The sequence below is a fragment of the Chiloscyllium plagiosum genome, unplaced genomic scaffold (assembly GCF_037043375.1).
Source record: "Chiloscyllium plagiosum isolate Xiang-an unplaced genomic scaffold, Cpla_swu_hap1 HiC_scaffold_10, whole genome shotgun sequence".
Taxonomy (NCBI): domain Eukaryota; kingdom Metazoa; phylum Chordata; class Chondrichthyes; order Orectolobiformes; family Hemiscylliidae; genus Chiloscyllium; species Chiloscyllium plagiosum.
Genome location: NW_028270148.1, coordinates 52,572,914 through 52,687,874, shown reverse-complemented (window position 1 = coordinate 52,687,874; position 114,961 = coordinate 52,572,914). Strand labels below are relative to the sequence as shown.

The 114,961-nt window shown below is 40.6% G+C and overlaps 2 protein-coding genes and 1 long non-coding RNA gene across 7 annotated transcripts; 1 reads left to right on the top strand and 2 right to left on the bottom strand.

The window, feature by feature from the left end:
* Positions 1-22,792: 22,792 nt before the first annotated feature.
* Positions 22,793-49,573, bottom strand: nsl1 (NSL1 component of MIS12 kinetochore complex). The gene is made up of 6 exons (XM_043695863.2): positions 49,241-49,573; positions 47,776-47,860; positions 35,976-36,106; positions 32,469-32,526; positions 28,027-28,094; positions 22,793-23,865 (listed from the first exon to the last, which is right to left on the bottom strand). The coding sequence occupies exons 1-6, from the start codon at positions 49,358-49,360 to the stop codon at positions 23,590-23,592; spliced, it is 738 nt and encodes a 245-aa protein (XP_043551798.1). The 5' UTR covers positions 49,361-49,573; the 3' UTR covers positions 22,793-23,589.
* A 29-nt stretch (positions 49,574-49,602) lies between these two features.
* LOC122552838 (deoxyribonuclease TATDN3-like) lies at positions 49,603-97,493 on the top strand. Of its 5 annotated transcripts, none has more exons than XM_087991342.1 (10): positions 49,631-49,777; positions 59,906-59,938; positions 60,529-60,602; positions 67,186-67,270; positions 68,453-68,515; positions 79,108-79,217; positions 85,462-85,517; positions 88,927-89,039; positions 92,112-92,186; positions 97,313-97,493. In XM_087991342.1, exons 1-10 carry the CDS (start codon positions 49,724-49,726, stop codon positions 97,454-97,456), a joined length of 807 nt encoding a protein of 268 aa, XP_087847468.1. In that variant the 5' UTR covers positions 49,631-49,723; the 3' UTR covers positions 97,457-97,493. The 5 variants fall into 5 exon arrangements, with proteins under 5 accessions (XP_087847469.1, XP_087847468.1, XP_087847467.1 ...); XM_087991341.1 differs by having other exon boundaries at positions 49,657-49,777; positions 92,109-92,186; XM_043695861.2 differs by having other exon boundaries at positions 49,695-49,777; positions 92,106-92,186.
* On the bottom strand, positions 66,074-75,096 carry LOC122552840 (uncharacterized). Its single transcript, XR_006312520.2, has 3 exons — positions 75,032-75,096; positions 67,605-67,676; positions 66,074-66,328 (listed from the first exon to the last, which is right to left on the bottom strand). It is a non-coding gene; the product is annotated as an uncharacterized LOC122552840 (long non-coding RNA).
* Positions 97,494-114,961: the final 17,468 nt, after the last annotated feature.

The following is a 114,961-nucleotide window of genomic DNA, read 5'->3' as shown; positions in this document are numbered from 1 at the left end:
GGGGTCCCTTACAACATACCTCCGGAAAGTCCTTTGGGCAGGATGTTGTGGAATTGGCAAAATAATACTTGTACAAGGGAGAAAGATGATTAAATATTGTTGCTTTGTATGGACTAAGGAATCCATTCTTCGTCCTGCTGTCTTCTGGCCAAAGTACAGATCGGACGAAGACTGGGTTTGTAAATATCTGAATTTATATGTCAATGTGCGAGAGTGAGAGAGAGAATGAAAAGAGCTGTACAGCTGGTAGGAAGTTTAACCCTTTGTGATTTGGTTTGAGTGAAAATTTGTTTGTTGGTGATTGAATGTTTGTGTTTTATTCCCTGGAGCTTGAGTTCCAGGACTGTTTTGAATCTGATTTTTATTATGGAAACTTAACATGATTTCTTTTAAGGTTAAGGATTCTATCGAGATTATGAAGAAAAAAAAAGATAACTCCTGTTCTTTTTACAGATCATGACTGCCTTACTATCAGTTTCTAACTAATCTCTTTTATCTTTACATAAAAGCGATTTATGGAGGACAATTGAAGTTTCAGTTCAACATTAGATTGTAGTAAAAGCAAAATTCTATGGTTAATATCTGTGACCTTGGATTCAGCCATTGTTCATGCATTAGAAGTTTTTTTTAAAACTTGAGTAGACAAATTCTTTTAAGGCAGCTCTGATTATTTTACGACCTATAGTATTGTAATTGAGCAATGATTGGTCAGGACTATTTAAGAAAACTAATTTTGGATTTAAATTAAAGGACTAAACCTGGGTAATTACAGTGAATTGCAAAATTGGGACCTGTATGCATTTTGCATTTTAACTATTAAATACTGAAGAAATGAACGTAAATATATAAATATATGTATAAGTTAGGAACAGGCTTTAAAGGTTAGTCAAGCATGAATTGATGAATTGGTGTTTGAAGTTATGGGGAGCTAGAAATATTGCAATATTTCTTTAAAGAAAGAAAAAGAGGAAGAACATAACGACTTATCCCCTTCGGGAGGTACCCATAGGGGATAAAGAGATTGGGTTTGTAAGTGCCCCCCTCACTAGTGGGGAGGTCAGAACATTTAAAAAGGAAATGAAGGTCCTGGTTGAGGATCCGGTGGGGTTGTCTGAACACATTGATCAATTTCTGGGGCCCAGTCTGTATACCTGGGCTGAGTTAATGTCTATTTTGAATATACTATTTACTGGGGAGGAAAGGGGACTTATACGGGGAGCTGCTATTAAAATATGGGACAGGGAACACCCGATTGGAGATGGGGATGCTGGACAGGGAGAGGTGAAGTTTCCCCTCAAAGACCCCCAGTGGGAAAACCAAAACCCGGAGCATAGAGAAGAAATGAGGGAATTGAAAGACCTGATTCTAAAAGGAATAAGAGAGGCAGTTCCAAAGTCACAGAATTTGACTAAAGCCTTTGAAGTTAGACAGGAGAAGGATGAGACTCCCTCAGCTTGCTTGCAAAGATTAAGGGACTCAATGCGGAAATATTCTGGAATGAACCCTGAGGACCGAGTAGCACAGGGTCTTTTGAAAGTACATTTTGTGACAAAAGCATGGCCAGACATACAGAGAAAGATACAGAAGATAGAAGGGTGGAGTGAAAAACCATTAGATGAATTGTTGAGAGAGGCACAGAAAGTGTTTATAAAGAGGGAGAATGAGAGACAAAAACAGAAGGCGAAAATGATGGTAGCTACGGTTGATGAGGTAGTTAAGAGGAGAATGGAACCAATAGTGAGCAACCGGAGCAGCGGGTGGCAGCATGTAGGACAGAGAGGGAGAGGGAGAGGACAAGGGGGAACATTTGATAGAGGGTTTGGGCGACAGGGGCAGAGATGGAATCTCCACAGGCAGGATGCTATTATTGCGGAAAGATAGGGCATTTTAAGCGGGAGTGTCCTGATCTACAAAGGGAAGAAAGGGCAATTCCGCTTCTGAATTTTGATGAAGAATAGGGGTGTCAGGGGTTCCTGCCCTCGGGGGCCCACCAGGAACCCTTGATAAACTTGAAGGTGGGACCCTGTAGGGAAGAGACAGTCTTCCTAGTAGATACAGGGGCAGCACGGCCATCGCTGAATTTTAAAACAAAGAAGGTAGAAATGTCGACACGGTTAATTACTATTTTGGGGGTAAAAGGGGAAGGATTTACTGTTCCAGTATTTAAACCTATGATGATAGAAGGTCCTAAGGATAGGGTCACAGGGGAACTGCTGTATATCCCTGATATATGAAGTAACTTACTGGGGAGAGACTTAATTATCCTTTTAGGACTGGAGATTGGAATTCAGGAAAAAGAATTAGTTGTACAACTGGCAATGTTGACAGAGGATGCAGAGAGAAAGATAGACCCTATTGTATGGGCTAGAGAAGGGAATCATGGAAAACTACAGATCCCTCTCCTTTTAATAAATTTAAAACGGAAAGGGGACGTTGTCTGTGAACGACAATACCCTATTTCCATAGAAGGTAAATGAGGACTACAGCCAGTAATTGAGGGACTGATTAGAGATGGACTGTTGGAGCCATGTATATCTCCTTATAATACCCCAATTCTACCAATTGGGGTATTATACTACCTCATGGAAATCTGATGGAACTTATCGATTGGTGCAGGATTTGAGAACATTAAATCGAATAGTACAGATCAGGCACCCAGTGGCACCAAACCCCTACACGTTATTAAGTAAGATCCCTCATGATTACAGATGGTTTAGTGTGATAGATTTAAAGGATGCCTTTTGGGCTTGTCCCTTGGCGGAGGAAAGATTTGGGACTATCACCCTATGAAATTTTATTTGGATTACCTTACCTGGGAATGAATGGAGAAATGCCAATTCACGAAACTAAAGATTTGTTTTTAAAGAAGTATATACTGGGCTTGTCCTCTTTATCTTTCCTCAGAAAACAGGTCAATTGGCACAGACTCCGCCCCTTGAATTCGCTGTTCACCCCATCCGGCCAGGAGATTGGGTCTTAGTAAAATCATGGACAGAGACTAAATTGCAGCCGGACTGGGAAGGGCCATACCAGGCTCTTTTGACTACCGAAATGGCAATAAGGACGGCGGAAAAAGGCTGGACTCATTACACTCGGATCAAAGGGCCTGTGGACCCTCCAGTTGAGGAAGAAGTCTGGACAGCCGAATCAACGCAAGACCCGCTAAAACTCAGACTAAAGAGACTTTGAGTAACTGACTATACAGTGGCGGCGCGAGCGCAGGATTAACATAGAACATAGAACATAGAACAATACAGCACAGAACAGGCCCTTCGGCCCACGATGTTGTGCCGAACTTCTAACCTAGATTAAGTACCCATCCATGTACCTATCCAAATGCCGCTTAAAGGTCGCCAATGATTCCGACTCTACCACTCCCACGGGCAGCGCATTCCATGCCCCCACCACTCTCTGGGTAAAGAACCCACCCCTGACATCTCCCCTATACCTTCCACCCTTCACCTTAAATTTATGTCCCCTTGTAACACTCTGTTGTACCCGGGGAAAAAGTTTCTGACTGTCTACTCTATCTATTCCTCTGATCATCTTATAAACCTCTATCAAGTCACCCCTCATCCTTCGCCGTTCCAACGAGAAAAGGCCGAGAACTCTCAACCTATCCTCGTACGACTTCCTCTCCATTCCAGGCAACATCCTGGTAAATCTTCTCTGCACCCTCTCCAAAGCTTCCACATCTTTCCTAAAGTGAGGCGACCAGAACTGCACACAGTACTCCAAATGTGGCCTAACCAAAGTCCTGTACAGCTGCAACATCACTTCACGACTCTTGAATTCAATCCCTCTGCTAATGAACGATAATACTCCATAGGCCTTCTTACAAACTCTATCCACCTGAGTGGCAACCTTCAAAGATCTATGTACATAGACCCCAAGATCCCTCTGTTCCTCCACCTGACTTAGAACCCTACCATTAACCCTGTATTCCGCATTCTTATTTGTTCTTCCAAAATGGACAACCTCACACTTGGCAGGGTTGAACTCCATCTGCCACTCCTCAGCCCAGCTCTGCATCATATCTAAGTCCCTCTGCAGCCGACAACAGCCCTCCTCACTGTCCACAACTCCACCTATCTTCGTATCATCTGCAAATTTACTGACCCACCCTTCGACTCCCTCATCTAAGTCATTAATAAAAATTACAAACAGCAGAGGACCCAGAACTGATCCCTGCGGAACTCCACTTTTAACTGGGCTCCAGGCTGAATATTTACCATCTACCACCACTCTCTGCCTTCGACCGGTTAGCCAGTTTTCTATCCAATTGGCCAAATTTCCCTCTATCCCATGCCTCCTGACTTTCTGCATAAGCCTACCATGGGGAACCTTATCAAATGCCTTACTAAAATCCATGTATACTACATCCACTGCTCTACCCTGATCCACATGCTTGGTCACCTCCTCAAAGAATTCAATAAGACTTGTAAGGCAAGACCTACCCTTCACAAATCCGTGCTGGCTGTCCCTAATCAAGCAGTGTCTTTCCAGATACTCATAAATCCTATCCCTCAGTACCCTTTCCATTACTTTGCCTACCACAGAAGTAAGACTAACAGGCCTGTAATTCCCGGGGTTATCCCTATTCCCTTTTTTGAACAGGGGCACAACATTCGCTACTCTCCAGTCCCCTGGTACCACCCCCGTTGCCAGTGAAGACGAGAAGATCATTGCCAACGGTACTGCAATTTCCTCTCTTGCTTCCCACATAATCCTAGGATATATCCCATCAGGCCCGGGGGACTTGTCTATCCTCAAGTTGTTCAAAATGTCCAACACATCTTCCTTCCTAACAGGTATCTCTTCTAGCTTACCAGTCCATTTCACACTCTCCTCTTCTACAATACGGTCCCTCTCGTTCGTAAATACTGAAGAGAAGTACTTGTTCAAGACCTCTCCTATCTCTTCCGACTCAATACACAGTCTCCCACTACTGTCCTTGATCGGACCTACCCTCGTTCTCGTCATTCTCAGGTTTCTCACATACGCATAAAATGCCTTGGGGTTATCCTTGATCCTATCCGCCAACGATTTTTCATGCCCTCTCTTAGCTCTCCTAATCCCTTTCTTCAGGTCCCTTCTGGCTATCCTGTATCCCTCCACTGCTCTGTCTGAATCCTGTTTCCTCAACCTTATGTAAGCCTCTTCTTCCTCTTTACCAGACATTCAACCTCTCTCGTCAACCAAGGCTCCCTCACACGACCATTTCTTTCCTGCCTGATAGGTACATACATATCATGGACACGTCGTATCTGTTCTTTGAAAAAGTTCCACATTTCCACCACATCCTTCCCTGACAGCCTATGCTCCCAACGTATGCTCCTCAAATCCTGCCTTACAGCATCGTAATTTCCCTTCCCCCAATTATAAAATCTACCTTGTTGTGCGCACTTATCTCTCTCCATAACCAAGGTGAAAGTCACAGAATTGTGGTCACCATCACCAAAATGTTCACCCACTAACAAGCCCACCACTTGTCCCGGTTCATTACCGAGTACCAAATCCAATATGGCCTCCCCTCTGGTTGGACAATCTACATACTGTGTTAGAAAAGCTTCCTGGACACACTGCACAAACACCGCCCCATCCAATCTACTTGATCTAAAGAGCTTCCAATCAATATTTGGGAAGTTGAAGTCGCCCATGACTACGACCCTGTGGCTTCTGCACCTTTCCAAAATCTGTTTCCCAATCTGTTTCTCCACATCTCTGCTGCTATTGGGGGGCCTATAGTAAACACCCAACAAGGTGACTGCACCTTTCCTATTTCTGACTTCAGCCCATACTACCTCCAGAGGCAGATCCCCCTCAAACTTCCTTTCTGCGGCCTTTATACCATTTCTAATTAGCAATGCCACCCCCCCTCCTTTTTTCCCACCCTCCCTAATCTTACTGAAACACCTGTAACCAGGAACCTCCAACAGCCATTCCTGTCCCACATCTATCCACGTTTCCGTGATGGCCACAACATCGTAGTCCCAGGTACCGATCCACGCCTTAAGTTCACCCACCTTATTTCTGATACTCCTTGCGTTGAAGTATACGCACTTGAGCCCATCTCTGTGTCCGCAAGTAGTCCCTGTCAGTGCTACCTTCTCCACAGCCTCCCTACAGTCTTGGGCATCCTGACACACAGCTAGCTTACTTGCTGGACTACAAGTCCGGATCCCATCCCCCTGCCAAATTAGTTTAAACCCCCCCAAAGAGTGCTAGCAAACCTACCCCCCAGGATATTGGTGCCCTTCTGGTTCAGGTGCAACCCGTCCTGTTTGTACAGGTCCCACCTTCCCCAGAATGCAGTCCAATTGTCCAAATATCTGAAGCCCTCCCTCCTACACCAGCCTTGCAGCCACGTGTTCAACTGCACTCTCTCCCTATTCTTTGCCTCACTGTCACGTGGCACTGGCAACAACCCAGAGATGACGACTCTGTCTGTCCTAGCTTTTAGCTTCCAGCCTAACTCCTTGAGCTCTTGAATGACCTCCCCACCCCTCTTCCTACCTATGTCGTTGGTGCCAATGTGCACCACGACTTCTGGCTGCACACCCTCCCCCTTAAGGATTCTGAAGACACGGTCTGAGACGTCTCGGACCCTAGCACCCGGGAGGCAACAAACCATCCATGAGTCTCGCCCATGTCCACAGAACCACCTGTCCGTCCCTCTAACTAGAGAGTCCCCTATAACTAGCGCTCTCCTCCTCTCCCCCTTTCCCTTCTGAGTCTCAGAGCCACAGACCCCTTCACTGCAGCTTACACCTGCAACGCTGTCCCCCCCAACAGTTTCCAAAGCTGTATACTTATTTTTTAGGGGAACGACCACAGGGGAACCCTGCACTGCCTGCTTCTTCCCCTTCCCACCTCTAACTGTTACCCAGCTACCTCTGTTCTCCGGCGTAACTATGTCCCTGTAGCTTCTATCAATCACCCTCTCAGCCTCTCGAATAATCCTCAGTTCATCCAACTCCAGTTCCAGTTCCCTAACTCGTTCGGTGAGGATCAGGATCTGACTGCATTTCCTGCAGACGAAGTCGGCAGGAGTATCGGTGGTCACCCCTACCTCAAACATCCTGCAGGAGGAACATTCCACCGCCTGCGCTGCCATGACTGTACACTTTCTCCAAAAACAAGAACACTGAGTCAATAACACTGAGTCACTTACCTGTGGACTTTAAAGTTAGGTTAGAGGAGGCCCTACGGAAGTAGGACCTGGGGTCTAGAACACACCCACTCAAATACTAATCACTTATTTCAGTAAGATTGTATATTAAGCCTTTTTGTGCTTCAGCATGATGATTAGAATACTGGGAATGCTTAGAGTTATGATGCTAGCCCTCTTGGTATTGGGATTTTGTCAAATATCATTTTCATATGTATTATTAACGGTTCCTGAGTCTGATAATCCACAATTAATAGACACTGATGCATGCAGCTTAGTAAATTGTGGGAATGTAGCTAATCAGAGACAATACCACAGCTCAGAGGTACATCTTAAGTCTTATGGGGATGGCCTCGGGGATGGTACCTGGTATAATGGTCTCGTCACAGTACACCGGGCCCCCTTCCGACCAGCTCGCGATTGTCTCGATAAGAAGTGTAACCCAATATACTTAACGATAAGGAAAACCACATGGCGCGAAGCAATTCTGGGGGGGGGGGGCACTTATGAGATACAATTAAATGAAAAATTTGGGATTGAAATGAAAACAAATGGGAAGGAGTTCGTGGGGTGTTGTTTTCGAATTAGCGTAGGACAGGGAAAACGGATAGAATTACTGGATAATGAGATACAACATTTCACCCCTCCCGATGATCCTAAAGTAGTAAAAATTATAGAGGTAAAAGACTTGAATCAGACCATCGAGATAGAAACTGGGTATGGGGATGCAAATGCCTGGGTTGAATGGGTAAAGTATACTGTAAAACGGTCTGAACAAAAGCAATTGCTATGCATGTGCCTCCGGTAGGCCAGTGGCCCAGGTGGTTCCCTTTCCGCTTGGGTGGAAGCGAGACAGGAAGGGCATGAAATGTATTATAGCCTTGTACCAGGATGAGACTGCATGGAATGATAGGAATTGTACCTCCCTATCTCTGATGTTCCCTCCCTTGGAGAAGAAAGATGTAAGAGTCCCCCCCCACATTTTCCGCCGCAGTTGGAAATCACACGTCGTGTGTGCGCAGGCAAGGTACAAGTCGATCGAGAGATTTGGGGGAGCTGAAATTATGTACTGAGATTAAGAATGTTACCGAAACGGAGAAGGGAGGGAACTACTCAGCACTAAAGGTTCCCCGAGCGGATTTGTGGTGGTACTGTGGAGGCAAAATATTGAGACCCACCCTACCTCCGGATTGGAGAGGGATATGTGCAATTGTACAATTGGCAATTCCATTTACCCTGGCATTTGAGAAGGAAAAGATGGTAGGGAAAACGGGAAGGGGTAAGAGATTACTGTTAGATACTTCTTTTGATGACAGGATTTATCTCGACTCGGTAGGAGTCCCTAGGGGAGTACCTGATGAATTCAAAGCTCGTAACCAGATTGCAGCAGGCTTTGAGTCAGCTCTCTTTTGGTGGGTAACAATTAATAAAAATGTAGATTGGATAAATTACTTTTTTTTATAATCAGCAGCGATTTATAAATTATACAAGAGAGGCGGTTAAAGGAATATCAGAACAGCTTGATGCGACAAGTAGGATGGCATGGGAAAACAGAATAGCCCTTGATATGATTTAGCAGAAAAAGGGGGTGGTGGTTTCTATCCTTACTTCCCTGATAGTAGTAGTCGGAGTATTGGTGGCCATTGGCTGTTGTGTCATACCCTGTATACGAGGGCTCACCCAAAGACTGATTGAAACAGCCTTGATGAAACAGATGCCCCTAAGAGGGAATCAGACAGAGGAACTTTATCGGCTAAATAATGAGGAGATGAGTGAAACCAAGATGGATGAAATCTCTGAAATGATGCTTGCGAATTTTGGGAACGATGTTAAAAAAAGAGACAAAAATGCAGAAGATAACAAATGGTAATGAAAAGAAAAAGGGGAAATTGTGGGATATAGGTGAATTAATGTTATTTCTGGAAATTATAAGTTCTGATACAGAGTAAATGAATTCACATTAGTCTGTGATTGTTTTCTCAGCTAGGAGCTGAGTTAGCAAAAATGGGAACTACATCGAGGAAGGACTTAGCATGAGACGTGATTACAGAACAATGGTAGAAATACAGGCACTAGATAAAATGCTGTGAAAAGAGGCCTTTATAAACATCTGTTTCCCACTTGTTACAGGGACACAGGAACAAACCCCAATTAAAAGGGCTTAGTGATAAGATGCTGTGAGGGGCAGCGCAGATGGAGGGAGTAGATAATGGTAAGCAAAGGATGGGATGACGTCAAACAACCTTATGGGGGAGGCAGAGATAGAAATTTGTCACGGACAAGGCTGGATAAACAGAAGTTGTGGGATCAGTCTTAAGGAAATGAATGATGTAAGCGGAGGATGGGGGCAAACAATGGAATAAGGAAAAAATATGGGGATACAAACTGTATAAATTTCGAGAGTTTGTTGGATTTGGTGTGCATTTGTCATTGCCTTACCTGGCATTAGACATGGCACCCACTTGCAAGTGTACAAATAAACGACACTGTTTCAGATTTTTGGTCTCGGACTGAAATTATTGAAGTGAGTGAGCTATTGTTTCTCACACATGCAATTCTGGTCTCCTTCCAATCGGAGGGATGTTGTGAAACTTGAAAGGGTTCAGAAAAGATTTACAAGGATGTTGCCAGGGTTGGAGGATTTGAGCTACAAGGAGAGGTTGAACAGGTTGGGCTGTTTTCCCTGAGCGTCAGATGCTGAGGGGTGACCTTATAGAGGTTTATAAAATCATGAGGGGCATGGATCGGATAAATAGACAAATTCTTTTCCCTGGGGTGGGGGAGTCCAGAACTAGAGGGCATAGGTTTAGAATGAGAGGGTAAAGATATAAAAGGGACCAAAGGGCATTTTTTCAAGTAGAGGGTGGGACATGTATGGAATGAGCTGCCAGAGGATGTGGTGGAGGCTAGTACAATTGCAACATTTAAAAGGCATCTGGATGGGTATATGAATACGAAGGGTTTAGAAGGATATGGGCCAGATGCTGGCAGGTGGGACTAGATTGGGTTAAGATATCTGGTCGGCATGGACAAGTTGGACCGAAGGGTCTGTTACCTTGCTGTACATCTCTATGACTCTAAATAGAGCGACAGCCAATACACAGCCCAGGGGCCAGACATTCTTCCCTGTGCTGGTGATTATGCGTTATTTCCCATTTAATCTGCATCATATTGCCTGAGGTTTATGTGGTGAAACGGTTAAAAATTATGTCCCAATACATGTGTGAATCTAACCGGAATGGAGGTGTTGCTTAGTCCCGTGTGAATCTTATTACACACCTCCCCGTGTGAATCTTCTTATCTGTATGTAACCAGAATGGAATGTGTTTTTTAGCCTTGCTCTGCTGTTCACATGAATGTTTATATCTGGAAAAGAGTATATCAGCTGGAAAAGTCTCCAGTTCGGTGAGTCTGCTCCGGGGTTACGTTTAACCGCCGAGCGTGGGTTGTTGGCAACCGCTCTACGAGAACTGACGGCTCCCAGTTTTGGTAACATGTAGAGTGAGTATAAGCCAGACCCGTTGGTTGTGGCGACGCTGCGGGGAATAAAATGCCCATATTCTAGCAGACTCGCCTCTTGGTCGTTTGTTCTGTGTCAGACTACTCTCCTACGAACCTGACCTTGAGAATTTTTTTAAAACAGTTTATCAGCCAAAGTTAAATGGGGGTCAATTCGGAGCCTCCTGGTGCCTCACATGCATGTAAATTTCACCTTGTATGTGTGAGAGATGTCTTTGGTTAGTTGGCTAGAGTCAAACTCCAATATTTTTGTTTCCTTGATATTTTACTATACAGAACCAAACTACATTTGTGACAATGGATATACGTAAAGATTAAAAATCTGCCTCATTCAGAGCTTTCTAACAATCACCAAGACATAGTTTGGCAGTGGTGAGAAGGGCATTTCCTATAAGATTCTTCATGTCTGGAATCTCTCCAGAACTGCTCACTTCCCTCCAAGCAGCTGAGCGGAGAGACTGTCACACACCTCTGTCTGGAATGCACCTTTGCAAAGAAGGTTAGAAGAAAGATGCAGTGGTTTTTGTTAACTTTCATTGCAAGCAGTTCTGTGATGTAGGACTCTGCAGCCTGTTTCCTGGGACACACTCCAAGACACACATTAACTGCGCTTGGACGACCATCAACTCTGTGAAAGATGCTCATTGGTCTACCTGAAACATGTTGGCCTTCTAGAGTACAGAGGAACCTCAATTATCCGAACGAGATGGGCAGGCACTATTTCGTTCGGATAATTGATTATTCAGTTAATTGATTCAATGCCTTTCCGCTGGGGCTCGGAGTTTTCTGTTAAGTCCACACCCTGTTCAAGAGACTAGGCAGCAGCACACTGTGCGTGACCCCCCCCACTGCGCCTGTTCCCCAAACCAGTCCAACACTGCCCCCTGTCCACCCCCCCCCACCCCCATGCACCTGCCCCGTCTCCGTGGCAGTTGGACTGGACACCAACAAGACTGCTGCTGCTGCCTTTTGAGGGATGAGTCTCCAAATAGCACATTTTACTACAACTTTTTGACAGGTTCCACCTTTGCCCTGTACAGGACAATGTTGGAGAGATTATCTGGGGAAGGGGGGGTTTCAGGGTTCGTGCCTGTGTAGAACTCCAGGGAAAGTGTGAGGGGGGAGGGGGGGCGAGAGAGAGAGACTGCGGGCGGTCAGTTACTGTGGAGATGGTGCCTGGCCTCTCCTTAGTTCAGGACTGTACTCGGCAGCATTTCAGTAAGACGAGTTCACTTTTAATCACTGTAAATAAAAGATGCAATCAGTGTTGGAAACATGTCTTTGATATAATGTTTCTATCAGGACCTCGAGATCTCCTTCGCATAATCCGATATTTGGAAAATTGATATTTGGATAATCGAGGTTCCTCTGTAAAGAGTTGACCCCAACCACGTGTTGCAGACCAGCACATTCCAAGGCCCTGGATTATGCATTAAAGCTTGGGGCAACTGCTGCCAAGATGCAGTGGGGAAAGACCACCATCTAAGGTCTTTCTGCCAAAGTATAATGGGGTCTGTTCAGTTATCAAACCTCACTTGTTGCCTCAAAATGTATATTTTTCCCTGCATCAGTTAAAAATGCTTCTGAACCTTCTATTTTCAGCCTAGTCCTCAGCAGTATTTATTACCCAACCCTTTATCATAAATGCACTTTCTCTTCTTTATCTTAATTCCTACATCAATTTTCATCCAGAGAACTCTACCTTTCTGAGGGAATACATTTTGACAGTAGCTGAATCATCTCCTCTTTGAAGGAAGACCATTACTCTGCTGCAACTGCTCCCACCACCCTTTGGCTCCAGTCTATTTGGCCAAACTCCTTTCCTTTCACATTGATGTGAGCTGTTTTCCCAGTTAATTTTTCTTACCCTGGATTATCCATTGTTCTTCTGCATCGTCATCCTAAATCTTATAATACAAGGATCAGTTCCCTAAATGTTCCCCAACTGACACTTGGTCTACTTGACCCATCTCTTTCCCAAGAACTAGGAATAATGCCTGCATTCCTGTCATCTGGACTACATACTACAGTAGAAAATTCTCCTGAACATGATCTTCGAACACTTGCCCCTCTCTGCCCTTTACACTACCACTCTACACAGTCTACATTCAGATAATTAAGTACTCTATTCTAACAACTCTACATTGTTTGTACCTCTCAATTTCCTTGAAGATTAGTTCCTGTACATCTTTCCCAGTATTTAGTAGCTTATAGACTACACTGAACAGTGTCATTGCACTTTTTGTTCCTTAACTCTACCCAAAATTATTCTGTCCTTGAACTCTGCTCCTGAATGCCTTGTATTGTTGAGACCATCATTGTTTTTTCTTTATTTTCTCATTTTTGATTTGGGTCTGAGAGCTTAAGTTGAAAATCAAACTTTCAACATCGAATAACAGCTTCATTAAAAAGCATAAACTGAAACATAGGTATTGGAACTGGCTTGGAAAGATAAATGCAGATTATCATCCTAAGAACTCTGCAAATGTTTTGTTACCAGGATGTGGTATGCTCAAGGACTAGCAGCTGGTTGGATGTTGCATTGGTCAATGAAGACAAGGCAGGTTCTGTCCAGCTAACAACAGAGAATATTGAAAAAAAAGCGAAACCATAGATTGAACTGGGTGTTTGGACAGAGAAAGACTCCAGAGTTTTACTCTCTTGAGTTTTATATCCAATTAAAGAATTGTTGCATTTTCTGAGAAAATAATCTCAATTCCTAGGAAACATATGAATATTCCTTGGAGTCTGCTGGAAGCTGATTGCATTGACTGGAGACTTCAGAAATCAAGTAAGATGCATTCCTATGTGCCTGTAATATAACACATTTTTCAAAGATTCCCTGAAGAACTGGTACTCACCATTGAAATGGTTATCAAACTGGTGAATTACAATTCTTTTATTTTCTTTTAAATGTATCCCTTAACTGTGTCCATCTATGTGAGTCTGGAGGTAATGATCAAAGAAGATTGGGTTTAAATCATAGACCTTAATTAGAATGTATACTTGTTTAGCTTTGCTTGGTGAAAGATACATTTTTATTCATTCATGGGATGAGGGCACTGCTAGCTTGGCCAGCATTTATTGCCCATCCTTAATTGTTAAGAGTCAACCACATTGCTGTGGGCCTGGAGTCACATGTAGGCCAGACCAGGTAAGGATAGCAGTTTCCTTCCCTAAAGGACATAAGTGAACCAGATGTGTTTTTCCTGACAATCGACAATGGATTCATGGTCAATATTAGACTCTTAATTCTAGATATTTATTGAATTCAAATTCCACCATCGGCCATGGTGGGATTCAGCACCCCAGAACATTACCTGGGTCTCTGGATTAATATTCCAATCATAACACCACTTGACCGCTAATATATATTAACAATATGTTAATTTCTGTATAAGTTATACACGTGGAGTCTGATATTATTCTTAGAAGTCTAGTTAGGAGCGATAGGGCAATGCATCAGTGTAATTAAACTATTCAATATGCTGCACATCCAGTGATATAGAGGCTAATTCATTTTGGCCTGCTGTCATAATGGTATCCACAACGTTATAAATCCACATGGCAGTCTGCACCAATAACTCAGCAATCTTATATACTCACAATGGAAACTTGGTTTAGAATGTTTTGATTTCTCCCCTATTTCAACTTTGCCTATTAACTTACTATTCTGTTGTGGCATTGTCTTTCCCAATTTCTTGTGCACCTTAGTATTCCTGTTTAATATTCTCTCCTGGCTCCCACAACCCACCTGATTTATTTTAAAGTCTCCCCTACCCACTAGCAAAAAAGCCCTGCAAGGAACTGAGGCCTGGCTCTGTTTGGTGCAAGCTATCCAGCTTGTACAGATTTAGAAAAAGCAAATATTTTTCTTTTTTGAGAAGTTGGGCTGCTGGAAAAAGTGGTGGAGGTTGGTACGAATACAATATTTAAAAGGCATCTGGGTAGGTATATGAATAGGAAGGATTTAGAAGGATATGGGCCAAATGTTGGTAAATGGAACTAGGTCAGATTGAAATGTATAATTGGTGTGGACGAGTTGGATCAAAGGGTCTGATTCATGCTGTCTGACTCTGTATAGCTGCAATACCAGGAGAATTTTGCAACTTGAGCAAAACAACTGGGATTGTGCACTGCCTATTCTTAGTTGAGCAAGATAATGTTACTTTTTGACACCCTGATGGAAATTGGCAAAGTTGCATCAAAAGTCTTATGAGTTAAGCAAATTCTGACTGTTAACACTCTTCTGATTGGTTGAGTTACAGTTTGGTGTAAAACTTTAAGTGCAAGGCCAAGCTAAGATATCCAGTGCCTGCAAACCAAAAATATTAATCTCTCCCTCTCTCCATGTGGGCAAACAGCAAAATTGAGAAGAAAGAATTCTTGGAAGAAAAGACCTAGCTCCATTGGATCAACTATTGAACAACTTTTACTTTCCAGACACCAGATGTCATCATTGCTGAAATCAAAAGAAACTGTATAAAATAATTTAAGCCACCCTCATAAACTGGAAACTTCATTTTTGGAATTTTGCTTACCTTGTCTTTTTTCTCTCCACCCATAGTATGCCAACTGTCTGCTTTTTTTCGGTCTTAATTGTGACTGAGTGTTTAGCTATATTGGGATTTTAAATTACACAGTAATAGATTGAAATCCTTTCTTTTCTCTGCCATTTGTTAAATTTAAAGTCTTACAATAAATAGAATGACTTTCTATTAACAATGGAACCTGGTGTGAATTGCTTTTGTTCTGAATATCTGTCAGGCAAATTGGTCATCTTGGTTGTTGAAATAGGACTTAAACATTTTGCGAATGCTCGTCAAACATTGGGGCAGGATGATTACCACATTCTTCCCAGCTAACTTGTGATAAGACAGAGCCAGTCAGAATGACTTAGGAATTTAAAGCCACTACACTTGCATCACTTTTACAGCTACACTTTCACCTGTCTTATCCTCTTATTATTGTACTCACTTCATGGTACTGGGAACAAAACCAGAGATTACCACTTTGAGGTCCTGTTTGCTAATTTTTTTGTTACATGGCTCCCTAAATTCTGACTTCAGGACCACTGCCTCCTTCCCACCAATGTTATTGGTACCACTGTGGACCATGACCTTGGCTATTCAGCCTTTGCAGAGGAATAACCTGCAGCAACCCTATGACATCCTTGATACTTGCACCAGGGAGGCAACAAACCATCCTGGAGTGATGTCCACCACAGTAGAATTGCCAGTCTGCTCCCCTAACTAATTCCCCTTCACTACTGCTCTTTCATGCTTTTAAATTGTCAGCCATTATCACTGCCAATGTAGCAGTTTGGACCATTTGGTCCTCAGCTTTATTTATTATGAAAAGTGGTAAGTTTTAAATTCCACAAAGAGAATAATGTCTCTAAGAACATTACACATGCTATTCTCCACTTGTCAAAATTCCTTTGCTTAAATCTTGCTAATTCAATTTAGAGTTGCCTAGGCTGCTTCCTTAAATTCCAGAACTTTTGCCTGTATGTCTCAGGTACTAACTCATATGCAGCCACATTATAGGAAGGACAGAGTGTCACAGAGTCATGGAGATGTACAGCATGGAAACAGATCCCTTGGTCCAACTCATCCATGCCAACCAGCTATCCTAACCTAATCTAGTCCCATTTGCCAGCACTTGATCCATATCCCTCTAAACCATTCCTATTCATATCCAGATGCCTTTTAAATGCTGCAATTGTAGCAGCCTCCACCACTTCCTCTGGCAGCTCATTCCATACACACACCACCCTCTATGTGAAAAAGTTGCTCCATACGTTCCTTTTGTATCTTTCCCCTCTTACCCTAAACCTATGTCCTGTAGTTCTGGACTCCCTCACCCCTGGGAAAAGACTGTGTCTATTTATCCTATACATGCCCCTCATGATTTTATAAACCTCTGTAAGGTCAGCCTCTGACACTCCAGGTAAAACAGCCCCAGCTGATTCAGCCTCTCCCTTTAGCTCAGATCCTCCAATTCTGACAACATCCTTGTAAATCTTTTCTGAACCCTTTCAAGTTTCACAACATCCTTCTGATAGGTAGGAAACCAGAGTTGCATGCAATATTCCAAAAGTGGCCTAACCAACGTCCTGTACAGCTGCAACATGACCTCCCTACTCCTGTACTCAATATTCTGACCAATAAAGGAAAGCATACCAAACGCCGCCTTCACTATCCTATCTATCGGTGACTCTACTTTCAAGGAATTATGAACCTACACTCCAAGGTCTCTTTGTTCAGCAACACTCGCTAGGACCTTACCATTAAATGTATAAGTCCTGCTAAGATTTGCTTTTCCAAAATGCAGCACCGTGCATTTATCTAAATTAAACTCCATCTGCCACTCTTCAGTGTATTGACCCGTTGTACGCCGAGATCAAGATCCCGTTGTACTCCGAGGTAACCTTCTTCGCTGTCCACTATACCTTCAATTTTGGTGTCATCTGCAAACTTATTAATTATACCCCCTATGTTTATATCCAAATCATTTATATAAATGACGAAAAGTAGTGGACCCAGCGCCGATTCCTGTGGCACTAGTCACAGGTTCCCAGTCCGAAAAGCAACTCTCCACCAGTTCCATATCCAAATGGCTAGTTGTCTCAGTATCCCATGAGATCTAACCTTGCTAACCAGTGTAGCAAAGGGAAACTTGTCAAACACCTTATTGAAGTCCACATGGATCATGTCCACCTCTCTGCCCTCATCAATCCTCTTTGTGACATGATTAATCAAGAAGGAGAATAGAGCTAAAGATATTCAGATCAGCCATAATCTCATTGAATGGTGGAATAGACTCAGTGGGATGGTTTACTTTGCTTCTACAGCTTAGAGAGAGTGTTGTGGTAGGGTTAGTTGGGTCAGTGAGTATTGGCAGTGTCAGTTATAGTATTCAGTTCAGTCACAATGGTTAATCTGAATTATATCAAGTGTAAACAGTGTTACTTTTGCATTGTAAGTTCCACAAGTCTAGTCCAAGTCCTTGACACACTGATCAAGGTTGTAAAGGATGTACAATGGAAGTTTAAATTTCCTGGTTAAAAATCACAACACCAGTTATAGTCCAACAGGTTTAATTGGAAGCATACTAGCTTTCGGAGCGACGCTCCTTCATCAGGTGATTGTGGAGGGCTCGATCATAACAGAATTTATAGCAAAAATTTGCAGTGTGATGTAACTGAAATTATACATTGAAGAATCAATCAATTCTTCAATGTATAATTTCAGTTACATCACACAGCAAATTATTGCTATAAATTCTGTTACGATCGAGCCCTCCACAATCACCTGAAGGAGCATCGCTCCGAAAGCTAGTGTGCTTCCAATTAAACCTGTTGGACTATAACCTGGTTTGTGTGATTTTTAACTTTGTACACCCCAGTCCAACACTGGCATCTCCGAATCATAAATTTCCTGGACATCTATAGCACAAGGTTGTGGCAGGTCTTCTGCTGGATCCTGATACTTCTCTGAACTCAAGTCCAGATTTCAATGGTACAAACATTCCAAGATTTGAGCCATTACATGCCATTATTTTAGAGTCCCTACCATGGGAAATGGTCCGCCAGGACATTCGATTTCCTCCCAAAGTCCAACGACGTACAATTTCGGTGGATTAGCCATGCTAAATTTCTCAGTGTTCAGGGAGTTAGGTTAGGTCCATTAGCCACAGGAAATGGAGGGTTACAGGGATAGGGTGGGGGTTAGGTCTGAGTGGAATGTTCTTCAGAGGGTCGGCATGGACTTGGTGGGCCGAACAGCCTGTTTCCACACTGTAGGGATTCTATGATTCCATGGTTTCACTTCCTTTAATCATCTTAAACATGTTAAGTAAACTATCTTTAATCTTCAATGCTCAAATGATTACAAACTTAGTCCAGGCAATTTATCCTGATAATGTAACCCTTTTAACATTTACTGCAACACAGAGCAACATGGCCAATATCTGCTTCATAAGGTACAATACTCAGAACTGAACACATCACTCTGTATGGTTATAACAACTTCACCTTTGTTGCAATTCAGCTGTAATGAAATAAAAAATCCTTACATCTTTTAATTTTCATACAGAAATCAGTAAAAGCTAATAGATAGTTAGCAGTCAAAGTATCCCCACTCTTGCCATTTAGCCTACAGTCTGATCCATTTTGGGTTTAAAATGGAAGACCTCACACTTTCCCACATTAAACATCTTTTAAGGGTCTCATCTGCTAACTTCTATATAAATGTACCTTTGTAACACTATTTACTGTGCCATCTGGTGCTGTGTCAGAAAAATTAGTTCATTGATTACTTCATTGAAAGACTGAATAGTGAATAGCTGAGTCTCAATTGCAGAAGGACACGATAAGACACATCTTTCCAAGGCGTACAAACCAATTATTCCAACTTGTCTTCAATCTCCTAAGCAATTTCTTATTAGTCAGTTGCCTTCAATTTCATGCACACATATTTACTAACTACCTCTTATGCTTTGGCCTGGCTTAGAGTTTATGGTTACATGCCTGATTGGATCAAGGTATACTGACATAAATCAATTTCCACTTTAATGGCAGAAGCAAAATACCAGAGATGCTGGAAACCCAAAATAATATTAGATGTCCTCAGCAAATCTGGACACATCTGTGGAAGGAGAAACAATATTTTGTGTCAATGGCTTTTCAGAATGCTAGTTCCATTTGTGTGCGCACAGATGTTGCCAGAACTCAATAATTCCAATATTTGCTATTAAAAGTCCTAGGTCTTGTTCTTATTTTATATTTCCATTATTTAATCTTACACCTAACTTGGCCACTGAAACAATCTTGGTAAATGTGCAATTATCTCCTCTTGCAAGAGTGGTACCAGCTCTTATGCAATCCTCTGAATGGATTAGATTTAGATTACCTTCAGTGTGGAAACAGGCTCTTCCGCCCAACAAGTCCACACCGACCCTCCGAAGAGAATCCGACCCAGACCCATTTCCCTCTGCATGATGCACCTTACACAATGGGCAATTTAGTATGGCCAATCCACCTGATCTGCACATCTTTGGACTGTGGGAGGAAACCGGAGCACCCGAAGGGAACCCACGCAGACACAGGGAGAATGTGCAAACTCCACTTAGTCACCCGAGGCTGGAATCGAACCCGGGTTCCTGGCTTTGTAAGGCAGCAGTGCTAACCATTTGAGCCACCGTGCTGCCCAAAAGCAATATTCTAAAATAACTGAAAGTGTAGAACTAATGCTAGATATGTAATTAAAAGTTTACTTACCCATCACATCGCATTCAATATCTAGAAAAAGTGTGCATTTTTACTTATGATCGGCCCAAATAACTGGTGTTACTTTGCTAATTCACTAAATGTAGATTAGATGATCACAAGCCCTAACCCTCACACTAGTATTGTTTTCTCATCAAAGATACCTATCAAGAACTTGGGACTAGCAAAAATAAAGTTAAAATGTTTGTCCTTAATTGGAACCATCAAGCTAATTTAAGAGGAGATGAATTACTGAAGGGTCAGTCAGATTCATACAGCATGAAAACAGACCCTTCAGCCCAACGGGTCCATGCCACCTATGTTCCCAAACTAAACCATTCCCACCTGCCTGCTCCTGACCCAAATTCCTCCAAACATTTGCTATTCATGGATCTACCCAAATGTCTTTTAAACATTATAACTACCTGCATCAACCACTTCCTCTGGCAATTCATCCCATATATGAACCACTCTAAAGTGTTACCTCTCATACACTTTTTAAAATCTTTCTCCTCTCATCTTAAAAATATGCTCCCTCATCCTGAAGTCCCCCATTCTAGAGAAGACACCTACCATTAACTGTATCTATACCCCTCATTTTATAAACCTCTATAAAAGGTCACCTCTTAATCTTCTACGTTCCAATGAAAGAAGTCCCAGCCTATCCATATAACTCAAACCTTCCATATCCAGCAACATCCTGTTAAATCTCTTCTGAAACCTCTTTAGGTTAGCGAGTTTTGAGAAGATAAATCCAGAACCTCTCTAGCTTATAGCATGTTGATGACAATTGGACACAGCATTCCAGAAGAGGCCTCATCAATGTCCTGTACAACCTCAGCATGATTTCCCAATTCCTATACTCAAAGGACTGAGCAATAAAAGGTGCTAAACACCTTAACCACTGTTTATATGTGATGCAAACTTCAAGGAATTATATACCTGAACCCTTACACCCCTCTGCTCTACAACACTAACCAAGGGTCTACCATTAATTGTAGAAGTCCTGCCTGTTTGTTGAACCAAATGCAACACTGCACATTTATCCAAATTGAAGTCCACCAGCCATTGTTCAGCTCCTCTTATGGCAATATCCAGCCTTTGATTCAAAGTTCTGGGGATTTAGCATTTGATAATCAAGGAGTGTCCAAACAATTTAAGTATCAACTTATATTAATCTATGCCAATGCCATTGCAATGCTAAGAGCAGGAGATACTTGATCACCTTTGTGATAAAAAATGAATTGGGAGCCTTTCTATCCGCATTACCAAGGAATTCTGGACTAGAACATACATGTAAACATGAATAGCTGGGATGGGTTCAAGACCTATCTCTTTGCTGTACCTACAGTGAAGTTCATGGTGCTTTGGTTCAAACTGCCTTTATACAGAACTGAAGAGTATTGAAAGAGGTCATGCAAATCTTGCTTGAAAACATGCCCATGAGCTTGGTTGCTAGGAAAACAATAAACCCAGGTTGAATTATTGGAAATAAAATGCAAGATATCCACACCTTTGGACAATTGCAAAGGCATCGGTGATAATTCTGGATACACTTGGGAATTTTCAAACATTTCAAAAAGTGGAGAAATATTTCTGTAGTTTAGACTATAGTCACCTAATGAAATAGAGTTTTGTCGATTTGCCTTTTAGTTTATTTCATTAAGTAGTCTTAAATTTTGTGATTTTCAGTGGCTAACTGGAAGTAAAATATTTTTTGAAAAGTTAGTCACTACGGGGTTCATAACACAAGAGTCCAACCTGTTTTCTGGGACTGAGAATAAGTTTACTTGAACTTGCATTCTTCAACTTGATAGTCCTCCCAATATTTTGCAGGCCTCTGTACACGTGGCTACACAATGACCAGCATTTTCCCCCTACTTGTCCAAATTACCTGTATACCTCTAGAAAAGGTGAAATCAACGAAAAAGTGGGAAAACTCTTCTTGCTAATCATATCTAGCATAAAGGAAGATGGTGGTTGTTGGTAGCCGAAGAAAATCTCAGCCCAAGTACATCACTGCAGGGGATCTTCAGTCATTTCCAAATCCAACCATCTTGGCTGCTTCACCAATGGCCTTCCCTTCCAAAACATGGTTAGAACTGAAGATCTTCAGTGATAACTGCAGTACTCAGTATGATTTGCAACTCCACAGATGATGACAACATTAACCCAAGATTGAATGCTGCCTGTTACAAGTCACAAGTAGCATTTGTGCCATTCATGTACCAGGCAATCATGAGGTTCAACTTAAAGGGTCTAACCATCTCTGCTTAATGTCCAACAGCATTAACATCACAACACCCCAACTGCATGATCCACAAGATACAAGTCACAAGAGTGACCAAAGTACTCTCTATTTGTTTGGTTAGGTACGAGTCCAACACAAGATGCTCAACACCATCCAGGAAAAAGCTGCCATCCACTACTTTAAAAACGTGAAGTCCCTTCAATATCAGTGTACAGATGTACTGCAGCTACTTTCCAACAGTAAATCTAAAACAAGGTGAACAGAAACATAGGAACACACCACTTGCAAGTTCCTCATCATCTTGACTTTGTCATGTATTCTTTCACCATTGTTGGGTCAGAACTTTGTGACCCCTTTAAGAGCATTGTAAGTGCAACTGCACCACGTTAGATTGCATGAGTTCATTATGGTAGCTCACTATCAAATTCTCAAGTGAGTTAAAGAATGTGCAAAACATACTGGACCTATCAGTGATTCTCTCATACCATGAACAAGTTAGAAAAAGCTACATTGTTCCTGCTAGAAAAGTGCCATGAAAAGTTTGCCAGCTTTTAATTAAGAAAAATATAGTTATACAATATATATGTATCTTAAGTTTATTTAAAATTATGAGAAACATACAAAGATAGACATTGGATATTTACAATTTTGAAGTTTACAATATTCAAAGAACCAGTAAGTATGTGTTATTCCACACTTTTAAAAAAAACTTATCTTACACAAGATAGTTAGAAGTGGCCAATCAACTATTCACATTTCACTGTCCATTTATATAAATTCATTTCAGTTTCATTTTCCATGCAATGTTTATACAAATTCTCTTTAACGGAGTCATCATTTGTTAGATGTGAAGTAACTGACAGTCACAATTAGAGACTGCTCTTAAATGAACATATCTAGTATTTCATTACAAAGTAAATTAACAGAAAGCAGAGAAAAAAGTAACGATTACAAAAAAAAATCAAGCTATTTATACATAATTTTAAAAATCTTTTCTGGGGATTTTAGTCCTAAAACAGGAATGGAACTCTAACATTAAACAATATTGAGTCAGATTCTGAAATACAAAAATCTGAACAAGGTTAACTCTCTTGCAAATTAGGTGACAAATGTGTTTTAGGTTTCATCTATTCAAACAATTCTCAAATCCAATTAATTTTCTCACGTTAAGACCTCTCCTCAGGGCTGGACATTATTAGTATACATTCTTACATGAATAAACAATTTTGGATAAATATCTTTGTGGACTGTACTCTAAGCACTTCCAAACTGAGATGCCAACGATTGAACTTTACACCAAACCTGGCTAAAAATACTAAAAAAAAACCCATGCTATTAATGTACAAGCTATCTGTTGCCGCTGAATGTTTTGCAGGATTATTGACCAAGATGCAGTCTTCGCTTTGGATATTTTCGATTAATGGAAGAATGTACTTTACTTTTGTGTGACTTACGACTCTTCAATTGTCTTTCAGTTTCTATGGGAGTGACATCAGATTTTCCAAGCAGCAGAGTTTGTTCATTGCTATTTTGGAAACACATCTCTGTGGAGGTTGAGAATATTGCTTTGTTTGTCTGGGATTGCTTCATAATGGGAACAAGAGTTAGAGTTTGCAAAAGTCCTTCAGCTTTCTCCATAAATGTTGGTAAATGCTGGGAGAACAAAATTGCATTAACATTAGTTCTTGCACATCACAATTACATTCTCCTGCAAAAAATTAGATTAACAAACTGAACATTCTTGGAAATCCTTCAAAGGCCTACAGACTTAATATTCTGCGAGATAATCCATTTGTTATATAGCTGTAAACATCTGGCTATAAAAACCACTTGCTGTTAAACTTTCCCAAAATTAAGCATAATCTAACTTGAAGTTTTACTGCCAAACTCAATCGTCGGATCTTCCTGAAGCCATTTCTTCCTCACTGGGGGTCAACCATATTTAATAAGCCTTTATTCACCTACATTTCAAAAGAATTTACAGAAAATCTTTCTTGTTCTTGAGGCATGCCAATATTGAGCATCTGTTTACTGCCCATCAGTAAGGAGAACAGAAGGTTTGGTGCTGCAAGAGAGAGACTCCACAAAAGGTATATTACTTCCATGGTAGCAGCATCAAGGATGTCTTGGAGAAGCTGCAGTGCATGTTGAAGAGGGAGAGTAAACTGCTAAAGGTTGTCACATATCAGTACAAATGATATAAAAGTGGAAAAATGGATTAAATTGCACAAGAGGAGTTTAGGAAGTTAGCACGCACTATAAAGTTGGACCTCAAAACTGCTACCCAGTGCTACATCCTGACAAGTATCGAAATAACAGGGTATACTCAATGAATATGTGGCTGAAGAAATGGCGTAAAGGGAAAAATTCAGATTTGTGGGATACTAGAACTGGTTCTGGGAAAGATTAAATTACTACAAACAGGACGAGTTGCATCTGGACAGAACCAGGAATAGGACTAATATCTTTGCAAGGGGGAGCTATTTGTTCATTCTGTCAGGGAGGATTTAAACTACAATAGCAAGGGAATGGGAACCTGAGCATGGAGTCAGAGATGCTAGACCCAAGGATAGAAATCAAAGACAAAAGTACAAAAATAGGCAGAAAAAACAAGAACAAGAACCAAATGGTGTCATAGTGCAAAATAAAGACAACTAATAAGGTTAAATGAGCAAAATTATAGGCACTGCATGTTAATGTGGTGGAGCATTGGCAGTAAGACAGATGAATTAATAGCACAAATAGATATACAGTTATAATAAAGCTGCAATTACACAGGCATAACTACAGACTGACTAAGGTCGTGAAATGAACATCCAGGAGTATTCAATATTTAGGCAGGCCAGGCAAATAAGGAAAGAAGGTGTGGGAACCATTATTCGTAAAGGATCTTCCATGCCCACAATGAGGAAGGATATTGGCTCATAAAATAATGATTTGGATTCTGCTCAGGTGGAACTAAGAAACATCAACGGCAGAAACAATGTTGGGGATTTTCTCTTGCATTTGCCTGTAGACAGAGAAAGGAGATTAGAGATGCATGCCATAAGGGTATAATTGTAATCATGGGTGACTTTAATCTACATTGATTGGGCAAACCAAATTAGCAAATAACAGAGGATGATTTCCTGGAGTGAATGTGTTTTAGTGGTGTACATATTTTAAGAATAATATCTTGAAGAACTGACTAGAGAGCGGGCTACCCTAGATTGGGTATTACGCAATGAGAAAGGATTAACATTCCTGTTGTCCTAGGTCCATTGCAGAAGAGCAATGATAAAATGACAAAATTATTTATTAAGATGGGCCATGTCACTGAATCTGAAATTGGGGCCCTGAATCTAAATAAAAGGGAAATATGATGGCCTGAAGTGCAAGTTGGCGATAATAAATTGAGAAAACCTTAAAGGATTGGCAGTGGATAGGTAACAGCTAATATTTAAAGAACATATGCATATATGACAATTATTCTTTCCAATCCAGCACAAAAATAGAACAGGAAAGGTGGCTCGACTATGGCTGACAAAATAAATTATGGCTGATGGGAGATCTAAAGAGGAGAAACAAATTGCGAGAAAAAGCAGCAAACCTGAAGACTGGAAGCAAGTTAGAATTCAGCAGACCTGGAGAATTCACAACCTAAGGCCATGGCGGAAGCCAGGACTTAGTAAATTTAAGGGGATGGATAGATTTTTAAATTAGTACTTGAAGTGGGGTTCTGGACAGCAGGCAAGAAAATGGATACGATCATATTTAATGGTGGAACTGAGTGAATTGCATACACCTGCTTCTAGTTCATATGTTCAAAAGAGGACAAAAAGTTTGAAAAGGCGGTGAATAATGTCTGACTTGTATGGACATAAAATCTGACTGTATTATCTTCTATAAATATGTGAACAGGAAAAGATTAGCGATGAGAAATGTAGATTTCTTAGTCAAAAGTGGGAATTATAATGGGAAATAAAGAAATGGCAGAAGAGTTGAATACACATTTTGGTTGTGTCTTCACAAATAATTTCCAAGAAATATTAGAGAAGTTAGGAATAGTAAAAGTTAAGAAAATCAGCGTTATATAAAGATTAGTAATTAATGGGGTTAAAGGCTGACAAATCCTCAGGGCCCGATAATCTGTAACTGGAGTACTAAAGGAAGTGGCCCTTGAAATATTGGGTAAATTGGTGGTCATCTTCCAAAACTTTATAGACTGGATCAGTTCCTATAGATTGCAGGGTAGCAATGTAACCCTACTATTGTTTAAAAGAAAGAGGAAAAAAAAGACAGATCAGTTAGCCTAACATCAGTAGTGTATAAACACTAGAATCTATTATAAAAGATGTGTTAACAAAACACATGGAAAACATGCTCAACTAAGCTACTGGAGTTTTTTTGAGGCTGGAACTAGAAGAGGAGGTAAGGGAGAACCAGGTAATGTGTTTTTGGATTTCCTGAAAGCTTTCGATAAGGTCCTATTATAAAAAGAGATTAATAGGCAAAATTAAAGCACGTGGCATCGGGGCTAACATATTGATATGGAAACTGTGGGAATAAATTAATCTTTTTCTGGATCTCAGGTAGTGACTAGTGGTACACCATAGGGATCAATGCTCGAGACTCAGCTATTCACAAAATATATATTGCATCCAAGTCATTTATACATAAATGATGTGGGAACCAAATGTAATATTTCGCTATTTGCTAATGGCACAAAGCTAGATGGGATCGAGAGTTGAGAGGAAGATGCAAGGAGGCTTCAGGATGATTTGAAGAAGTTGTGCGCAAAAGCAAACATGGCAGATACAGTAGAACATGGATAACTGTGAAATTGTACACCTTGGTGTGAATAACAAAAAAGGTACAGCATTATTTAAAGAGTGATATTTTAGGAAGTGTGAACACATAAAAAGGGATCAACCAACTAAAATGACTAAACCAACTAGATGCAGGGAGGATGTTTCCTATGTTTGGGAAATCTAGAATCAGAGGTCATAGTCTTAGAATACAAGGTAGGCAATTTAGAACTGAGATAAGGAAACATTTCTTCAAAAAGATGACGGTCAACCTGTGAAAGTCACTCCCATGGAAGTCCGTGGAGGCCAGATCAGCGTATATGAGAGCGAGAGAGTGAGCGAGAGAGTGAGCGAGAGAGTGAGCGAGAGAGTGAGCGAGAGAGTGAGCGAGAGAGTGAGCGAGAGAGTGAGCGAGAGAGTGAGCGAGAGAGTGAGCGAGAGAGTGAGCGAGAGAGCGAGCGAGAGAGCGAGCGCGAGAGCGAGCGCGAGAGAAAGATTTTTAAAAAAGCATTAAAGGCATCAAGGGATATGGAGAGAAATCAAGAGTATGGCATTGAGATAGAGGATCATATACTGAAAGGTGAAGTAGGCTCAAGTGGTCAAATGGCCTGTTCCTAGTTCTCTTTTTCTATTATTTCAATAGACACCGTTTGAAAGACTTTTTAAAGAAAATACATACAAGAATCTATGTATACAAACTACAGTGGATACAAGAATGTGAACACAGTCACTTTAAAACTAATTTAAAAAACAATGCAAACACTTTTAATGGTGTAGTATTCTAATGCGCCAAGTAAGTACTGGAGAAATTTATAAAAATTGTACTATTGGATATTCGAGACCTCATACCAGGCAAGGTAGGGCGATTTGTTCAAAGTTCAAAGTCTTGAACAAAACTACCAAATATTTCCCCAAAACATTCAGTACAATTCAATAATTTGAAACTTTGGAAATTTATTAAAGTGAGTGGTTGAACCTCCTTTATTTAGATGAATAATTAATATACAAATTGCTCTGAAATGCTTACCTTCATAACGTCACTCATATCTCGAGAAATATTTGATGCAATTTTCACCAACTCCTTCTCCTTGGATACTATTAAAAGTGCATTTGCAAATATGTTACAAAGTATCATTAAGTACCACCATAAATTGATAATCAGCATGGCTCAGGATTATTCTAAAATTAACTCGAAGACCTTAAGACATAGAAGCAGAACAGTACTTGCTTAATAATTACCTGCTCACTGACATTCAGTTTGGATTTTGCAAGGACCTCTCAGCTCCAGACTTCATAAAAGCACAGAACAGCTGAACTCAAGGTAAAATGAGAGTGGCTACTTTTAATAGGGTGTGGTATTAAAGAGCTCTAGCAAACTGGAGTCAAATGGGAAAAGGGGGAAAATCTATCCACAGCTTGGAGTCACACCTGGCACAAAGTAAAGTGGTTGTGGAAGCAAGTCATCTCAACTTCAGGATATGTCTGCAGGGAGTTCCTCAGGGCCCTAGACCCAACCATTTTAGCTGCTTCCAAGAAATTCAGTCTACTATCAAGGTCAGACATGGGGACCTTCACGAACAAATGCGCAATGTTAAACATCATTTGCAACTTTTCAGATACCTTGTAGCTAATGACCCAGTTATCACCTATCACTATCCAAGTATGGTTTGCAGCACTTGTAGGATGGAGGTAACATGGTGATATACAGTCAGGACGGTATTGTCCTTAGAGTCCTCAACATCAACTTCAGACCCATGAAGCCTCACGCAGTCATGTCAAAACAAGGGTAAAGCAGCTTTCCAGATATTTACTGATCACTCTCCATTAGCTGATCAGTACATCTCCATATTGGACACTGGAGGAAACTTGGAGGGCAGCAAGGTTTCAGAATGAATTCTGGGTGGAGGTACTTCAAATGCCCATCACCAATAGTGGCTCAGTAGGATCACTATTAACTGAGTGGACCAAGTCCCAGAGCCTGTGGCAGATGGCAAGGGAACCAAGAAGGGAAAAACCTACTTGACCTCATTCTCACCAATGTATCTCAGCAGATATGTCGGTGATAGTCATGTAGGAATGACGACCATACAGTCCTTAAGAAGATCAAGTCCCATCTCGCCCAGCAGTGCGAGAATCCTTAGCCAGATGATTCAAATGAATGATCCATCTCAGTGTCCCAGAGGTCTTTAGCATAACAAATGTCAACATTTTTGCAAATGCACAGACAACTTGTGCTCCAGAACGAGCCACACGCTGAGCCAAGCAGTTACAGCAGTTACAATATTGGTGCATAGCCAGCAAACTGAAAAATTGCCCAGGTATATTGTGTTTAGAAAAAGCTGGACAAATCCAAGCTACCAAATTACCACCCATCACTCTACTTTCAATTATCAGTAAATTGATAAATGCGAACAGTGGTATCAACAATAACTAGTGCACTTTTGTTCAGTTTGAGTTCTATGATGCCCACTCAGCTCCTTCCTTTATGATAACTTTGGTTCAAAATAAAATTGCGCTAGTTCTGGAGCAAAGAATTTCAGTAACTTTGCAAGACTGTTGCTAGAGTTCATAATATTTTCAGTATCCAATGCCTGAAGCCACTTCTTGAGGATATATGAAATGAATTGAACCAAACCAGCTGAATGCTGGCACACTGGATATTGGGTACCTAATCCAAGAGGGGAAGTGAAGGCGAATGTTCATGACATCAAGGCATAATAATTTGAGTAAGTGACATTAAGGAGTTCTAATTAATCAGAGTCCAGAGGAATTGAGGAAAACTCTCCAATGGTTGGAATCAAACCTAGTATCATGCAAGATCATTATGGTTGTTGGAGATTAACCATCCCAGCCACATGATATTGCTGAGAAACACCTGCAACATAGATTCACAGGCTCAACCATCTTCAGCTGCTTTATTAACAACCATTCGTCCAACACAAGGCCAGTGGTGAGCATGTTCACTGATGAGTGCACAACATTAAGTGTCATTCACAACTCCTCAGCTCCTGATGCAGCCTATATCCAAATACAGCAAGGCTGGAAAAAACAAATCCAGAATTGGGCTGACAGGTGGAATGTAATATTTACACCACACGTACTGAGCAATGACCATCTCCATCAAGGGAGAATTTAAGCATTATCCTCAACATTGAATGGCATTCCCATGGCTGAAACCTTGGGGTGGGCGGGACCTGGATCAACCGTATAAGCACTGAGTCTATAAAAGGAGGACAGAGCAAGAAACTCTCCTCCTGACTCTTCAAAACCTCCCAACATAGAGAAGGCACAGGTCAACAATGTGATGGAATAATCTCCATTTGCCTGAATGAAATCATCACCAACAATATTCAAAAAAGTTCAATTCCAACCAGAACAAAATGGTGCACTTTCCAGTCTGCCCATCTGTTATCTTAAACCGTCACTCCCCCCATCACCATGTTCAGTGGCTGCAGTATATAGCATCCATAAGATGCCCTGCAAAGATGCAGCAAGATTTGTTTGACAGCACTTTCTGAATTCCCAATTCCTACCAGCATGAAGGACACGGGCAGCAGATGCATGGGAACATGACCACACACCATTCTGACTTGAATCATATCATCACTCCATTGCCTTCTGGGTTAAAGCACTGGGGTTCCCTTTGTAACAACACTAGAACTACTATATTATATAGACTGTAGTGGTTCAAGATAGCTCTCAATACCTTTAAGGTCCCTTATGCATGGACAATAAATGGGGGTTCAGCATTATTTAATTAAAAGTAATAGCTTATTTTACTCAACTATTTCAATAGTATCTTGGCCATCATTACTCTGTTAACTTGAGCTAATTCAAAATTCTGTTGCCCATATCACAACTCATCCCAACTCCTGGTCACCAATCACCTGTGCAGACTGTAGACAGGTTCTAATAAACCAGTTAGGACATATTATTACACATTTGGGGGGCGGCACGGTGGCACAGTGGGTAGCACTGCTGCCTCACAGCGCCTGAGACCCGGGTTCATTTCCTGCCTCAGGCGACTGACTGTGTGGAGTTTGCACGTTCTCCCCGTGTCTGCGTGGGTTTCCTCCGGGTGCTCCGGTTTCCTCCCACAGTCCAAAGATGTGCAGGGTCAGGTTAATTGGCCATGCTAAATTGCCCGTAGTGTTAGGTAAGGGGTAAATGTAGGGGTATGGGTGGGTTTCGCTTCGGCGGGTCGGTGTGGACTTGTTGGGCCGAAGGGCCTGTTTCCACACTGTAATGTAATGTAATGTAATCTAATCTCTGAAGCAGGTGGGCGCTGAACCCAGGACTTGTGGCTCAGAGGCAGGGACACCTCAGATTTGTTAGGCAAAAGTACAGCTATTTTAATTACTCTGATCAGACATATTATGACACACCTCTGGAGCAGATGAGAATTGGGACTCTTGATTCAGAGGCCACAAGCACTGTAATGTTGTAACTGCATCATAGTTTATTAAGTTGCATGCAGGTGGTAGGCATTAACTTGCAATTCCCTTTTGACTGTTTAACTATGCTGCTGGGGGCCCTTGTAGTATTCTCACCCCTGGGCCAGGAGGTCCAGCTTCACAGTTCCATCTACCCTTGAGTTATGTTGTGACATGTCTGAACAGATTGATTATTTTTTTTTGTTAGTTAACAGGCTGTGCTTTTATAAAAATAGTATAAAGAAGAACAGTCTGAAACTATGGTTATTGAGTTAAGAGATACTAGTTTGTAATGTGGAACTCCAAATAAATACTTATTAAAACCAGATAATGATTGGTTTCAGTTCATACCTATACCAGATGGTTTTCTGCAGCATAACTGAGCCCATCCTCTTACATTAAGGACCTTGCAGACAGTCAATCTAAAATGATCATCCTAGTCTTCAAGGGCCCTCCACAGTCTCATATCTCTCCTTCTTCAATCCTACAAATCTCCAACTCTGTTCTGTATCCCTCCAATTCTGGCCACTTCCCTTTTCTCAATTTACTCTGCACTATTATAGGCTGTGCATTCAGCTTCCTAGAGCTGAGGTTCTGAAATACCATGTTTAAAAAAAGATGTAATATTTTTAAGACACTGCATAAAATTTATTTGTTAAAAACTTTTTAATCACCTGTCCTACTATTCCTTGTGATTGGTGCCAAACGTTACCTAATAGGAATGTTAAAGTCACTATAAAAAAAATGTAAGTTGCTGAACTTTTTGATTTCAGCTCTTATTGCACAGGGAGCTGCTGGGTATCTGAATCCTTTTCCTCCTCCTCAAATGAAGGAAGGAGAAAGGTAGTGCCTTTAAAAGCTAATCGTGTACAATACATGGTCTCAGGTGGTTGACAAGCGCACAAAGACAGCTCACGTCCATTTTTAATTTTTCCAAATAAAACACAAATGTATAATTGGGTTGCAATTCAGTGAGTTCAGCATAGTTAACTAGAGAAGGTACCTGGACTTTGAAAGAAAATTTTCACTTGCTTACCTTGTTCTGGATGAACTTCTGTTTTTAATTGGGTCATTACCGCAGGCTGATATAGCTTCTGCACAAAATGAAATATATTATTATAGAAAATAGGTTCAAATATTTATATTAGAATCAAACATCACCCCACTCCTCTGGTTAACTTTCAAGATCCTGCAGATTGAACCATAATTGTCGCAGACCTTTTAATGGCATACCTATGAGCTACTGGGAGTCATACAGCTTGGGACATTTGTTGCATTGTGCTTACGCCAGCTACGATGGTACTGTGACATTAAAAAGATGTATTCTGTCCTGTTTCTCTTGCAGATGGATATTGTCACAACGGTACCAAAATGTCTCCTTCAGACAGGTAATTGATAAACAATTTTGAGTTCTCACTGGGTGTTTTTTTAAAATATAAGACAAAGAATCATTAATGGGTAGGGTCAGGGCTCACACAGACCCAGGAAATTTTGATTTCAGCTAGTTGATAAGGTTGCTGGGGCTAAAAGTTGAGTTCTCTGTTGCTAGAGTGAAGTCTTAGACACGAGGCTTCTTAAAAATTAAAAGGGAAAGATTCTTCTTTCTCCTAAGCTGGAGACGGAGAGCATGTGAGAACCTTAAACATGTCATTGAATTGCCTTTTCCAAGGATGCATTTGTGGGATGCTGTCGAGTTGGAACACATGATGATTCTTGGTTAAAGAATACATAACTTTGTGAAGCATTTCAATTGAGTCAAGCTTTGCTAATTCTTCTTGCTGTATTTTGATTGTGTTTTAAGAATAAAATGCAATTTGATTAAAGCTTAGTGGTCGATCAATTGAATTGTATCTGGAAATAAAGTGGAGAAAGCAAGTTAGGGTCTAGGCTAGTTCCATAATGGATGGCGCGTATGCGTGCATGTATTCTGGTTTGGTCTATAACATGGCTCCTGAAAGAACTGTTGACTTGGTCCTCAAAGTTTTCTTGTAACTCTTTCTCATACTTCTCCAGACCTTTGTTTTACAAAAGTTTCACCACTCCTCTTTTAAAAAAATTTGCCTCCTTATTTTGATAAATGATAAAGCATTTCAGGCGTCAACAATGTATTGTATAAAAATATTTTTATTCTTCCTTTCGTGTAACAGTTGAAAGCAACCATACCAGTTTGTTTTTATACAAGTGTAAAGTGCTCATAAACACAAAGGCCAGATTCTGTTATCATAGTAACCGCAAGGTTATCAACACTAAGGTATTATGGGACAAATCAGACTTAAGTATTGAAGCACTTGCATGCCTGGTGAACTGTGAAAATTGGCATTTCAAAACAGACTGAACACTGATTTGCTATACATGCCTACCTTCACATCGAGATGATGGAAAGATTTAGGGCGAGTATAAATCGGGAGTAAAAGGAGCTTTACATGCTGTATGAGATAACAATTACTGATATACCAACTTCCTGTCCCTTGAATTTTTTTTTTTAAAAAACGTATTCACAGGACATGGGTGTCAATGACTAGACCAGCATTTATTGCCCATCCCTAATTACCCCATTAAGAGACAGTCAATCGCATCACCATGGACTTGGAGTCACACTCATGATAAACCAGATAAGGACAGCAGTTTCTTTTCCTGAAGAACACTTGTGAACCAGATGGGTTTTTACAACAATCGACAATGGTTTGGTGGCTATAATTAGACTCCTAATTTCAGATTTTTAAAAACGAATTGGATTCCAACCCTTGTCTCTAGAACGTTATCTGGATTCATAGTAGTGATAATAACACTAGGCCACCACATCCCACCAATTTGGAAATGCAGATTTTTGAAAAAACACTGCCTGTTTATTATTATCTCTTTCTTTTAAATTCATTTGTTCTTCACAATCTTTGTCAAGTACAGTAAAAGTGATTATGAAACTAGCTGAATAACCGAGGGTCAGTACTTGAAATCTAGAGGCAATTTGAGTTAATTAAATAAATCTAAAAAAAAGCAGCATCTAGCTATCTTGGCAACCACAAAATTATTGGATTGTCATGAAAGCCTACCAGAATGAGAAGTTATACTCTAGTATATCCCTCACTACTATTAAAAACAAAAAGCATGTCAGTGGGGATGGTGTGTAGGTGGCACCATGGGATGGAGGTCACAACTATCAGATGAAATCCATGAACAACACATTTGCAATAAAGATGGTGCATATAATTGTAAATGCTTCAATCTTGCCTGTTGCAAAGATATTATGTCATTGTTGTCAAGTTCACTCCAATATCACTATCAAGAAATAGCAAAGTGCATTTGAAACAAAAAGCAAATATCTTGGCAATGGTGCTGAATCTTCATGTTTTTCAAAAAAAATTTCAAGATATATGCACATCATTCTCGACGTCAGCATTTATTGCTCATCCATAACTATTCTTGAAAAGCTAGTGGTAAACCAATTCTTTGAACTGTAATGCAGCTGGTGCAGGTATACACATACAAAGTAGTGTTAGGAAGGGAGTTTCGGGATTTTGGCATAATCACAACAAAGGAACACTATTATAATTCAAAATCAAAGTGGTGTATGGATTGGAAGATGGTAGTGTTCCCATACATTGCAGCACAGAATCAAGAAGCAGAGTGCTTGCTACAGAACTCCATGCCTCCTACCTGCTCTCTTGCAGCTAGGGAACTTATACATTCAGTTTCTGGTCAATGGTCAACCAGTATTCTGAGATATTTCCTCATTTTTTAAATAAATTGTTCATGGCATGTGTACTTCACTGAGCTGGACCAGCATTCATTGACCATCCTGAATTGCCCCTTAGTTTGAATGGCTAGCTAGGACTATTTCAGAGGGCAGTTAAGGAGTCAAGCATATTGCAGTCACATGTAGGCTAGGCTAGGCCAGCTAAGCATGGCAGACCTTCTTCCCCAAGGGACAATAGTGAATTAGATGCATTTTTATAACAATGCTAGATGGTCACCATTAGGCCAGTTTTAATTGCCTATTTTCAAAAAAAAAATTTCACCACCTGTTATGGTGGGATTTGAACCCACGTCCCAGAGAATTACCCTGGCTAAGTGACTTTACCATTGTATCACCGCCTTCCCCGTTGGCACGTGTGGGGCAAAAATGTGACTTACTCCATGCCTGAACATTACTCAGGTATGGCTGTTTACGGGCATAACTGCTTCAGTATCTGCAGAATTATAAATGGTACTGGACACTGCAAAAGTCAGTGATATCTCTACTTCTGACCATATGATTGAGGAATGATCATTGATAAAACAGCTAAGAAAGCTGTGGCTGGAACATTACGCTGAGGAGCTTCTCCAGTAATTTCCGAGGGTTGACATGTTTCGATGAAATTGTAGAAAGGATTTATACTACTAAATTAAAGCAGATCTCCTACCATTGGTTTGAGCAACAGCATGCAACTGAATTTACCAAGTACATAAGTTAGATACTGTCATATATAAAGCATGGAGCTGAATAATTGGGCAAATCAGTACAAACTGAATTTCAAGATAAATATACCAAAAAAGGTAAACATACTAGTGATTCCCTTTCTGCTTTCATGGTCCTAGCAAGGTGTCCAATAATCTTCCTTGGAAACTGCTTACGTTTTGAGGCAGTCTCTTTAATGCATTCATCCAAATCATCATCCAAAGCCCTTATGTCGCTACCTGGAAATAAAGTTGGGTGCAAGGCTTTTAATAAGGGTAAAAGTTTTGTTTGCAAGGTACCAGTAGTTCTTCTATAATGCAATGGTTGCGTTGTTGTGCAATCCCACATTAGAGAAAAACCGCACTTCAGAAACCGTGCTTAAAATGTTTGTGATGTAATTGCTACAGCCAACACAATTTAATAGTTCACGTGTAGAAACAATGTCAATTTGTATTATAGTGAATTCACTTTAACGAAGCTTGTATTATAGCAGGTCCATCTGTATTAATATAATTGGCAAACCAGCTTATTGAAATCAGGTTCCGAATAGATATAACGAATAGAAAAACCTCATTTTGCACAGCAAACAATATTAAAGGGGTACGGAAGTGTTAAGATCAGAGTTGTCCGTATCTGCCTCTGGACCATTAAAAAACAGAATTGTATCAGGAGAGGTTAACAGATTCAATTTAAACGGACTCAGGCGTTTAAGCAAGCCAGACTCCAAAATATTAGGGTGATACCAAATTCAACATTTTAATTAGCAACATAAATCAAACATCACCCAAATGCACTTAATTACAACCAGGTAACTCAAATTCTGTTCTCTAATTTTCTATTTGGTATTAATGCTCCTTTTGCAATTACTTCACTTTCAAAATGTAACTAAAATGTACTAACTTGATAGCAATAGTAGTAATTTCATAGATATATCAGTCATGTTCAACTCACCTCTACTGAACACGAGCATCCTCCTACTCAATCTGCATTTGCTATTACTTTCCTCCTTGCATGCATAACAGGCATCCTCCCAAAACATCAACTCACTGGGTAAAGGCATTTCTTCCGAGTTCTTTATTGGATTAGCAATTATCTTCTATTTGTTGCTTTTAATTTTGGACTTCTCCAAGTCAAACATTTTCTGAGCACGTATCATACCTCTTCATAATTTTAGAACTTCTTAAAATCACCTTTTAGCATTCTATTTTTTAAACACAGTGTCAGCCCTGTTGTTTCTTCTGACTGAGATTTTTTGTATCAATTTGCTCCAACATTTCAAAAATATAGTTTATTCATAAAAATCTTTATACATACACAGTCACAAATGCAGATCAGTTCTGTACAGGAGGATATGAAGAGAACAAACAAACATTGCAGGTCCCAGGTCCTTGACTCTGTCCAAATGCTGTCCTGTTTTTCCCCCCTCCCCCTAGTCAAAGCAAAATGATCAGAGATACAGTATAGTTTTACCTCCTCCATCTTTATTCCGGGCCCTGGAGGGAAGAGAAAACGATCGCCCATGTGCACAGGAACAGCAGTTTCTCAATGAACTATATAGTAATTTTACAGGGAGGAGCATCCAGATAAGGCAATATACATGTTATTTGGATGACCATTACAATCAATGGCAGAGACCAAGCCCTTTACTGTTATACAATGGATTTGTACATTGGATACTTTTCACCTAGTTGACTGGTGTTACATTCTGAACACTACCTCATCTTGTTAAATGGCTCTACATAAGGAATGTTTTTCCACCTTGTTAACCCAATACCCTTGCCTCCAGCACCCATTGTTAACTAAATTCTTATCTGATCTAAGTCATGCTCAGCTGAACCTGTTTCACAAAACTCAGAACTGAACTCTTTCCCTGCCCGCTTATACCCTGTACATATTCTCACAAACAGACTTAAGATTCACAGTACAGAAACAGACCCTTTAGTCCAACATGCCCCTGCCAACCAGATGTCCTAAATTAATCCAGTCCCATTTACATGCATTTGGCCCATATCCCACTAAATCCTTCCAATACATGCGCCCATCCAGGTGTCTTTTAAGTGTTGTAATTGCATCAGCCTCTACCACCTCCTCTGACAGGTTGTTCCCTACACAAACGTACACACCACCCTCTGCATGAAAACGTTGCCCCTTTTAAATCTTTCCCTCTCACCTTAAACCAATGCCCTCTGGTTTTGGACTCCCTACCTGGGAGACCTTAACTAATCACCTTATCCATGCCTCTCATGATTTTTATAAACCTCTATAAGGTCCCCTCTCAGCCTCAGACACTCCAGGAAGAATAGCCCTACCCTATTCAACCTCTCTGTATAGCTCAAATCCTCTAACCCTCCCAACGTTCTTTTAAATCATTTCTGAACCCTTTCAAGTTTTACAACATCTTTCCTATAGCAGGGAGATTCGAACTGAAAGTATTCCAAAATTGGCCAAAGCAATGTCCTGTACAGTTACAACATGACCTCCCAACTCCTGCACTCAATGCACTGACCAATAAAGGCAAGTGAATTAATCCCTTCTTCACTCCAGTGTCCACCTGGGACTCCACTTTCAAGGAACTATGAAGCTGCACTCCAAGGTCACTTTGTTTGGCAACACTTCCCAGGTCCTTACCATTAAGTGGATACGTCCTGCCCAGATTCGCCCAAACAAAATGCAGCACTTCACATTTATTGAAAACAAACTATACCTGGCACTCCTTGGCCCATCTGATTGAGCTCCCATCACACTCTAAGGTAACCTTCTTGGTTTCCACTACACCAATTTTGTTGTCATGTGCAAACTTCCTAAGTCTACCTCCTATATTCACAGCTAAATAATTTATACAAAAATGACAAAAAAAAGCAGTGGATCCAGCACTGATCCTTGCAGCACACCACTCGTCACAGGCTTCTAGTCCAAAAATACAATCTTCCATCATTACCCTATCTCCTACCTTCAAGTGAATTTTGTATCCAAATGGCTAGCTCTCCCAGTAATCTAACCTTGCTAACTGGTCTACCTGGGACTACCAGAACCTTGTTAAGCACCTTCCTGAAGGCTATATAGACATCCATGGCTCTGCCTTCAATCTTCTTCACTTCTTCAAAAATCTCAATCAAGTTAGTAAGATACGATTGCCCATGTACAAAGCCATGTTGGCTATCCCTACTCAGTCCTTGCCTTTCCAAATATGTGCAAATCCTGTCCCCTCTAATTTTGCCCATCACTGATGTCAGGGTCACCAATCTATAGTTCCTTGGCTTTTCCTTACCAGCTTTCTTAAACAATAGCATCACATTAACCAACCTCCAGTTTTCCAACACTTCATCAACGGCTATCGATGATACAAGTCTCTTACTTGAACAAAGATACATTTACATATACACTGTATTTGAGGTACCAGGAGGGTCCGATAAATGAACAGACACCCATTTAAACTTCAACAGAAAGATGTCAGACAATGGTCTTTCCCACTGCACCTTAGCAGCAGCTGCCTCATGCTTTATTACATGTCTCAGCATGTATATAGAACATAGAAGAATACAGCGCAGTACAGGCCCTTCGGCCCTCGATGTTGCGCCAATCCAAGCCCACCCAACCTACACTAGCCCACTATCCTCCATATGCCTATCCAATGCCCGCTTAAATGTCCATAATGAGGGAGAGTCCACCACTGCTACTGGCAGGGCATTCCATGAACTCACGACTCGCTGAGTAAAGAACCTACCCCTAACATCTGTCCTATACCTACCCCCCCTTAATTTAAAGCTATGCCCCCTTGTAATAGCTGACTCCATACATGGAAAAAGATTCTCACTGTCGACCCTATCTAAACCTCTAATCATCTTGTACACCTCTATCAAGTCACCCCTAAACCTTCTTTTCTCCAATGAAAACAACCCCAAGTGCCTCAGCCTTTCCTCATACGATCTTTCTACCATACCAGGCAACATCCTGGTAAATCTCCTCTGCACCCGTTCCATGCCTCCACATCCTTCCTATAGTATGGCGACCAAAACTGCACACAATACTCCAGATGCGGCCGCACCAGAGTCTTATACAACTGCAACATGACCTCAGTACTCCGGAACTCAATTCCTCTACCAATAAAAGCCAGGACGCCATATGCCTTCTTCACCGCACTATTTACCTGGGTGGCAACTTTCAAAGATCTGTGTACATGGACACCAAGATCCCTCTGCTCATCCACACTACCAAGTATCTGTCCATTAGCCCAGTACCCCATCTTTTTATTACTCTTACCAAAGTGAATCACCTCACACTTAGCTACATTGAACTCCATTTGCCCACCTTTCTGCCCAGTTCTGCAGCTTATCTATATCCCGCTGTAACCTGCCACATCCTTCCTCACTGTCTACAACTCCTCCGACTTTCGTATCATCCGCAAACTTGCTCACCCAACCTTCTAACCCCTCCTCCAGGTCATTTATAAAAATGACAAACAGCAATGGTCCCAAAACAGATCCGTGCGGAACACCGCTAGTGACGGCACACCAAGCTGAACCTTTGCCATCAACTACTACCCTCTGTCTTCTTCCAGCCAGCCAACTCCTAATCCAAACCTCCAACTCACCTTCAATGCCATACCTCCGTATTTTTTGCAGTAGTCTACCATGGGGAACCTTATCAAACGCCTTACTAAAATCCATATACACCACATCTACCACTTTCCCCTCGTCCACCTCCTTAGTCACCTTCTCAAAGAATTCAATAAGGTTTGTGAGGCATGACCTGCCCTTCACAAAACCATGCTGACTATCCTTGATCATATTATTCCTATCCAGATGTTCATAAATCCTATCCCTTACAATTCTCTCTAAGATTTTGCCCACAACAGAAGTGAGACTCACCGGCCTATAGTTACTAGGGTTATCCCTACTCCCCTTCTTGAACAAGGGGACCACATTTGCTAGCCTCCAATCTTCTGGCACTACTCCTGTAGACAACGAGGACATAAAAATCAAGGCCAATGGCTCTGCAATCTCCTCCCTTGCTTCCCAGAGAATCCTAGGATAAATGCCATCAGGCCCAGGGGACTTATCTATTTTCACCCTTTCCAGAATTTCCAACACCTCTTCTCTACATACCTCAAAGCCATCCATTCTACTTAATTGTGACTCAGTACTCACATTGACAACAATGTCCTGTTCCTGACTGAATACTGACGAAAAGTATTCATTCAATGTCTCCCCAATCTCTTCAGCCTCCACACGCAACTTCCCACTACTATCCTTGACTGGACCAATTCCTATCCTAGTCATTCTTTTATTCCTGACATACCTATAGAAAGCCTTAGGGTTTTCCCTAATCCTACCAACTAAGGACCTTTCATGTCCCCTCCTTGCTGCTCTTAGCTCTCTCTTCAGGTCCTTCCTGGCTACCTTATAACTCTCAATCGCCCCAATTGAACCTTCAAGCCTCATCTTTATATAGGCCGCCCTCTTCCATTTAACAAGGGATTCCAATTCCTTATTAAACCACGGCTCCCTCACACGACCCTTTCCTCCCTGCCTGACGGGTACATACTTATCAAGGACACTCAATAGTTGCTCCTTGAACAAGCTCCACATATCAATTACACCCTTGCCTTGAAGCTTACTTTTCCAAGCCACACATCCTAAGTCATGCCTCACCGCATCATAATTTCCCTGCCCCCAGCTATAACCCTTGCCCTGTAGTGCACACTTATCCCTCTCCATCACTCGAGGGAAAGTCACCGAATTGTGGTCACTGTCCCTAAAGTGCTCACCTACCTCTAATTCTAACACCTGGCCTGGTTCATTACCCAGAACCAAATCCAGTATGGCCTCACCTCTTGTTGGCCTATCTACATATTGTGTCAGGAAACCCTCCTGCACACATTGGACAAACACTGACCCATCTAACGATGTAGTCCATGTAGTCCTGGATTTTGGAACATGCCAGTCTGCAACATTCGGTCAGGGTCAACTTCTTGTTCTGGAAGACAAACAAGTTTCGGGCAGACTAAAGACTGTCTTTCGCAGAGTTGATGGTACTCCAGACACAGCTGATGTTTGTCTCTGTGCGCGTTCCAAGGAAGAGCTGCAGAGCACAGAGACCTGTATAACAAAGCTGTAGGGACAAACCTTGACACAAACTACTGCATGTCTTTCACCAGACCTCCTTTGCAAAGGCATATTTCGGCAGGAGATGGGTGATAGTCTCTGCCCCCTCAAACTCACCCCTGCCACCATTTTGAGGGCAGCATGCGGCGGCGCAGACAGACCAGACGTACAAAAAGGATCCACCCCACCAACCACTGTATACCATCGCGTCATCCTTCGCCATTTCCGCCACCTACAAACAGACCCCACCACTAGAAATATATTTCCTTCCCCACCCTCATCTGCTTTCCATAAAGACCATTCCCTCTGCAAGGTTTGTAGCTCAGGTTGAGGCTTAGGGTGTAGGTTTGATATCCAGACGTTTCATTACCTGGCTAGGTAACATCATCAGGGGCGACCTCCAAGTGAAGCGAAGCTGTTGTCTCCTGCTTTCTATTTAAATGTTTGTCCTGGATGGGGTTCCTGGGGTTTGTGGTTGTATCATTTCCTGGTTGTCCTACGTAGTGTTTGTGGCAGTCCTTGCATGGAACTTTGTAGATGACATTGGTTTTGTCCATGGGTTGTACTGGGTCTTTTAAGTTTGTTAGTTTTTGTTTGAGAGTGTTGGTGGGTTTGTGTGCTACTAGGATTCCGAGGGGTCTTAGTAGTCTGGCTGTCATTTCTGAAACTTCTTTGATGTATGGTAAGGTGGTTAGCGTTTCTGGCTGTGTTTGGTCTGCTTGTCGTGGTTTGTTCTTGAGGAATCTGCAGTCTGTATCTTTTTTTGTCTCTGGCAAAGGCATGCCAGAGAATTCCTAGAGGCCTGGCACAATGCCATAAACAAACACATAGATCCAGATACCATCTATCAACCCCTCAGGTAATGAAACGGCTGGATATCAAACCTACAGCTCAGTGAGCAAACCTACACCCTAAACCATTCCCTCTGCAACTCCCTCATCCAGGCCCACCACCAACCCAGCCTCCCCTCCTGGCACCTTCCCCTGCCCCCGCAGGAATTGCAAACCCTGTGCCCACACCTTCCCCATCACCTCTGTTCCAGGCCCCAAAGGAGCCGTCTTCATCCACCAAAGTGTCACCTTACTGTATCCATTGCTCATGATGTGGTCTCCTCTACATTGGGGAGACAGGATGCCTACTCACAGAGCGCTTCAGACAACATCTCCGGGACACCCGCACTAACCAACCCCACTACCCAGTGACCAAACACTTAATTACCCGCCCACCTACTGAGGACCCCTTCGCCCACCTCCAACACACTGCATCCACCTGGACACCCCGCGCTGGCCTATTACCTGCCCTCGACCTCTTCATTTCCAACTGCCGCCGGGACATTAACCGCCTCAACCTGTCGACCCCCCTCCCCCACTCCAACCTCTCACCCTCACAACGCGCAGCCCTCCAATCCCTCTGCTCCAATCCTGACCTCACCATCAAGCCAGCGGACAAAGGGGGCGCAGTGGTAGTCTGGCGCACTGACCTCTACATCGCTGAAGCCAAACGCCAACTCGAGGACACCTCTTCCTACCGCCCCCTTGACCATGACCCCACCCCCCATCACCAAACCATCATCTCCCAGACCATACAGAACCTCATCACCTCAGGAGATCTCCCACCCACAGCTTCCAACCTCATAGTCCGGGAACCCCGCACTGCCCGGTTCTACCTCCTTCCCAAGATCCACAAGCCTGACCACCCTGGCCGACCCATTGTCTCAGCATGCTCCTGCCCCACTGAACTCATCTCTACCTACCTCGACACTGTCCTATCCCCCCTAGTCCAGGAACTCCCCACATACGTTCGAGACACCACCCACGCCCTCCACCTCCTCCAAGACTTCCGTTTCCCCGGCCCCCAACACCTCATCTTCACCATGGATATCCAATCCCTCTACACCTCCATCCGCCATGACCAGGGCCTCCAAGCCCTCCGTTTTTTCCTCTCCAGACGTTCCCAACAGTACCCCTCCACCGACACTCTCATTCGTTTGGCCGAACTGGTCCTCACCCTTAACAATTTCTCCTTTGAATCCTCCCACTTCCTCCAGACCAAAGGGGTAGCCATGGGCACACGTATGGGCCCCAGCTATGCCTGTCTCTTTGTTGGCTACGTAGAGCAGTTGATCTTCCGTAATTACACCGGCACCACTCCCCACCTCTTCCTCCGCTACATTGATGACTGCATTGGCGCCACCTCGTGCTCCCGCGAGGAGGTTGAGCAATTCATCAACTTCACCAACACATTCCACCCTGACCTTAAATTTACCTGGACCATCTCTGACACCTCCCTCCCCTTCCTGGACCTCTCCATCTCCATCAGTGACGACCGACTTGACACTGACATCTTCTACAAACCCACCGACTCCCACAGCTACCTGGATTACACCTCTTCCCACCCTACCTCTTGCAAAAATGCCATCCCGTATTCCCAATTCCTCCGCCTCCGCCGTATCTGCTCCCAGGAGGAGCGGTTCCACCATAGAACACACCAGATGGCCTCCTTCTTTAGAGACCGCAATTTCCCTTCCCATGTGGTTAAAGATGCCCTCCAACGCATCTCATCCACATCCCGCACCTCCGCCCTCAGACCCAACCCCTCCAACCGCAACAAGGACAGAACGCCCCTGGTGCTCACCTTCCACCCTACCAACCTTCGCATAAACCAAATAATCCGCCGACATTTCCGCCACCTCCAAACAGACCCCACCACCAGGGATATATTTCCCTCCCCACCCCTCTCCGCCTTCCGCAAAGACCGTTCCCTCCGTGACTACCTGGTCAGGTCCACGCCCCCCTACGACCCACCCTCCCATCCTGGCACTTTCCCCTGCCACCGCAGGAACTGTAAAACCTGCGCCCACACCTCCTCCCTCACCTCCATCCAAGGCCCCAAAGGAGCTTTCCACATCCATCAAAGTTTTACCTGCACATCCACTAATATCATCTATTGTATCCGTTGCTCCCGATGCGGTCTCCTCTACATTGGGGAGACTGGACGCCTCCTAGCAGAGCGCTTTAGGGAACATCTCCGAGACATCCGCACCAATCAACCACATCGCCCAGTGGCTCAACATTTCAACTCCCCCTCCCACTCTGCCGAGGATATGGAGGTGCTGGGCCTCCTCCACCGCCGCTCCCTCACCACCAGACGCCTGGAGGAAGAACGCCTCATCTTCCGCCTCGGAACACTTCAACCCCAGGGCATCAATGTGGATTTTAACAGTTTCCTCATTTCCCCTTCCCCCACCTCATCCTAGCTTCTAACCTCCAGAAACTCGATCCCCTGACCTGTCCGGACTTGTCCGACCTGCCCAGCTCCTTTTCCACCTATCCACTCCACCCTCTCCTCCCTGACCTATCACCTTCATCTCCTTCCCCACTGACCTATTGTACTCTATGCCACTCTCTCCCACCCCCACCCTCCTCTAGCTTATCTCTCCACGCTTCAGGCTCTCTGCCTTTATTCCTGATGAAGGGCTTTTGCCCGAAACGTCGATTTTGCCTGTCCTCGGATGCTGCCTGAATTGCTGTGCTCTTCCAGCACCACTGATCCAGAATCTGGTTTCCAGCATCTGCAGTCATTGTTTTTACCTACTTAATTTTCCCTCCCACTCCGTCAAGGACATGCAGGTGCTGGGCTGCCTCTATCGCCACTCCCTAACAACCAAATGCCTGGAGGAAGAACGCCTCATCTTCCGCCTCGGGACCCTTCAACCCACAGCATCAATGTGGATTTCACCAGTTTCACATCCCCTCCCCCACCTTATCCCAGCTCCAATCTTCCAACTCGGCACGCTCTCATGACCTGTCCATCTTCCTTCCCACCTATCCGCTCCACCCTCCTCTCCGACCTATGACTATTACCCCCATCGCCATCTACCTATCGCACTCTCAGCTACCTTTCCCCCAGCCCCATGCCCCCTCATTTATCTCACCACCCCCTCAGCATCCTTCCCAATGAAGGGTTTTTGCCCAAAACATAGATTCTCCTGCTCCTTGGATGCTGCCTGACCTACTGTGCTTTTCCAGCACCACACTCTCGACTCTCACAGGTAATGCTATTCCCATCATCAGCCAAGCAATGATGATGCTATTTGGAAAGTTCTGGTGATGAGGCATTTTGCCAAATGACTGACAGTCTGCTCATGGAGCCACGTGACCGGATCCACCCTCTCCTTTTGCCGCAGAGTCTCAGATGCTACATGCTGACTAATTCCTGATGGGCATGTGGTCAAAGGTGTTTTTCTTAAATTTCTTCACGATACAGAAAGGTTGACTACGCAGCGCATCCTATAACACCAAGGACAGGTAAAACCTCAGTAAATAGTAACACGGTGTGTGCACAGAGGGTCTACACGTAACTTGATGCAATCACACGCAAAGGTGGCCATCAAGTCAAGAGCAACGTTGAGTACGTTTTTGCCCCCCTTATCCAGAGTTTTGTACATGATGTTCCTGCAAACACAGTCCATCTTAGACATCTAGATGAAGTGGAAGGTAGTTCAAGTGACTGCAACAGCGCAGTTTTGTGGAATGGATCTGATCAGCACCATGTGCAACAAAACAGTGCCTCATATCTGGTGACTCCGCAATGGAGAGGAAGTGGTTGCCAGCTTCCATGTCCACCATCTACATACCTTGCTTGCAGCTGCCTTTGTAGCACAGACATGGGACACTCAGGTTTGCAACACGGTGGCAACTGACTGTACAGCAGGTTTTTGGGTAGAAGTTTATTGTCCAAGTACGTCCTACTTCCTGAGTGTGCTGATCGAATTAGCACTCTATAAATACAACTGAATTGATAACCTTGGCTTGCCAAGTGCCATATATCGGAGACAGCAAAGTTGGGAGCAGTTCAGCCTTTTCTTCTGTCTAACATATTTGTCCAGGTCTCACCACTATGAAGAGTAACAAGCTCCTCCCAACAGAATCTACACTTTGCTTATGCATTTTCACTGAATTCTTCCCTGCCAGATTAACATATCATTTTGTTCAGTGACCTGTTCTTGGAAAGTTTGGTCTCTTGTATGGAAAACGTGTTTACACTACTCGATCAAATTCCATGTCAATCATAATTGCCTCGCGTGCCTTAATGACTACCTTCAAGTTGTCACTCAATTCCATGTACACAGACCTGACAACTTTCTTTTCATTTGTTGTGTTTGCTTGCCTGCCTGTCTTGTGCAATGGATTCCATCTACTTGTTGAGAAGGTACTCAAGTTCCAAGGACACACTAAAACAGATCAACTGTAGCACATAAGCAACTTACTAATTGGAGGCTGCATGGTGTGAGATGGATGGTACCTGACCATGATGGACCCTATTATCATTGTGATAACTCATATCATCCATTCTCTGTGCCAAATAATATCTTAAATTTTATGATTGAGCTTAATAAATAAACATATTTGTGCTGAAGACTGCTGACTTGTGACAATGTTAACCATATATAAAACGTCTGCCCCAATCTGGATGAATATTCTGACAAAAAATGACAGGTGATATATTTCAATGTAACTGAATTCAGTTACAAAGGTCATTCAACCTCCAGGTCTTACTTTATTTATCATATTGGGGTCAGTAAAAATATTTTCAGAACACCATTTCCTCTAAAACCATTTTTCAAGATTTGTTTAGACAAAAGCAACAATGAACTTGCACAGGGGAAATGTAATTGGACTGCTTTAGAAAGTTTTGATTTTTCTGAAAGCGCAACAACTGCCTTAACACATCAATTTGCTCCAAATGTGATTAGTATCTAGAGATTGCAAAGAAAATTGGACTGAATTTATTTAATTCCATACCATATTTGAGCTCATCTTCCTCTGAGACTTCTTGCCATAATAGGCCATTGACAAGGATATTCTCCTGAACAGCAGTCTCAAATATCTGAAAACAGAATTATTATTTACTTTCAGAGTCAATTAAGTTCATTACACAGGATTAGCATTTTTTGATAAAGTTGAGTCCGAATCTCATGCCCACAATGAAGTGCAAATTAGACAGCAACCCAGTGGAGTGTGAGATACTGTGAACTGACAACTTGCTGACTGATACAGTTGGCCCTCAACCAGCTTTTCCCTTCTCCACCCCTCCTCCATTTCCAACCTGAGCAATCCCCGCCTCACCAAAACATCCCTGCCAAAGTCCACAGGCCCATATCTTTCCAAAACCCTCAAAATCTACTCTAAAATCCAAGGCCCATATTCTCCTTTCCTCAAGCACCCAACAACTTCTGACTTCCTCACCTAGTTAATACTCCTGCATTCTATTCTTCATTGCCCTCTCATCTACTACATCGCCTCCCAACAGTGCCCCTCATCTCCTTCTCCACTTCAGCTCACTATCAACCCTCTTCATCTGCTCTCACGAGTACATTTTGTCCCATTCCTCACTTTACCCCTCTCTGGAACCCCCTTAACTCCACTTTTCAACTCTCTAACTCCACCCAACCTCAAACCTTTAGGATCCCCTTCAACTTTCTGGAACTCCCCCCTCTCTCCCTGGAATCTTTTGTTTCTGTGACACCTCTCCCTTCTAACCCCCAAAGAGCCATACGGTGACTCAGTGGTTAGCACTACTGCGTGACAACACCAGGGTCCCAGGTTCAATTCCAGCCTTAGCCGACTTTGTGCGGACTTTGCACGTTCTCCCCGTGTCTACATGGGTTTCTTCCCACAATCTAAAGATGTGAGTTAGATGAATTGGCTATGCTAAATTGCCCATAGTGTTAAGGGGTGTGCAGGTTAGGTGCATTAGTCAAGGGTAAATATAGAACTCTTCGCAGGATTGGTGTGGATTTGTTGGGCCAAAGTGCTTGTTTCCACGTTGTAGGGATTCTACCATCTCTAAGTCCAACCTTGTTCCAGCCAAACCCTGGTCTCTTTATTAACCCCTCTCTCTCTACCCACTGCACCCCAGTGACTCTTCTCTCCTCATCTGCACCACCATTCAAGCTATCATCCCCACCCCCAGGCTACTCGGCTACACCCCCACCTTCGTTCATTCACCAACACCTACCCACCCACCCCCCACGTAAACCATCTCCATCCTTCCCCTGGCCGCACTCACCTACACCGTCTCCCTTTTCGCCCTCCAATTCCTGTACACTTGTCTACACCCGAAACCTTCCCCATCCCTGTCCACTCACCTATACCATCTCCCCCCATGCACTCGCCTACAGCCTTTCCCCCGAGTCCTCTCCCTCTGGGGTGGGGCTCTCTCCCCCTGGAGTGGGGCCCGGGGCCCCCACCTTGCGCCTTCACTCACTTGTTGGGCCTCCTGCGGGAAGTCTTTCAGCCGTTTCCGCAGCGGCTCGGCCAGACGCTCGAGCGCAGCCAAAACCGCGCGCTTCGAGGAGCAACGCACGCGGCCAACCCGGGCCTCCATCCTCCGGGCCACCCCGTTGGGTCGTTCAAATCCTCAAACCGCCGGCTCGCGAGCTCACTTTCCCGCCTCTACCCGCTCAGGTTTGCATCCTGTCTGAAACATCACCCAAAAGTTCCGGTGAGAAACACAACCTCTCATATCAGTTCCGGCCGGCTGATTCATTATTCAACCAGTCTCAAATCACGTACAGAATGCACAATCCCAGTCAGACAGCTTTTATTTTTGTGAAAATTAAATCCAATGGTTTTCTCCAAAACTCATCAGAATATAAAGCACGGGCATTAGGGAAAGACTGCCCAACGTGCTCAGCATAAGGAGCGACGACAAAAACGGAAGTGCGTTAGTTTTTGTACTCCGGGTAAGATGAGTGGGTTCGTCGATTGTCACTGTCACCTTGCAGCGTCGGACTTCCTCACAGTAAGAGCTAAACCTCGGGCACCGAGCTTTTTCACTCGCAGTACTGGCAATGTTTTTTTTAAACCTATTCTCGTTTGTGTGAACAAACTCTACTACCACTGGCTCTGACTCTATGTCAAATATTGTGTTCCCATCAACCAGATAAGTCTTAATTGCTTTTGTTCTGAGTCTGCCACCTAAGGAAATAATTTATTTTCATAATTTCTTCAACCATCTTAAATACATCAACTAAATTATTCCTCAGTATTCACAACAAAGCGAATGCAAGCCGACACAACACTTTTAATCCTGGGAACGCTCCACCTCTTCAGACCAATGTATCCTTCCGGAGGTGCAATGCTCAGAACTAGCTGCGCATTGCGTCTAACCAAAACTTAACTATAAAATCACATCCTTGTGTTCCAGCGGCTGTGAATCCTGCATTTAGATTCCAGAGATTGAGCTTTAAAGTCTAGGTTGTCATCCCAGCACCGTACTGTTGGAGGTGCTTTGTTTTTAGGTGTGATGTTAAATTGAAGCCCCATGTGCTCTCTCAAGTAGATGCCAAGTTCTCTCACAGTTTCAGAAAGAAAGACAGTTATCTCCAGTTTCCTGACAATTATTTGCCTCTCCAGAACATCATATAATAGATTATCAGATCACTGTCACATTGTTGCTTGTGGGAGCTGGTTATGTATATATTAACATTGTATTTCAAACAATGCAACAGTGTTATACTTCAGACATACTTAGAGGCCTCAACAGTTGAAGGGCATCCATTTACGTGGAAGTACTTAAAATTAAAGATGATCAAGAGGTCAGAGGAAGAGAGGGGCTCTGAAGGATAGAGGAGGGAGGGAGAGAAAGTGAGGGCAGAGGAGAATGACATGGGGTTGGAGGGAGAGAGGATGAGGATAGAGACTGGGGAGGGATGGAGGGAGAGACACAGAACCGTAGAGGGAGGAAAGAGGAAGATGGATTTAAGGAAATTACAGGAGGAAGATGAAGACGGAGGATGGAAATGATGGCAATGGATTAGAGCAGGGAGAAGGAGGAAGGTGGAGATTGGCCTGTGGCTTGAGTGTAGGGGGTGTTTTGTGGTAATTCTGAGCTCATCACATGCAGCTCCATCCTCAAGTGAAACAAAAACAAGAGTAAAGCCCCTCACTCCAGTGTGAAGTCCATGCCTTTTAAATCAGTGAACACACATACAGACCAATATCATTATCGATGTATTGAGGGATATGTTTCAGGGATCATGAATTCTGTAAACTCTGTAAATTTCTTTGTGACATCTGCTTAGATTGCTTCCATGTTGTGCAAAAGCTCAATCATAAAATTATAATATTCTAATCCCTTCATGGCCTTTCCCCTTCCTATCTTTGTCATCTCATCTACCAACAACCTTGTGAAATATCTGCATTTCCCTGCTTGTGATGTATTGCATCTTCAACATCAATCATTGCATCGGTGGCAGCCATACCTTCATTCTTTACCAGTGGAGAAGCAATGGTTTAGTGATATTGCAGGTAAACTATTAATTCAGAAACTCAGCTAATGTTCTGGGGACCCTGGTTTGAATCCTAAATTCATTTTAAGAAAAATATGGAATTAAGAATCCTAAAGAGCATAGGTCGTAAAGGAACCAACAAGAAGGAAGAACATGCTTTACCTCATCCTCATCAGTCTGCTTGCCACAGATGCATCTGTTCATGACTATCAGTAAGAGTGACCACTACACAAACCTGTGGAGACGAAGTCCCACCTTCACAATGAAGTGTTGTCTGGCACTATCACCATGCTAAATGGGACAGACTTTGAACAGATCAAGCAATTCAAGACTGGGTATCCATGAGGTGCTGTAGGCCAGCAACAGCAGCAGAATCATGCACTAGCATAATCTCTAAGCTTATGGCCTGACATTTCCCCCACGCAAAGATTATCATCAAGCCAGAGATCAACACTGGTTCAAGGAAGGTGCAAGAGGGCATGCCAGGAGCAGCATCAGGCATACCTAAAAAGGGGGTGTCAACCTGGTGAAATTACTAAACAGAATAAGCAGCAAGTGATAGACAGAGCTAAGTGACAATGGGTCATGTAAAGTCTGTAGTTCTGCCACATCCAGTTGTGAATGGTGGTGGACAATTAAACAACTCATTGGAGGAGGAAACTCCACAATAATCGGGAGGCTGAGGGGTGACCTTACAGAGGATTATAAAGTCATTAGGGGCATTGATAGAGTGAATAGCCAAGGTATGTATCTCAGGATAGGGGAGTCCAAAACTAGAGGTTTATGGTGAGAGGGGAAAGATTTAAAAAGGATCTGAGGGACAACTGTTTCATGCAGAGGGTGGTGCATATATGGAATGGTCTGCCAGAGAAGCTGGTCGAGGCAGGTACAATTACAACATTTAAAAGATGTCTGGATGGGTACATGAATAGAAAGGGTTTTGAGAGAAATGAGCTAATTGCTGGCAAATGGAACTAGATGATTTTAGGATATCTGGTCGGCGTGGACTAATTGGACCAAAGGCTGCAGGTTTGTTTCCGTGCTTTATAACTCTATGACTCTATATTTAAAGGATTGCAAATATTTCACAGAGTTGCAGAGCTGGAGGACACTGAAAAAGAAGGCCATAAATATATTTGAAAACTAGGATGGTAATTTTAATATTAAGATGTTGTACAATAGGAACCAGTGTAGAGATAATAGGTGAACAAGAGTTGGCATGAGTTCGGACATGAGCAGAAGAATTTTGGATGATCTCTCGTTTAAGAAAGATGGTAGATCAGCAGAACTGCAGTGTAATAGTCAAAGCTAGCATAATATAGGCATGAGTAAAAGTGCCAACAGTAATTGAGCTGAAGCAAGGTGCAATTGGATGATCTTACAGATTGATTACCCTTTGATGCTCTGTAACATTTTCCAAGTAGCTATGCTTGAGCCTAATTTATCTGTGTCTGTTATTTCACCAGCTCACTCAAGATAGAATGAAATAATTTTGTTTATAGGCCTAAAAGTATGCTAAAGGCTATTTGTTGTTCAGTTAAAATCCACCAAACAGGAACACTTTTTCAAATAGCGAATTTTGAGAAAATTTGTAGCTCAGGTTGAGGTTCTGGATGTAGGTTTGCTCGCTGAGCTGGAAGGTTCATTTTCAGACGTTTTGTCACCATACTAGGTGACATCATCAATGAGCTGCCGAATGAAGCACTGGTGGTATGGCCCACTTTCTATTTATGTATTTAGGGTTTCCTTGGGTTGGTTATGTCATTTCCTGTTCTTTTTCTCAGGGGGTGGTAAATGGGATCCAAGTTAATGTGTTTGGTGATGGATTTCTGGTTGGAATGCCATGCTTCTAGGAATTCTCATGAGTCATGTCCTTCCTTATCTATCATGTCTTTCTGTGGCTTGTTGATGAGGAAGGACACCATTTCGACTGGGACAACACATCCATCCTAGGACAGATCAAACAGAGACATGCATGAGAATTCCTAGAAGCATGGCTTTCCAACCAGAACTCTATCAACAAATACATTGAATTGGATTCCATTTACCACCACCTTAGAAAAAGAACAGGAAATGACATCACCATAGGAAATGATGTCACCACAGGAATGACATCACCAATCCAAGGAAACCTAAATACACAAATAGAAAGTGGGCCATGCCACCAGTGCTTCATCCGGAAGCTCACTGATGATGACACCTAATATGGTGATGGAGCGTCTGAAAATGAACCTTCCAGCGCAGCGAGCAAACCTACATCCAGAACTTTTTTCAATCCTCCAGACTCAATAACTTATACAAACCAAACTCTAGATTTTCTGAACAAAGTCTATGCATAACTGACAGCTCCCATATGGGTCAGATCATAGTCACAGTCTAAGAATACGGAGTTGGCCATTTAAGACTGAGACCAAAAGAAATGCCTTCTCCAGAGAGTGGTGAACTTGTGGAATTCTCTATCACAGATAAAAATCACAACACCAGGTTATAGTTCAACAGGCTTATTTGGAAGCACTAGCTTTTGGAGCGCTACTCCTTCTATAACCAGATGTGTGTTTTTAAAATTTGTACACCCCAGTGCAACACCAGCACTTCTGAATCATGTCTGCCACAAATAGTGGTTGAGGCCAAATCATTAAATGTTTTCAAGAAGGAGTTCGATATTGTTCTCAGGGATGAAGAGATCAAAGTGGGAACAGGGTACTGAGTTGGATGATCAGCCAGCATCACATTGAATGGCAGAGCAAGCTCGAATTGTCTATTCCTGCACCTACTTTGTAGTTTCTGTTTGAAAGCTGCATTTGGCCTGCAGGTGGCATCCTAGATGCCAATATCTTTCAAATGCTTCTTTGAAAATCCATGTAGATCTGATCCATTGCATTTCCTTTTTCTATTTCTCCTGTTATGCCTTCAATCAAACAAGAGTCAAACATGACCTACCCTTTGTAAATCTAACTTTCGTTAGATCATGCTATACAAATCTTATGATTTCCTTCTGTATTTCAGGCCCTAGCAGTTTACTAGTAACTAAAGTAAGATCTACAAAGTAGAAAATGCTATTTACCTCAATTCAGTCTCATAGCATCATTTTTTACAGAGAAAGGCTTTTTTCCCAGAATGGAAAGGTCAACTGCAAGCGGGCACAGGTCCAAAGTGAGAGGGGAAAGTCTCAGGGAGAAGTGCAGGGAAAATTTTTCACACAGGTTAGTGAGTGCCTGGAATACACTGCCAGTGGAGATGGTGCAAGAAGGCATTTTAGCAATATTTAGGGCGTATCTTGGTAGACACATGAACTGGAGGCAAACAGAAGGTTAGAAACTGTATATGGGCCATAAGTAACGGGACTAAATAAGGATTAGGAATTGATGCAGGCTTGGTGGGCTGAAGGGCCTGTTCCTGTGCTGGTATTGTATTTGTCTTGAATAATTTCAGTGTCTCTGCTATTTCTTCACATATTCCCTTCATGGTTCTTTGAAATAGGAATCCCAATAATTTAAGTGCACAGGGTTCAAGTAACTTCTTTAATACCATCAATTTGAATAATAAACTGCATTAGCTGGTCTAAACATGCCTTTGCTGCTACTACAATCCCAAAAGCCACTGAATTTGAAAATTGATGCAAAGTATTAATTTGATATCTGCACCATTTCCCCAATTTCTCTGACAAACCTGCTCAATCTCCTAATAGTCCAGATACAACTTAAATATTCTCATACTGGTAATGTATTTATAGAAAGTCTATACTCCTTCCATTTCTTGTTTAAATATTCTCTGGTGTTCATCATTTTATTTGCTATTTTCTCCTATTTAATCTGGGCAAGGTCTCATTTTATTGCACTTCAATTTTTTCAGTTAAATATTCTTGTCTTTAACTTATTTTAGCTTTCCTGTACTTATATTGGATCTATTTATATGGTATCTGCTTCAACACAACCTATTTTAGGTTTTCTATGTTCCCTAGACTATTGTGCAGTATTGGGTCAAATATGATTTTCTCTTTCTTCAAAAACTACAGCTGCAAAACCTTTTCAACTAAGAAGGTAATCATTAATATATTGTAAGCAAAAACAGCATAATCTTGTTCCTTATTCAAACTGATATTTGGACAGTACCTGCAATTATGACTACAATATTAGCAATTGATAATTTAGTTTCTCTCCAGATCTCAATCTCCATTACTTTTTGATGGTTTGTATTATTTTCCAAATAGAAATTATTTTCTTGAGCCCAATTTTCTGTATATATCCTCATGCTCCCTTATTGTGAATTTTTTTATTTAATGCTACTACGGTACTTCTGTTTTCTTTATTTCTTCTCTGTCCCTACGAACGATTTTATACTCAGGCATACTTATTTAGATTTAAGCATTCAATATTCTTAGGGTACTTGACAGGTTAGGTGTGGAAAAATCGCTTCCCCTTGTGGGAGAATCGAAGACCACACAGCGTGATCTCAATATAAGGAGTTACAGAGTCATTAAATCTAGTTGCCATTTTAAGTCAGAGATGAGAAGGAATTTCTTCTCGAGGGTAGTGAATATCTGGAATTCTTTATCATAGAGGATTGGAGAGGCTGAGTCACTATTCAGTGCTGTGTTAGAAAAATTTTTAATCAGTAAAGGAATTATGCATTATGAAGAAAAGGCAGGAAAGTAGAGGATTATCAACCATGATCTTTTTGTATGACAAAGCAGACACAAATGAGCTAAGTGGCCCACTTTGCTCTTACGTCTTATTGTCAAATATTCATTCCTGGCCCAGCTGCAGTTGCTGTATTGTGTGTTTTTATTTTAAGCAATAATCTTAAATCCTTAATTTTGTTTCCATATCTGGTGCATATTTACACAAATATTAGCTTGAATCCCTGAATGTTACAATTTTACCTTTCTTCTTTGACTTCACGTTTAGAGATTCTTAAATTATTTTGTCTTCTGTTATTTTTTCTATCTCATGACCTGTACACCTAAAGCTTATCTTGACTTCCAAGCTGTGAATTGCTTCTCAGAGACCGCCTTTCACATTTGTTTTAAAATACAATCTGTACTCATGGCATCAAAGATGTCTGCTGTTTGCGTGGATTAAAAAAAAAGATTTTGGTTAATCTTAACCAAATTGCAGATCATGAAAATCGGAAATAAGAACAAATAACAAAAAGGTGGAAAAATTCAGAAATTTGACAACATGTTTGGAGAGCAACAGTTAACATTCAGGTTGACACTTTTTCATTAAAACTTCAAAAATTAACTCTGTTTGTCTCCACAGGAGCTGCCAATCTGAATTTTTCCAGCCTATTTTACATTTGTTTTACTAAGTATAAGTCCACACTGCCAAACCTGCCATACATTTGAAGCAGCCCTCAATTTGGTGCAAGATTTCCAAAAGTAGTTTAAACAGATCCAGACTTATGTGTTTGGGTACAGGACAAGAAAGGAAATATCTGTGCCCTGAACTGCCCAATATTATGAAATAATCTGTCAATTGTCACCTTCACAAACTGTTAAAAAAAGGATTGTAGCAACATGGATACAAAATTGGCTGAGTGATGGACAACAGATAGTTATAGTTACTGGATGGTATTCGGCTTCGCGCAAGTTTGTGGATGAGTTCCCCAGGAGAAATAATGGAACCCCTTGCTTTTCCTGACATGTATGAATCCAGAGCTATGATGTGGAGGTGCTGGTGTTGGACTAGGTGGACAAGGCCAGAGATCACACAACACCAGGTTATAGTCCAACAGGTTTATTTGAAATCAGAAGCCTTCGGCATGCTGCTCCTTTACCACCTCACCTGTTGAAGAAGCAGCACTCCAAAAGCTTGTGCTTTCAAATAAACCTGTTGGACTATAACTTGGTGTCGTGTGACTTCTGACCTAATCCAGAACTAGACCTCGGTGTACAGCGGACAGAATTGTCTCAGGCACAATTCCCATTTATTCAATTATTTAATTAGTTATTAGCTTAGATTAGCTCGGAAGTAGTATCAAGTCTTTTAGTTTAAAGAACAAAGGAAAATACTTATCAACTACTGAAGGTATAGATGAGAGGATAAACAGCAGCACCTACTTCCTGTTCTGCACCAAATTCCCACCTGCATAAATTTCCTGACTTTAGCACACTTTACAGAGCACTATGTTCCCCAACCATTCTGTGTTTCACATCAGGTACTCTTGAAGGTGACTTCCAATTAGACATAGTCAAAGAGTGTGAATGAATAGTAACCACCTGGATACTAGAGGGAAATGAGAGCCCATGGAGTCATACTCCAGGAAAAGTAAACGCCTTTAAGAAAAGAGGGATAATAATTTGCAGAGAAAATTAGTGAAAGGACAGTCGCCCTTTATTCTGATAAATGTAAAAATAAAATACAAAATTGATACAAAACATTGCAAGCTTGAGTATATATCTTCTGGGGTAATAGACAATGTTCTCAGATAATATTGTGATTGTTTTATATGGATACTTTCTCCTTTGCTTTATCCTGGAGTCTACAAGAATTAAGATAAGCCCTTTTGGTAACTTCACAAACAACTTCAGACAGTAGTGGAGAAACAACTACACAGAATGAAGCACGTTCAGGATTAAGGTTGAAAGAATTTTTTTTTCGATGATATGAGCTAGCATGTGGAGCAAAACAGGATGAATGGAGTCAATATGCAGATCAGTTATAACCTAATACAATTGTGGAATTGGTTTGAGGGGCTCTACGTTCATAAATTCCTAATGTTTGAGAAATCTTTTTAGTAAAGGAAATACAACGTGGAAATTCCTTGAATATGTTTCACTAGGAAAGGGATGTCAGAGTGACCTTCATGTCTTATATTGTTCAGAATACAATTGTTTAAAAAATGTGAATTTAATGTTTTAGTTTTATTCAATTGTCTATTCCCTTTTATTTCATTGTACTATTTAATGTCAGATGACATTCAAACTTGGTTTTTTCCATCAATTTATGAATTTGAACATATTTGGATGAAAGTTATTGAAGGAATGAAGCTCCGGGCAAGGCAGCTAGCAAATATGTAAAATCTGAATAAACATTTCCTGCTATATTTAAGGAATCATTTGCCTGATACACGTTGTGTAAATATAAAATTTATTTATTAAAGTATCCTTAATTTATAAGCAAATTATCTATCCACTGACCTATAGTAAATTTTCTTCATCAGATATTATTAACCTAGAATGTATATTCCCAAACAAAATATTTTGCACAACAATATATAAAGAAAAATATCCTTATGTTCATGCTCCCATTAATAAATGAGAAGAGCACTAGGTGGCGGTCTAAATACACCGTTATGCTTCAGTGCCTATGATCACATTATTTCAGACTTTTAAATATACCTTCTACATATTACAGAATCTACAATTTTCTTATAAGAATCTGGGTGTTACCAATCCACCTAGCAACCCATTGTGGATATTGTTCATCCTCTGTGTAAAACATTGTTTTGACATTGTCAGAGATTTGTCAATCGTAGCTCTGAATCGGTCACATCTTGTCCAATTCCCTTGTCACATATGAAATGATTATTTCTGGTTGATTTTATTCATTGAGTACCTTGTTTCGGTCCATTTTTTTTTCTTCAATGTCTGTTTTTAGGTCAAATGGGTTTATTGTTTCAGGAAATGCCTCAAAGCTCTTCATTCTGGAATCGTGTTTTAAATTTGTTGACTTCCTCTGCCTCACAAACATAGTTATTCTATTACAGGACAAGTAATCCAGAGGCCTTAATTAATGACCCAGAGATATGATTTCAAATCCCATCTGGAAGCTAGAGAACTTAAATTCAGTTATTAAATAAATCTGGAGTAACAAGATAGAAAAAGTAATAGTGACTGTAAAACTACTAGATTGTTTTTAAAAACCAAAGCAGAATTTGCTGGGGAAACTCAGCAGGTCAGGCAGCATCTGAGGAGATAAAGCAGAGTTCACATTTCCAGTGACCAGATGTACATTAACTCTACTTTCTCCCCATAGGTGCTAGCAGATCTGTTGCATTTCTCCAACAATTTCTTTTTTTTTGTATTGATCTCTAGCGTCCACAGGTCTTTATTTTTGTTTTGTTTTTAAAAAAATCTGCTTCACTAATTTCATGGAAAGAAATCTTCCACCCTTTCATGCCTTGGTCCATACACGGTTTGCGATCCATGTGATTTATTCTTAACAGTAGAAAATTGTAATTGGCTGGGGTCTTCATCTAATATGGAACTACATATCTATAATATGGTTACATGTAAGCTCAGTTGGAGTCTCAAGGCTATACAGACAGGTTGAGTGCAGACTGGGGGCTGGCAATATGGCTGCATGAGCTATTTTGTGGACTTGACCATGACACCTCTGAGGTATCAGGTTGGCTTTTCTGATGTAAGAATGTCTAGTGTAATAAATTTGAAAGGATGCATGCAGGATACTATACTTTTTCATTCTACATTTGTGTTAGATTGCCTGAAAAGATTCCCAGTTTTCATAATGGTATTCAATACAGGAAAATATACAACATAGCATATACCTAAAGACTGCTGTCATTAATGCCCAATAGTATTTTTAATTTGCATAATTATCTTTGATAAATTTCATTTAAATAAACTCATCATTTGGATATGGATAGTGTTACTAATCTTGTTGTTTTTATTTTAGGATATTGATGCTGTGATAGAACAAGCTAAAAAGGTACAATGTTCATTTATTTCAATTAATTCTCAATAAAGAAAGCACATATAAATGTGCTTCTTTGCACGTAATCATCAAAATACAATTATTTTAAAATTGATATTGTTGGTGTAATGGCTATAAGTACTAGTCGCAAATTTCCTCCAAACCTCTCTGGCAATAAAGTGTAACAATCCTGTTTATACATGCACTTCTGGTGAAATTACATGAGTTTGAGCATTTCTAAACAATTCTACGCTTATGATTTGGCAATCTTTTAAATATCAATTTTACCCAATCTGGACAATATTTTTATATTAGACAGTCTGGTGAGAATGCAATGATGTGTTTCTGACAATGTGTAGTCTAGCTGTTTCACAGAAAACTCAATTAAACAATGCAACAGAATCAGTATCACAACTGACACTCCAGCTAATGTGGAGTATCATGTGACAAGGTGGGTTATCAACTTAGCTTCCATTCCTGATAATGATGTAGCTTTTAGTTAGAGCTGAGCAACTGTGTTTATATTTTGGATTGCACCTTGAACACAAAATGCTATTGCTGATTTGAGTATGATAATCTAGCACAACAATTTTTGATCTTCACAGGCTGGACTTCTAGCTCTTGTGGCAGTAGCAGAGCATTCTGGAGAATTTGAAAGGCTTATAGAACTTTCAGAGAGGTAAGTACACCATATCGTTTGCAGTTATTTGCGAAATATCCAAACTTTTACTTTTAATACTAACAGATCAGATTAAATTATCATGTGTTGTATTATGGACCAGTATAGATTTGGTGGGTCTTTGGTTTTATTCAGATTTGTGCAGAAATAGTTGACTTTAACTGAGATTTAGCAGAGGTATTAACGTCAGCTTTATTATTATTGAGATAAGAATGGGTAAATAAAATACACTGCAATCTAGCAATTCATAGAAGCAGGAGTAAGTTGTTTAGCCCCCTGAACCTGCCCTACCTTTCAATGAGATCATGGCTGGTCTGCAGCCTATTTCATATTTCATATGGCCTTTAGCCCATTTCCTTTAATATATTTGCTTCACAAAAAATTATCTATCTCAGATTTAAAATTAAAACTGATCTAGCATCAACTGCCAATTGTGAAAAAGAGTTCCAAGATCTACCACCTTTATTGTGTAGAATTGCTTCCTAATATCTCTCCTGAATGGTGTGGCCCTAATTCGTTTTTAGATTATGGCTCTATTTCTAGAATCTCCAACCAGTGGAAGTAGTTTATCTGCCCTACCTTTTCCAGTTAATATTCAGAAGACTTTGATCAGATCATCTCATATCCTTCTAAATTCTAGAGAAAACAAGCTAATTTACATAATCTTTCCTCATAAGTTAGCCCCTGAAATCCAGGTATCATTCTTGTAAACCTATGTTGTAGTCCTTTCAAGACCAATATATCCTTCCTCAGGTGTGGTGCGCAGATCTGCTCACAGCATTTCAAATGGGCTAACCAGAGTTTTATAAGAAAGTGTGTGTATGGACATTGAATACAGTGTAAGGGTCCCTTAGCTAAGTCGCACATGACATTCACATGAAGAATTGACTCTTCACTGACAAACTAAAGCATTGCACCATCTGTATCCATAAATTTCAATTTGTGTCAGATCCATTTGAAGTGATACTGCTTAAATGGAGGAAGAAAAACCTTTAGTCTGAAACTGTTAAAGTGATAAATGTATCACATAGTGTCAATTTTGTGTTTCTGCAGTTAATAGAAGGCATTCATAATTTTTTTTTCAAAGGACTCAGGCCCTGTACAAAACTAACTACAAATCACCTAATCTGCTCTAAACTCCTGATTTTAAAGAAGAATAGAGTATGGCATGCAACCATTTGGGGAACAGTTACATTCAAAATAAATCATTTGTGCTAATAGTTCATGGTAAATATATACCTTAACCATATGTGAACCATTATTGAATATTACATCTTCAGTGTTGAAAATGCAATGCAATTGAATGCCAAACTCACTGAAATTTGCCCTCCAATGCAACCCTCTCCTTTGCCCAACTTCAGTGATGCTTTCAGCTGTCTACATTTCTTTCCCTCATCTCTCAGTCATGCCTGTCCTCTTTACAATCCAACTAAAAATCCACCCTTTCGTGAAAAGGCTTTTTGGTAGTCCATTCCTTTTTTTTTAGAATTACATCACTGTAAATCACCTTGGGACATTTTCAACTGAAAAGATTCAACATAAGTGCTAGTTGCCCTAGTAATATTTAATTTACTAATCATGAAATATTTGAGTGAAAGCATGCCAATTTAAATTTAAATATTCTCTTTAAAATTCTGCGAAGACTTAAATAAGTGGCAAGTCATATCAACAGGATCAAAATTTCTATTTCAAATCAACTTATGAAACCAGGTCAAGGCCATATCATGCAGTTTAATAATAAGTAACATAAGAGTACCAAAAGAGCAAAATGACTTACTTGATAAAAGGATTGTTACACTATTTCAATTGATGATTCAAGCGTAAAGTGTCTTCTTTTAGAACTGCTTCTTGGCAAGCTCAAATGTTTGAAACAAAGAGCTATTTACAGCAATCTACAAAATCTGGAACCAATTTTATGAGGGAACTATTTAAAGTAGCACATAACTATTTCAAAAGTAATTTTGAAAAAATATCTAACAATATTTCACATATTTTCTGCTTTCTTTCACATTTTCTCCCCCTCTTGAAGGTGCTGACACCTTGAGACGCTAGTCTTTAGGATGTTCTTCCTTGTTTTTGGCAGCTTATTCAAACAGATTCATCAAAAGGTTGAATATTCGAAGCAAACTAGTCACAGCAGCAGTAAACTTCAATTTAAAAATAACTGCTGCATCACTGAAACAAACCATCATAGATATATTATATGTATTGAATGTCTTTTAAAATTTTCATGTTAGTTAACTGCCTCAAATTAATTTGCTAGCTTCTTTGTGATTCCATTGCCATTTCACAGCAGGGTGTCAAATTCCTCACTACAGAATAAAAATTGGATAGTTTCCATTAAGGACAGCTTATCACAATAATTTTTGACATCGAGTTGAAAGTCTATGTTGAATTCCTTATCCTTGCAGTTTCTGGAAGTAGTTACTAGTTAACAATCAGGAGGACAACTGCTAATTTCTACTCTTCTAGAAAAGAGAACATTGGGACTGATCATAGCTGTTGAGGGCAATTGTAGTGTTTTCAATATTAATCGGACTGGGGTGCTTTAAAAAAAACAAATCATGGTTGAATTTTACGTTGGGGAGTAAGGTTCTTGAGTGCTAGCCTCAATGGCTGAACTTGGCCAATTACCCCTGCAACCATTTACAGGTCTTATCCCCTGAATTGGCTGGAGAAAGATCTGCTTTCCTCATTGGAGAGGATGCCCACTTCAGAACTCCAGCCAGTCAAACTCACCAGGAGTACTCTCCACTTCCGGGATAACATTGTGTCCCTCAAAAAGCAATATGAAATCCAGATGAGGTAAAATTTGTCAGGCCCAGGCTTATGGATCCTGGGAATGGGTTTGGGTGATCAGGATCAACATGGTGAGATATACAGGACAAACATGAATTGAGGGAGAAAGTGATTGAAATACTTTGGGGTTGAGGGCCTCCAATGGGCACATGATGAGATGGAAATGCTGATATCAAAAGTTTTTCCTCAATAAAATATGGCTACAACAACAACTGAAAAAGGTCAACACCATCCAGGGTAAACCAGGTCTGATAGTAGCACTTCAATCACTTACACCCCGCCACATTGCCTCACAATAGCGACAATATGTACAATCTATACAAAGCTCCAACAACTCACCAAAGTTCCAGAGACTGGTCTTCCATACCTTTGACCTCTAGCACCTAGAAGGACAATGGTAGCACATGAATGGGAACATCATCACCCTCAAGCTCCCTCCAAGCCAAATGTGATCCTGACTTCTTACTATATTACCAATCCTTTACCATGCTGGGTAAAAGTCCTGGAACTCTTATCCCTAACAGTATTGTGAATGTACCTGTAGCACAGTGAGTGTGCCAAAACCACATGGGGGACTGCAGTGGTTCAATAAGCATTGTCAATCCCACCTTCTCTTGGACAATTAGGGATTAGTAATAACTTCTTACCTAGCCAGTTATGCTCACATCCTGTGAGTAAATTTTTAGAAATATCTAGTATAGGTTTGCCTAAAACTTTGTGCTATGGTTTTCCAGCACCAGCTGACTTCCTCCTGAGGTCCCAGCCCCAATTCGATTCAGTGTGTGCAATATCAAGAATGGCTGAAGGCATTAGATACTGCAACGGCTGCGAACCCTGAAACATTCTGGTGAGAGTATGTATGAATGGGGCTACAGAACTAGCAACTTTCCCATCCAAGTTGTTCCAGTATAGCTGCAAAACTGGCATCTACTCAAAAACGTGGAAATTTGCATAGGTATCTCCTGTGTGCAAACCTCACTAGTTGGAGACATTCTCAGCATAAAGATGTTTGTAGTTATTGGAGGTCAATTGAAGATATTGCTGCAGGAGTTTCTCAAAGTAGTGTCCTGGGGACAACCATCTTCAGTTGCTTCATCAATGACCTTCTTGTCATCATAAGGTCAGAAGTGTAGGATGTTGTTGATCATTGTACAGTGTTTGATTGGCACCCATCCATCACCTTCAATATTCACTACCTTCACTGCTGACACCCAGTGGCAGCAGTATGTCCCATCTGTACAGTGCACTGCAGTAATTCATCAAGCTTCTTCTAACAACAACGCCTTCCAAACCTGTGACCTCTATTACCTGGATGAGCAATTGCAGCAGATGCAGAGCAACACCATCTGAAAGTTTCCCTCCAAGCCCCACACTATTCTAACTTGAAACTATATTACTGTTTCTTCATTTTGGCTGTGTCAACTTTCTAAAATTTCCTTCTGAACACTATTGTGGGACTCTACACCCCAAAAACCACAGCAATTCAAGAAGGCAATTAATCACGTCCTGCTCCAAGGCTATTAAGGATGAGCAATCAATTCAGGGCTAGCCAGTGATGTCCATGTTCCATGAATGAATAGAAAAAGCTTTTCATCATTTTCTGTCTCCCAATATGATGTCTAATAGGTTGCTGTTCGAATTCCCCTCCACCCTGTGTTATCATGAATACCACATTTGGATGTATGTTGTTAAATTAATGGTCTGACCTAATCTCACAGATACGTTTAAATGTCCTTTTATGGTTTCATTGCCTCATAGTTCCTCCCTATCCCAATTATCACCAATCCCACATTTTTATACAAGGCGCCTATCTAATTGTCTCCCCCAATATCACAATTACAGTTAATTATTTTATTGTATTTCAGTCTCATAATTCATCCCACTGTATGTTGTACCCAATTGCATATTTTGTTGTTTGCTCAATTTGCAGAGATAAGTTCTTGTTTGACGATTCTAACCTCCATGCAAACAAGTTGCTGATGCTGATCGATCAGAAATACCAAACCTATATCATCACTGTTAACAAATCCAGTCACTGAATCTAAAAAAAATCTTAATATAATCTAAATGGATACTTGGCCTGGTCAAAGGAGAAAAATTGCTTCTTTGATTTCAGATGAGAAAGAAATTTACTGATGTGGTGAGTCAGGCAGAAGATTTTTGTGATAATCTGGCAGATTTTCCTGCTTGATATAACTTGTGCACACAATTTCATTCCAAATCTTTGATGACGTAAATTCGGACAGAAACAGAACAGTATAATTGAGTGGGTGAAAGCCCTGTGTGGTATGTTTTGAGCTAGAGATCAAAAGCTCTCAGATTTGATTCTTGATTTATGATAAGTCATTGATTTAAACGAGAATGACAGTGAAAGCAGTGTTCCCAGGTTAGAAAGGAAGTATCTAATTCCTGCTGGAAAAGTATACATAAATAAATGTTGGGAGAGGACAGGACCAAACTTAGTTCTGATGCTTCACTTCTAAACCCCATTAATAAATGTTTCATATAAATGGTTTTAATGGGCTCTAAGCAGACTGAACTAATTTTCAAGCAGACTTAAAGGTTTTGAACTAACTTGTGTTTGTGGAAAACAGATTAAATAATGTGGCTCATTGTTGATATCTTGACAGTTTTTCACTTATTTATTTGAAGGATATTCCACAGTTGTTTCATAAGATACAGTTTTCTTTTAATAAAAATAACAAGTTGGTTAAACTCATTATATTATTTCTGGTCATTCTTTCTGGTCATTCTTTCCAACATCAATCATATATCTATGGTATTGATCCTTTCGTGGTTGCCAACATCAATGATTATTGTTTCAGACAGCTTGTTCTCACAATTTCTTCCTGTCCTGTTCCATCCTGTTTCACCCTGTTGGCTGCCTTTTGCACATTTTATAAAATTACATGTAGATTCACACTAACCTGTTAGGAAGATGGTACTTTTTTTAATCAGTGCAGACAAAACCACCCGTATGGTTCTGTCAGAACTTGCACAGTGTTGAACAATGTTTGAAAATATTTAAACTTGTACTGACTTGACATGATTAACATTGCAAACAGATATAGTCACAGAACTTGATTGTTAAACTTACATTGTAGAAAAGTGAAGTAGGGAAACACCAGAATAGATAAAGCACTCCAAGCTTGCTTTTGACTAGATGAAAGTAGTCCTCTCTATTCATGATGACACATCATTAATCATTTCTACTTTGAGATAGATACAGTATTACTATAGGATCTGTAGACTTGCAGTATTCAATAGATTTTGAAGTAGATGGCATCCAAGGCTCATAAAACAGGTGCTCTCTAATAAATAATTTGCACTGCAGATTTATGCATTGACGTGGTTAGACTTGTATAACATAGAGTAGTTGAGACATTTAAGACAACACTAGGTGAATGCATGGGAGAGACCTCAATAGAAGAAAGTGTTGATAAATGAAAGTAAGATAGGAAAAGACTCATGTAGAGTATAAATGCCATCATAGTCTAGTTAGGCTGAATGATCTGTTCCTGTGCTGTTAATTCTAGGTAACAATTCAGTTAAATGGAATATTTGCTCATTAAGTTAACCTACAAAAATAATGTGTGAAACAGCCTAAACAACAGTAGGCCCTGTTAAAATGCATTGAATGCAGGTTATGCCATTGTGAAGATTTCATGATTGAAACCGCTAAAGAAAAAGGAATACCTGTATAATACTCCTATTTACCTTCTTTGCTTCCTTTATGTAGCTTATATTTCTCATTGACAAAATAGTATTGACTATTTATTTTCAGGTATTCAGGATTTGTGCTACCATGCCTTGGTGTTCATCCAGTGCAAGGAAATCTACCACAAGAACAGCGTGGAGCCACTTTGCAGGTAATTGCCGGCAAATATCAGTGTCATTTTTCAAGATGTAAGTGTGGAGTTTCATTGCTTTAGGTTTTGAATTGTTTTTGATAACATTAGACGTATCAGTTTTAAATTTTAGAAACTTTTGTAATGTCTTTTTTTCAATTCTTTTTATCTTGTGATTTTTGGATTCATCAATTTGAATTCATCTTTCTCTGTAACCCTTCTCCTGTTCATTTCTCAAACTTTTTATTTCATTGTTACATGAATCACAAAAAGTTAGCATGCATGTACAGCAAATGATTAGGATAGCAACTAGAATGTTGGCATTTATAGCAAGGGTAATGGAATATACATGTACCTGTAGGAATATTTTACTCCAATCTTGGCGAAACCACATCTGGAATAAGGTGTACAGTTTCAATCTCCGTATCTGGAAAAGGATACAGTTGTTTTAGAAACAGTTCAGAGAACTTTTTTCTGGGATAAAAGGCTGATCTTATAAAGATGGATTCAACAGGTTTGCCAATCCCTTTTGGATTTTAATAGAGTGAGAGATAATCTTATTAAAATATATAAGTTCCTGAGGGGACTTGATCAGGTGGATACTGAGAGGATGTCTTCTCTTGTGGGTGATTAGAACTAGGAGACACAGTTTAATAAGAAAAGTTCTCTTCTAGTACTGAGATCAGGATGATTCTTTTTCTCTCGAGAGTCATTAGTCTGTGGAATTTTCTTCTCTAGAAATTAGTGGAAGATGGGTTATTGAATTCTTTTAAGACTGAGTTGGACAAATTTTGAATGGCAAGTGAGTCAGGATTATGGAAGAGGGGCTGCCAGAAAAGTATAGTTGAGACTACAATCATCAGATTTACAATGATCTTATCAAATGGCAAAACACACTGGAAAGACAAAATACCCCACTCCTGTTTCCATGTGTTTTTTTAGAGATATACTCTGTTGTTTAATAACGTCCTAAATGCCTTATTGTTCAAGTTGTGCTCACGCTACCAGTGGGTTCGTAGGCAACAAGTATAGAACCTAGCAGCACAATTGTATGCCTGACTAATGGGGTGCACCATGAGATGCTGTTTGTGAAAAATTTGGTCCTTTTGTGTTTGTGTTTTGTCAACAAATAAGCATTGATCTCATCTGTTCATTTTGGATTGTTTGTTCTCTATTTATCAAAACTCATTTTCTCTCCACCAGGATTTGCAGACTGCACTTCCATTAATAGAAAGATATAAAGAATATTTACTTGCAATTGGAGAGGTAATTTCATTCAGTTTTTCAGATGTTCTGTTTTATTCTATTCATGAAACATAGATCCTGGGCAACAAAAAAATCAGACAAAATCCATATTGTAAAGGTAAGAAATAAAAAGAGAAAGACGACATTGATGGGAGCTACTGTATAACAGTAGCTGTACAATGGGACAGAGAATAAATCAGGTGATACTGAGGGCATGTAATAAAGACAGTATGTTAATTATAGGTGACTTAAACTTTATGGAGTTTGGGCTGGTCAGACTGGAAGACGTAACTACAAAGAGGAATTCATGGAGTGTATTTGGCACAGTTTTGTAGAACAGTATGTTATAGTTCCAACCAGGGATCAGGCTGTTTTGGATCTGGTGATGTGTAATTAGGCAGGTTTAATAAATGATGTCAGAGTAAAAGACACCCTTAGAAGCAGTTAACCATTGCTCGAAAGAATTTAGCATTTGGCTTGAGAGGGAGGGATTTGGATGGGAAAGAACTGTGCTTAAATTAAATAAGAGTAATTATAAAGGAATGAGGGCAGAGTTGGCTGGAGTAAATTGGGAAAGGAGCTCAGCAGCAAAGATAGTTGAGGAACAATGGCAGACATTTTAAAAAAATGATTACTGGCTTACAACAAAGATATATGCCAGTGAGGAAGAAGAATTGTATGAAAGGGATAAGCCAAATATGGTTAACCAGGACAGTTAAGGAAAGCATCAAATTGAAAGAAAAAACAATATGGCAAAGGTTAGAGGTAAGCCAGAGGATTGGGAAAGTTTTAAAAGCCAACACAAGATGACCAAAGTAAAGGACAAAATAAACTTTGTAAGGGTAACCTTGCAAGCAATATCAAGACAGGTAACATCCTTTAAATACACGAAGAGAGAAGCCAAAGTGAACATGGGCCCCTTTGAGAACAAGGCTGAGGAAGTAATAATGAGGAACCATGAAATGGCCGAGGAGTTAAATGAATACTTTGCATCAGTCTTCACAGTAAAAGACAAAAATGGCATTCCAACATTACTAAGGGGAAAAAGGAGGAGAGGAAATAAATACAATAACTATCATTAGAGAACAAGTGCTAGGCAAAATAGTGCAGCTAAAAATGTATAAGCCTCGTGGACCTGATGGGATGCATCTAGGATATTCGAGGATCTAAGTACAGGGATAGTGGATGCTCTGACAGTAACCTTCCAAGAATGCTTAAAATTTGGAAGAGCGACTGGAAAACTGCCATTGTAATACCTTCATTTAAAAAACAGGTTACTGTGAGCCAGTTGGTTGAACATCTGTTGTTAGAAAAATATTACAGTCCATTATAAAGGATGTAATAGAATACTACCACCTACAAGATTCCTTCTAACTTACGCAGCATTCTCTTTTGAAACAATATTTCTTGTTGCTGGGTCAATATCCTGAATTCCCTTCCTTATAGCATTATGGATACACACACGTCCCAAAGACTGCCGCAATTCAAGAGGGCAGCTCACCATCACCTTCTCCAAGATAATTAGGGATAGGTGATAAATGCTGGACTGGCCAGTGATGCCCACATCTCATGAATGCATAAAGTAAATGTAAAACATATAGAGCATACCCAAGTAAATTATACAGACCAGATTCACTGGTGATTTAATTTGGAATAATAAATGCAAATTTTCTACAACTCTTTAAGTTATATGATATGTAATTCAATTATTTAATTTAATTGTGTAACTTTTAAAGTTCTGTAATTTTGGGACTTGAGATGACTTAGATTTTTTTAAAAATTGATTTTTTTTCATAGGATGACATTTTGATATGTGCGAAATGAGTACAGTAATTTGAAACATTATATATGCCAGAGAAGAGCAAATTGACTTTGGATCTTTGGATCTCATTGGGTATTTCTTTGTTATTTTAGTTTTTTTATAGTCCAGTTGATAGCAATTAGTGGTTATGATTATTCAATAACTCCATTATCATTGTATCATTGCAATTGATGGGATGGTAGAAGGGAAACTAGATGGACCAAAATTCTCTTACATTAAGCAATTTCTATTGTTCTCTGAAAGCAGTGCAATGGCATACTCAGTAGTTATTCAATGCTTACTGATGAATAAGGCCAGGTTCTAGATTTCATGGACAAAGTGTGTTTGTACATTTCGTACATCTACCCAGGCATTCACTCATTAACCAATACAGCAATTTACAAACACAGCTGTGATACTCATTAGTATAGAGGACTTCTTGCTTTAAAGTAATTGTAAGTTCCTCTGAGTTTATTGCCTTCTGATGCTTGTTATGATGTTGGTGGAGACCAGTAACTTGAAAATAAATTTTAAACTCTCAGCTTTAACTGAAAGACTTCTACTATTAGTACTGACACTAGAAGTGTGCATATTCTTCTAGTCTTGCTACCCTACTGCTCTCATACACATTCACACGCAAACCAATCAAAGACACCCGCATACACATGGGCGCTCTCTCTTTTACACTTTATTCATTTATGGGATGTGGATGTTGCTGGCTCGGCTAACATTTCTTGTCCATCCCTAATTGCTGGTCAAACATGTAGGCCAGACCAGGTAAGAACAGCAGATTTCTTTTCCTAAAGGACATTAGTGAAGCTTTCAGGAAGAAAACATTTTTGGTCAGTAATGATTAATTCTTGAAAGAAACAAGGATGAAGTCAGGAAAGTTCAGGTGGCTGGCATCCTGGCAGATACTGACAGGTCATGAAACATATACAGTTTTCTCTGGATCTTTGCAGATCAGGAAATATCAATGTGACTTTATTTGTAACTACCAACTCACACTAGTAAATCACTCTTGTGTCCAGTTGAATATTTACGTATCCAGCTTGTTGCCATCAAATGGTGAGGAGTACAGAGGAAGAAAGGGGCTAAATCAAAATGGAGTTGGATGGAGAGAGAAAAGCACTATATCCCACCATCTCTAAAAGGCATTGAGAGTATTGGCGGACACTGCATGCTCCCTCTCCAAGGACTCCCAAGCAAGAATTTAGTCTTGGAAGAGGGGCGGGCAGTTAGCAGAAATGACCACCTCCAGTCTACTATCTGGACCTGTTAATAGCCAACTTGGCCAGACCCACGAGCAGATCCATGAGGAGGTACACTGAACTGCCCACATCCCTTTGCACCGGATGCCCAAAATATATTTTCTAATCAACCTGTTCAGTGATGTTCCTACGCAGCTCTTGGAGCAGGTCGGACTTGAACCCACGGTTCCGGGTTCAGTGGTAGGGTCATACCACTGTACCACAAAAGTTATTGGGTCTGCTTTATTTCTGTTCCTTTTGTTTTTCATATCTAGAAGTGTTAACTCATACAACCGAACAGCTTTCCCACCACCAAATCACTATAACTTTATTTGTTCACAACCAGCAACAAACACCAGTAAACCACCATACAGCCAATTGGATATTTATGTGCAGAAGCCCTTAAAGTACAGTGCAAAACATCAAAAGTGAGTCGGCCATTTTGGGGGGGTGGAGTGGTGAGGGGGGGTTGGGGTTGAGGGAAGGGGATAAATCAAAATCGAGTCAGTGAGGGAAATATCCCTCACAGTACTCACCTGTCTCTAAACGCTTTGAAAGCTTTGAACGATACCATGTGCACCTCCTTCAGTGATACCCAAACATGAATGTAACCACAGAACAGGCAGACAGTCAGCAGAGATTACTCACTCCACAGACTGCTGACTGTTTATCGCCAACTTTGCCAAGCCCAGGAGCATACCCACGAGGGGTCCACTGATGTGCGCACATCCCTCTGCACCAGATGTTCAAAGATCAGGAGCATGGGGCTGAAGTGCAATAAACTTCTTAACAAAAGATATTTTTAAATAACTAAGAAGGGAGGGCAATCATCAACAACAAATATAAACATGATCTACGGCCTCCGCAGTGCCACAAAATAAGCAGTTGGGCTGTGCGTGGGTCTGCTTTATATATTTTCTAATCGACCTATTCAGCGATGGTACTACACATCTCTTGGAGCAGTTAGAACTTGAACCCAGGCCTCCAGAATGAGAGGTAAGGACACTTCCACAGCACCACAAAGTTTTTTTTAAATTTAGTAATCAACCTATCCAGCGATGCCATCACACACCTCTGGAGTACATGGGACTTGAAACAGTCTTATTCATGGTCCAGTGTATAGCTGAGCCAGCCATCACCTTATAATGTTTTCTCATCAACACATTCATACATGTTATGATGCACCTCTGGAGCTGGTGGGATCTGAACCCAGGTTTCCTGATCCAGAGGTAGGGAAACTACCACTGTACCACAAGAGCTTCCATATTTGCTTAATAACTTTTTTTCATTTTTTTTAATCCGGAAATGTTATCACACATAACCAAGTGGCTTTTCCATCACCAAAGCACTGTGACATTTTTTTCTACCTACTATTCACCACAAGTAAATCAGCTGTGCAGCCAATTAGATGTTTTCATGTAAAGCCCATTACGGGTAATGCAAACCATCAACAGTGAGGGAGGGATAGGGAGAGCAGGAGGAGATTGAGCCTCGTGTATCAATCTATTCAGAGATGTTATGACACCCACCTGCAGCAGATCGGACTTGAACCTGTAGGGACAGTACCTCTGCACTACAAGAGCTCTCACACGGTCTGCTTTAGTTTCTTAAAATTAGCCTGTTCAGAGATGTTATTACATACCTCTGGAGCAATTGAGACTTGAACTCAGGCCTCCACAACCGAGATAGGGACACTGTGCCACAAGGGCTTTCTGGGTCTGCTTTTTTTTCCTCTACATCCGGAAATGTTACAGCACACAATGAAGTGAATTTCCCACCACCAAATCACCGTGAGTTTTTTTATCTGTTAACCACCACCAGTAATCACCAATGCAGCTAATTAAAAGTATAAATGCCAAGCCCACTGTGGGCAATGCACTGTATCTGCTTTATGCGATAACTTTGAACCAACCTTCTCAGAGATGTTATTACACACTTCTGGAGCAGATGGGACTTGAACATCGGCCTCCTGGCTCAGAGGTAGGCACTCTACTCAGGTGAAACTTTATTGCTGGAACAGCACAGCAGGTCAGGCAGCATCTAGGGAACAGAAGATTCGACGTTTCGGGCACATGCCCTTCTTCAGGAATGAGCAGAGAGTGTTCAGCAGGAGAAGATAAAAGGTAGGGAGGAGGGACTTGGAGGAGGGGCGTTGGAAATGTGATAGGTGGAAAGAGGTCAAGGTGAAGGTGATAGGTCGGAGTAGGGTGGAGGCGGAGAGGTCAAGAAGAAGACTGCAGGTCAGGAAGGCGGTGCCGGGCTGGAGGGATTCGGCTGAGACAAGGTGGGGGGAGGGGGGATGAAGAAACTGGTGAAGTCCAAGTTCATCCCCTGTGGTTGGAGGGTTCCCAGTCGGAAGATAAGACGCTCCTCCTCCGACCGTCGCGTTGTTGTGGTTTGGCGGTGGATGAGTCCAATGACCTGCATATCCTCGGTGGAGTGGGAGGGATATGCAGGTCATTGGACTCATCCACCGCCAAACCACAACAACGCGACGGTCGGAGGAGGAGCGTCTTATCTTCCGACTGGGAACCCTCCAACCACAGGGGATGAACTTGGACTTCACCAGTTTCTTCATCCCCCCTCCCCCCACCTTGTCTCAGCCGAATCCCTCCAGCCCGGCACCGCCTTCCTGACCTGCAGTCTTCTTCTTGACCTCTCCGCCTCCACCCTACTCCGACCTATCACCTTCACCTTGACCTCTTTCCACCTATCACATTTCCAACGCCCCTCCTCCAAGTCCCTCCTCCCTACCTTTTATCTTCTCCTGCTGAACACTCTCTGCTCATTCCTGAAGAAGGGCATGTGCCCGAAACGTCGAATCTTCTGTTCCCTAGATGCTGCCTGACCTGCTGTGCTGTTCCAGCAATAAAGTTTCAGCTTTGATCTCCAGCGTCTGCAGACCTCACTTTCTACTCTACTCAGGTGATGAATTCTAGTTGGTCAGTCCAGTTACTAAAAGAATTCATACTTATCGAACTCCACCAGGAGATTAATTAATGATTCCCTCAGGGCTCAGAGATTATCATACCCTTCTTCAAAAACAAGATTGAGAAGCTTATGGAATTATTTGTCATGAAATTGAGGCTATATAATCAACTGTTACTGCTATTAGCCACCCTTTCTTTCATCCACCAGTCCAAAATTCCTCTTAAGTCTCTCTTTGCTCCAAGTTCTAAACTTACATTCTACACTGATTTCTTTTCCATCAGCCCTCTCAGAGCTTATTTTATCCATGATACCAACCTGTTACTCCCTTGACTCTGTTCCCACATGGTTGCTAATCAACCAACTTCCCTTTCTGATTATCACATTAACTGAAATTCTTAATGTTTCTCTTTCCTCAATTTGTTACCCTTCCCTTCCAATCTGCCGTCATTATTGTTCTCAAAAAAAAACAAACAACCAGCAACTCCTCCATCATTCAAACTATCACCTCGTCTCCAATGTCCACCTACTCTTCAAAGTCTTCAAGCATATTGTCACCTGATAAATCCTCCTTTTCAGAGACTCAGTAACTTTGAATTCTTCAGTAGGTTACCCTCAGCACCTGCCATTGTATTGAAACAGCTTTTAGCAAAGTGACAAATGTTATCTTGTCTGTTTGTAACAAAGTAAACTGTACCTTCTTGATCTTCTCAGGTTAAGTCAATACAGTTTCGAAAACAAGTTACAGGTCAGAGAGTAAAGAGACATTCAGGAATCCTATTTCTGGTACAGCAGGAAATGGTAAAACTATATATTGATTAAACCAGAAGAGAGAAATAACAAACAGGTGAATAAACAGCAGTGCTAATTGACAGGTCAGAGTGTATGGCCCCAGTAACAATTCTATAAATGAATGCGTGAACTGTAAAGAATAAATAAGCTATAGGACAAATTCAAATTGGAGATTTTAGCATAGTAGCCGTTACTGAGACATGGCTGCAGCATGGTCAGAATTGGAAACTAAATATGCCAGACTGTAGTTTTACAGGACGGATAGGGAAAATTGCATGAAGAGTGGAGTAGCCTTACTGATTAGAAACAAAATCACTTGTGGTGTGGGAAGCTATACTGAGGGGAAAGCATCCCGTGGAGACCTTATAAATGGAACTGAGGAATAATAAAGGATCTAAAACAGTAATAAGTGTTTTGTACAGACCCCTTGGTAGCAGCTCTGAAGTGCTAGATTATATAAATGCAGAAATTAGGCAAGTGTGTAGTAAAGCCATGGGAGTATAATGGAGAATTTTGACTTGAACATAAATTGCGAGAGGTAGAAGTAGTTGTCAGAAAAGTAATGAATTTCTGGAGTGTGTCTGGGTAAGTTTCGTATAGCAATATGTCCTCAATGCAACAGGGAGGCCACCAATATTGGATTTAATAATGCGTAATGAGCCAGATTTAATTAGTAACCTAATTATGTATGAACTTTTATCAAATCATGATTATAACATATGTTTGAAAATGAAAAGCATGAGTCAGCTACTAGAATTTTAAATTTAGGTAAAGCAGACTTTAATAACATGAGACAAGTTGGTCACAGAAAACTAGGAAAATCTGCTAATTCATAAAACAATTGAGAAATGGAGAATGTTTAAACAAACATTTAATGCAATACACAAGCAGTTTGTACCCCTGAAAGGGAAAAGCTCTATTTCACATAGAAAAAACAGCTATGCCAACTAAATAGGTAAGATTTGGAAATGCCAATGTTGGACTGGGGTGTACACAACACCAGGTAATAGTCCAACAGGTTTATTTGTAAGTACCAGCTTTCGGAGCGCTGGTTTGTGGAGTATAAGATTGTAAGACACAAAATTTATAGCCAAAGTTTACAGTGTGGTGTAACTTAAATTATATATTGAAAAAGACCTGGATTGTTTGTTAAGTCTCTCATCTTTTAGAATGAACCTGTTGGTTTCAATTCTTTCATATGTAAATCACAGAACTTTTTAAAAGTTACATTCTCAAGTGAACTTTAACAATTGGTGTCATGTAGGCCCAGATAATGCATTTAAGGTGCCCTGTGTGAGACTGTTTGTCTGTGCCACAATGTTCAGACTGATTCTAATGTAAAAAATGGATTTATAGAATCTTACATGGATTCATGCAGTTTTTGAGAAAAATAATATGAAATTATATGCAAGTACCCACAAACGTTTATGTGCGTGTATGCCTGTGTGTGTGTGTGTGTGTTGGGTTGGGGTTATGAGTGTCTGTGAGAGAATGTGTATATGTGCATGAGTGTGGAAGTGTGTATGTACATGAGTGTGGGAGTGTATGTTTGAGCATATGAGAGAGGGTCTGTGTGAATGTGTGGGTCTGTAGGAGTGTGTGTGTCTGTAGGACTGGGTGACCTGACCGTCTGGTCACCGTCCTCCAAGGCGGACTTTGGACAGGCAACAACGCAAAGTGGCCAAGCAGAGGCTGATAGCCAAGTTTGGTACACATGGAAATGGCCTCAACCGAGACCTTGGGTTCATGTCACAATACAGGTGACTCCACTGTACTTCGCGCACAGACAGGCACGCTCTCAGACACAGCCACAGACCCATACACTCACGCAGACCCTCTCTCATACATAAGCTCTCTCTCATATGCTTACACATACACTCCCACACTCTCATGCACACACGCACCCTCTCACAGACTTATACCCCTTTCCACTCACACTCGCACACTACACACACTCTCTCACAGACACTCATAACCCCAACCTGACACGCACGCACACACACCCACATGCTCACGCATACACATATAGGTTTGTGAGGTGAATTTGTACTTGCAGAATTACATTTTATTTTGCTCAAAAACTGCATGAATCCATGTAAGATTCTGTAAATCCTTTTTTAGATTAGAGTCAGTTTGAACATTGTGGCACAGACAGTCTCACACAGGGCACCTCAAGCCTTCAGTGCATTATCTGGGCTGACATGACACCAATTGTTAAAGTTCACTTGAGAATGTAACTTTAAAAAAGTTCTGTGATTTACATATGAAAGAACTGAAATCAATATGTTCATTCTAAAAGATGAGAGACTTAACAAACAAACCAGGTCTTTAGCAATATGTAATTTAAGTTACATCACACTGTAAACTTTTGCTGCAAATTCTGTCCCTTAGGATCTTACACTCCACAACCACCTGATGAAGGAGCAGTGCTCTGAAAGCTAGTACTTCCAAATAAATCTGTTGGACTATAACCTGGTATTGTGTGATTTTTAACTAAATACATAAGAACAGTATAAAACTAAAAGGAAGACTTCCGAAAATGCAAAACACAGCACAGATTTGCCAAATAGGAAAGATAGAAAGACCAGCAAACGGTCACAAAGAAGCTGATAAGGTTACTAAAAGGGATTACAAAAGGAAACTTGCAAAGAAACCTTCTTTAGTCATGCTATAGGAAGAATGTTGTGAAACTTGAAAGGTTCAGAAAAGATTTATGAGGATGTTGCCAGGGTTGGAGGGTTTGAGCAATAGAGAGGCTGAATAGATTGGGAATATTTTCCCTCGAGCGTCAGAGGCTGAGGGGTGACCTTATAGAGGTTTATTAAATCATGTGTGGCATGAGTAAGGTGAATAGTCAAGATCTTTTCCCAGGGTAGGGGACTCCAAACTAGAGGACATAGTTTTAAGGTGAGGGGACAGAGATTTGAAAGGGAATAGACCAAGGGGAAACTTTTTCATGCAGAGGTGGATATGTGTATGGATTTGCATGCAAGGACTGCACAAAACACTACATGGGACAACCAGGAAGACAGCTAACGATCCGCATCCATGAACACCAACTAGCCACAAAACGACACGACCAGCTCTCCTTAGTAGCCACACACGCAGATGACAAGCAACATGAATTCGACTGGGACAACACTACTATTATAGGACAAGCCAAACAGAGAACAGCCAGGGAATTCCTAGAGACATGGCACTCATCCACAGATTCAATCAATAAGCGCATCGACCTGGACCCAATATACCGACCACTGCAACGGACAGCTGGAACTGACAACCGGAAGCGGCAGATTCAAACCACTACAAATGCCAGAGGAAAGATCACAGAAGCGCTTCACAGGATGCTCCCAAGCACTGAGGATGTCACCTAGACAGGGGACGAAACGTCTGCAACACAAATTCCAAGCTTGGCAAACAGAACCACAACAACGAGCACCCGAGCTATAAATCTTCTCACAAACTTTGAAGATTAGGATAATTGACTGTAATTATCAATGAATCCCATCTCTCTCTTTTTAAACTAGTGGTACATTGTTTGTAGTTTTCCATTTCTCTGGCATGATTTGTCGAACAGAAAATTGGAGAGTAATGCTCACAGCAGATGTTGGACTTAATATTTGGAAGTTGGTAGATTTTGGGTGCCTAAAAAGTATTTACAGAATGGGTAAAAGAAATTGCATTGAATACTGAAGCTCAAATTGTGAACACTCTTGTAAAGTGAAGCCACATCAGAATTAATGGACTAAAAATATTTTATCATTTTCCATTGATAGATTAATATGTGTAGCTTGAGTATGCAATTATGCATCAAAGATCTCATACTTTGTGTTTTATTCTAGGTTGGATTGGATTTCACGCCACGATTTGCCAGCACTGAGGCACAGAAAAATGAACAGAGAAAGGTCTTCATTGAACAGATTGAAATTGCAAAGCGCCTGGATTTACCTTTGTAATGTAGAACTTTATTTCTGTGAGAATTAAGAGCTGGGGTATAGTAAAGTCCAAGCTACTTGTCATCTATTTATGGCCAGAGAAAATTATTGTACAGACTGACAGTTCAAGTTTATCAGCTGTTTGACATGACAACTATTTGATTAATAGTATAATGAAACAAACTATTTACTTTCCCAAACTCTCCCATCTATTTTCTTACCACTGTTCATAATAATGCTATAGTACATACATTGTGCCTGATCAAGTTACAATTTTCTTTGAATGGATACATTATTATACAAATTTTGAGGCGTGATTGTTTGCAGAAGAAGCCAGATATACTTTACAGCCATAATTCCTAGTGTGAGGAAGTAGTAAAATTAGAGACTTAATCATTCAATCTGCCAGGTTCCATTAACCACCAGTAAAAAGGTGAGGGGACCCTGTTAAGGGGAACACTGGTTATCCTGCAGCTATTAAATGTCAAATTGAATGGCCTGTTGAACTCTGTCTCAGAGTGCTGGAGATCTACCTGCCTTTGATTGGTTGATACGTTCTGAAACCAGACTTTCTGATCCAGGAGCATGGAAGTCTCACCTTCATTTATTAACAGACAATTGCCATTCACCCCTTCTGGATCAGAAGTCACATCTGAATCAGAGGCTGAGAGCTCTTCAACACTTGGGGACAGAGGCATGCAGTACTGAATCAGGATTTGGGTCATTGTTTGGGACTTGCCAGTTGTCATGCTGGCAGGCCTAAGAAAGGGACTGAGGTTTATGCAGGCATGAGGGATGGCCACCCTGGGATGGGGGTATCATGTTATACCAAGGGTGTGGCCTCTGATGGGTCCACGATCCAGTTAAGAAGGGCCCTTCCTGTCCCTTCCCTGTGCAAGGAAATCTTTTGGCGTGTCTGCTTGGCATGGTTTTCTTCTGCTGCCTGTTAAATCCTGGAAATGATGAGATGAGAGACTCGAGTGAGCTTTAATTATCCATTTAGGGGCTTCAGTTGGTCCACTGGCAGATGAGTATCCTGATGGCAACCCAATGACTGATATAATTACTTTAGCAGGATAGGCAGGAAGGTAGTTGGCAGGCTTCCTGCTGGATTTTAAAGTCATCGTACCTTCAAACCAATTGGCAGGGTAGTGGTAAATGCAGCCCTATAGAATCGGTACCTTTGCAGAACCAGAAATTTCTGAATGAGCCAATTTATCCTGAGGTTCCACAAGACATCACGTGGTGTGATGTACTCCAATTGTAGTTTTATTCTGCTTCAGTTGCTGATACACGGGATTCTAAATTCTAAACCCATTGTAAGTTGCACTGTTTAAAAGTTGTTCACCCACTTATCAAAATAGAAATAAAGGTCAAAGAGATCATCCTCATTGAAATGTCTTGTAGAACCTTTCAGTGCATCTTGGAAGACACAGCAGCAATTGTAAAAAATAATGTTAAAGTTATTTTCAGGAAGCCTACTCCTTATTTTGTGTCAAGGTAATTATAAGATAAGATTTAAAGGTTGCTTAATAGTGGGGGATAGTTAAACAGCTAACCGGAAGAGGCCTCATGAACACCCCCATCTCTAATGTTGATTAAGCCTGCACATGAGTACAAAAGACTAGGTTAAAATGTTTGCAACCATCTTCAACCAGAAGTTACAATTCGATCCATCTTGGCCTCCACCTGATGCCCACACCATCATGGATGCCAGCTATGGGCCAATTTGTTTCACTCCACATGATGTCAACAAATGGTTGAATGCAATGGATACATGGAGCAAAAGGTATCAGGCCTGATAACTTCTCGGCTTAAGATGTGTTCCTGAACTGGTTCTGGCCTTAATCAAGCTGTTCTATTACTGGTACAGCATATATCAAGAAAAATGAAAATCTGCCCAAAGACAGGATAAAACCAATCTTTCCAACTATCACTCTATCAACTATTCTCAATTATAAAAAAAAGCATAGAACAATACAGTAAACTATGTTATCAAGCATGTAATAACCTTTTTACTGACTCTGCCAGACTACTTGGCTGCAGACTGCCTTAGAGCATTGGTAAACACGATCAAAGCTGAATTCCAGAGTGCGGTGAAATTGTTTTCGCTGATGTCAAGGCAGCTTTTACTAAGTGAGGCATCAAGAATCCTGAGTAAAATTGAAATGAGAGCAAATCAGGACAAAACCATTCATTGACTAGTCAGTTCTAGCGCAAAGAAAGATTGTTGTAATTGTTGAAGATCAAGTATCTCAACCTCAGAACATCACTGGGTGAGTTCCTCAGAGAACTGTTCTGGGATCAGCAATTTTTGACGGCTTCATCAATTACCTTCCCACCATTTATGAAGTCCAAAATCAGGATGTCTGCTAATGATTGCCTCGTGTTCAATTTAATTTACGCTCCTTGGTTAATGACCATGACTATTTGCAACATGAACAACATTCAGGCTTGGGCTTCTAAGTGGCAAGTGACATTCATGCTACACAAATGCCAGGCATGATCCAGTAGAGGGGATGTAAATTTGGAAAATCCCCCTTCAGGGCCAAAACTTTCTAAAAGGAATGGGATAAGTGCCTGAAAATAAATGTTGTGATAGTAGAAATGGACTGTGGAAATGGGACCAGCGTGTTGTTCTTGCAGTGATCAGGCAAGAAGACAAATGGACACAATAAAGGCAACACACTTGCATCTGGTAACAAGTGGCTTGTCCAATGCACGACCACCTGAGTCTGCAAAGGCTTCAAGGTCATTGTTTTCACCTGGACAATGTGAGTCCTGGACGGGATGTGAGACATTCGTTAATTCATAAAGTGACAGCTGAGCAGAGGTAGAGAGAGAGAGCGCGAGAAAGACAGTGCATGAGACAGAGGTGGCAAAACCCGAGAAAGCTGCTAGAGTCTTGAATATGTTGCCAGCATTCCCTCCATCTTCCCATTGTAGGTTGCTGCAGTCCTACTGCCAGCCTACATTGCAAACATATTTTCCATTTTCTGGACTAATTCTAATATCCTCTCCCACACTACCCAGACTCTGTACCCAGGGGGTTGGAGGCCAAATCAGCTGTTATGACTGGATATGCTCCTGCACTGTCCACCTGTTTTAATTCATGTGTTGTAAGCGTCTGGAGCAAATGGAGAGAGGCTTTCCCCTTTAAAAGTGACTTGCGGGTTTATTTTCATATGGACATATGAATCAGGAATAGAAGGTATCTCCAAGCCTGCTCTGCCATTCAGTGAGGTCATGGCTAATCTGTTCATGCCTTATTTACTTTTCTTTTTGAAAATAAATGCAGGATAATATTTTGGAGTTTGTCTGACTGCCTGAAGGGGTTGGTGTGTAAAATAATTTTTTTTTGTCAGTAAAAAGTTTTATGGAAAAATAATTTACCTAGTTTTTCTTGACATTATTATTTGAAGTGCATTTGATGCAGATGTTAATGGAATTGGTGAGAATAGGAGAGATTAAGGTTGAGGGAGTAAGGCACCTAAAACAAGAGAAGTATCATGGTCCATTATTTGCCACTGTCGTCTTCTCGCGTAATTAGGGATGGTCAATAAATGCTAGTCTTGGCAGAAAACTCCAGAACCTGTAAATCACTACCTTTTAAAAATGGTTTCCTCTTGTACATGATTTATATGTTGAAGAAAGAGGAACAATTTGAGAGTGTAAAAAAAGTCAGATTAATTGTTTAGTGCCCCAGGAGAGCCAGACCACTCCACCAATACCAATCCAGCATAATCTGTAGACCAAGATACATTCTGAGATATTTCCCAGAATCCCTATCTGAAGTTACTGGTCCTTAGACAGTCCGTACATGCTCATATTCTGAACACTTAATCTGAACTATCAACAACTTTTCTCCCCCAGCACTCTACACCCCAGCACCCCATACCACCCTCCCACAACTATAGTAAAAATGCTGTTCCCTCCGTATTTCACTTCAGCTCTGATGAAGAGTCATCTAAGCTGGAAAAGTTAGCTTGCTCTCTGTCCAAGGATCTGTCTGACCCGCTGTGATCTCCAGCATTTGTTGTTTTCAGTACAGATTCCAACATCTGCAGCAATTTGCTCCTCAACGATCCAACTAACTCTTTCAGTTGGAGTCCTTTATTCGGCTTCCCTAATATTTCCTTTGTCTCTTTTGATTAGACTTCTGTAAAGTCCCATGAAATGATTTCTTCATTAAAAACGTTAATTAGACAAAAATGTTTGTTCAGTCATAAAACTTTGAGAATTATTTGACTCTATCAGCTCACATGGATCTGTTTCCTCTCAAATTCTGAATGATCTATCTTAAAATCCTTGTTTGTCACCTTGCTATAGCATGTAAACTGAGATATAACACCTACTCCCCAATGTCATTATACAAAACTGAACACCAATTCAAATGATTTATTACAACATCTTTCACAAATCATTTTTTCTATCACAATGGGTATTCTTCATGGTTGCTACAAATAATTATTGTCCTTGTGATAAAATTGACTACTTTCATTAGGTTCCCAGGTCCTGAATGGACATGACAGAGGTTGACTCTACTTAGCGGAGTCTGTTGCTGCTTCTGTCAGGAAATATTGAAGGGCTTTTTATGGTGGTGCTGTGAGGGAATATAGCTTGTTAGGATTTTCCATTGCTGTTCAAAGAAAGATTTTGATTTCAGGCACTTAGTCAGCTAACAGAATTTGTGAAAGATAAATTTCCTGGGAGACAGTCAATCAAATATCCTATAGTTCCTTTGAGTTCCTTTGTACCACCTATGTATACATTGAAATAACATGGAAATTAATTTGGCCAGGGAATGCTTTCTAGATACGTATAAAGCTGATTAATTCTGCTTGGTTTTTACCAAGAAAGTGCTGATAAATCAGTGGTAATTCAATCTTCTGATGTGAAGCCACATATTGAGAAAGCATTGACATTACAATGTATGTGATTTTTGGGTCAGTCATGATCATTGATGTTAACCCAGCGCTCAATGTACAGTTTTGAATATCGTACGGGTAATTTTGATTTTGGGAAAATCAAAAGTGATGATCTAATATCAGCTGTTTTCTATTGTCTCTAAACTCAGATTTACAGCATAAAATCAAAGTTGCCGCGAAATATTCATTTCAAATGGCTGCTTCCAACCTGCAGCATTGGTGGAAGCTTGTACCACCACTGTAAAATCTTTGAATTTAATTTGGCAGTGTTTCCTGCCATGCATTAATAAACATTCTTCTCCAGGATATGATGGTATCCAGCCTGGGTATTAAAAAAATAGATAAGAAAATTGCAGATGCCTTTGTAGTAATCTTGTAAAGCTCTCTTGATTTGAGAATTGTGCCATAGGATTCAAAATATTGCCAACATTTCCCCATTATGTAAAAAAATGGGAATGAGAATCAGGTAACTACAGGTCAGTTTGCCCAACATCAGTTGTGGAGAAGTTACAAGAATCTTCACTAGGGACAGAGTGATTGGGCACTTGAGAAGATTTGAATGTGATAGAGATAGCATGGATTTCTACTGAGTAAATTGGGTCTGACAGATTATATTGAATTTTTTGATGTCAGTAGAGTGGTGGGGAAGGTATGACCATCAATCCCATCCGTATGACGTTTCAGAAGGCACTTGACAAAGGCACACAGAAAAGATTATTAGGAAAACTGAAAGTATACCGGATTGCAGGCAACCATACCATATCTTGGAAATTGGTTGGAATGTAAGAGAGAAAGCGTTGGAATAACAATTGATTATTCTGATTGGTGAGTTGCAACATATGGTGTTCTCTGAGGTCGATATTGTACAGTGATTTGGATGAACTAACAAAACATATTTCAAAGTTTGCAGATAACATTCAGTTGGGAGGAAAAATGAATAGTTCAGTTGGGAATAGGAAATTAAAAAGGGAATAGAAAAAGTGAATGGATAAAATTGTGACAAATGGAATTCATTGTGAGAGTACATTCACTTTGATTCATGACAGACAAAAATTTTTTTAATCCTAACCATTGTAAAAAAATAACTCGAGAGAAGTAGAGATTTGAATGTCCTTGCATAAAAATCACTGCAACTCTTTGAATAGAATCAAAAGAATTAATGGAACCTTAGTCTTTTTCCAGGGATCTTGAATTACAAGTGAGTGCAGAGTTTTGGGCACATCCCATATATAGTACTGCATTCAACTTTAGGCGCTTCACAGCAGGAATAAGATTGGATCATTCAGTCTACTAGTGCATTGTGTTAATCTAATCGTTATTTTCTTCCTATTAGAAACGTACATTCTCGTTCTGCTGGCCGACCAACCATTAATCTTCTGAAGGAGCAAGGTCTAAAATTTGAACTTCTTGTTTTCTGTTTTAGAATTATCATTTGTATGTTAATTTCCAGACTTGGAAGATCTTTAGGCCTTAGCCAAAGTGGTGTTGGAGCCCCAGATTCAGAAATTCCGGCTCATTTCTGGCATACAATATCTTCACCAGGGGAGGAAAGGAGCCAGGATGTGATTATCATATATGGACAATCTGAAATCAGCAGGGTTATTTGAAGTTTGCATTTTTGCTAGAACAAGTTCCATTTTCCACAATGTGTAATTTCTCATTATTAAGAGTAAAAGTGAATGAGCCTAAAATGTGATTAAGATTTGCAGAGTTATCTAATTCTTTAAATCTCTGTTCTTTAAATTAAAAGTGCACCCTCCTGTGAAAGAAAATTGGTGCTTGCAATTTCAATGGCCGTTTGTTGAAATTAGTCTGAGGACTATCATTTTAGTGTTAGTACTGCTCGACTGCTACCACAGCTGAAAACAATCAAAGATGGTGCAGGATCATGACTCAGGAGAAAGAGCCCTGAACCAACAGATGTTCACTCCAGGGAGACTGGTATAGACTGGGGTGGGACCCTTTACTGCTGGAAACATCACAATGAAGAGCCTATGTTTCACAACTTAATTGACAGCTCCAAGTAAATACACAGAGATTAGCTTTCTTTAATGTTGGTGTTAGAATACAATTTTATGAGAAATTAAGTACTTAAAGGGATTTAAATGTGTTGAATGGGTTTTTATCAAATAGCATTTTTCTAATACAGTGAAGTCTGCAATAAATGCTTAAATCTTTATTTTGTTTCATGTCCGTATTGGCCTAGCTCAAATTGATACCGGCATATATGGCATGGAGGGATATGGTCAATTGGTCGTGAGTGGCGACACGGGTTGACATGAATCAGCTCCAAGATGATGTAGAATGTATGGTGATAAGTGGAGGTCATAGTCTGGCATTACTTGACCTATAAGAGGCCCTGGTTATGGGTCAAGGGGCATAAATTGGCAGAAGACTATGGGCATCACTATCAAGAAAGACTTCGGTCTTGGATGGGTATGGAGATTATAGAGGGTGGGTAGGGCCCATGATTTGATGTGAATGGGACACTGGGAGTGAGGGGGTGTGAAAAAGAGAACTATTGTTGTTTTATTATCAACTTTATTGTTTTCTTCTTGTGGCTGCCTCAGCACTGTTTCCAGCTATGGTGGGTCTCATTTCAGTGTGTACCATCCTCCCTGGAGTGAAAAATCCAACAGTTCAGGGCTGTTTCTCCTGAGTCATTAGCCTGCATCATCTTTGATCTTATTTCAGCAGCCGGATTAGCAAATCTGGAATTCTGTCTCCACTACCACCTCACTTTCCTTAAGCTATTTCAGTGAATGTTGCTGGCAGAGCTGGTATTGACCACCCCCAGTCACCCCCTGACCACTCCCCAGGTTGGATTGGCATGGGGAGGCTGGCTGGCATCCCCAAATTTCAGGCCTGCATCTAAAGTAGGGGATTCTAAGGCTGAAAGTGGAGTTGTCATATTTTGTTACCATTACTCATTTAATTTCATGAAGTATTTTCTTGCTCATTCCTATACCCCGGCAAGAAAAATATCGATTGTTACTTAGCCCTCTTGTCAAAGCTGAAATAATTTTCACCTAGTACAAGTGTTAAACTTGTTTGAGAGTTAATTAAATGCTTGGTACTTCTACTATAAAGTCATCATGCTTGCCAGATGATGAAATTGAATTATTTGTCAAGCCCAACATTGATTTATTCAAATGAAATAAATGCTGAAAATACTCAGATCTTACAGCATCTGTGGAGAGGGAAACAAATGCATATTTCAGCTTGATGACCTGTCATCAGAACTGAGAAAAGTTAGAAATGTAGTAATTGTAAGAACGTGAAAGTGGAGATGGGAAGAAGAAAAATGAATGTGACAAACTGGAAGACAGAAGAGATTAAAAGACAAAAGTGTAGGTGGTGCAAGGCCAAAGGGAAGAGCAAGGCACGGGACAAGTAAAGAAAAAAGTTGTCTTTTGAATAAGTGTAATAGTAGATGATGAATAGTTACTGTCTTAAAGCGGAAATAAAATTTTAAAATAGAATAAAACTAAAACCAGCCAAGAGAAACAAAACAACTTGGGGATAGTGGTTAACATTCTGAAACTGTTGAACTCAATGTTGAGTCTGAAAGACTTAATCTGCTTAAAGTGCTTAATTGAAATCTGAGCTGCTGTTCTCCAAGCTTGCATTGAGCTTCACTGGAACACTTCAGGCTGAGAAAAGAGAGGTAAAAGAGGAGAATTAAAATGATAGGTGACTGGAAGCTTGTGGACTAAATGAAAGTGTTCCACAAAGCAATAAATTGCTGTTTCATCAAGAAGGAGGGTTTGAAGCCAGGGATAGTGAAGGCTGAGGTGGTAAAAAGACAGGTATTGCAGCTCCTGCATTTATAAGGAGAGGGATGGTGGAGGCAGGTGTTGGGAGTAATTGAGGAGTTAATCATAGTGTTGAGCAGTGAACAAATCCTACACATTGCTAAGAATGGAAAGGAAGATGCATTTGGTAAAAGCATCACCCTAGAGATGGAAGAAATATCAGCCGGTGATGAAGTGATTATGGAGGCTGGTGGGATGCAATGTAAGGACAAGGGTAACCTTATCATGATTTTGGGAGGTAGGGGAAGATATGAGAGGAAAAGTGCAAGAAATATGACAAACATGATTGAGGCCTCTATCAGCCAAGGTGGGGGATATTTTCAGTTGAGGAAAAGGAAGAAGAACTGGTTTGAAAGCTTGCTTTGTCAGAACATATGCAACAGTGATGTAAAAGTTCAAAGAGTGGGATGGAGTCTTTATAGGAAATGGAGTGTGAAAAAGTGTGGCCAAGGTAGATGTCGGAGTTGATGGCCTTATTTGTGAATAACCATTATCCATATGGAGAGAGAAAGTCAAGAAAGGGCACAAAAGAATTGGAGATAGATCATAACAAAGCAAAAGAATGATTAAAATTGGAAGATTCTGTTTATCTGCACAAATATTGCCTGCCAGTTGACCATTTACAGTATTCTCTGATTTTGTTTTAGATCCAGAATTGCTGTATGTTGCTTCTGTATTACTGTCTCACTCATTGGGTAATGAATGACATCTTCCATTAGGCCACCAGTATCTAGTGCTGCAGAATAAAGGGATACAGGTTCATAAAGAGAGCATATTTTGTTCTAGCCTGCATTCACAATCTCTAGGGTGTGCCCAGATTGTGCAAATATATATTCTACTTACATTGATTCCTCAGTTTTATCTGGTCTGGTAAAACATGACGTTGGGTTATTATGAGTGCTAGACATGTTCTAACTAGAAATAAGAGTAAATTACTATAAATTATTACACAATAAAGTGTGGGATTATTTTTGTTTTCCTAGGAGCTAAGAAAGTGTTGTTGCATGCATTTGATGGAAAACCCTCTGTGGCTATGGAAGGGGTGAAAGCTGGATTTTTCTTTTCAATTCCACCATCTATCGTAAGAAGCGAGCAGGTTAGATCAACATAATAATGTTTGCCAAAATATTCAAGCTAGACATGTAGCAGTTATATTAATTCTCTAAAAGACCTAAAACTCCATTGCTAAGGTTCAAGGTACAGTATTTGTGAAAAGGTCATCTGAGATACTTCCATAGTGGTCACTTTGCTCGATCACTCACACAACTCTAATACTCTTTCCACTAGCAAAACCTTGCTGCCTGTTGTATTGCTTGTTGAACGAGTATGGTTTCTTTCTTCACTGTCTCAAAATTAAATATGATGTGGAGATGCCAGAGTTGGACTGGAGTTAACAAGGTCAAAAATCAACTTGTTGGACTATAACTTGGTGTAGTTTGATTTTTGATCAAATCAAATAGGCACAATTTTGAGCAAAAAAGCAAAATACTGAAAATGCTGGAAATCTGAAATAAAAACAGGAAGTTCTGCAGAGACTCTATTTTTCTCTCTTCATAGAAGCTGCCAGACCTATTGATTTTCTCTAGGACTTTGTTTTTACCACAGCTTTGTGAGTATGAGACATAAATCAAGTACCTAATCTAGCATCAGCTTGATTGAACTACCTCAGCCACTACTGAAACTCATACTTTTCTGTCAAAATTGTAATCCAGAACCATCCTGGATCACTGATAACACTGCTTTTTTTTTTCTGCTGTACAGACTGTCTACTCTGAAGTTATTTTATCTGCTGTCAATTCCAACAATATATGAAAGGAGCTCTTAAACTTATTTGTTGCGAAGGTTCTATGTTCTTTACTATCTCATTTAATTCAAACCTTCCCAGAATCATTGTGTCTCTGTATTTTTCCATTGTCTGTTTATTGAGATTTATTTTGTTCATGATTTCCATGAGTACCTCTCATGGTTCCATTATGCTAACTACACTTTCCTCAAGTCACCCACTCTTGACCACTCTGTCTTTGTAAATTTCCGCCATGAATGAAACTCCTTTTCATTTCCAAAGTTGTGATATGTTGTGATATACCATATCTATGTTTGTCTGTCCTGCAATCTTTCCAATCTGATTCATGCTCCTGTTACAACATCAAAATGATCGAACCAAGATTTCATCTCCTATAACTACCTGTTGTGATCCAACTGATGTTATTACTGAACAAGTCAAATTTCAGACTGAAATCGAGTTGATTGGTTAGGTTTTCTTTTAATGTTATGAAGTGGTTTTTCACTGAAACACAAGCATCAATGATACAGATGCAGAAGTTTATTACACAAAAGAAGTGGCAATAAGATAATATAAACCAAGCTTTTTTACAATAACACCGTTTGAAAGATTTCAAAACACACGATAAAATTATCCCAACTATCCCAACAGCAACACCTACAGTCCTTAAATACCAGAGAGAAGGAGTTTCCTTCTCCATCACCTCTGCAGGTTTGACTTATGTTTCTTTTAATTCTTGTTCTTGAGTGTTGTTGGCCTTTCCCTTGATTATTCACACAACTGAGATTAGAATTTCGCTGTTTCAAATAACCCCTTTAGCGTTCTATTCAAACATATCAGTTCTGGAATTTCAAACTAAATCCCTTACACTATTTCCTAACTGTTTTGAGTTAACTCCTTTCTCCAGGAAAATCTGTTCTTGCATCCAACTTCAGCCAAAACTTCTGCAAACTACCTCCAAAAGCTTTACAATCTATATTTCTTCTCCCTTAAGCAAAAATAAATCCTGATTCTTTTAAATCAAAAGCAACAAATGCCTTCAATGTTTACTCTATCCAATCATGAAACTCTCACACTGCAAACAAGTTCCCGTTATCACACTAGATGACGTCCTCTCTTGTTCTGGTTTTAAAAAAAGGCTTCTGAAAAACTGACATGCAAATTATTAAACCCTTTAAAAAAAACACATACTACTAATTCAAAATCTAAAGTCAAAGATAAATTATATTGATGTGCATGAATCACATACTTTACATCACAGTGCATATTTCATTCTCATCCTACTGCACCACTCTATAGCCTTAAACATCGTCCACCACACTATCCTTCTCCAATGCCTCTGCCATTTTCTAACTTAATTGGACTACTATTGCTTATTTTTGTTCTTAACTCTGACTATAGCCAGAGGGTCCAGTCGGTAATGACTTCTCTCAATTCTGCAATGTAACCTCTCTAGTCCACCAAGACTTTATTCTTAGCCCTTCATCATTTATATGCGGCCTCTTGGCAACATCATCCATAAACATGGGGTCAGATTTTACATGTAAGTTAATGACACCTATTCAATCTCTTCACCACTTCTCAACAACCCCTTCATTGTGCTTGCGTTATCTGGTATTTATCTGGATGATGTCTCAATTTGAATGAGGTTACTGCATTTGCTGTCTAAGCTTCTCTGGTCAGGTTGAACCAGACTATTTGCAACTTTGGTAACCAGACAAAATCTTCTACCATTAAGACAGAATCTGACTTAGTGGTGGTAATTTCTTATAACCTACCAGAATCCACTATGCGGCTTCCACTTGACTGTGGTTGAGAAAGGCTGTTGCTACTCTTAGGACTATTATTATCATTAGGGCTATTATTGCTCCATCACAGAATAAGTATTATATCCTTATGAATAAACGACAGAAAATTCCAAAGTACAAAAATACACCTAACAAAATAGTTGTGTAACAAAAACAGAAATTGCTGAAAAAGCTCAGCTGGTTCTGAGAAGGGTGACTGGACTCAAAAAGTTAACTCCAATTTCACTTCACAGATGCTGCCAGATGTGGCAGCATTTGGTTCTGATTTCCAGCATCCACAGTTCTTTCGGTGTTTAAAATAGTTTTGTAGGCTAGTCAGCACATATGTAAAACACAAATGTTGATTGTTAATATTCATTTACAGCGATTTTCATATATTGAATATTGCTACTACAAACCTGTGGGCAGAAGGAATAGGTTTGTTACAGGAGAATTTTCTTAGAAGTATTATATTTAAACTGTGACGTTAAATAGGTTTTTGTGGATTTTAAATGTATTGCAAGATATTGTTTATCTGAATTTTCAACTTATGTAATCTGCAAACATATTAATTTTCTTTACTATTCCCAAGAAGCAGAAATTGGTGAAGCAGCTGCCACTAGAGTTTATCTGCTTGGAGACAGACTCTCCTGCGTTAGGGCCAGAAAAACAGGTAACATTGTAATTCTACATGTATAATTTCTCTTTCAAATCAAAAAGTAGGTGAATCAGAAATATTTTACAACAAACTCTATCCTGCCACACTCCCAACCTTACTGATTCCACCAATGATCATTCCAATTCCACTCCAACCTTTCCACTCTAAATCCTGATCTTTGCGATGTTGCCCACGGATCTTTGAAATCATACCTTTCTCAAACCTTCTGATGCTGGTTTTGACCTCCTGCTGTAACCTCACTCACCTTCCAATTCCACTTCTCAGACCTGTGAATTCTGCAGCCTGAAACCTTCTAACTTTGCTGCTGATGCCTCCAATCCTGTCTCCAACCCAACTGATTCCACCCTCCGATCGTTCTGTCTCATACCCTGGTCCTTTTGAAATTTTCCTGACTCTTTCAAATCTGGCCCTGATCCTTTGAGTTTAGCCCCAGAAGGAGACTAATATGTATATAAATTCTTAGAGCTGGACTTGAATGAAAAAGTAGTTAATAAGGCGTGCAAAATGCTGGGCTTCAATAAAGGCATTCAGTACAAAACCTGAATATTGCTGAAAAGAAAATGATATTGAAAGTTTAGTCAAAAAGAGAAAGGACACATATGTGAGATTTAGGGAAACTTGTATTCCTTGAAAGCCTTGTCTAAGTTAAAGGAAGAAGGAAAGAACTTAAATAAGGAATTATGAGGTCCATAAGGAGCCATGAAATATACTTGATAAGTAGGATAAGGGAGAATCCCAAGGCATTTTGTATGTATATTATGAGCAAGCAAGTAGCTAAGGAAAGGGTAGGTCAACTCAAGGACAAAAGATGGAATTTATTTATGGAGCCAGAGTAAGTGGGTGAGGTCCTTAATGAGTATTTCACATTGATATTCACTAAGGAGAAGGAAATAGATGATCGTAATATTAGAGAGGAATATGTTGATATTCTAATCATGTTGATATTAAGAAGGAACTGGTTTGAGTGTCTTAAAAAACATTAAGATAGATAAGTACTTCAGCCCTGATGGGATCTCTCCCATGATAATAAGGGGGACAAGGGAGGAAATTGCTGGGGCCTTGACAAATCTTTATTTTTTTCTTTAGATATAGGCAAGGTCTCAGAAGAGTGGAGACTAGCCACCATTATTCCTTTGTCTAAGAAGAGCAACAGGGATAATCCAAGAAGTTATAAACCAGTGAGCCTCACATCAGTGGTAGGGAAATTGTTGGATAAGATCCTTAGGGACAGGATTTACTCTCATTTGGAAAAGAATGCACTTGCTGGGATAGTCAGCATTGCTCCGTGTATTACCAAAGCTTCTCATCTTGCTCTCAAGACAAACATCAGAATTTCAAATTTATTTTAGTTTTGAACATCCTACTGAAGAAAGCTATCAGTGTTTTCACCATATTGCCATATCATGGTAATATAGATGCATACAATTATCTGTACCTGTGTTCATTGAACTTTTGAAGTTAGTAACTTGTGTTATTGAGTTCACTTTAAATTACAGCCTGCACAGCCAAATTGAGGGGGTAGCCATCGGATCTCTTTTAGATGTAGTGTTCAGTAACTGTTTTTGTTGCTTTCTGTGAGAAACTTGCTTTTAATAATATGAGCCATAACCTCCTACCCTGAGTATATTTCCAATACATAGATGATTCAGTTTGTCACTAGATCTGCAGCCATGTGTAAGGATTTCCTTACACATGGCTGCAGATCTAGTGACAAACTGAATCATCTATGTATTGGAAATATACTCAGGGTAGGAGGTTATGGCTCATATTATTAAAAGCAAGTTTCTCACAGAAAGCAACAAAAACAGTTACTGAACACTACATCTAAAAGAGATCCGATGGCTACCCCCTCAATTTGGCTGTGCAGGCTGTAATTTAAAGTGAACTCAATAACACAAGTTACTAACTTCAAAAGTTCAATGAACACATCTTACACATCTTTCCTTACACATCTTAATACAATCCATCCTGATCCTAAATTTACTTTTGGGATGGAACAGTTTGATACACTTCCTTTTCTTAACATGCTAACTAAGCAATCAGCTAATGGAACTGTCTATTGCAAACCTATTTTCACTGATCAATATATATTTTAAGATTAATCAAGCTCCATGAGCAAGAAGATTGACCTTATAAGCAATCATGTAAACAAGGGCCTTGTCATTTGCTCATCTTGCAAGTTTGGTGCAGAAATGGAGTGTAGTAAATGTATTCTGTAGGACAATGGCTTTTCTAATCAGATTGTTGGAGATTATATATTCAGTAAATTCTGAAATGGATCAAAGGCAGCTGCTTCCATTCTTGAAAAATGCACACTTTATTTTAAACTACCTAGGAAACGCAAAGTATCTAAAAACTTTAAACAGGTTAAGCAAGTCACGACTACTCAATGGCCATGCAAGCGAAACGTTCCAGTAAAAGGATGCTGCCATTATTCAATCCGATGATAGGAAATGACCAAGATGGCTTTGAAACTGTCACAACCAGCAGTAATATTTTCTCTAAATCACATTCATGGATTGACTGTTTGCATTCCTAGGATTGCAGTTGCATTGCCTTCACTGTTTTTCATGTCCCTCTTACTAAGCCAAGGCTGGGGCCTAAGTCTAGTCTGCGTGATTGCTCTGGTATCAGTTCCAACCAGCAAACTCATGTTTTTGTACCTGAGTGGTCTCTGCATCAATTAATGGTAATATTGATGATAAACAAAACCAGAAAAAATAGCCAGTTTCTCCAATAAATCCACTACCATTAGAAAAGAACAGGTATTTGTTTTAAGAATGTTTTAGAATGTGTTCAGCTCCCACTTAATTTTTTGTATCTCATCCTTCCAACACCATTTTTCTCTCCCAACGACATATATTTGTCAAGTTTTCAAAATGCATTCAGTCTTTAACTCAGAAACAAGTGAAGCTGGTTTAGGGTGAATGAGTTTTCCTTTGGAAATTCCAGCTGGAGAATGAGGAGAAGTCTACAGCCATTAATATATGAACATACGAACATACAAATTTAGGGGCAGACCATTCAGTCCCTTGAGCCTGCTCCACCATGAGGAAAATCATGGTTGATTTGATTATAACCTCAACCTGCATTCCTGCCTGCCTCCTTCATCACCTTGCTTAACAAGATTCTCACTAGCTCGGCCTTAAAAATATTCAAGAGCTCTGCATTCACTACTGTTTTAGGAAGATACCCAAAGACCCACAACCCTTTGACAGAAAAAATGTTCACCTAATCTCTGTTTAAGTGGGCCACTCTGCATTGTCTTTGTGCCTCCTTGTTCTAGATTCTTCCATAAGAGGAAGATCCTCTCCACATCTACCCTGTTAAGACCCCTTCAGGATCTTACCTATTTCAATTAACTTGCCTCTTGTTCTTCTAAAATCCAGATACAAACCAAGCCTGTCTATCATGTCCTGAACATAGAAAAGTGGTTTGTATCAGGAGCTAAATAGTTGGACTGTGCCAATTACTTAAATTTGAGTTGTCCTCAACAGAATGTTGCACATTGGCACATCCCAAGGTCCACAGATGTATGCTGAGGGACATACTAAAGCATGGGGGATCCGCTACAAAGGTGTATTGAGGAAAGGCAAATGTCTCAGGCATTTCAGCTAAAGTGTACTATCAGGCTGCATGTCACTGATTGCATATAGTAAATTTCCCATGTATTAGAATTGGATTGGGATATTGAAGAATGCAACATGCTCAATGTTATATCTATTGTATTTTCCATAATATCTATTGTATTTTCCATAACATCCAATCTGAAATGTTTGAGAATATAGCTTTAAATATTTTATGAACAAAGATTCTTTTGCAAAAACATAATTTAAACATATTGGAGGAATTATGTTTTTGCTGGTTTTGCCTCAGCAAGAATGCAATGGAAGCATTACCTGTCTTATACGCTTAAATCTCCAAACCTCCTTAGAACCAGAATAGCTCTGCCAGTAATAGCGAATACCTCAGTTGAATTCTATGCCTCAACTTTTAAAGTAAAGTTAACCCATCAGGCAGTTTTTAGTGCATCTGGTCTATAACATAAAGTTTGTCAGAGCCCTTGCAAGTGGCCCTTTAATGAGGAAAAGCTGCCATTTCATGGCCAGCTCAGTGTGGGATACTCTCCATGATCGTGTTTTTAAAAAGATCTCAGTAAATTCCTGAGAATTCTCTTTCTGTGCCCCAGTATGTATATCTGAGTGTGCTACCACTTAGAGTCGTAGAGTCATATAGCATGGAAACAGACCCTTTAGTCCAACTTGTCCATGGCAACCAAGTTTCCCAAGCTAAACTAATCCCATTTGTCTGTGTTTGGCTCATTGATTGATTGATTGATTGATTGATTTTGATGTATTGACATGTGTACCTAAGTACAGTGAAAAGCTTTGTTTACAAGCTGTACGGGTAGGTCATAGGGTGAAAGAAAAGCTCAGACAGAGGCACACAGGTTATGTTGCACAAGGCATATGCCACATAAGCTCCAAACCTTTCCAATTCATGTACTGATCTAAATGTATTTTAAATGTACCTGCATCTACCACTTCATCTGGCAGTTCATTTCACATACAAACCAGTTGTCCTCCTATTTATTTGTTCTACCATGGCGTTAAATTTCTGATATTTGTGTATAAGATCATCCTAACCCTCTGGACAATAATATTCAATAATTTCTCATCATTTTAAACCCAAACATTCAGGGTTTTTTTCTCTTCTTCCAACAAACATGAATCACATTTCACCACATTATATTCCACTTTGCTTTAAGTAGCGAATCTTCCCACAGTTGATATCAATCAATTCAACACTGCCTAAGGATCAAATCTGGGCCCTCATGTCTATATCTATATAAATTCTAAACCAGGCATCGCATATATTAACTGATAATAGAATTTTATGAAAGGTTGTTCGTGTTGTTGCAAACTAAATATATTGTTTAAATAATGTGATTCAGAAGAATTGAATGGGAAAGGTTTGAGCTATCTGTTTGAAAGAACACTGCAGCTGACAACAAATATTTTAAATTAGTAAGATGAATTGATTTGTTATCTACATTGCATCCTATAACTGCACTGTGTTGTGGTGAACATCACTGATACACACTTATTGCTGTTTTACAGATGAGAAATGAGCCGAAGAACATATCTATCTCCTGTCAGTATATTGCACAAATTAAAGGGCTTTCAGTGGAGAATGTCATGGAAGTGACAACAAGGAATGCATGCAAACTTTTCCCAAAGCTCCAAAAATTAATCCACTTGTAACCCAGGTTCTCTGTTCAATAAAAAGTAACAAAGTTGAGTAAGAATGCTTGATTTCCTGGAGAATGAAGGATTCTATCTTTTCTTTGTACATCTTGGTGTTAAGTAAGAATATCATGATAAAGGCAACCTTAAAGGTCATTATAGCTGTCATATATTCATTATATTTAACTTTTACATGCATTAAAACTAAGATTAAAATTACTTTTAGTGTTCACTAATTTGTCAAATTAGTGATGGTGAAAAGAATGTATTGCAAGTCTGAAATAAAGGAAGAGAAGCTGAAATCAAAGAAGTGTTACAGTGCAGAAGAAGGCCATTTGACCCACTATTATCTGCACTGGCTAATCAATAAACATGTTCACTTACTGCCGTTCTCCTGCCTTTTCTCTGTAACTCTGCACATTGTTTCTGTTAAATAGTAGTGTAATGTCTTCTTGTATGTCTCAATTGAACCTGCCTCCACATATATCCAGGCGGCATATTCCAGATCAAAATCACTTGTGAGAACGTTTTTTTCTCACATTACATTTGCTTCATTTGCAAATCTGCACCCTCTCGTTCATCCTTTTATAAGCAGAAACAGTTTCGATCACTATCTACAAGATCTAGACCTTGCACGGTTTTGAAAACTTCTGTCACACCTCTTCTAAAGCCTTCTTCTCTTCGAGGGGAACAGTCCAAACTTCTTCATAGTTGAAGTTTCTCATCACTGTAATCATTTTCATAAATCTCTTTTTCTGTCTCCAATGTGTTCACATTCACCCTTTGATACAGTGTTCAGAAATATACACAATAATACAGCTAAGTGTTTTGTGTAAGTTCAGCATACCCTACTTGCTGTTGTACATAATGTCCCTATTAATAAAGGCCAAGATACTGTATTCTTTATTAACTGCTCACCCTACCTGTCTTGCCCCCCTCAATGATCTGGGCAGGTCTATGTACAGATCCTTCTGTTCCTACATTCCCTGAGGTGTTGAAACCACTATTTGCATTGTCTGTCACGTTCTTCCAACCAATGTATCACCCCTTATTTCTTCGTATGAAACAGCACTCGCCATCTATCTGTCCATTCCACCAACTTTTCTGTGTGATCTGGAGGTCCCACACAATTTTTCTCACAGTTTACAATGTTTCCAAATTTTGTACCCCCTTTTTTGATAATCCTGTTATAAACATGAACAGTTTGTCCCTATCTACACAATCCAGACCTTGCATGATTTTGGAAACCTCATTCACTTCTCATCTTAGCTTACTTCTCTTTGTGGAAATCAAAGCTGGTGATTGTTCCCCCACACCAAGACCTAAATGAGGAGTATATCTCAGAAAAAGTGGGAGTCCCAATACTGACTCTAAGGGCGTTCTACTGGAAAATTTCCTCCAGCCTGAAAAATATCCATTGACCACTTCTTTCTGTTTCCTATCCCTCAGCCAAATTTGTGTCCACATTGCTACCATCCCTTTTATTCCATGAACTATAACTTTTCTCACAAACGTGTTGTTTGGTATGATCATGACTCACCTGATTGCAGTATTAACTCCTCTTTCTTAGCTGTCCCTTGTGAATCGGTATTGACTAGAATATTAGGTGAGCTATCCTGCTCTTTTCTAAATAATGTCATGGAATCTTTTACCTGAACAGACAGATGCGTCCTCAACTTAATGGCCCATCCGAACATTTAAATGGATAAACAAATTTTAAATGGATAAACTTTTGAAGTATCTTTATCTTTTGAAGTATCTTTATCGCAAATCATCATTTTAAGGTTTGAAAACCAGTCTATGCTGAATTTGTTTAAGACTCTTATCAGAGTATTGCATTCAGTTCTGGGTGTTACCTTTTCATGATTATGATGATTGCCTACAGTTTGGAAACAGGCCCGTCGGCCCAACAAGTCCAGACCGATTCTCTGAAGAGTAACCCACCCAGACCCATTTTCCTCTGAATGATGCATTTAACACTATGGGCAATTTAGCATGGCCAATCCACCTGACCTGCACACCTTCAGACTGTGGGAGGAAACCGGAGCACCCAGAGGAAACCCATGCGGACACAGGGAGAATGTGCAAACTCCGCACAGACAGTCTGCCTGAGGCTGGAAGCAAACCTGGGACCCTGGTGCTATGAGGCAGCAGTGCTAACCACTGAGACACCGTGCCACCCGAAGGATGAGAACGTATGAGATGGAGGGTAGAAGAGATTAGTGTGAATGATTCTAGAGATAAAACACTTAAGCTGGCAAGATAGTGTGCACAACTTGAAACTCTTTTCTGGAAAGTAGAAGGCGAACAGGATAATGGATAGACAATGTGACCTCCAGACCTCACAGAAAAGTTGGTGGAATTGACAAACAGATGGCGAGTGCTGTTTCATACGGAGAAATAAGGGGTGATGCATTGGTTGGAAGAATGACAGACAATGCAAATAGTGGTTTCAACACCTCAGGGAATGTAAGAACAGAAGGATCTGTACATAGACTTGCCCAGATCATTGATGGGGGCAAGACAGGTAGGGTGAGCAGTTAATAAAGAATACAGTATCTTGGCCTTTATTAATAGGGACATTATGTACAACAACAAGAAGGGTATGCTGAACCTACACAAAACACTTAGTTGTATTATTGTGTATATTTCTGAACACTGCATTAAAATAATGAAAGCTCTGAACAGAGAAAATAGAGAGAAACTGTTTGTTCTCATATAAGTACTGAAAATTAATGAGCACTGATTTAAGGTAGTTTGCAAAAGAAGCAAATGCAATGTGAGAAAAAACTTCACACACTGTGTGTGATTCAGTTCTGGAGTACACTGCCTGAAAGTGTGGTGGAGGCTGGTTAAAATAAGACATTCTCAAGGTCATTAGATCATCAAATAGAAACAATGTTTAGGGTTATGTGGTAAGGACAGGAAAGAGGCAGCAAGTGTAAAGCGTATTTCAGTTTTCATTCTGGAACTAAAGATGAAGCAGACTCAAATGGTCAATTGACCCATTCCCGCTCCCTCTTATTTTGGATGGTCATGTATGAGACATAACTATTCAAACAGATTATTCAGTCATTCACCCTTTTGTTGTTTTTGGGTCTGTTTGTGTGCAAATTGACTGAAGCTTTTGCTTATGCTTTAATTAGTTCTCAAATGCTCTAGGACTTCCTACGTAAATGAAAGTTCTTTTTTCTTTTGATAGAGCTTCATATTAAACGAGTTTAGATTTCAGGCAACATACAATGTTCTTTCAGGTAATTCACTGATAAAATTTCTGTCTTTATTACATAGATATTCAAATTGGTAGATCCACAGTGAACAAATGATGAACATGTTAATCCTAGAAACCTGTATATCATGCATAATTTGTTTTATCTGGCTGGGTTTGTGTTTGGCTTAATTCAAATCTCACAGTATATGGATGACAGAAAATACAATCCTGACTTGAAACTATACTGCCATTCCTTCATTGTTGCTGGGTCAAATTCCAGGATCTTGGGTGGATCTATACCACCTGGGCTGCAGCAGTGCAAGAAGGCAACTCAACACCACCTTCTCAAGGAATGAGCAACAAGTGATGGTAGTGCTCACATCCTTAAAATTAACATCAGAAAAATGCTCTGTAAAAGTAGTTGGCATTGGTATGAACAGGTTGCCAACTGCCATGGAAAGCCAAGTCCAGCACTCTGTGTCTGCTTAGTATGCAAAGATATGGCTGGCCGTGTCTGGATCTGCTCACTGTACCTCCCCCAAAAGCAGGCATATCAAGTAAATATACAAGATTTATTTGTACACTATCCCTTTGGAAGCCAGAGTGCTGCATAATGTTGACAACCCCATGCTCGATCATCCTTCTCTTTGTATATTGAGTTGGCCCTTCCTTAAGAATTGCCATTCCCTCTGCATTCCAGAGTTCTGACTACAATCCCCATAATTAAGTTCCCCACATTTTCTTTTGCAATGCTGACCTGCTTATATACACCCCGGTGAATAGATCCAACCCCCCCAATACCACTGCCTGCGCCCGCCAGAGGTTGGCCATATCCCACTACATTGAGTGTCTTAGCTGTACAGCTCTGAACAATGAGTGACTAGATCTTGACTGATAAGTGTACAGCAACCCAACAATGGTTCTAAATGCCAGACCAGTTGCATTAGACCCACAAAACCAATAGTTACCCAATTCCCGGACTGAAGAGTTTTGGACCCCTTAACAAGGAACACCATGATTAGCTGACTGACTATTCTCTGGATTAAAAATCACACAACACCAGGTTATAGTCCAACAGGTTTAATTGGAAGCACTAGCTTTTGGAGCACCGCTCCTTCATCAGGTGATTGTGGAGGACATAATTGTAAGGCATCCACAATTGTGTCCTGCATAACCACCTGATGAAGGAGTGGCGCTCCGAAAGCTAGTGCTTCCAATTAAACCTGTTGGACTATAACCTTGTGTTGTGTGATTTTTAACTTTGTACTCCCCAGTCCAACACCGGCATCTCCAAATCATATCCTCTGGATAGAATTCAGAGGTAGCCCTTTACTTCATGTTTCGGGATCTTCTGACTGAAGGGTATCTCTCTGGACATGACTGAGGAATACTCCTTTTAGATTTAGAGGCATGGTTGTTTGCTTGTTGCACATGCAATGTGTTTGCCATGCAAGTTGCTGACACTGGTTGCAGATCTGAGATGACAGAGTACAATGCTGTACTGTCAGATGTCTACATGCTTGGCTGATCATTCGGGCAAGCATGACAAGTTCCTTGGCTTTATGTCTGCGCTAAACAGCAAGGCAAGACAAAGGAACTGTGATCAAGTAAACTGATTAAAGGAGCAAAATGCGAAAGGACAAGGCAAGGAAAGGCTGTGAGCATCCAGTGCTAAGACAGCAAGCAGGCAGCCCAGAGATGCAACCTGCTCCAGTCATGAGTTGGATATCTGTCCCCGCACTAAAGTGTCCTAGGAGCAACATGATAATGAGAAGAACTGGTGTGCTTCAAAGTGCAGCATGGCAGTGCAGAAGCTTGCTGTAGGTGATTTGGAAATGTGCTAAGATGGTGTGAAGAAGCTGACACATGTTAGTTACAAGTGTCTTTGGACGGGATGCATGTGGCTGTTGCCATAGAATGTTCCCTGAGATATTGATATTGAATTTCCAAGTTAGAAATCTAGAAGAGCAAGTGTCAAGCTGGAATCACCAGATGACCACTCTGAATCTCCTGTCGGGAATTCCCAGCATCTGGTTTCTATCTGTTACTTGTGGAATGGGACCTGGGCATTATTAACTAGTATTAGGATGATAGTGATCAATAATCCCTAATAATAGTCCTCCTGTTGCTCAGTAGTAAAATCTCATCTCAATGTTTGAAACTCAGTTGGAAGACGCAACTTGCTGTTCCCAACAGTGAGGAAGGCCTTCCTTGATCTCTCTCATGATTCTACATATTTTTCACCATATCCTATGTTGTCCAAATATTAGGAAGCTTCTGCCTCTTGTAATATTCTGGCCTAGTTCTAATAAAATTTGAATTTTACTTCAGCCTTAGACACATTGTATTATTTTCTATATTATTTCTTGTAAGTAAGATAACAACAGCAAAACTTTCAAAACTGTAGAATATGACAGTAAGATTTTGTTTAAAATATATGCTATGAAAATATTCTGTAAAGGTCAGAGATGTACATTAGTAGCACAATAATAAATATTGAAATTAAATCAAATCTGAACCATTCATATATACAATATTGTTGAAATCCTCAGAGAAAGTACCAGCAAAATGAGACTTAAAAGTCAAGAACAAAATATTTGGATGTTTTTCATGTTAAGCCATTTAGGATTATAGATGAAATGTAGCGTTAAAGACAGGAAAATCAAGGACCTTGCTTTAATCTGTCACAGTCCTTAATTAGGCCTAATATTCAGATTGCAAATGGAATAATGCCTGCAGAAGGGTCAGCCAGAGGATAAACACTGTTTTCCCACAGCCTTCAATGTCCCAAAATCCTTCATCAACTTTAGAAAACTTAACTTGAGATAACATAAAATATGTCAAATAGATGCAGATTTATTTCTTTAATAAAGTTGAAGCAGTTCTTAAATCTAAATTATGAGGGATCAGATTATCCATTATCTCAGCTTTGTTATTATCCTGGTTGACCTTAAAAGTGAAATTCATTCAAGTTACATCCAAAACCAAACAGTGAGATTTGAGCTTTAGCACAGCACTGAGATACATGTTTGTTTGATTTGCTATTGGGAGTTATTCCAATATTAAAGACTTAAAGAAGAAGAAAAAAAAGTGCAACTTCGATAGGTAGACGTATGGACCCTTTGATACTTTAATTCCTAGACCTTGTTTGAATAAATTGGGCTTGTTTACCAACTAAACCCATAATCAATTCGCAGAGGCAGCTGCCCTTTAAGTCATCATCAGCCTTCACGGCTGGCAAGTGGGACTAGATTAAGTTGGGATATCTGGTTGGCATGGACAAGTTGTACCAAAGGGTCTGTTTCTGTGCTATACATCTCTATGACTGACTCTAAGTCGCCTTGGAATATGACAAATTAGGTGTGCAGATTCAACATGGTAACGGCAGGTCTGAACTGTGGACATATCTTTGAAGAGGAGAAAGTGAGGTCTGCAGATGCTGGAGATCAAAGTTGAAACTTTATTGCTGGAACAGCACAGCAGGTCAGGCAGCATCCAGGGAACAGGAGATTCGACGTTTCGGGCACAGGCCTAACACTACGGGCAATTTAGCATGGCCAATTCACCTGACCTGCACATCTTTGGACTGTGGGAGGAAACCGGAGCACCCAGAGGAAACCCACACAGACACGGGGAGAACGTGCAAACTCCACACAGTTAGTCGCCACCTAAATTGCCCGTAGTGTTAGGTAATTCCTGAAGAAGGGCCTGTGCCCGAAACGTCGAATCTCCTGTTCCCTGGATGCTGCCTGACCTGCTGTGCTGTTCCAGCAATAAAGTTTCAACATATCTTTGAAGAGTCAGGACACCCCTTGGAAAGGTATGACATCCCTTCAGACCTAGCCCCAGACCACTCTTAGGGGAAGTCACATACTCTTTGAAATTGTTAAACTGTGCATAAAAAGTGAAGAAACCCAATGCTGACAAGCTCATAGGAACTCCATATACAGTGGATGTGGTGTATGTGGATTTCAGCAAGGTATTTGATAGGGTTCCCCATGGTAGATTCATTCATAAAGTCAGGAAGTATGGGAGATTTGGCTATCTGGATTCAGAATTGGCTGGCTGACAGAAGGCAGAGACTGGTTGTAGATGGAAAATATTCTGCCTGAAGGACAGTGTTGAGTGGGGTCCCGCAGGGCTCTGTTCTTGAGCCTCTGCTCTTTGTGGGCAGCATGGTGGCACAGTGGTTAGCACTGCTGCCTCACAGCGCCAGAGACCCGGGTTCAATTCCCGCCTCAGGCGACTAACTGTGTGGAGTTTGCACGTTCTCCCCGTGTCTGTGTGGGTTTCCTCTGGGTGCTCCGGTTTCCTCCCACAGTCCAAAGATGTGCAGGTCAGGTGAATTGGCCATGCTAAATTGCCCGTAGTGTTAGGTAAGGGGTAAATGTAGGGTTATGGGTGGGTTGCGCTTCGGCGGGGCGGTGTGGACTTGTTGGGCCGAAGGGCCTGTTTCCACACTGTAAGTAATCTAATCTTGTAGTTTTTATCAATGACTTGGTTGAGGGATGGGTTAGTAAATTTGCAGATGACACAAAGGTTGGAGGTGTCGTCGATAGTATAGAGGGCTACTGCGGCTGCACCATGACATAGACAGGATGCAGAGCTGGGCTGAGAAACGGCAGATGGAGTTCAACCTGGATAAGTAAAGTGATGTATTTTGGAAGGTCGAACTTGAATGCTGAATATAGCATTAAAGACAGGATTCTTGGCAGAGTGGAAGAACAGAGGGATCTGGTGTGCAAGTACATAGATACCTCAAAGTTGCCACCCAAGTGGATAGGGTTGTTAAGAAAGCATATGGTGGTTTGGCTTTCATTAACAGGGGTATCGAATTTAAGAGCCGCGAGGTTTTGCTGCAGCTCTACAAGTCCCTGGTGAGACCACACTTGGAATATTGTGTCCAGTTCTGGTCGCCCTACTATAGGAAAGATACAGAGGTTTTGGAGAGGGTAAAAAGAAGGTTACCAGGATGTTGCCTGGACTGGCGGGCTTGCCGTATGAGAAAAGGTTGAATAAGCTCTGACTTTTCTTTCTGGAGAGAAGGATGAAGAGAGGAGACCTGATCGAGGTGTACAAAATAATGAGGGGAATAGATAGAGTCAATAGCCAGAGATTTTTCCCCAGGGCAGGATTGACTGGTATGAGAAGTCATAGTTTGAAGATATTAGGAGGAAAGTATAAAGGAGACATCAGAGGTAGGCTCTTTACGCAGAGAGTTGTGAATGCATGGAATGCATTGCCAGTTGAGGTGGTGGAAGCAGAGTCATTGGGGACATTTAAGCAACTGCTGGACATGCACATGGATAGCAGTGAGTGGGGGGTGCATAGGTTAAGTTACTATATTTTACATTAGGATTAAATCGTGGCACAACATTGTGGGCCTAAGGGCTGTTCTGTGCTGTACTTTTCTATGTTCTAACTCTTGAGACACTTATCAAAAATAACTCTGAAAACTATCAAAAGCACCAGTTAAATTGACCTGTCAAAATGCCAAAAGGACTTGCCAAATGGAGCTGTCAAGCTTTCAAAATATTTAAAAGTCCTTCTCTTTAATTATTTGAAAATGAAATGATTGCTTGCTGTTTCACTCTAAGGCTATGACTTCCTAAATCTATTATTACAGCAGAGTGCCTGCAGTTTGTCTGTTTATTGACAGTTACAAGTGATTATAGATTTTTTGATATGTAAGGAGGTTGTATTTTTGTCTTATGCCTTTTAAAAAGGCTGTTGATTTAAATGAGAAAGAGACTTTTTAATCCCACTGGTTGAAAGGGCAGCTACCATTTGAAAAGCAAGTAACCAGACAGCTATGGCAAGCATCATAAACAACTGTTTGAACAAGCAGTAGGTGAAGCTTGAATTGCAGATGACTTAAGAGCCAAGGGGTGTACATATTCAGCCTTTGTTAGCAGCAAAAAGTTAAATGGTCTATGAACTAGTGATCAATTATCAATGGTGGAGAACTTCTTGTCTGTGACACCTGTTCAATTGGTTCTCAGGCAACTGAATAGTTTGGAGCTGGGAAAAATTAGACAGGAGAGAGAGAGAGAGAGAGAGACAAGAAGTGTGTAGTTCTTCCCTAGCTCAGGAATGATCTTTGTGTTTTCTGCAGTCAGAAAAGTGATATGGTTGGGAGAACAACAACTGCATTTGAGAAGCTAAAGACAATCTTAATAAATGAACCAGAGTTGAATGCTCCAGAGATTTCCAGACCTTACAAAATGGCAGTTGAAATTAATGATTTTGGGTGGGTTTATAACTGTTTACCTGTAGTTCTTGTTCAGTTTCTGAACCTGGTCCATGCTTTCTATCATCTCAGATCTGAAAATCCAAGTAAATTGGGAAATTTTGTATTTTTAAAAACTCTTTAATTTTTATGATGAATCCAGGAATAGTGGGGTTTTGATTTTTAGCAGATGTGGGACTACAAGTTCCAACATTTGTTGTAATAAGGGATTGCAGACTTGAACTAAATATTTGTTGTTATCAGCTTTATTTAGTTGAAGGAGTGACAATGTAGAAAATGTTTTCTTTTATGAATGAGAGAATTTGTTTCTTTTAACATATACATAAACTTCATGTTTATCTAACTTCAGCATGGCTTCTAGGTCTGCCCATGGTCATTACTAGGTGATTAGATTTTACCTTAATATGGAGAGCATGAGGCCATAAAGGTGAATGATGGGCATATTTTGACATTGGGGTAAGAAGGGCCATTGTTGTTGAAGACCGAGCACTGGAAGGATGGTCCATATTATTCTTTCTTTTCAAAGACTGGAGACAATACCATGTCCCTAATGCAAGTCTTATGCACAGCTGTCGTTCCCACTTGGCAGTCTTTCTTCTGGTTTTGCCCATTCTGACTTCTAATCCGGAGCAATGCTAATCCACCCACCCACCCACCCCACCACCCAGCCACCATCCCACAACAAATTCAACATCCAGGAAACCATTTTTATAAGCCAGATTCACAGAGCTGAGAATTGTCCTGTTTCCTCTCATCTGACTTAGAAGCAAATATCCAGACCATACTGCAGTATCTCCTAGAAATGCTTTTTAATATTTCAGCTAATTGCAAGTGAGGAAAATGCTGGGCATTTAAAGTCACAATCTCTCTTAGGATCTGAATTTACCTTTTGATGAACTGTCTTCAAAACTGCCCATTCAACTCACCATCTTCCTTCTCATTTGTGCTTGTGATTTCAGTATGAATAGATCCCTCTATTGCTTATGTATCCCATCAGGCTGATCATTTCTTTATGGCTAGCAGGCAGTAGCAGACAACTTGCAGCATCAGATTGCCATAAGATACTCAGATTAATCTTCCTTTAGGTTAGCTGTACACATTGATTGTTTTTTCAACATCTTTCTATGTAACGGGAGCCATCTTCGCATTGAGAACACACTCCATTGTGTTGTGCGGCACTATCACCATGCTAAATGGGACAGACTTCAAACAGATCTAGCAACTCAAGGCTGGGCATCCATGAGGTGCATGGGCCATCAACAGCAGCAGAATCATATGCCAGCATAATTTGCAAACTTAGGGCCTGGTATATCCCTCACTCAATCATTACCAACAAAGCAGAAGATCAACCCTGGTTCAATGGAGAGAGCAGGAAGTTATGCCAGGAGCAGCACCAGGCATATCTAAAAATGAGGTGTCAACCTGGTGAAGCTGCCAAACAGCACTATTTTAGTGCCAAACAGCATAAGCAGTAAATGATAGACAGAGCTAAATGAAAATGGCTCAGATATAAAGTCTGCAGTTCAGCCACATCCAGTTGTGAATGGTGGAGAACAATTAAACAACTAAGAGAAGGAGGCTCCACATACATCAGAAGACTGAGGAGTGACCTTATAGGGGTTTATAAAATCATGAGAGGCGTGGATAGGGTGAATAGCCAAGGTCTTTTTCCCAGAGTAGGGGAATCCAAAACTAGAAAGCATAGGTTTAAGGTGAGATGGGAAAAATTTAAAAGGGACCTGAGGGGCAACTTTTTCAAGCAGAGGTTGGTGCATGTATGGAACAAGCTGCCAAAGGAGGTGGTGGAAGCGGTACAACTGAAACATTTAAAAGGCATCTGGATGGGTACATGAATAAGAAGAGTATTGAGGAATATGGGCCAAATGCTGGCAAATGGAACTAGATCAGTTTAGGAAATCTGGTTGGCATAAGCGAGTTGGACCAAAGGGTCTGTTTCCATGCTGTATAATTCTATGCCTCTATGTTATAGTTTGTGCCTGCTGAAAAAGAAATTGCATTTATCAAGTAAGTTTTCTTTATTCTTTCATTGCATCACTGGCAAAATATTTTTTTGTCATCAATCTGATGTTACATGACTTGATGGCCATGACATCCTGAGTTGGAACTTGAATCTGAACCTTCTAACCCTGGCGTATGGATAGTGCCATTGCACTATAAGACCCTAAGCTCAGCTTTATTTGTTACCCAGCCCGAAATGCCCTTGAACTGAATGGCACAACCATTTCAGAGGGTAATTACGAGTCAACTGTATTGCTTGTGAATGAATTACTATAACTGTTATGTAAACAAATATGGCAGTCATTTTACAAACAAAGATTCCAAAAATAGTGGCATAGTCCAGTCCTTAAAATCAATTGGTGGAATCTATAGGGGTATGGGTGACACTGACTTTGGAGAGATGTGTGGCAAAATTGGATAAGGAGTCCAGTGAGGTATATCTTGATGTTGAGATCATCTCGCAACATCTTTTTATGGATTCCAAAGCAGGGTGGTGAAATTCTTACTAGTTAGTGGCAAGATGCCAGTTGATGGAATTTAATACTCATTAAATGTCTGATTAATGCCACAATCACTTCATTAATATTCAGCCTCCAATCTTAATGAACTCACCAAACAAAGCTTGTTTTGGTCTGTTTTGGTCCTTTCCTCAGAGAGTGCTGGCCTTGCCACTAGTGCTATGTTGATCACTATGGTTGCCTACCTAAGAAGATGAACTCAGATGCAGGATGAACAACCCCAGGAGCAGTAGCAGGCTGGCATGGAGGATAGAACAATGAGGTCAGGAAGAGTTTGCAACCACACGGCTCCTTAGGATGCATAAGATCTGCCAGAAGCCTAGAGATTTCAGGCCATGACTCCATTCCTAATCAGTGGAGGGTGGTCAATTCAAGAAGTGGGTTTTAATTAATTTTAATCCCAATTCCACGATAATCCAAAATGTGAAAAGAAATCTCAGAATCATCATACTGTTTGTGTGATCAGAAATATTTATTTGCATAAAGCCAATAATCATTGAAGCTGCTTTTGCCATAACATATCTGATGTACTTTAGGTGAGTTTTCAGTGAAACAGTTGCCTTCTTAATGGAACAGTGCACAGGAAGTAGCTGACACCTGCGATGATCACACATGGATGCCTTGATGTATTCTGTGGCATAAAATCTGGGGGAAATCATTGACCTTTGCTGCTATGGATACGCTAGAGTGGATGATGGACTATCTCTGCAGGTGTTTATGAACAAGGTAACATATTCTCAGTCTCAGACTATCCTGTAAGGACGACACTTCCACTTCTCTTCCACTAAGCTCAGAAAACTGCTTCTGCTGCAGCAAGCTTGTCAATGGTAATTTTTGGTCATGTCATTCATCCAATGTTTTCCGTAAGAGGATACTAAAGGGAATAAGTACATTTTTCTTTCAACTGCTGGTTGTTGATCAATTTTTGAAAGAATACGAATTCTTTGAGCAGAGTCAAACAATGGTGAATAGTGTATTAACAACACTTTATGTCACCCTGGAGCCTTTAAGTGACATCAATCTGTTTTGTTAAAATTTGCAAACAAAAGAAAAGCTAATCTTCTGGTTTGGCCACCAAACCAACACTATATCGGCAAGGATGCTCATGTAAGTTGACAGCCCAAACAATTTTCAGGTCCAAGCTGCTTTATTATTCTGTCAGCTAACTGTGGCAACCAAAATAACATTTCACTGTAGCTCACCACTATCCTCAGGCAGAAAATTGACTCGCTATAGCATGCAGTCAACCCTTTGGTGAGACATCATGATCCCTCCTCTATTCCTTCCTCTGTCCACTGTCAGTTCAGCAAGATGTGGTAACCTTATACTATGCTTGAAACTATAGACAACATCAGATATGTTATGGCATCCTGAATATTCCAGACAATCAACAAGATTGTTTTTCAAAATAATAAATCAGAGGGTATTAGCAGGTTACATTTTACAAGGAGAATTATAAAGTGATAATGTAAGAAGAAAACAAGTGTAATTCAAGCTTGTTCAAATAATTTTAAAATAAATCCTTTTAAATTCTAGCCAAACTAACAATTCCACCTGAAGTGATTATAATGATATCAGCGAGGTGGACCTCATACAGTATGAGTTCGCTGATTGGGGCTGTTAATCCGATCAAATCAGGGAGCCCTGGCTGACAGAATATAAACAGGAGTGTCAGAGGGTCTGTTCACTCTGTCAGCTCGATTAAATGAAGTTGGATCAGTGTCAAGGACTTTCCATGTGTAAATTAAGAGGAACTTGGTGACGGATGCTGGTCTCTATGGAGTTATTTCAGTGGCAACAAGAGTGGGATTTGGAGTATCATCACCTTTTTTCAGTGGACAATGGAGAACATTTTGCAAGGTCTACCACGGGTCACCATTTATCTAGATGACATACTCATAACAGTGCCAATAAAGAGCACTTGGAGAACTTGGACATAGTCCTTAGGCAGTTTTCGTAGATGGGTATACCCTTTAGAAGGGACAAATGTTGTTCTAGGTGCCCCAAGTGACCTATTTGGGCTACTTGGCCGACAGAACCAGGCTACACCCTTTGGAAGATAATGTAAGCCCAATCAAAGGTACCCCAGCTCCCACATCCATACCAGAGCTTAGGTCTTTCCTTGGGTTGGTAAACTATTACAGAAAGGTTATACATAACCTGGCCTCCATCCTGCCCCATTTATATCAATTCTTAAAAAATGGTGAGCCTTGGAAATGGTCATGTAACCAAGCCATAAGTTTCAGGTAAATGAAGAAACAGCTGTCATCCTCTAAAGTGTTGGCACACTGTGATGCCAAGTGAGATCTGATATTGTCATGCAATGCCTCCCCAAGAGGGATCAGGGGAGTATTAACTCATAGGTGGCCAAATAGAGATGAATGGCCAATTATATATACATCCAGAACTTTGGTTAATGTAAAATATAAATACACCCAGATAGAGAAGGAAGGTTTGGCAGCCACATTTAGTGTCAGGAAGTTCCACCAATACGTTTACTGACATAAATTTGTAATAATAGCGGACCACAATCTCCTGCTAGGTCTACTTAAAGAGGACAAGGCACTGCACCCATAGTTTCAGGCCAAATTCTGCAATGGGCTCTGAACTAAGTATGTATAATTACAAATTGGAACACTGTCTGGGAAGGAGAAAGTGAGGTCTGCAGATGCTGGAGATCAGAGCTGAAAATGTGCTATAATTGGCCATTCATCTCTATTTGGCCACCTATGAGTTAATACTCCCCTGATCCCTCTTGGGGAGGCATTGCATGACAATATCAGATCTCACTTGGCATCACAGTGTGCCAACACTTTAGAGGATGACAGCTGTTTCTTCATTTACCTAAATTTTTTGGAATCACTTCCAGTCACAGCTGACAATATCAGATTTTTCACTCAGAAAGATCCAGTCCTGGCAAAACTGAAACAACTGGTGGTGATGGGGAAACCAAAAGGCTGTCACAACTAGAATTGAAATTTATTTGGACCTGGAGAGACCAGATCACGGCAGAGGATGGCATATTATTATGGGAAGCAAGAGTGATTATCCTGAGCAAAGGTCATTGCCAGATACTGGCTGAACTACACCACAGTCATCCAGGGGTTTCCAAAATGAAGATGTTGGCAAGACATTATGTCTGGTGGCCAGGGTTGGATGCAGACATAGCTACGATGGTAGGGCAGTGCTCAGAGTGCCAACAAGGATAAAAATAATGATGGGCGGCACGGTGGCACAGTGGTTAGCACTGCTGCCTCACAGCGCCAGAGACCCGGGTTCAATTCCCGACTCAGGCGACTGACTGTGTGGAGTTTGCACATTCTCCCCGTGTCTGCGTGGGTTTCCTCCGGGTGCTCCGGTTTCCTCCCACAGTCACAAAGATGTGCGGGTCAGGTGAATTGGCCATGCTAAATTGCCCGTAGTGTTAGGTTAAAGGGGTAAATGTAGGGGTATGGGTGGGTTGCGCTTCGGCGGGTCGGTGTGGACTTGTTGGGCCGAAGGGCCTGTTTCCACACTGTAAGTAATCTAAGTAATCTAAGACAAGCAGCTCCCCCACATTCATGGAAATGGCTGGGTAAACTCTGGACTTTGTTAAACATCAACTATGCAGGTCCTTTCATGGGCTCAATGTTTTTAGTGATTGTGAATATCCACCCAAAGTGACTGGACATGCATAGAGTTCATTCATCAAACATGGGGATGATGCTAGAAAAACTGAGCGCATCTTTTGCAATACACGACACCCGGAAGTGTTGGTCACAGATAATGGGCCATCATTTACCAGCAGGGAATTTGAGTATTTCCTAAGCCAAATGGTATTTGTCATACAAGGACAGCTCCGCTCCATCCATCATCCAACGTTCTGGTAGAAACAGCAATCCAAACTTTGAAGGCAAGCTTAAAGAAACAGCCTCCAGCTTCAGTAGCTACCAAACTGTCCTGCTTGCTGCTTGATTACAGGACCACCCCTCATGCAACTACAGGAATAGCTCCGGCAGAGTTGCTAATCGAGAGAAGACTCCACATTAGGTTAAATCTGATCTTCCTAAACATGGGGAGGGAGGGTGAAATGGCATCAGGAATGCCAATGACAACAGAAGACTCCAATAAGTGTGAGAAATAATTTATTTCAGGGGCGGGCTAAGATCCTAATTCAAAGCACAGTGGGAAAAATAGTCATGTTGGTACGCTCACTTCAGACATGCCTGGACATCCTTCATGGGAATACAGAAATAAGCAGTTCTGACCTCAGAGTTGCAAAGTCAAGTGGATAATAGAAGAAGCAACTAATAAAAGACATCATCACAAAACTAGATCATATCTCTCGACTAACAAAAGAATAGATAATTGCAAACTTAGATTATATCTTAACAGAAGCTGGATGGTGATTGATAAGTCTACGACTGATGGTTGGGAGCTTGTGATTGAGTAAAGCCATTTTTCAAACCAAGGGAAAAGCATATACTTCACCAGATTGTCAGCAATAATTGCAGACTAACCTCGGTGAAGAAGATCTCTAAGCCACAAGCAAGAGCATGACCCTTACACTAAAGTGGCCTGGCAAACTATGTCAGAAGGGGTAATACAAGTTTCTTTGTGGTGATTTAATTCTATGCAATGCAATTAATGCAATTCTATGGTGCATTATTATATTAATTGTCCATGTTTTTGAGATTCTGCTTAGACAATCTAGTAATAAAGTTGATATTGTGGCAGCATTCCACTTGTGTTTCTGGTTCCTTGTTTGTCTCCAATTGTTGGCCACGAAACATTGTTGCTATGGTCAACACCACAAATTCATGTGTGTATGATCGGAGTAAGTTAGTGCCATTAGTTCACTGCTGACTAAAATTCGGGCCATGATATTTCCTCAGTTCATTACAATTGATCATAGTTGGGGGGATGAAACAGAAAAAGTGTCAATTCATTCGCTAGTACTGAAATGAAACTTTGACAAGTTAGTAAGTTTTACATCAGTTGCCAAGCAGCAAACGTATTCCACATGTTATGTAAAACATTCTGAACAGTTTGTTCTTTTAAATGCCCAGAAGCTTTCATTCTTAATCTGTTGTGAATCATTGAACCTTGGAGCATAGATAGTAGCCATTCAATGCATTTGCGCTCTCTTCTTGAAAGAGTTTTCCAATTAGATCCACTCCCTCCTCTTATAGAATGTAAATCTTTCCTTTTCTAATAAGTACCTCTCATGAAAATTCTTATTAAATCTACTTATAGCACCTTTTTAGGTTGTGCACTCGAGATCATACTAATCGTGCTGATTGTAAAATTAAGCATTTTTTTCACCAAATTAAATTAAATCTGTTTCTACTAGTCATTGCCCTCTCGTCAGTGCTAAGCCCAGTATGTATCAGCTTCAGAGATATGTAATATTTTTTCTTCAGGTCAGATGTGTGATTTAGTCTTGTCAAGTTCAGTAAGTTTGCAGCTTTAATGATCAATAAAGCTCTGGCATGTTTTAGTTAGCGCAGAACCAGTATAAGCCTCAAAACTGCACTCCACACATG

What these genes read in the sequence shown, in the direction of transcription:
- nsl1 (XM_043695863.2), bottom strand. Translation starts at nt 49,360, where the DNA reads ATGGAGGCCCGGGTTGGCCGCGTGCGTTGCTCCTCGAAGCGCGCGGTT. An exon ending in GGAAGATGAGCTCAAATATG is followed by an intron (nt 36,107 to 47,775) that starts GTATGGAATTAA and finishes CTTTATTTCCAG; the next exon opens with GTAGCGACATAAGGGCTTTG. An exon ending in AAGCAGAAAGGGAATCACTA is followed by an intron (nt 32,527 to 35,975) that starts GTATGTTTACCT and finishes CATTTTGTGCAG; the next exon opens with AAGCTATATCAGCCTGCGGT.
- LOC122552838 (XM_043695861.2), top strand. Translation starts at nt 49,724, where the DNA reads ATGAGTGGGTTCGTCGATTGTCACTGTCACCTTGCAGCGTCGGACTTC. An exon ending in TGATAGAACAAGCTAAAAAG is followed by an intron (nt 59,939 to 60,528) that starts GTACAATGTTCA and finishes TGATCTTCACAG; the next exon opens with GCTGGACTTCTAGCTCTTGT. An exon ending in TAATCTTCTGAAGGAGCAAG is followed by an intron (nt 85,518 to 88,926) that starts GTCTAAAATTTG and finishes TTGTTTTCCTAG; the next exon opens with GAGCTAAGAAAGTGTTGTTG.